Source organism: Taudactylus pleione, unplaced genomic scaffold (assembly GCF_031769625.1).
Source record: "Taudactylus pleione unplaced genomic scaffold, aTauple2 ptg000086l, whole genome shotgun sequence".
In the NCBI taxonomy this organism is placed as follows: domain Eukaryota; kingdom Metazoa; phylum Chordata; class Amphibia; order Anura; family Myobatrachidae; genus Taudactylus; species Taudactylus pleione.
Window position 1 is genome coordinate 20,840,992 of NW_028284488.1, and position 144,179 is coordinate 20,985,170.

The 144,179-nt window shown below is 44.5% G+C and overlaps 2 protein-coding genes and 1 long non-coding RNA gene across 5 annotated transcripts in view; 1 reads left to right on the forward strand and 2 right to left on the reverse strand.

Moving 5' to 3' along the window:
• Positions 1 to 9,964: 9,964 nt before the first annotated feature.
• Positions 9,965 to 46,503, reverse strand: LOC148529204 (uncharacterized). Of its 2 annotated transcripts, none has more exons than XR_015877833.1 (3): positions 46,407 to 46,503; positions 11,149 to 11,284; positions 9,965 to 10,060 (listed from the first exon to the last, which is right to left on the reverse strand). It is a non-coding gene; the product is annotated as an uncharacterized LOC148529204 (long non-coding RNA). The 2 variants fall into 2 exon arrangements; XR_015877832.1 differs by lacking the exon at positions 46,407 to 46,503 and adding an exon at positions 45,199 to 45,575.
• Positions 45,385 to 118,396, forward strand: OPTN (optineurin). The gene is made up of 14 exons (XM_088468769.1): positions 45,385 to 45,581; positions 65,794 to 65,940; positions 66,565 to 66,764; positions 78,523 to 78,693; positions 79,474 to 79,550; positions 80,505 to 80,639; positions 84,303 to 84,399; positions 88,094 to 88,209; positions 89,243 to 89,392; positions 94,417 to 94,489; positions 104,974 to 105,132; positions 106,807 to 106,931; positions 113,682 to 113,764; positions 115,554 to 118,396. Exons 2-14 carry the CDS (start codon positions 65,796 to 65,798, stop codon positions 115,664 to 115,666), a joined length of 1,644 nt encoding a protein of 547 aa, XP_088324895.1. The 5' UTR covers positions 45,385 to 45,581; positions 65,794 to 65,795; the 3' UTR covers positions 115,667 to 118,396.
• Positions 118,397 to 132,566: 14,170 nt separating this feature from the next.
• The window catches only part of THAP9 (THAP domain containing 9), a 68,011-nt gene continuing 56,398 nt past the window's right edge, over positions 132,567 to 144,179 (reverse strand). For both annotated transcript variants that reach the window (XM_088468770.1, XM_088468771.1), the window contains exons 9-10: positions 134,706 to 134,851; positions 132,567 to 133,569 (exon numbers count right to left, since the gene is read on the reverse strand). In XM_088468770.1, coding sequence (XP_088324896.1) covers positions 132,851 to 133,569; positions 134,706 to 134,851 — 865 coding nt within the window. In that variant the 3' untranslated portion in view covers positions 132,567 to 132,850. The remainder of the gene's footprint in view (positions 133,570 to 134,705; positions 134,852 to 144,179) is intronic.

Here is a 144,179-nt window from a genome sequence, read left to right on the forward strand (position 1 = left end):
ATCAACGATTAAACATCCTCAACGGGGTATAGTATCCATTTGCAACCAGGATAATGTAACAAATAACAGAATTAGCGAGTATTCTATTTATAACACTGCGAGTATAAAAAGGATATTCAAGACAGCATTAGAGACCATGATCAAGTGATTTCCTCGCCCTCAGCTGCAGAGTCCCTGCCGGGTCTACGTCTGGAATCTCGGACACGTTGCCAAGTCTCCTTGCGAGGCGGTTGAGGAACATGCGTATCAAAAGGGACTAACCAATTAGGCAGCGAAACAGCAGACAGATTGAGAGAGGAGCAAAACTGAGGTACGTCATCGTGTTTCCGTAGTATATGAAGCTTTCCCTCATGCATAACTTGAATGCTTATAGGAAATCCCCAGCGAAATTTAATGTCTCGCCTGTGAAGTTCCTCTGTGAGCGGACGGAGCAGGCGTCTCTGTTGGAGTGTATTCCAGGATAGGTTTTGAAAAATCTGCACAGGACATCCATTAAATTCAATTTCCTTTACTTGTCTAGCTTTTCTCAAAATCTCCTCTTTCACAGTATAATAATGTAATCGGCAGATAATGTCTCTGGGTCTTTCAGAGGGCATACCTTTAGGGCGCAAAGCTCTATGTGCCCGATCAAATTGGATCCTGACGTCTGGGTCAGCATGTAGAAGTTCATTAAATATTTTAGTGAGGGCATCTTCAAGTCCAGACTGGTTGATATCTTCAGTAATCCCACGTACCCACAGGTTATTTCGTCGGCCCCTGTTGTCGACATCATCCAGACGTCGTTGCATCTCTATCAACATATGGGAGTGACGTGAAAGTAACCCATTGATATCCCCAAGCTGAGTGTCAACAACCTCCACGTGTTCCTCCAGCGAGACCACCCTCTCCACCACCTGAGTAAAATCTGACCGAATAGAGGCGACATGAGTCTGGACTGTTTCCTGGATCCTTTTTTCCGGTGATTGTAAATCTTGCTGAATGTCCTGTGTAGTCAGTAAGGACTTTAAATGTTGCAATATCTCACCCATATCGGAGGAACTGGCAGGAATAGATGGTGTCAAATGTGGTGAGCGAGACTCCGGGGTAGAGCCGCCATCCGAACTCCCAGAAGCCATATGTGGAGAGGTAGGTCCCGAAGAGACACCAGCGGCAGACGTAGGAACACCAAATAGAATTTTAACTGCAGTATTAGATGAAGACTTAGCTGGGGTGGCTGCGGGACGTTTGGTTGTGCCCTGTTTACCCATGAAGAAACATATTAGAAGAGATATACACAGAAAGCAATAAATAGAATTCTAGGCATAGCATAGGACGGGTGTCATAATTCACATTCCCCTCACCATTATGTAGCTATTTCATGGCAGCAGCTGTTGGGACATGGACTACTCCTTCCAGCATCCAGAGGGTTTAAGACAGCCACCCATCCAACTTCAGCAACTGTGCCAGGGGGATGTAGCTGTAAAAGACCTCTGTTTGATTCCAGCTATCAGCACAGGACAGAGGCCAGCGCCAGCAGCAGACCTGGCAGGGTAGCTACAGAAGCAGTGATGAAGGAGCAGAGCAAGGTAAGTAGACAATGCCCTGTACAGGTATAGCCAGTCTCCACATAACCAGCAGCACAGTGACAGGGAGATGTATTAAGTCCCAAAATGGCGCCTCCCGCGATTCACAGCTCCGTTCACCGCTGCATACCAGGTCTTCCAGGGGATATTTAGGGTGCCCCCTATGCCCCCAGTCAGGCAGCAGGAGGCTAGGATGCGGAAGGGTCCCGCCATAACGTCCGGCGGCAGCCGCGATAATGCCGATCAGCGGCGCAGCTACAGCCCTGGAACTCGAGGCCGCGGCTTCTTGGTGCTGTGTAGGCCGCGATGTGGTAATGGCCCCTGACATGCTCCCGCAGCCCGGAAAAGAGGCCAGCGGGATCCCAAGGCAGCTGGCTACTCAGGGCAGAGCAGGAGGGGGGGTCAAAGGCTGTGATAGCCGGGCCCAGAAGAATTTAAGCTGGGAGCTGTTCTAGTGTGCGTCCACTTCCCTTGGCAAGCAAGCCACACCCCCTCTTTACTGTAATATCATTCAGGCCTCTATAATCTATACACTGTCTCAGGCCTCCATATTTTTTTAGAAACTAAGAAAAACCCCGCTCCAGAAGGTGATGTAGATGGTCAGATAAATCCCTTTTGTAAGTTCTCTTGGATGTATTCCGACATATCATCAGTTTCTAGTAGGGACAATGGATAGGTCCTACCACGGAGAGGCGTCTTCCCAGGTACCAAATCAATATTACAATCCCATTTTCTATGTGGAGGTAAGACGTTAGCTTGTCTTTCAGAGAAAACATTGGTAAATGATTGATATTCTTTAGGTATAGATGGAACCTCTAACGTCTGAATTTTTATCACAGGTCAGATCTTCGGAAGACAAGACCCCTGGCATTCCTCACTCCATGACTGAACCTGCATAGTGTTCCAATAAATTCTGGGGTTGTGCTAATGCAGCCAAGGGTATCCGAGTATAATCTCATGGGAAGCCTTGGGTATGATTAAGTAGCTGATATGGTCAACATGAAGGGCTACAATAAAAACTAGAATAGGTTGGGTTCTTTTAGACACAGTTCAATTAGACATAGGTCTACCATTGATAGAGGTCAAGAAGATAGCATGATCCAAGGTGACGCAAGGAATTTGTAATTTATCTGCTAAATGACAGGACATGAAATTTTCTGCTGCCCCAGAATCCAGGAGGGCAGACACAAATACAGGATACAGGACTTGACTTAATGTCCAGAGCTATGGACAAAACAGAGTCATTCTGCTTTTGGGACTGAAGTATTACTACTAACTGAGTGTCCCCGGGACTAGTTAGGAACGGGCGTTTCCCGGCTTACGGGTACAGGAAGTCACCAGGTGACCCATGTCTCCACAGTATAGACAAAGGTTCTTTTGAATGCGTCTCTGTCGTTCTTCTTTAGAAAGACGGGTTTGATTAACCTGCATGGGTTCTTCATCTGTAAGAGAGGGAGAACGGGTATGAGGAGGTTGAGAATGAAGCCTAAAACTATTAGCTCTGTGCTTCTCAGCTTGGCGCTCTGTAAAGCGTATATCAACCTTGTTGCAGAGGGAAATTAGTTCATTAAGACTTCAGGGTAAATCACCCTTTATATGATCCGATAGTCCATGCCAGAAGGCCGATGTTAGGGCTTCTTCGTTCCATCTGAGATATGATGCAAACGTCTGGAACTGAATGATGTACTGACTGACAGGACGGATACCTTGTTTCAGATTCATAATACTAGATGAAGCAGAAGTGGTTCTTCCAGGCCCATCATAAATCCTCCTGAATGATGTTAAAAATTCTGGGTAATTATCCAGTAGTGGATCTGATCGCTCCCAGAGCAGGGAAACCCAATTTAAGGTTGAGCCGGACAATAAAGACACAATATAGGCCACTTTGGTTTTAGGAGTAGGGAAATTGGAGGGTTGTAATGTAAAATGTACATCACACTGGTTGAGAACTCCATGACACAGTTTAGGATTGCCATCAAACTTGCCAGGTGTAGGTAAATACAAACGAGGAGGAACTTCAGAGGCAGATACCACAGAAGTGGAGACAGAAGTACCTGCAGGCATACTTGGAGTAGTTAGTGTAGCTTGTAAGGTGTCGTGACAGAGTGCCATTTCTTGTACATACTGTGCTAATTGCTGTTGCATGGTCTCCAATCCTTCCAGACGGGAAGCCATGCCATGAATTAAATCTATTCCGGTCCAGTAGTCGAATCCATTTGTCCAGTGCAAACTGTTAAAGAGTCTGTTTGTTGTGGACCCGTGGTGGTAACAGGAGAAAACACTGGAACAGGTTTAAACTGAAAGGTGGGTTGTGTAATGTGAATGTTGGTAAACATGAACAATAGGATAAATTAAAGTCCAGTAATAAACAAATTAATATATGTGGCAGGAGGGAACTGTAGTGAGTGGGAATAAATGAATGTCCAGATCAGTGACAGAGATGAATGAGGTGAATCCAGATAGACTGTCAGAGTGAAATGGATATCCTGGTATGCTGAATAGTGGCTGGTGGGGATATCCGGTAATGCTGTGATGATGGCAGAAAGGGAAATCCAGTAATGCTGTGATGATGGCTGAAAGGAGAATCCTGTAATGCTGTGATGATAGCTGAAAGGAGAATCCGGTAATGCTGGGCAGATGGCTGAGCAGGAATGGGTTAACCGAGGAGACAGGTTCAGGCAGGAGTAGGACAGGTGGAAGGTGCAGGAGTGATCAACAGCGGAGTACAAGGCAAAGCAGAGTGGCCTGCTATGTCACATGGCCAAAGACAACATGGTGGCACCCAGACAGCCGTGACGCCACTAGACTTACCCTTGCCAGGACGGCTCAACGCTGGCAGACCTCTGCGTACACGCAATGCCAGTCTCCACACACCAGCTCCTCAGCCAGAAGGACTGCACCACAGCACCCTCACCGGTAAGGACCACAAACCTCCACGCCGCAAAACCAGAGTCGTGACAGCTGCCACCCAAACCCTCTGGTTTTTAGAAATGTAATAAATCCACCTTCCCTAGATACGGCTTTACAAATAACAGGACCTACTGTATGATGTTATCTCTTATAGATTATTTGGATTTGACTCTGCAATCTCTATTATATAGGGATCTCAACGCTTCAACAAGCCACTTTTTTTTTTAAGGAAGCCATAAATACGGAAATATGGTGCAATCCAAATTCTTCCCACGATACAGGTGGACATCTAATAGGGATACTATGACAAAGCCGGTGAAAAAATCTCTACATGTTTTCATTTTATCAACGTTAGGTTGGTAGCAGAAATCACTAGGTTTGTTTACATTAAAAATGACAGTATTTATTGGTAAAATAAATGTAGCACAAAGATGAATCTGGAATGTCAATATTCAAAATGGATAAACAGAATTTAAGATGTAAGTAGTTATGAACAGAATATATATGCAAACTATAAAATGCAGAGCATCACTTGAAGAGCATAAGGTAGATAAAATGTCCCAAAAGAATGTAGGAATACAGTCTTTAATTAGACAGACGTGGTCAAGATAAAGCATCACAGTATAATATCAGCACAAACAGAGACAGCCCAGAGCCCCTCAGTGTATCCGGCAAGCAGGGGCGTATTTATAACGGGTGCAGGGTGTGCGGTGCACACGGGCCCCAGGGTCCACACACCTTGCACCCATATTATACATACCTCTCCGGAGTCCCAAATCGGCGCCGTTGTCAGCGCTGTAAAAGCACCTGGAAAATGGCCGCCGTTGCCATTTTCCTGTCGTTATGCGCAGTACAGGGAAAATAGCAACCATTACCATTTTCCCAGTGATCTGCACATGTGCTATAGACTCTGGGCACACTCTAGTGCCCAGAGTCTATCAGTGCGGCAACAACTGTATTGCTTAAATTTTTTTTTAGAAAACTTTATTATACATGTGCTGTTTTTATCTATTTCAATTTATAAATGAAGCTTGCAACTATACTCCAATTTTATAGAGCAGTTTGAGAAAATTATTAAAGGACCATAAAGGCGCAAAGGGTGCGCTTGACCAATTATTTAATATGATTATTTAGACGAAAATATCAAATAATGTTTATAAAAAACATACATATAATAAAGGCTAAAAATTCAATACATAGAGAATCAAGTGTTCCAAAAGTGGGATATTAATCCACTTAATGGGCTCCGCAGAAAAAGATACACAATGTAATAATTAAAGGAAGAAAATCCAATGATAAAAGTCACTTGGAAGCAATAATGTGTCTGAAGAGCTGGCATAAAACTCGACTTTTTGGATTTCATTAACACTAATGAATTTGGTTTGAAATTTACTGGCACTATCCATCACATATTACCTTCTTGGATATCGCCCTCTCGATCAAAGATAACATTATTGTTACCTCCACTTATCAGAAAGAGGTTGATTGTAAGAGCTTCTTAAACTACCGAAGTTGTCATTATCACCCGTGGTTAAGAAACATACCTAAAAGTCAATACCTTAGAGTAAGGCATAACTCTCAGAATGAGATACAAGCATCAGAACTAACTGAGTCATTCAGTATACAAGGCTATCCTGAGAACATTTTGAAATTGGCATTTGATGCAGCTAGTAATAGAGATAGAGATTCCTTACTATGTAGCTCTACTAAGAGTGTAAAAAGAGGTTCTTCAGCTGAATATGATTTGAAATTTATTACTAAGTTCAATTATTTTTCAAATTAATTAAAGGAGGCCATAAAGAAGGCCATCTGATCCTTAAAACAGATAATGTGTTGTCTACTGTTCTTGAAGATGTACCAAGGATCATCTTCAAAAAAGCTATGAGTTTGCAGAAATATCTAGCCCCTAGTCACTTTAGATCTGAAGAACTATTAGGCTCCAATACAGCACTTGGTTGGATAGGGTTTCAAATAAAAATGGCAATTATAAATGTGGTAAGAGTGGTTGTATTACTTGTGGATTCATGTTAGACAAAAGTACACAATTTAAGTCAGGCTCACTAGGCTTTCTATTTGATATCAATAGTAGGATCAATTGTCATACCACTTTTGTTGTTTATGTTATCACCTGCGAGTGTGGTGTTCAATACGTTGGGAGGACGACTCGTATGTTACACACACGGTTTCTTGAACATAGGAGAAATATTTTAAAGGCGGTAAATACACATAGTCTCTCCCAACATAAAAAATTAAAACATGGGGGTAATATTAATGGACTTAAGCTTCAAGGCATTGAACATATTAAGAAGACTTCCAGAGGGGGAGATCAATTTAATTTTCTTTGCAAACGTGAAGCTTTTTGGATTTTTTCTTTAGATACCCTTTTTCCAAAGGGCCTAAATGATTGTATTGAAATTAATAATATCTAGTTTTCTTAATACATATAGGGCAAAATTTACTAAGCGGCGGGTTCTAAACCCCGGCGGTTTGGTTGCGATTTGACGGCGAGTTCTATTCTGTTCTAAAACCCAGGGGTTTGGTGGCGGTTTTGCAGTGGTTTCTAAATGACAGCCCTGTTCTATTCTATTCTAAAATGTGTTTTGACTGCAGTTTTGTAGCGGTTTTGCAGCGGTTTTGGCCATAGTAAATCTGCAGATAGCAAAACCGCCGCCAAACCACCAGGGTTTAGAACCCGCCGCTTAGTAAATTTTGCCCCTATAATTAATCATTTACTTTGGTTTTTATTTCAGGTTTTCAGGTTTTTAAGTAATTAAGTTTATTATTTGTATTATTATTATTACTACTATTATCATTGTTACTATACTAATTTATATATTTTCTAGTAGTTTCCCCTTTATGGACTCTGTGTTTAGTATCATTCATCAATAATATACTAGCTATTTAAGCTCTATTAATGAAATCTTATATAAATTATCTAACATTTACTCATCATTGAGTTATGTATTTTCTATATTTATGTGTTATTATTAAATTAGTAACACTAAAATTAAAATCAATTTACTCTGTTGAGTTTTGTGCTGGAGTTGAACTTGTGTCTGGTGGGCTGGTATGCTGTTTCATTAGCCCGCAAGGTTATTTGAGCTGTATTGAATTCAAATGGAAAAACTTTTGTGATCTTATTTATTTACCATTTAAATTTAGGTTTATCCTACAAAGGTCCCCTTATAGGGTTGTTTGATTAATCATTTATATCTGGAATTATTGTATGCACTCTAGATTAATGTGATTTCTGGATTAGTAACATTTAAAATTAAAATAAAATTTAAATCAATTTATTTATTTTGTTGAATCTCGGGTTAGATGCTGTGCTATTAGTCCACTAGGCTATTTGAGCCATATAGATTTCTATTGAAAGTATTCCTGATCTCATTTGTTTAATACTTAAATGTAAGTTTACTTTCTCAATGATGCCTTTAGAATTATATGTATAACTATGCATTTTTAGGTTCATTTTATTATGTTTTATATTTTGAATAAATATTTAATATATTGTGATAAGAGATATGTACAAACAATTGTTTTTTTATGTTTATTATTATAGATTATTAGGTGTTTATCTTTAAGTACACCTGTGGTTTTAATGACACCAATTGGCAACTGTTAATGATTGGCTAGTAATCAGAAACGCGTTGAGACTCTAAGCAGGAATTTCAATACCACTTCGCTGCTCCGGACATTGCTTGAGACGCAGTTGATGAAAATATGGATGTCTAATTTGATACGTGAGTGGCTTTCTCCCTCCCCCGCACTCCGGGCTACTAAAGTGCCAGTCCAGTTAGACATTGCATTACTATCACCTCAGGTGATTACCTAATTCAACCAAACGGGGATTGTTGCACACTGAGGATTTTCCCCCACCGCTGTCACTTCAGCTGGACACCGTTTTATAATCACGCCAGGTGGCTGCCTCACTCCACTAAATGGGGAGTTTAATACACTGAAGATTTCTCCCACCGCTACTACTCTGTGATTGTGTCCAGAGATTGACATCTGCGCTGGTGGTGAGCTGATCCTATAGTGGGGAGGTTGAGTTTTATGCCAGCTCTTCAGACACATTATTGCTTCCAAGTGACTTTTATCATTGGATTTTCTTCCTTTAATTATTACATTGTGGATCTTTTTCTACGAAGCCCATTAAGTGGATTAATATCCCGCTTTTGGAATACTTGATTCTCTATGTATTGAATTTTTAGCCTTTATTATATATGTTTTTTGTAAACCTTATGTGATATTTTTGTCTAAATAATCATATTAAATAATTGGTCAAGCACTCCCTATGTGCCTTTATGGTCCTTTAATAATTTTCTCAAACTGCTCTCTAAAATTGGTGTATAGTTGCAAGCTGCATTTATAAATTGAAATAGATAAAAACAACGCATGGAGAGAATGTATAATAAAGGTTTTATTATATTGTTTTTTTTATTGTACATTATTTAGTATCTCCAGAATACTTATTGGGAGCTGCTATTAGGATAAACACCTGCGATATTTATTTGTTTTCATTTAGTATTGGACCTGATTTAGATTTTTAGGATCTGTTTGTTTAGTTTGAGAAAATATAAATACACACACATACTATATAACTAATATATATATACACACACACACACACACACACACACACATATACATACACACACACATACATACATACATACATAAACACACAGAAATCGAATATATCAGTGTGAATTTTTGGAATATTTTCGTAAAAGGTTTGAGTTATCAATCTTGAATGACCCCTGGAAATCACCAATAATTTTAGCTTATTTTTTTCCTCTGAAACCTGAAGATGAGAGCAAAGAAACAGGTTTTACCTTTTATTACCAGCAATACTTCTTGGCTGTTCTATTCCATTATTAAATGATAACTAAAAAGCAGCAATGGATACATGTTTTATACTTAAATGGCTAAAGTGAGGCTTGTTTTGTTTATTGTCTGCCGTTATACGGCTAGGGAAGTAACCCATGTGGTATCTGCACTTGTTCGATCTTCTTACAACACCACAAAACTGGCCTCTCGATAGAAAGGAGTCATTGGGTTTGCAATTTAGAAACTAAAAATACCTGTTCCTACTGGTCTGCAACTGCAAAATTAAATCTACATTTATCTGAATATTGCCTTTTTCTGCCTGTCTTAGAGCTGACTAGTTAGACAGTTTAAACAATGTGCTGTAATCCAGCCTGGCATCAGATGCTTTCACTGATACAGTTTTGTAAGAAATGCCAAGTTGGTATGGCAATATAGCTTCTAGCACAATCAGTTTAAATGTCCCTAAACTTCTCACAGACTTCAATAAACAAGTCCATTGTACTTTCCAATTGCCTGGACTTGTGCCTGTATTTCATTAATTTACTAATTACATTCATGTATTGATAAGGATATGTATGACAGACTACTGAAACCATAAAAAAGTTAATTCCTCTTTCAAGAAAGGAACATTTTATTTTATTTTATTATTGTTGATTTTATTTAAAGTGGCTCTTTCATATGAATATATGTTATTCACCAGCACATGGCGACTATAACTTCTCTTTTTTTCTTGGTTGTTGTCTGGTTTCTTCTTCCTATGATAAATAAATAGCAAGGACATTGGGTTAGATACCCTGGTGGTGACAGTTTTATATGCAGGACTTATACAGATGCATATCTGCTCACTGCTCCATAGGCCTTCACTCTGTTCTTCTGCTCTTAGTTTCTAGTTATGAGAGAGCTTTTAAAATGTTTACCTTACATTTTGGAGTAGTTAGTGTGTCTGTGTCTATGTCTATGAAACTGAAGTTGTCAATTTACTGTGATGCATTATTTTGAACTCATTTACTAGGTTTTCAGTTTAAGTTTTTTTGTTTAGCCTGTTGATTACACATTCCAGCATTCCTCGGTTTAGGATTCTTGTTATGTGTCCTACATACTGTAGTGGGCATTTCATTACATCACATTGGTGGATTTGCATGTACTAGTGTGTGTATTGTAATATTTTTGCCTGTTTTGGTGGGTGTGAAAAAAATAAATCACACTGTCACAAAACATAGTACTTGGCTTGATATTTGTCCCCTACTACAAGTCCACCAAAGGTAGCTTTGTAAGGTGGAATATTTGCAGTCTTTTCTAATAGTAAGTGGCCCATGTATTGTAAATTTTAAGGATTTTACAGTGTTTCTGAAGAATTCTGTTTGTTTTGTAGCTATCTTCATTGTATTGTGTTATGAAACTAATACGGTCTTATTTAGTTAAGTGGCAGGGATTATATGTTTTGCATAGTGATCAATGTTGATTCATCAGTTACTGTTTTTTGCCTTGGTTAATATGGGAAGGCTGTATCCTCTTAATTGAAATCCCTCCAGCTCCGCACTGGATCACCTGGTACTGCCACAAATTATATATATATATATATATATATATATATATATATATATATAAAACAAGAAATAGGCTGGCACGCCAACCAATAAATACAGCACTGCCCCAGGTGCCTCTCCAGAGGAACACTCATAGATAACTGAAAACATAGGACGGAACTCCAGGATACAAAGTAAATGCCACGAAACTGTTTAGTTGAAGGTCAACGTTTCAGAGCTCTATGCTCTTTTATCAAGACAAAATCACACTGCAAAATACATACAGAACATATATATATATATATATATATACATACCAAAATCAGCTACACCACAGTGCTCGTGTGACGCTGGTCCGATGGAGTCCCGGTGACGTCATGGGCGCGCCCAGTGCTGACGGTCGGTGACTCACAGGGGGGCGTCCAACTCTGATGTGTGCCATCACCATGGCAACTGGGGAACAACATAGCAAAAATGTAGAAAAGTCAACATCAAAGAAGAAAAGTATAAAAAATATATACAGGCAGAGGAATAAATATACATACAATGATATAGAGCTAGAAATAAAGGGTAAGGGAGCAAACTGATGCAAAGGTAGAAGCATGTGTAATGATGAGCAGGGAACACCCTACGAAGATAAATGATAACTGACACGAATAGATAGTCAGGATAAGCTCTAGTATACTGTAATACAGGACCAATACCGCTGAATAGCACAAAAATAAGAGCTCTCCAGGGAGCTCCCTAATTCAGTAAGCCATAAATAGCTGCATAAGACCGGGATACATGCTCTATTATTAACAGAGACCCTATTATAGAGGTACAGGTTACAAAAAACAATTTAAGGATAGCATTTCATTCAGACCCCACGGATGAACAGTTTGTAGGGTATGGATCCAATAAGCTTCTTTTTGGAGGAGGGTCCGATCCATATCACCTCCTCTCAGATTAGGTGGACCCAGTCAATCATTTTGTATTTAATAGTTGCAACACTATGGTGGAAATCCCTAAAATGTTTGGCCACTGGTTGATCCGATCCTCTACCTTCAATAGCCGCCCTGATGTTGGAGCGGTGTAAGGCCATTCTCTCTTTCAATTGTCTTGTGGTTTTACCCACGTAAAGCATGCCACAAGGACATCTGATCACATATACAACATAGCGGCTAGAGCATGTCAGAGGATATTTCACAAGAAACTTCTTGCCCGATCTAGGATGGTAAAATATGTTGCCAGTCTCCAGAAAACTACAAGTGATGCAGCCTATACATTTATAGTTACCTGTCGGGCGAGTTAAAAAGTGAGTGGCAGGAGCCTTGGTTAATAAACTCACATCATTATGTACGACCATATCTTTAATATTTTCACCTCTCTTGAAAGAGGACAGGATACTTGAACCTAGTAGGGCTGGTAATTTGGGATCGTTAGCAATAATAGGCCATATTACTTTGGCCGAACGTGTGAATTGTCTACTAGCTGTAGTAAACTCTTGGACCCAAACCACTTTATTGGAGATGGCTTTAGGTCCTGCAGGCATCAAAGCTTGTATTCTGGATATTCCCAGGACCTTCTCTTTGGCTTTTTTTAAAGTTTTATAGTGATATCCTCATTTCAAAAATTTGAAAGACATGTTGTCAATCTGCTTGATGGCATCATTTCGATCACTGCAAATTCTCAAAAATTGAGAATAGGGGAGTCCATATTTTAAGGGTGCAGGATGATGGCTAGCTGCTTGTAATATATTGTTGTGATCTGTTGGTTTGTAAAACAGCGTAGTTGCCAGTTCGTTAGAATCATTTTGATTAATGGTCACATCCAGGAAATGAACTGATCTAAAGCTGTATTCAAAAGTAAATTTAATGGGATGTTGTTTACTATTAACATCAGTCATCAACTGGAGGAATCCTTCTATAGGTCCAGACCATAGAAAGAAAATATCATCTATGTATCTGGAGTAGCCGCTGATATATTGGGCAATGTTAGGGTCAGACAGGAAAAATTCTTCCTCCACACCAAACATATATATGTTAGCGAAACTGGGTGCCACACATGAACCCATGGCGCACCCAGTTTGTTGGGTATATATCTTACTATCGAACAAAAAATAATTCCTGGTAAGGGTGTATTCTAGCAGCTTAATAAAAAAGGTAGGGTCAGGTCCAGAGTACAAAGGATGTTGGCTGATGACATTTTTCATGGCTTGGAGCCCTTCCTTGTGGGGAATACTAGTGTATAAGATGCAAACATCGATGGTGCACATTAATCGACGAGCTGGTAGAGATGATAGATTTTGCAATCTAAAGATAAATGCTGTAGTATCCTTGAGAAACGATGGTTTTGAGTCAAGCAGTGGTTGAAGATAAAAGTCCAGATATTGTGATATACCGTAGTATAAGGAATCCTTCGCAGCTATGATGGGTCTTCCCTGCGGTGAAGTGGCGTCTTTGTGTAATTTAGGGATTGTGTAAAATACTGGCATATTAGGGGCATCTTGTTTTAAAGCATCATGGATATTGACAGTGATGATTTTGTCCATTAGGGCTTGTTCTAAAACCCTGAATAATTCAATCTGGAATTTGCTGGTAGGGTCTTCTTGCATCCGTTCATATACTGTACTGTCTGATAATTGTCGTTGACATTCTGTAATGTATGCTGTAAGGTCCTGTATCACTATACCCCCACCTTTGTCCGCAGGGCGGATAATGATGTCTTTATACTGGCCTAGTTGATGTAAAGCTTGAATTTCACTAAAAGTGAGATTATATTTACTCAATACCGTAGGGGGGTTGTATCTCGATATCACATTATCCATGTGATTCGTGAAGCATTTAATGCTCAAACTCAAAGATGGAGGGATAAAAGTCGATTTTTTGCGGACTGGCATCAGAGGGGTGGTATTATTATTAGGACCAAAAAATTCTTTCAGCTTCAATCTACGGTCAAATTTGAACAAGTCGATTTTATTTTGAAAAGAATCTGGGACACATGTGGGGACGAAGGACAAACCTTTATTAAGAACTTTAATCTCATCTGTAGTTAAAGTCCGAGCAGAGAGATTAAAGACTGTGTGTTCTCCCCAAGAAGACATAGTCTTTGAGCATAGCCAAAATCATCAGTCCCTGGTACCACAGAGCTTTGGACTACTAACTGGCCGCTTGCCGGCGTCAGTGCCCAGAGCACTGGATGTAAGAGTTTTAAACCCCATCTCAGTGATGAGCTGCAGCTGGACCTGTGCAACTGTGAAAACCCGGAGTTCCACACCTCCAGTGCAGAATGCACAGGCTTCACTCTAGCCTCCCTTGGAGGAAGCTGATCCCACAGGAATGTTGGCAATTCAGGTGAGAGACAACCCCTCATACCACTAATTTTATATATATATATATATATATATAAAAAGATCCAACGGGCGGCACTCCTGGGACTTCCTCGTCTTTAGTAACAAATAAGGAGACGCTTACTCCATTCTTGTATTAACGTTTCAGTTGTTAATAGAAGAATGGAGTAAGCGACTCCTTATTTGTTACTAACGACGAGGAAGTCCTAGGAGTGCCGGCCGTTGGATTTTTTATGTACTTGGGCTGTGACATACAGTTAGAGCTTAGGAAGGGAAGGCACCCAGACAATTGTATTTTTGCTGCAGGAGTTGAGTGCCAGTTTATTTGGACTTTTATATATTATTTTTTTCTGTTAACAAAAAGCAGCTAAAAGGCACTCTATAGTGCATAAAAGTATTTATTTACAGTGCACAAATAAAGTTTCAGTTTGTAGGAGGATAATGCTTTTACCAAAAGACGAACAGTGTGGGCTGGGTACCCAATGGCATATGTATACTGCACCAGGCAATCTCCAACTGCCCTGAGGAAATCTCCAACCGCCCAGAAGCGGCAGTTGGAGATTGCCTGGTGCAGTATACATATGCTGTGTGGTGTCTAGCCAACACTGTTTGTCTTTTGGTACAAGCATTATCCACCTACAAACTGAAGCTTTAATTGTGTGCCTTTTCAATAAATGCTTTGTGCACCAATCATATGTATTCTCCATGTGTGCAGGAAGTTTAAGTTGTGCATTGTGTTGCGTCTTTGAGAAATTGTGTTATTTTGCTGACATATGGTTGTAGCCATTTGAATATGTAGTCCAAAAGTTTTGGGTCATTAAGGCGATACCTGATATGATAGGTCTATATGGTGGGTTGATGATTTATGCATTTTGGTAGGAGGAAGGATGTAGAAATTTGATGGTTTGGGGCTTGTAGATTTTGGAAGTCTTGTTGGTATGGCATTATTTGTGTGTCCTCAAAATGTTATGTTTTGAAAGTAATTTACTTGTGAAATTGAGTTTTTGTGTATGTGTAAGTGTCTGACAGAAGTTTATTAGGATCCTCTGTAGTTGGCTGCGTTCATGATAACCTTGTAATTTATTTTACTGGTTTTACGTTTATATCTAAAGATGCGTACACACTGGACTATTTTTTAAAGGATATTGCTGATAATAACACACCGACTAGTGCAGGCCTGGCCAACCTGTGGCTCTCTAGCTGTTGTGAAACTACAAGTCCCATCATTCCCTGCCACAGTTTTAGCATTCCCTAACACCAAAACTGGTAAGGCATGCTGGGACTTGTAGTTTTTCAACAGCTGGAGAGCCACAGGTTGGCCTGGCCTGGTCTAGTGTGTACGCACTAGATTGTTAACGATGCGCGCTCCTGCAGGTCATTAATAATATCCCCAGTCATCTTGCAGTACAATCTAGGGATATAGTTAGCAATGCCATGCTGCCGAATGCAGAATGGCCTCGCTCCTCTCCCCGCCGTCGTTCGTCATTGCCGGCATCGGTGTGTATGCACTTACCAATGCCGGCATCCCCGCCAGGTCCTGCCGTTGACGATATAACTGGGTATACACATAGTTTAGTGTGTATCCAGCTTAAATTGCATTTTGATGAGTTTAATTATTTAATCTCTTCTTTGAAGAGGTTACATTTATGTTCAGACATTCTGACCCGATTTAGAGTTGGATGTAAGTTTCTAACAAATTCATTTTGATGTATTAGAGTTGAGCATAACTTGCTCATGATTGGAAAGGTTGAGTATAGGGTGTGTAAGCACAAACAATGTACAGCTGGGCTGTGCAATGCCTTTGTGTGCAGGTCCTAACTGTATATGTATGTGTAGAACATGCCCTGGAGATGCTACCTATTTAGACTAGGTATCATCTTCAAATATGCCTCTTAGGGGCTTATGTGTTGTGGTTCCAAAACACCTGTATGTACACCATAAACACATATTAACTATTTAAAAAATACAATAAAAAAATTAATTGATTAAAGTATTTATATGAACATGTTCCTTATGCTGGGCATACACTGACAGATAAAATGTTTGTCAGACTGACAGACATTTTATCTGAAACCCATCAGATATTGTGGCATACACTGTGAGATATGTTACAGTGTATGGCCACATGATATCTGGGTTCTTCCCCTGGGGAGAAAACATTTCCCCGTTCCTCCCCTGTGACAATACAGGGGAAATGACGGGAGGTCGGCCTGGGGCAGTGCATACTTGCATACCTGCTTCTAATGAAGGACCATTTAGGTCAGAAACACGTTAAGCTCTGGCTTTTATCGAGGTGGACCCGAGGTGACCAGAGGGATGGGATTGCTGTATGCCTTAAATGACAGGAATATCCGGAACCCCTGTTTATTGAACAACTTGGCTACTGAAAATTACTGACCGTTGCTGTGTACCACTGATGGGTTTTACATTACGCTTTATACCTTCTATGTTGGTAAGTGCAACCTTATATTAAATAATTCAGTTTTTAAAGGATTTCTGCACTATTTTTTCTTCTGTTTGTGGTTTTTCCCTAACCAATAAATGCTGCAAGCACCAAGGAAGGGGGAGACTCTTTTCTTTCAGATCGGGGAGGGATATTATAAGAACTTCAACCAAAATCATGTCTGGATCAGCATAAATATAGATATTACAGATATTGGTGATTATCCCTTTTTTCATCAGTTTGAGGGCTTTGGCACTGGTGAAACATGCACTATTGTTGTTGCTTTTTATGTGAATGTGTCCACTAGGGAGTGCTGTTACACTGGTGTAATTACCCTTTTTTTCTGAGTATTAGTTGGGTGTATACTCTTTTTTACATCTTAGTAGCAGCATCTTAGTATCATTGCACACTTTATCCACCTACTATTTTTCTATTTTGTACTGCAGTGCATACACTGCCAGATGCGGCTGACCAATGATCAGGTCAGTCAGGCATTTTGCCGATAATTTGTGAATCAGGCATAATGTATGCCTGGCTTTGGTCATGAAATACTTAACCAGTACCAGTTCTATAGCCTAGTAATTGGTATCACTAAAGCACTGTATCATACAGCTGGTAAAGGCAGCACACATGAAAAGTGAACTATAATGCCACATTGGACTCAGGGTCAAATGCAGGATTTTTAAGGGGGGGTTTCTAGTATATTATATATATTTATATATATAGGGGTATATGATCGGCGGCAGATTTATATAAAATCACGCTGCAACAGCTAAGTTGATTATAAACGTTTAATGCATCTTTCGTCAGGATACAAATGTAAAAACAATCTTACCTTACTTTATACCACCTCGTGTATACCTGGACTCCGGTCTGTCCCGGTGTGCACCATGACGCGGACGAAAAGACGTCACGCATCAAACGGATGACGGGAGAGACCAAGTTGTTCACCATAGTGACAGTGTACACAACCACCCCCAGTAAAACAAGCTGGCTATGTCAGCTTACAAAACAACACTACCTGCAGCAATCCAAACACTAAATCGTATATGTTAGTCATATATAGCTGTTATATTAGGAGACTCTGTATGAGCTCAGGGGGGCTATACCCTGGCTAATTAAATACAACAAAAGTTAAGTATGATAGAGATATCAAAGACATTTGCAAAAAAATATCATACTTGTAACCATAATATATAAAGTACCCATAATATGTAAAGTAGCCAAAAGACATGATCCAAAACATCCAGCCTTCACAAGTAATAAATATCGTACTGTTCGCAAGAGACAACCTCATCACATATATCTAATCAAATTGATCCCTTTGACGGAAGTGACGTTGCGGTCCCACTGCCTTACTTCCGGTGCCGAGGATCGGAACCTCCTTTTGTATATTCGTTACCTAGTCATGAGACAACTGAATGATTCGGAAACCTATAACAGACTCAGAAAGGACCTAACAGAACCTTTTATGAGGGAATTCAAAGCATTAATAGAGATGTATGTTGAGAATGGCACATTAACCACAATCGAGTCCAAGTTTCTATTGATAGAAAAAACGATGGTGCCGGTCATCTACATCTTACCAAAGGTGCATAAGGATCTGATTAACCGATAGTGTCGGGAATTGACTCAGTTACAGCCAACCTTTCTGAATTCATTGACTTCCATCTCCAGCCCCTGGTTATGTTGAATAGATCTCATCTCAAAGGCACTTGGGATTTTTATATGAAGAGTGAAAAGTGATAAGGTGCCAGCCAAACAGCTCCTAACTGTCATCTCACAGACTGTGTTTGAAAAATGACAGTTAGGAGCTGATTGGCTGGCATCTTATCACTTTTCACTTCTCCTAACACTACTTAGTAAATAGACCCCTTTATTTTTAAAGTAATATCCAGCGCCATTTTGCATATCCAGTAATCTTTTTCTGTTGTACATCTGCAGAAATACCTTTTAGGAAGCTCATCTCCTGCGGGTACTCGAGGGCAACAATGCACAATGATGTTATGACTAACAGCAGTACTGGCTTGCTACTTTAAATTAGCTGACTGCAAATAGACCAAGCCAGCTGATTAAATCAATTTATTAGCGTTGCGGATATTTTATAATATTTGGAGTAATGCAGGAACAAAAATTCTCATTTGATTGTTAAAGGATAAGCCAACACATATGGAGGTGTTTGTATTTAATGACATTTTATAATGGTATTAACTTTCATATTTATTAATAACCAGTGGTGGATTTCCCACTAGGCACATGCCTAGACGCACCTTCTGCTGAGGGCAGCACAACAAGCCATACCTCCCCTGCATCAGAGCAGCTGCTTTTATTTGTATGTATCAGTACCAGCGGAGAGATAGGGGTCACGGGAGGAAATTTGTGTGTGCGGACTTGCCGGGTCCTGGGGGCTTTAGTTTTGGGACTCACTGGATCCCGCCATCATGAAGAGGGCGGAGCAGTCTGTGTTTATGCAGAGCCGCCCAGTAGCTGTGACAGTTGGCTCTGAATAACCACAGCCAGCTCAGGCTACGTCCCAGTCATGACGGCCAGGATCACCCTCGACCCTCCCCATTTTCTTGCTGGTACATAATACACCATAACCATAGAATGTATTACTCCAAATATATGAAAAAAATATAGAGATGGGAGTTCACATATGTAGTAGCTAGTGATAAAATAATATCACTAATATATACAATGTAAAACACCTTTGAAAACAAAGTACACAGGATGAATAGTTATTTGTCAATTGTGTACCAATTTTGAAATGAACGCCTGTTGAAGTCTTAGTGAGATGAAACGCGTATGGTAAAGAAGCTGTGAGATCCGCTATTATTAGGACACACAATTGAAAATCGGTATACCTGAAATAAGGGTAAAAGAACTTGGCTTAGAGAGTGGAAAACTTTATAAGCTAATAATTGTATTCTGTGAAATTGTATTTTTAACAAATTATAAGATTTCACTATTTATACTGATCTGTATATGATGGTCTTATGTCTTGATTACATTGGGTGTTCGTATTGAGTTTAGAACACAATTGTTATACTTAAGACTATAGAGAATAATATTGCAACCAACAACTTTACTCCTTTATGTGAGGTTTTGGTTTTTTTGTGGACCCGGGGTGGTAACAGGAGCAGACACTGGAGCAGGTTTAAAAGTAAATGTGGAGTTTTTAATGAGTGGCTTAACAGACATGAATGTGGTAAAACAGAAAGTCTGGGTATAGCACTAAAGTGCACTTGGGAGCTGTAGTGAGGCAAATAGGAAAAAAGTCCAGTTAGTGACAGGCAATGGAAAATGTCCAGGTAGTGACTGGTTAATAGAAAATGTCCAGGTAGTGGCAGACAAGGGGAACTGTCCAGGTGGTGACTGATTAATGAAGAATGCAAACTGAGGAAGAAATATCCAGCAGAGTGTCAGTGGAGGCAAGGTGCAGGATGAACAACAGGACTCAGGTACTCAGGTAAAGGGAAGGTAATGGAGGATGCAGGGTAGTCCAGCGGAGTTGGAGCAGACAAACAGGCAGGCAGGTAGCGTTTCACAGGTAACAGGTGATGAGCACAGGGAACTCTCTCTCAGCTATGCTGAGAAACATGTTGCACTGGCAATGAAGTGAGGCTCTGAACCTCCCTAAATACCAAGTGCTGTGCCGTGACTGGCCAGAGAAAGCATGTGACAAACTAGGATTGGGCGAGCAAATCACATGGTCGGAGGCAAGATGGCGGCGCCCATGCCAAACGGAACGGAAACACTGCCAGGCCTCACCAGCCCAAAGTGACAGCATGCCCGCGTAGAGCCACGCACAGCCAATGCCCCTTGCCACAAACCAGCACCACCGCCAGATGCCCCCCGCCACAGGACCTCACAGGTAATACCCGTTGACCACCATGCCGAAACCCTGGTCGTGACACTTTAAGGCACATTTACCCCCTTTTTACAAATTAAATTAATAATAATATTGTTGTGCGTCCTCCCATTGGTTCATAAGGTATGTTATTTTAGACCTTGTTAACAGCATAGACAAACGCAAGGGGATTTTCCGGTTGCTTGGAAACCCCCCTCCCCAGCCCACGCCATTACTACAATAGAAATAATGTAATTGAATATTACTAATGCTGCATGTTCTTCTCAGTATCACAAATTAAATAATTAGCACCACCTGTGGATCTTTTAACATGTGTCAGCCAGTAATAAACACACCTGTGCATCAACTAAAAGATCTGGAAAACATGCACTGTTAGGGGTGCACTGCTATAGACCATCAATAGGATTAATTATTAATACCATATAATAATACACTATCCAGTCATTAGGAGAGCAATATGTACATATATGTCCAGGGCAGTGCTAGGTTCTTCTGCTGCTCCCACCAGAATACTTGCTCCCATACACTGGAATGGTGCCCAAATCTGAAACAAAAACATTCACCTAGGCAGGATGGCCCTACTGCCGCATATAATGGCTTACTGTGATCGCTGGCTCTGTATATGCTGGAATTATGACACTCAAAACACTTTGTATGATGCATATTAAAGGTGGTTAAGTGCCAATTATGCCCTCTTCATGGCCACAAACATAAAATTAAGCATCTGGAAACCCCCTTCCCCTTTAGAAATCCTGCATCTGACACTGAATAGGGGTCTCACAGAGAGGAGCAGCCGAGTTTGTTCATTTTGTTGGTTTTAGTGCAGAATAAAAAGTTATTTTTGTTATATATATATATATATATATATATATATAAATATATATACACACACACACACACACACACACATTCACTCGTAGAACAGCTACCTATACTGCCATTCAGAACACCTCACACCTTGCAGCCAGACTTACACATGTAGCCATTTGCTCTTGCAAAGGAAGCCTGTGAATTCTAACTACAGTATATGAAGCTACATGTAATTGAAATTAACCCCTGAGCTGAGCAGTTCTATGTAGTGTGCAGCCACTCAACTGCAGTGGTTGTAATGACAATTACAAGGAGCTTCATATACAGTAGATAGAATTCATAGACATCCTTTGCAGGAGCAAATGGCGCCATATGTAAGGTGTCTGACTGCAAAGTGTGAGGGGAAGGGTTTGAGTGCTCGATTCAGACCCGCTCGCTAGATGCGTTCGCATGCAGCCAAAGTATGCAAATACCGCGATCGCACGGCAAGGCATTAGCACGCCCACTATATCTTGGCATGCGATCGTGGTGTGTATTTAGACGCCCACTAGCCTGTCTTAAGATGCCCACTTTCCCACGACATGTCCAGGAAGTGTATGCAACAATCGGTAACATCGAGTATCATCGGAAGCGAACGCAGCATTTGTGGTTGTAATTCAACCATGTGACGTGTACTATGAAGCTGCGTCTTAATTATGCACGCCTCTGAAATGGCATTAAGTCGCTCAGACACGCCTGCGTTTGCACCACCACACCTCCGTTTTCATTGACCATCCCGTCAGCTAGTGAGCTAGCTATGCATAGTGAGCGAGCGCTTCCCGATCGCATGGACTAGTTCACGCACGCACACTACGATGCATACGCATGCGCACTCTGCAAAACATTGGTAGCTACATGCGAATGCAGCCTAGCGAGCGGGTCTGAATCGTGCCCTGAGTCTCTAGTGTCATACTTATTTTGTTTGTGAACCCTGTGTGTTTGTAAAGTGTTCAGGTAGGTGACTGGAGGGCTATGGACCTCATTCATAGTTGGTCGCGAGCGGCGATGCGCTCATAACCGACTCGATGGCATGTGCAAGCCCCGGAGCGACAGAGAAACTCTGTCGCTCCGGAGCTCGTTACCAAAGGGGCGGCTGTCGATGTTGGTGGTTTCCAAAACCGAGGCATTCCTTAACGAACGCCTACCGTTTTGTGGGCGGCCGCACTGACATCATCAGTGATGTCAGTGGGGAGCTTCCTGCTCCATCAGAGCAGAAAGCTCCCTGGGGCTTACGAGGGCCCAGACCCAACCTTAGGGTCTGGTCGTAAGCCGCGATGGTGATCACCATCGCGACCATCAACCTGGTCGGCCGTTAAGCTGTGGGTGGTAACCCACAGCTTAACGATCGACAAAGAGGCGGCCATTCAGGATGCAAGCGGCCGCCCTGATTCAGTGCGACCGCTTGCAACTAACGACCGCCTCTGAATGAGGTCCTATATGTCAGGCTGCTCCGTCGTGCGCATGCGCGAGACCCAGCGAGCGACTGGAAGCCGTCGCACGGGGTCTCGCACCAAAGGGGGCATGCTGTCGATGCATACCGTCTGGGTCTGGCCCCACTGACATCACTAGTGATGTCAGTGGGAGTGTTTTTGGCTCTGATAGAGCCAAAAGCACTCCGGGCTTGCGGCAGATGACACCCTACCACAAGGGTCTCGTCGCAAGCCCGACAGCTGCCCCTTTTGGATACAAGCGCCGGAGTGAGTGCTTCTTGCGCTCGCTCCGGGGCTCGCGCACGGCCACCATCGACCTGCTTGCGAGCGGGTCTGAATCAGGCCCTATGTACATGGAGTGTACCATCATGGCTGCTTCCTGACACCCCTTCCTGGCACCTGAGAAGCCACCATACACTAGTGGAGAGCTCCATGTCAGACCATCAGATGCTGCCTTCATCTATCTATAGCCTGCCTGCATGCAAATTGCTACATTACAGTGTCAGCGGCTGTGACGGGGGGGGGGGGGCATCAAATTATAACTTGCCTCCGGGCGTCTGGGATGAATTTACACCACTGGCTTGTGGTAAGATTTTCTTCCCGCTATCACTGCGAGCAGTTCAGGCTAAAAGTGACGTGGTCGATGACGCTCCTTTACTAATTATGCACTCCCATTAAATGCCCTTTTAACCGTTAGGCACGCTTGCGTTCGGATCTCCACTTCCCCGTTTTCAAGCACCTTCCCCTGTAACCACCCACATACAGTACATTCTGTCAATCAAATTAGCAGCCCCTCGTTATTTTACGAGCGCACGATTTCCGACCGCAATGTTTTGCGCATGCACATTACAACCCATACGCATGCACAGTTGTGCGAACATCGCTCAGAGCGAACGAGCGGCTCTGAATCAGGCCCTGAGATAGACAACACGCAGGTGATTAGTGAAGAGTCACAGATAAAGTAGAAGTGAGGCAATGCTGAATCAGAGCTGGGAGACCAAAGGTTAATTACACTGCCATGGTTCCAGGATTCCTTGTAACAGAGTGGAAGTACAGATGAACCACATGGATGGTAATTAGACTCACAACAGGCAAATTCACAGTCTCAAATGCCACGTATCCACTTGCTGATTAAAATGAGCGATTGAATGGTAACTAAATCATTATCGTTCAATCGCTCATGAATCGGGCATGAAATAGTTGAAAACGACCAGCGATGTGCGCTCAAGCTGGTCGCTTCGACATCAACCATCGCCTGAACATGCTTGTCAATCTGCCGATAACGACAGCAATGCTGTAATCGTACTGTCGTTCCACTATCTGCTAGTGCAGGCCTGGCCAACCTGTGGCTCTCCAGCTGTTGTGAAATTACAAGTCCCAGCATGCCCTGCCTCAGTTTTGCTATTAGGGAATGCCAAAAATGTTGCAGGGCATGCTGGGACTTGTAGTTTCACAACAGCTGGAGAGCCACAGGTTGGCTCTCCTGAAGGTCATCTTAAGAACGTAGCCTGCAGTTCATCTTGTATTCTGAGGGACGTTAGAGGGAGATTTTAATTACATCTTTTATTATATGAAGAACTTGGGAGAAACTACCAAAGAGAAACCTTGATGAGCTTCAGTATCCCTCTCCTACCTGTAAGTAGGGTACATACCCAAAGATCTTTTTACCATCATTTTAGAAGCCGTGACGTTTTTGATTGGATGAGATTGGAATTCCCCCACTTACATATACGTAAGTAGGGGTACGTGACTCTGTTGTGATTAAATCAGGGACTGCTGCTATATACATTCTCGTTGTGTGGAAAAACTATTTCCTAGGATTATATCTAAAAGGGTTTTTTTGTGTGTTTTGTTTTCTCTTTTGGCTCCTGCAAATACTTAACACTGAGAAATCCAGAAGAATTTGATCGTGCATGGAGAATATGGACTGAGTAATGAACCAAAGGAATCTATGAAAAGTTTGGTTGTGCTATACTCTCCCTCTTCTTCTGTATATATAAGTTGACATTTAATTGATTTTGTATCCAGCGCCCTCTTAAGTTCAGATTGTTTCCATTTTTACTAGCATCCAACTGTAACACTGCATGTGACTGCTACTCCGGATACTGGTTCCCACAGAGCAGAGAAACATTACCAACAACTGGATTCCAGCTTGCAAAATGTACATTATGCCACAATTATTACTGTCTATCACAGCCTGCTTTGCACCTGGATAAACAAACCTAGGCAAATTTCCTTTTCTCTGTGGGAAAAAATAAATATAGAACAATAACATACTGGGAGAATTGCTGACTTGTTGGTAAACAATTCTCCTGCAAGGAAAGGGTTATTTATCTTTAACATAAAAAAGTACAAACATTTCCAAATGATCTGTCAGATATCTTGTTCACTTGCAGTGACTTGCAGAAAGGATAACATGACAACACATTATTTAGCACATCTTACCAAGTTATAGGAAAATATGAATTTCTTTCAAAAACTATATGTGAATATGTATCATTCATTCCACCACACCAACATGGACCAAAGACTAAGGGGCCTGTGTATCAAGCTGTTTTTTACATAAAAGTATGCAGAAACCTCAATTTCTGTATAATTTTATGTATTGTTGCTATGTACTAATAGCACAATGCAGGAGAATTCACAGAAATCTACGGCAAAGTGCTAATGAGCACTGCAGATCACAGTCCCCATTATTATCAATGGGGACTACGATCTTACCCCTATGTATTAAACTCCAAAAAGTTACCGCAATCGCTGTCCCTGCAAGGTCCCCATAGTTAATAGCCAGAATATACTAATATTTTTATTAAATATGAAAATATCCCCGGCGAGTTAGGTAGATAATAATCACGGCTGTACCGCGAATATTAGTACAGAGACTCTTAATTTCCTACAGTAGGTTTCACGTGAAAGGATTTCCATTCAGGTATAACACAAATAGAGAACGTCTAATCTACATTATCTTCACTCTTCACAGGTCTCCTAATCTACAAGATAAGTCCTATTAGTCCACTTTCCCACAATGTCCAGGAGACGTCCACATTTCAGGGAGCTCTTCTGGATTCCAGAGAGAGTAGACCAGCAGAGAAGTAGGAAGTAGTAGGAGAACATCATGATGTTTATCCCATGGTGTAAGTGTGAGGAGCAGTAGGACGGTGGCAGTCGCTGGAATTCAGATGAGTATAGTGTTGTCTGTGTCTTTATGTGTAAGGGGCTCTACTACTGGCGGCACTGCATAAGGAGCACCATGGGCACTGTATAAAGAGCACTACAACGGGGGGCACTGCATAAGGGTCACTTATACTGGGGCACTACTACAGGGGGCACTGCATATGGGGCACTACTACTGGGGCACTGCATAAGGGGCAATACTACTGGGGACATTGCATAAAAGGCACTACTACTGGGGACATTGCATAAGGGGTACTACTACAGGGGGCATTGCATAAGAGGCACTACTACAGGGGTCACTGCATAAGGGGCACTACTACAGTGGACATTGTATAAGGGGAACTACTACTATGGGCATTATGTGTATAAGGGGTACTACTGTGTGTCAGAAAGTGAATAAGGGGCACCACTATGTGGTGTAATGTGAATTAGGGACACTATGTGCAGTGTAAGATTGTGCTACTGATTGGCATAATTTGAATAGGGGATAGTATGTGTGATTTTGGCAGGACCACCCCCACACCCCTTGCTGCAAGGTCACACCCCCTTTTTTCACGCCATGCCCCCTTTTTGCATGCTTCACCCCCTTTTTCGGGCTCAGTAGCTCACAAAAGGTTTTTAACTTTATAAGTAGATCACCAAGTCCAAAAGTCTGGCTACCCCTACCCCTGCTCCATACACACACAACCTGCTACCTGGTTCTATCCTTCATGCATCTCCATGCAATCCAAGGACAATCTGCAAATTTGGCTTATATGGGTTTTCTCAATGTCTTAACAAAAAGGACAAACTTGGCCTAACTGCTGCCCAACTGTGTGCACACGCTCTCACTTCTGTGTAGCTTCTCATAACTGTCTGTTTTTCCTGTACCTTGGTAGCAGTGCACTTCACCTTTGCTTTTTCCTTCTCTCTGGAAGATCAAAATAAACAGCTATTTAGATGCTCTTTTCCAAGTCTTACTTCATTACAGGATGCTTAGCCTGAGGGAGATTGATATCCAGCATAAATTGCAAGAACCAACTACCCCTTTTCTCTTTCACATAGCATTATACTGTAAAACAAAGCCCAGAATAAGATAGGGAATGTTTGGAAGTATTAATGTCTATGTTTAGGGATTAGAAACAAATGCACTGATTGTAGTAATTTAACAGCTCCAATGCAATGCTCTCACACACAAAGCAAATCTCTATTGTCTCTGCCCCTGTAGTAAGAAACACAACAGTTTGATTGTTTCTGCGGATTTCATAGTGTAGGAGTATAACTCTTTCAGCCTTTTCATACGTTCATCAGAAACCTAGCCCCTTAAACCAGTTTTATAAATATGTGTGGTCTTGGGTGAAAGAATTAATGCACATATTTAAACAGATACACACTTTTTTTTAACATTCCCAAAGGCTATTCTTAGAGATGGTAGACCAGATACCCCATTTTAGATTGTATTGGCATATATGAATGTTTACATGTTAGAATTAGTATCCGCGGGAGCTCCCACTGCATGTCGGGACAGACCATCCACATTTATTACAGTATAATTATAAATAATATAGATTATAATGCACATTTATAAGATACATTTGTTTTGCGTGGGTATAGAGCAGTTTTTCTTTAAGTACCGTATTAAGAAAATATTACTCAAATTCTAAATATTCCTCAAAGTAGTGCCTCAAGCATGCCACACATCTGGGCTCCCAATTCATAATATGCCACACAGTAGTGCCCCCATTGATAATATGCCACACCACTGTGCCCCAAATTAAAAAAATGTCAGACTGCTCCCGATTCATATGCTATCAGTGCCCTTAATTGATTATATGGCTCAGAGCAATGCACCCCAATTCAAAATATGCTTCACAACACAGTCCCCATGCCATAACACATGTAAATACATGTGCGCACCTCAGGCCATGTTGTTTAAGAGTGTAGACAGGCTGTGCAGCCCTGCTGACAAGGAGTTGAGATTAAGAGATGGTTGCGGATTGCGTGAAACGGAGACCAAAACTAACCCGCCAGTCTCTCCCCACAGTATAGAGGCTCATAGACTCCATAGTTGTCCAGTCAAGAGAAGCAAGACATCACAATACACCTATAAGATAATTTTAGAAAATATTCAACAATATGCTACAGTCGAATGACCTGCAATAGGTTAGTAACAGTAGTGCTACCCGTGGTGACACCTGGTGTGGGGAGGGATGCCATGCATGTGCGCCGCCACCAAAAAGGGGGTTGTTTTTGGGAAAGGGTTGTGGTTTCAAGGAAGGGGACGTGGCCCGTCCTGTTGTTATCACTGGGGTGGTGGGGGATGCGGGCAGTGACGGCTCCCTCACTGTGACAGGAGCCGTGTGCTGCACTTAATGCTACAGTGCAGTACCCGGTTCCTGTCACTGAGAGGGAGCCTGCACCTTGATACCCCCTGCATCCTTTTTGTGATGCCACTGGTTAGTAATATTGCTATATTTTTTTGTCTACAAGGAAAAATATCTAGTAGTGTCAGGCCATACCTACTGTCATTTGATTTACATCTAAGCATGCAAGCTCCAATGCAAGTTCAAAATTGTATTGCAGAAATGGAGTAGATGCCCAATAATGGCAGTAATACCAATAAATTGCTTATTACCAGTTACTGTGCTGTGCCCATGTGCCTCTTTACGGCTCATGGGCTTCTCAGAGCTGTTTGCAGCAGATACAGCCAGTGGCGTCACAAGGGCAGTGCAGGCCGCACCCGTGTGTCGCCTGCCGAGGGGTGACACAAAAGTGCTGACTCCTCAGTGATAGGAGCCGTGTGCTGCACTGTAGCATTACATGCAGCACTTGGCTCCTGACACAGTGAGGGAGCCAGCACTGTACACTGGAGGGCAGTCCGCATCTCCAGATTCACGGAGTGACTAAAACGGGGGTTCGGCCCGTGAGGTCACGCTTCCTATACATGAGGTCACGTCCCCTTTTCTACTGCCCGCTCCAGGGCCCGCACCAGGTGTCTGCATGCAGCATATGCTGAGAGTGGACCCAGTAGGATGAAACATCCCTATCTTTACATACATAAGGCAGCAGTAGAAGTCAGTCTAAAGCTACCTGCACACTATACAATTATTGGGCTGATTTGCGAATAATTGGGTGATCAGCCTGATTTATTGTAAAACGATAAACATCCACAAACACATTCCTTCGATTATCTGATCTGTCAGTCAAGAACGAAAATCTTCCTTCTAAAATTCCCGATATTGAGCAGTGTGTGTGCATTTTCAATAATCTGCCCATGTTTCCTATGTCCTCCTGTCACTATGTCATCATCCTTGTGGGTGTACATACCTGTATGCAAAATCAGTGTGGTGAAAAATCGCTAGCTTCTATGGAAAAATTGCATAATGTGTAGCACAGATATTGGGGCCGGCAATTTGCTGAAAAATCGCTCCGTTTCTCGTCCCGATCAAAAAAATCTGGCAAGGACAGGAGAAGTTCTGACAAACTCCCCTGATAAGCCCTACCCCTTTTCCACTCTGCAGCTCCTTGGGTTCCTGGGAAAGGAAACCTAGCTTCCCATTGGTCGACAGTGGGCATTTTTTTTTAAGCCTGCTTTGGGGGCAGCCATTTTCTGTTACCCTCGCTCGGTTACACATGTTATAGCATACAGCAGCCTCCCGCAGCCATGCAGATCATCACTAAAATTGTACCAGCACAGGGGGAATGGTTGCTGCTAGATCCTAGTTGGAGAAAGGACCTCTCTGACATTGCAACCACGTGACCGCTGCAGAAGGGCCGGACCGCTTCAGTGTTACCATCCACGTGGGCATAGAGGGGGAATATATATTTGTGGCGAGCGTAGCGAGCCACCGTGCCCGAAGCGTGGCGAGCAAAGCAAGTTCGCAAGGGGCAACTTTTGGCCCCCCGTTCTGATCCTTGCCTCTCCCCCTTTGATCGGTCACGTGGGTGTGACATCAGATGTCCTATGCAGCACCCAATTCTAGACCTAACCCAGGGGGCATATGGCACCCTGCCACTGGCAGCACTTTGTCGAAACTGGATTATTGGCTGAGACAAGATCAGTTTAAAATTGAATCGCAGCGACACCATCTTGCGACTGGCCGCAAGACGCCATTTTGTGAATGGCCGCCTAAGCGCCATTTTAGATAAACTCACACTTTAGTACATGTGGCGATAATACTATTAGCATAATGCGATTGTATCCGTGACCATCGCTATAAGTTATGGCGATTCACCAAAAGCCCATTTCATGACTTTACGTAGTTTGGGTGTTCTGGATAAAGTGCATATTATTATATATTGCATTTAGCTAGAACAGAGCAAATGGCCACGTGATAACTAGCCTGTGTAGATAAGCTTCCTGGATAACGTCTGCTCTCACTCCAGGTGGCCTGGCTAGAATACACACCTTACATTAGCAGGCTTCCTGCAATTAAATTACTTCAAAGCCAAGAGCATTATTGTAAATGCGGCTGGTCGCACAATAGCGTATACGTACTTCCGGTTCTGCTGCCACGTGTTTAAACAAAGCCGTTGAGGTTTACATTTTTCAATTGTTATCAATATCTGGGTTAACGTTTGTTTTTCTGCACAGGAAAAAGTGTGTAACAGTGAGTATTTGTTGGACAAGGTTAAGGGTATGGTATGATCCTTAAGGGCTAGGTGCAAGGGTTAGTCTAGCTGCTCGGTAAGTAGCTTTACCGTTTTATACACAGTAGCAGGTGTACAGGTTGTCTTTGTTGTAGAGAGGTGCGTGGAAGTGGCCGACATATAAACTTCCATAGGTGTGGAAGTTGCCTTACTAAATCTTATCCGGGTGTGGAAATTGCCTTTTTCAAATCTTATCCAGGTGTGTGGGCGCCGCCGACTTAAATCATCCACAGGTAAGTGAAAGTATCTTGATTGTCTTTCACCAGTTTAAATCTTTATAGAAAAGCGTACGATTTTGTCTCAGAATGGGAGCCGGGCAAACAGTAGAGATGTTAAACAATTTTGTGCTGCTAATGGAGGCGCCGATCGGATCGGCCCGTCGTATTATGCATACTAAGTACGGTACTTATGCAATAAGGTATTGTGATGTATGGTTTAAGATGACGATGAAGAGTGTTAGACCGTTTCCCAGAATTGGTAGTTTTGATAAGGAAGTATTAGATAATGTCCTGGATCACATCAGTCTGATGCGCTCCCGAAAGAAAAAGGTCAAATATTGTGAATGTTTAAAATTGTGGCAGCATGAAGGGGATGCGTGGCTTAAAAATGTGCAAGCGACGCAAACAAGCGTTGCAAGCGCATTGCCAGAGAATGCATCCGCAAAGCTGAATTGCAATACGGGCGAGCCGCAAATTGGCGCGCACGTGTGGCAAGGTAGCATTGTGGAGAGTATTGCCAGCAGTTCACGCTCACCTCCCCCACCTTATGTGGATGGAGGTGCAAGTACAGTTACCAAAAATACCCATAAAAATGTAACAAGCAATTTGTACCCCCTCTTAAGTAACCATAAAGAAAATGTTTATGATGTGGATGATGAGCCTATTGTAATGTCTGCCATTTCCCATGCTGTACAAATGATAGATGCTGCATCACCACAATCACGAGTGGTGCCGCCATCTCCATCGGTAACAGCAAGGGAAGTGTTAACACCCTCTGCACCCGTAGAGGAAGTTGTTCATACCATATGTAGCAGCAGCAGATTAAACCCCCAGCCAGGTAACCAGGTCAGAGGTAGCAACGCTACCGGTCTGCATCCCATTCGGACGATAACTGTTCTGAATGGAAATGCAGATGCGAACGGTGTAGTGCCCACGAGGGAAGTCGTAATGCATTGTCCTTGGACAAGAGCAGAACTAAATTCCATCATAAATGATTTCCCCGATCCCAAAAAGGAACTAGCCAAATGTCAAAGATTTTTGAGAAATTTGGGTAGTTCTCATGAACCAACTAATAAAGATTGGCGTGTGGTGTTAAGGGCCTGTCTGCCACACAATACCGACGTGACAAAATTTATCACGGATTGTGTATTGGATGGTGACGTTCCCTTAACAGACCAAGTAAACCAAGGTAACATTTCCGCATTGTGACTCAATTGGGTATATATTTTCCAGTAGTAGTTAACTGGAACAAAATTTTCACAATCAAACAAAAGGTGAGTGAAACTGCAGAAAACTATTGCGACCGGGCTCTGCAGGCTATCATAGTACACTGGGATAGAAGATATTAAAGATAGCACTCACCACAGGGGAATGATAGTCACGGTACTCATGGACGGTCTGAAGAAACTTAAAGACTCGGGTTCAGACCTCACAGCCTGGCTGGAGGGGACTCACAATAGATAACCTCATAGAGTCTGCCATAGAACATGATAAAAACATCTCAAAAGAGAGGGAGATCCAGAGCGAAAAACTAATGACTGTCAGTATACAAGCTCTGGAGGGAATGACTGTAACATCACAGCCAACAGACACACTCGCACCTGCACACACACTTACACCTAACCTCACTAACCCCACACAACAACAAATACAGCTCCATTCTGCTAACCCAATACAACCACAAGTCCCATACTCATATCCCCCACAATACCCTTACCCTCCCTATCCTTACCCATATCCACCACCTTTACCCTCTGCTCAAACCTCACAACACGATTTCACCTGATCCACGGACATGTTTTAATTGTAAACAAACAGGACACTTAAGTAGAAATTGTACAGTAAAACGAGTAGGAACCCCAAATCAGGGAAGACCTGGATATCCCCATAAGGGATATGCACAGAGACCAGCAAATGTCCAGCAGGCACCAGCTCCAATTGTGGCCATAAATGCTTTATTGGAGAATGGTAGCCAACGCTAGGGGTCAGGTCATACCTGTAGTCTACAGATAGTCAGGTTAACGGGAAGTACTAGGGAAGAACCGGTCATGATGGTTGATGTAGCTGGTACTGAATATCCTTTTCTTGTCGACACAGGGGCGACCAGGTCAGTGATGAAATCTCCCGTTAATTCACAGGTGACCAACGAGACAGTACCAACAATGGGTGTAACAGGTAAAGTGGAACATTATCCTTTAACAAAGTCCACAGAGGTTACTATTGGGCCGTTGCATACCAGACATTCTTTTCTTCTGGCTGCTGCGACCCCTACTAACCTGCTGGGAAGAGACTTGTTATGTAAAATGGGATGTGTTATATATTGCACCCCTGATGGTGTATTTTTAGATATCCCAGAGAGAATTGCACACGAGGTGCGGGATATGTTGGACACTCCTCAAAGGATAATGTATCACTCTACAAGTTTAAATGAAAATCCATCACAGGTAGATGAAATGTTGTCCCAAATTCCCTTTGGACTAAGGATGGACAGGACACTGGATTAATGGCAAACGTAATCCCTGTAATGGTAAAATTAAAAGGCGGTAGGCAAGCTCCAAAAATTCCCCAGTACCCACTAAAACAGGAGGTAGAATTAGGGGTGTTTCCAATAATTGAGCGATTATTGCAACAGGGAATCTTAGTTCGTACAGCTAGTGTAGCCAACAGTCCCATCTTTCCAGTGAAGAAGAGTGGTGGGAGGGGTTATAGGCTGGTACAAGACCTCAGAGGTGTTAATAAGGTAGTAGAGAGCCAATTTCCTGTAGTGCCAAATCCAGCTGTCATCCTGATGCAGATCCCCCCAAATGCAACCCATTTCACTGTCATTGACCTCTGTTCTGCTTTCTTCTCTGTGCCTCTCCACCCTAACTGTCAGTATCTATTCGCATTTACATACAGAGGTGTGCAATATACATGGATACGGTTACCCCAAGGTTTCATAGACAGCCCCAGTATCTTCTCCTAGGCATTGCATTACTGTTTACAATCTTTTCAACCTGCCAATGGATCTGTTCTAATTCAATATGTGGACGATTTATTGCTATGTTCTGACTCGTTTATGTCATGTTTGAATGATACTAAACTTTTGTTACTTCATCTCTCGCATACAGGACACAAGGTGGCTAAGGACCAACTACAGCCGTGCCAATCCAGAGTAATATATTTGGGACACTGCCTAACCCAGGGGTTATGACATCTTACAAATGATAGAATCCAGGCCATACAAAACATGACACTGCCGCAGAATCAACAGCAAATTCGTACCTTCTTGGGAATGTGTGGATATTGTAGAATGTGGATCCCAGGTTTTTCTACTTTGGCCTTGCCTTTACAGGAATTAGTCTCTTCCTCAAAGCCCGATCGTGTCATACACCCAGAGGAATCAGAGCAGGCTTTCCTTAATCTTAAGGGGAAGGTGTGGAGGATTATCGTCTGAAGATTCCTGTATTTGTGAGCTTTGTGGGTCCCTAGTTGATGAGAAGTGTATCCAACGGTGCCAACCTAAATATAACCCGTACTGGGGTGGGTATCCTTTAAAGGATTGTCATAGCATGGTAGGCAAAGTGTTAAATCAAACTGAATGCTGGGTGTGTTCACACGTGCCACAGGGACAGCATAACATAGGGTTGGTGCCATTTCCGCTGAATACCACGGAAATTTTAGAATTACAAAAAGGGAAAACCTTGGATGGAAAATTTCTCTCATCCAAACCACCTCATTTCAAACTATCAATTCCAAGTAGATAGATCACTTTTGTGTTTAAAAACATAACCAACCCCAATAAACCCGGGAGTTGGGAAGTGACGGGAAATAATCAGACGATGACCTTCTCACAAAGAGCTGATAAAGAGTCCATAAACCATGATCTGTTACGCTCAATTAAATCTAGTGGGAAACATTTTAGGTATCGGTATACACTGAGTTCCACCAAGGAGATTATTGGTAAGGTGCCAGATGGTTATTGTGCTAAAATAATACAGCCAGAGACCTGCATGAACCAGATGGAAAACCCAGAAATAGGATTGTTTGCAAGATAAATGTGCTTAATGATAATGATGCATACCATCCCTTATGTTCTCCCTGATAATGTATATTTTGTATGTGGAAGAAAAGCGTATAAATGGCTCTCCCCGAGTTCCGAAGGTTTGTGTTACCTGGGAAGAGTATTCCCAGAAGTTATGACCCTCACACATGTTGAAATGCTTGGTATACATAAAAACACACCATCACCATATCTTCACACGCAATATGAACACAGAGGCAAAAGAAACATGATACCTGGTGATGTGCATAAAGCCACTCAGTTAATTAGTGAGACAGCTGGCTTTCAAGTTTTAGTCGCACTGGATCCCACCAGAATTCCTCGGGGTACATTAAATTTTAGATATATTCAGGATCTTGCTAAATTGACAGATAATATCACCGAGATGTACGATGACACATTCAGGTATACAGGGAGAGAATTGCAAGCATACAAGAAAGAAATGGTGCAACACAGGCTAGTGTTAAATTATTTAACTGCTGTTACTGGAGGGTATTGCGTAACGTTAGCCACCCAATTTGGAATAAAATGTTGCACCTATGTCACCAATGATACCAGCGACCCCAAGGAGGTGATAGACCGGAGGATGGCTGAAATTCTGCAGCTAAAGTGGGAGTTTCGTAAGAACCATAATGCTTCAGTGGCTGAAGTAGGGGAAAAGATAGAAGGATGGGTTTCATGGCTGAACCCAGTGAAATGGTTCTCAGGTCTAGGGGAATGGGTCCAGGAAATGATCGCCAGCATAGGCAAATTCTTGATCCTTATACTGATTGTGATCATAATAATTGGCATATGCGTCCGGTGTGTTCCTATTCTGTTGAAATGTGAAAAATGTAAAAATAGAGTAAAACGAAAGAACGAAACTATGATGGTGGTCAGTAATGACAATATGAATACCGAGGTAAATATAGAACTGCATTACAACCCTGAACTAGGAAATACCATAATTTAATGTATTATATTTAGACATGCATAGAATGTATTATTGAAATGTTATTTTTAAAACACCTCAGATAATGTAAAGTCTAAATTCCCCTTCAAGACTGCTTTTATAAGACTGGTGCATCCCCACACCTTTCACATGATCTTCCAAGATCCACGGTGTGCGTATAATAGTAGTTTTATGTCCCCACTCAGAAACACATTATTGATGGATTAAGAACCACCTTGTGCCATCCCATAATAACACTAAATAATATGTAACTGTAAGCCTAAATTAAATTCTAATAGCAGATTGTGATAGCATGTTGTTCGTTATCAAAGGGTGGACTGTCGAAACTGTATTGGCTGAGACAAGATCAGTTTAAAATTGAATCACAGCGACACCATCTTACGACTTGCCGCAAGACGCCATTTTGCGAATGGCCGCCTAAGCACCATTTTAGATAAACTCACACTTTAGTACATGTGGCGATAATACTATTAGCATCATGCGATTGCATCCATGACCATCGCCATAAGTTACGGCGATTCACCAAAAGCCCATTTCATGACTTTACGTAGTTTGGGTGTTCTGGATAAAGTGCATATTATTATATATTGCATTTAACTAGAACAGAGCAAATGGCCACGTGATAACTAGCCTGTGTAGATAAGCTCCCTGGATAACGTCTGCTCTCACTCCAGGTGGCCCGGCTAGAATACACACCTTACATTAGCAGGCTTCCTGCAATGAAATAACTTCAAAGCCAAGAGTGTTATCTTAGGTTTGGGTCTTGTAGGTGGGCTAATTTACATCCACACAAGAGTCTGGGAGAATAAAGGGCTTTTTCTTTTGAGCCTGGGAAAGGTGGGGGCTGCTGAGAGAGGGGGCATGTGGAACTATAAGGCTCAGCATTTCACACTGCTAGGTGTTCATTTAGTAAGTGAGATTTAAGTGCACCATTCCTCATACACACATTAGTACGCACAATTGCGCTGGTAACTAATCGCATACTAGCGAATGCATAAGATCCTGTATGAAAACGCTGGTTGTTAGCTTCATGCGCACGCATCTGCCCCAAGTTAACTAGCGTCTTTACATCACACCCCGCATACTCACACATTACATATTCACACATAAGGTTTAATAAGCTTTAAAGTTAAGATTTAAGTTGGTTAAGTTAGTATAAATGCTGTGAAATAAAGATATTTGATAACTAAGGTTTTATACATGCTAAGAAAGCCGTGTTTGGGTTCGTACTGATGCGTACTCTTTCAACAGAATTCCGGTATCATCGGTGTGGAGATCGCATCATGCATTCTCAACTTATGGACCGCAGAGACTTCAAGCAACAAAATGTATATTTTGCATGGGGGCGGGAGGGCAGAGACCCCCAGTTGTTAGAGGCTGGGATGAGTCTTCTTTAACCAGCCTGTTAAACGCTCTGTAACAGGTGCTCCCCCCCTGGGAACCAATAGCATCAGCAACAAACTTCTCTATTGTCCTGTCTATTCTGGGGGGGTATAAATATGTGTGCTCAAACACTGGGTCTTTAGTCTTCTTGCTGAATGACGACGGGGTTTCTTGCTGATGCCTATAATCTGGTCTTGAAAGCGCTGCGTATGTATACTGTACTTGGGGTCTGTATAATTCCTTTGCGTCTAATTGTGTCTGGATCAATAGCTTGTAACTGACTGTACTTTTACTTGAATAATACTTTGTGCTTCGGAACCACACGTTCCAAGTCTGGAGTCTTTTATTTACTGTATGACTGCGTACGCAGATTAGCGTCATCCTTAGAGGTTTATAGGTAGGATTTTAGAAGGTACAGGCAGGTGTATATAGAGGTTCTGATCCAGTATCGTCAGTTGGGGCTCATCGAGTGAAGTCACTTACCTACTCACATGGCACATACGGCTATCGATATCTCAGCAAAGGGTGGAGTGGCCACATGCAGGGTTTTCCTGCAACTGCTTTGTGCTGAAAAATCGCTATCCGTTTTCGTGTGAGCTAAGGAAGCTGACTAGAATCCAGGGACAAGAAAGGAAAGTTTGTTTTCCTTTGTTGATAGAACCTAACGTTTAAAGGGGTTCCGCAGTATTGAGTATGTGGCTGAGTCGCAGTTTTGCGCACAGTAAAAGACGCACTTTTGAGTACGCAGCTAAAAAGTCATTATACGGTTGTGTGGTAGTCGCATTATTGTGTATGCGGCTGGTCGCACAATAGCGTATACGTACTTCCGGTTCTGCTGCCACGTGTTTAAACAAAGCCGTTGAGGTTTACATTTTTCAATTGTTATCAATATCTGGGTTAACGTTTGTTTTTCTGTGCAGGAAAAAGTGTGTAACAGTGAGTACTTGTTGGACAAGGTTAAGGGTATGGTATGATCCTACTTACCATCTGTCCCTGCTTTCCCATCATGGTGACTGATTAGTGTAATAGTCTGCAGCATTTTCCGGCCTGCACCATGGACTTACCTGTGGGACTCCTGTGTCTGCTGGAGCTGCTGCCTGCACTGTCATCTGAGGTTGTTATGGCTCTCCTGCTCCTCCTCCCTCAAGCCCTCTGGTGTGTGGCTTGTTGATCTGTAGCCCCGCTATCCTGGTGTGTGTCTTGTTGATTTGCAGCCCCGCTCTCCAAGTGCAACCTACTAGCTATGTGGAGCCTCTGGAGCCTTCAGCTGCTGCTGGTGGGCCAGCCATCCTGTATATCGGTCCCGTGGTGTTGCTGCTTTGGGCTCTCCGGCTTCCGCCTCACTTAACTGTGTGGCATCCTCATATACTGCTGCCCCACAGGGATAGTATTTCCCCTCCTGTTGACATGCTATTGGTTGCCTGTCACTATTAGCCTGCTGATCCCGAGAACTATATTGGGCTGCCAAGAGGTATTGCGTGTTGCACTTATCCCCTTGAGTCTGGCTGTTTTTACCACACCTCTGCTCCTGCTGCAATTTACACCTCAGACTTGGTGGGAAGACAATGGGGCCCATTTATCATTAATCACATTTACAATGCGATCTGGGTGCGATATTAGCGCCCATGATTGCACTGCAGAATGTGATTACATCGTCAGGATGCATTATAGTGCACCCGCAGGAACAGGGGCTCCAAAAATAGCCCCTACCTGCAATGTGCTCCGAGTGGTGCTACGTATGTGCAATCCCGCTGACCACACAGGCATAGCGCCCATTTCTGGGGAGGGTTCCGGAGGAACCCTCTGCCAGCTGAATCTGCGATGTTTAGCCCATAGGATGCAATGTGGGTACTGTGGGGGCCAATCTCTGCAATGCTTTGCATTCCGGAAATTGGTAAATATGGCAGCATCGCATAGAAGCCTTAGGGGGATGCGCCTGCTGGCGGGAATGGAGTGATTGCAGCAGGTATCAGAGATATCTGCTATGCTCCCTCTGTGATACATCTGGAGGAAACTTAATATTTGCGCTTTACCCCTGAAAACAGGTGTTTTCAGTTATTAAGTTGCAAATATCCAATGATAAACGGGCCCCAATATCACCAGGGTACTTCAACCCCGGTGTTATATACCACTATACCACCAATGCATATGCCCCGTGGTCTGCAATTGTTATATACCACTATGCCACCATGTATGTCCCCACATGGCCCTGCATTGTTTATATACCACTATGCCACCAATGCTTATGCCCCCTGGCCCTGCCATTATTACAGTATATACCACTATGCCACCAATGTGTGTCCCCACCACATGGCCCTGCATTGTTTATACCACTGTCATCATTTTTGTGCTGATTTATGTACACAGATAAATGTTTTCTAAATTCATAATTTTATTCAAATCAACTTAACACAACTATTAACTAAAAACTCAACCAACTATAAACTAAAAACTCAACCATAAATATAACACAAACAATGATCAACAATAAAATGTTCAAACATTTAAACATTAAACATATATTTACAGATGTTTCTGATTTTTATTTCCACAGAAATGAATAGCCCTCGAGAACGTCAGTTCATAAGTGGAATCTAGTCTTCATTCTAGCACCCTACACCTTTCACAATCTGTGCAGTTCCTCTTTCCTGCCTGGGGTGTCGCTCTCTGCTCTGTTGCTTCTAGCACACACTGGTCTGTATATCAGAAGTTTGTTGCATCAGTTGAGTGTGCTGGAAGCACCAAAGCAGAGAGCGACACCCCAGGCAGGAAAGAGGAACTGCACACGTTGTGACAGGTGCAGGGTGCTAGAGTGAACACTAGGAATCCTCAAGCGTTATTGCGCTCACGAGTGCCTGTGGAAGGTGAAGTCCAAGGACTATAAAAATAAACATCGCAGGGCAGTGGCGATAGATGACATGGTCACCTTTTCCCTCCCCTTCCATGATGAGGGTTGTCCAGATTGGGTGAAAAGACGCATCCAAAACCTCCGCACAGTGTATGGTAAAGAGAGGAGGAAGTAGACCGAGTTGCAGGCGTCAGGAGCAGGGACGGATGAGGTCTATAACAGTACACTCTGGTACTAGCTCCTTCTTGAATTTCTCCACGAGGTAGAGCCCCAGAGATCTTTACAAAGTCTACTTGTAGATACAGGCCCGGAAGAAGAGGCTGTACCAGTGGAGAACCCAGGGAATGAACCGGCATCTACTATGGATGTGGTAAGTGCATACAACTTCATTATCTGATACTACCCTCCTGCCAGGGTACAGCGCCCACTCCATTAAAGTAGGCCAGGTATTGCTCCCTGACCTCTTTTGCCCGCACACTCGCTACTGTCTCTCTCACTGTTGGTGTGGCGACAGAGGGCATCTCTAAACCCTCGTGTGTTTGCTCCTGCTCGTCGATGGCCATCCCCATAGTCCGCAGTTGTAAGGTATGTTTAAAAAATTGTGCAGAATTCAACAGGCCATGACGACAGAATCAATTTTGTCCACACAAAGGTTTATAGCCGTATGGAATATCCAGAACCTGCTGCACGTTATCCCAAACGTATTTTCAACTATTCGCCGGGCCCTAATTAGGCGATAATTGAAAATGCGTTCTCTCTGGTCAGTCCCATTTGTCCATACGGCTTCAATAAATGTTCATGTAGAGCAAATGCCTCGTCAGCCACGAACACATAGTTCAGGCCGTGCTTCATAACCACTGAAGATGGCAAATTGAGATGGTTGGTGGATAGTCTGTTATAAAATTCCGTATTTTTGAAAGATCCACAATCTGAAGCACGGCCACATAAATAAATTCATAGTTGGCATTGACCACCGCCATCAGCACGATACTGTGAAAACTCTTTTGAACACGTCGTATGTAAAATTTCAAGGGAAATCTTATAAGACATGTTGTACATCTTTTTATCGCACCGTGTATGGGCCGCATTGCCCTTCAACTCTGCTGGGTTTTTTTCTTGTGGAGACTATTCTGTGGAACGTTACCCTGCCTCTTGAGTGAGACGTACCCTGGCTGAGACCTGGACACATCTCTCCTTCCGTACACAGCATTTTCCCTGCTGAGAGGATCAAACAGGCTGTACTGCATTAGTGGTACCCATAGAGAACATATTACTGTGTTTATTGCCTTCTGTGATTATTGTATTGTAATGTTGCAAAACCCTTTATACTTTACTGTTTATAGCATTGATTTTGCTCATTGAACTTCTTATTCTGTACTCTAGCTATTCATTTACATGCCAAAGCACTATTGTTGCTGTAGCTTCAATGCCACCTAGTGGTTTCATTTTATTGTCTGACTAAATTGCATCATTTTAGCTTTATAGCATCATTTATAACTGTTACCAGACAGCTTTTCTGATTTCCTTCTGGGAGAGACTGCTATCCAGGTTTTGTTCCTTTTCCAATCAACAGAGGGGAAACATAGAAACGATGATTAAAAACAGTGAACACTTTAATTCTGCCTTCGAATAGTAATGGTGGTTATGCTGATCATTTATATAGTGGCGGCAGAGCTGCTAGAACTATTGCTACCTGAATTTAATAAATGATTTGACCGTCTATTGTCCTCCCTTGACCTTGCCCTGACCCCTTTCTCTGACCATGCCACCAGCTATGATACCCAGAATTTATTCTGTCTGGCCCAGACCTAGTATTTACTAGCTATGTCCCTGATTGTACTGACTTGTACCCACTGCTATATTGTCACCATCTCCCCCTTGCCGTGCTAATTTAGGACTTGTGGAGGTTTCTGGGGAAGGCACTCTCCAACTTGTTTATTCCCACTTTACCCAAGGTATCAGCCCTACATTGTGGGTTGGATACATTGGATACTCACGGAAGGGCAGTTATAGAGGTGGTTGTCTTGTCCATGCACCATTTTTAGATTGCCCTGCCAACGGCAAGGCTCTGCACCTGTACAAACGGATGTGGTACTTCCTTATTATAGAGCACAAACTTCTTATCTCCCGAGTCCTTTTAGTTACACACCCTTAACTGCCTACTTGGTCTCTCCATAACTCAAGACTTTAGTTTGCACTTTGTTTTAGTCTCACGTTTTGCTTCCCTTTAAGTGTTTTCCCTATACACATAGCGGCTGCTCATCACAGACTTATGCTGCGTACACACAGTACGACAGCAACGATCAGATAATGATCAGACGATCGTTGTCTGATCATTCTGCATGTGCTGGATCGAGCATGCAGCAGACCCGCCACTACTATAACGACCCAGTCCCTATAGTAAACAGGCTAATGTGGTTGATATGGTCTGCCTGCTTGCACAGACGACGGTAGTTCGTCGTCAACTACCATACATGGACATGCATCGTCTATCGTATGGTCGTTAGCAGGGCCCAGAAACTGTCAGATTTTAACGACAGGATCGTTATCGTTGAAATCTGACATGTTATCGTACTGTGTGTACGGGCCATTACACTCCTTTTCCTCTGAACCATGTCAATCACACTCACCCAATTTGCCTCTTTGTAACTTTTTCCTACTGTCTAGTATTTGATATCCTATATTTGTTCTACTATTACATTTTAGCCTATCATGCCTCTATAGCTAACTGGAATATACAATTTACCTTTCTGCTTATTCTGGGCATACACTATACAATTATCAGTCAGATATCTGTCCAATCTGGCATGTTGGAATGAAAACCTGGTAATGTATGGGAGCAAATGACAATCGTCCATTTGCTCACAAACACTGGAAAACAGACAAAAATGGTTGTTCAGACAAATTGGTAAAAACACACAAATTTAACCAATTTGAACAATTGTTTTTTGTCAGTTTTTCAGTGTTTAAAACCATATGATCGACTGTCATTTGCTCCCATACATTATCAGGTTTTCATTCCAACCAGCCAGATTGGACAGATATCTGACAAATAATTTTATAGTATATGCCCAGCATTAGGCTTCTCTGTTATATTCACCTAAACATCTCAATTTTTACGTAATTCTACTATTCACTGCGAACTCTACTCCTTTTCTTCTGCGCCCTCTCAGTCACATTCACCTGAATTCTCCCTTTGTCATTTTTCTCATACTGGCCAAAAGTTGATGTCCTTCCTTTGTTCTACTGCTACATTATGGCCTATCATGCCACTATGGCACATCGGAATATACAACCAACCTTTCTGTTGAGACCTTTCCACAATATTCACCTAATTATATTAATTTCTACGTACTTTTACTATTGAGTTAGTCTTCCTTTTCTTACCCAGTTATGTTTCCCTTTTGTTTGATTGATTCTATTTTTTTTTTTGTTCCCCATAATATACCAATATTATTGAGACCCCCTTACTGTAATGTTTTGCATTTTCTCTCCTCAAGTTGGTAAATTTATATTTGATTTACATTTTTTTTGTTTGCTCAAGATTTTCCTGACACTCTCTGAACTCCACTCTCCAGAAATGGTTATGTTTGTTTGGATGAGAAAATTTAGAAACATGGTGGAAGCATTGACATTAAGTTGAATTTTGGTTAATGCTATGACTGTGGATATTGATTATTTTGTGCTTATCTCAATTACCACCTGATTCATTTATCGCCATTATTTGTGCAGCATTTTTTTTATGTTATTCTGCTTATCTTTGCTCCCAGAAGTACCTTTGTATTCATGTTCCCAATTTTTGTATCTCAGTCTCATTCCTCATGATTATTTTTTACTATTGTATCATTATGTACAATAAAAAGGATTTTATTATTTTTTTTTAAATAGTGTCATTCATTTTTGTGGAAAGGATCGATATGAGCAACTATATATTATGTGTTCCACAGAAAGTTGGTTATACACTTGCCTTTAATAAAAAAAATAATTCAGGAAACTGGGGACTTGCACATAACAATTATAATTTCCAAATATTAATATAAAATTTATCAAAGCTTGAAGAGAGATAAAGTGGAGAGAGATAAAGTACCAACCAATCAGCTCCTGTCATTTTTCAAACAGCCTGTAACATGACAGTTAGAAGCTAGTTGGTTGGTACTTTATCTCTCTCCAAGGCTTAGGGGTCTATTTACTGAGCCTTAGGGCCTGATTCAGACCCGGTCGCTAAGTTGCGCTCGCTCGCTTTCAGCGATGGTTGCCTGTCTGCGCATGTGTATGCATCGCAGTGCTCGAACCAGTCACTGTGACGGGGAAGCGATCGCTCGTAGCCCACAGACGGGCCGCTACTTTGAGTGACAGAATGTGCCGTTTGTGTTTGGTAACGCTGGAAGGTGCTTGTGAACGGAGGAGTGGTGCTGCAAACGCAGACGTGTCTGACCGTCAAAACGGAGTTTAATGGGAGTGCTTAATTAGCAAAGTAGCGTCATTGTACACGTGACTTGGGTGTATTTCAGGCTGAACTGATCACACTGTTGTGGTGGGGTAAGGTCTACCACAAGAGCTGCGTGCAGCAATAAAGCCATTCGATGTACTCGATTAATCACTCACTTCCTGGAGATGACGTGTGCTACGAGTGAGAGATGGGTGGCTTTATACTACAGCGTGCGTTCGCTCTGCCATCGCACTGTAAGACAGAGGGCGTCTTTCAGCCAGACAGTGCGATCGATTATTTGCATACCAGGCCTCATTTTTGCTGCAAAAGAGACCAGCATAACGACCGGGTCTGAATTAGGCCCTTAGATGGAGGTAAAGTGAACGGAGATAAAGTACCAGCCAAACGGCTACTAACTGCCATGTCACAGGTTGTGTTTGAAAAATGACAGGAGCAGGTTGGTTGGTACTTCATCTCTGTCCACTTTATCTCCAAGTTTTGTTAAATCTCCCCCATGTTTCAGCATTCTGCAGGTCACTGCCCTGTTACTAGTAGATAGATACTGAAATATAATTATTTCTCATACACACATGGACAATGATAACATTCTAAAAAAAAGTTACTTTAGAACAGTTTGGATGACAGGTGACTAGGTGAACTCCCTTTCACCATGAGTTATGGAGGATGTGGTTCCTATTTGTTATGGATCTGGGTCTACCTTCCATTCTAACTCCTCACTTGATAACGGTTTTGGAAATTTATACTTACTGATATTTTACTTGTACTTTTTCTATGTATATTCATGCTTCAATAAATACAATTGTTTGAAAAACGCAGCAGCTCCGTAGATAGGCCAAAGAGTGATCTTACATGGAACAGCAAGCCGTGCATCCTATTACATAACGTGACTGACACTGACTCAGCACCCGCCGCCGACCCCGGGGGAATGATGATGATGACGTCACAGACTCGCTGCCCGTCACGCGGCTGAGCAGCCGCCCGTCATACTGTCACGTGCCCGGCTGGGAATCTCCCGGCTCAGAGGGCGGGCACCGGGGAGGTCATGTGACGCCGGGGCTCGGCGGTGACGGTGAGCGGAATAGTACGGGAAGGAAGCAGCGCTGCGAGGACAGTTCGCCTGGGGAGAACAGGTGAGGAGCCTCCGCCTGTCCTGTCACCGTGTATCCCTATATGTGTATATGCCTGCTCAGCCCTCTCTCTTCCTGCGTCACCTGTCACCCCAGCACTACCTGCTGCCTCTCTGCCTGTATATGCCACCTATCACCCCAGTGTCCTGTACTTCACCTGATCTACACTTGAGCTGTGTAATCTTGTTTGTATTATCCGCCGTCCCAATAAATGAAGTACTATTTACCTATATTTGTCCCCTGGTAACCCCAAAGTTTCTGCACCCATGCTATCAGCATGTTACACCCAACATGTATGTTTAACGCCCCAAAGCTGTTTGTCACTCTCAGTACCTGCACCTGTCATGTATTATATACTGCATCCTGCAACCCCGGTAATACTTATTTTCTTTCTCCCCTCAGTCTAATAAATAACCTCTGTGACTTTGTCACCCTTATAATACTTAGGTTACCTGCACCTTCTCTACCTGTGTACGTTTTTGCTCACCACTATATAAAATACAAATGTGTAAACAAAACATTGTTTTTAGGCTTCTGATTTTATAACGTGTGAAAGACCAAGGCACGTAGATTGTAATTTGCATTACGAATAGTATTCCAATTAATATATCAGATAAAACCTAGAATTTTACTTCTCTCAGTTGATGGCATCAGGATACATATAAGACTGAAGCCAATTGAACATCAAAGATATATTGTAATAATTCACTGTGACTCTTGGTACAGGAAGTAAAAACAGAGACCAGTGACGGTGTAATATTGTTAAAAAGATCACCATACCCAAAGGGAATAAATACAAGTACATAACATAATGCTAAAATAACTTACAGTACATTCTATGGTGGAGATATTCGGTGTGGCTCTCCTCTGCCCCTGAAGATCCAGAACTGCATCGAGTTAGGACTGTTACACAATTTGCAGAGTACAGTAGATGATACAAACAAAATGTTTCTGTATTGTAGTACATCCCAGAGTTGTTCTGCTGTATCTTCTACATTACAACCTGTTTCATGGTCCTAATGCTGCCTCCTTTCTGCAGATACATACATATGGTTCTCAATCTTCAGGGTCCGAAAAGAGACACTGTCTGGTCATTAAGGAAAAGCCCAATATTTCCAACAAATGTTCATAAAGAAATCTACTCTTTTTTTTATTTGTAATACAGTGTATTAAATTGATTTTGGGGAATGAAAAACCTTTTTAATAATATTTTTTTACTCCTGTTCCCTATTTTAACTTCCTATGTGCCTCATCTATGAGACTTCATCTGAGAGGATATACTGCTGCAGTACATCTCTCTTATGATTTGTCATATACAAAACACATCAGTGTTCTGCCATATCTTCTGCTTTACAAACTGTCTAATGGTCCTACTACGAAATCCAGTCACATTGCCGACATTCATAATCCAAATGTTGACACTAGAATGTTGACATGGTGTAACATGTAGACTTCTTCAAAAGTTGCCATGTTCACAATGTCGCCATCTGAAATATCAACATTCTCAGAATGCTGATGGTTAGGTTTAGGCACTAGGGGGAGAGTTTAGGGATAGGCAGAAAATGCTCACCCAAAACGCCACCCTGTCAGGCATCAGAGCCGGCAGTGACTGTCACATGACTGCCGGAAGCCCCACTGGAGCCGCTGCAGCCACCTGGACCATGTAATTGACTGCTGGGCCACCAGGAACATTATGTCGATATGCTGTCATGTCAACGTCATCCGAGTAGACATGATGAATATCGACATGGTCAAACAACTGTTGACTAACCTACAACACCTCCTGCTTCATCCTTTCTGCAGCTTCATATGGTTTGGGATCTTCAGAGCTGAGAAGAATCTCACCCAGGTCATTAAGGATGGGAACAATATCCTCTTCCTATGTTCATAATTTTACTTTTTTGTACCATGATGATGAATCGCAGTGAACTATACACCATATACTTTTGATGTTTTGTTTCATGAGACTTGAGAGTGCCACAGAGGCTATCATCTCGGATAATCTAAAGAAGTAGTTTTGTGAGCCCCATTTTGTGTATCAAGAGCTATATTGGGTGTTATAAACTGCCTCTTCTAGTCAGTGTCCATGTGCTTTATGTTATGATTCCATCGCCCAAAGAAACCTGGCAATAGTACCACCTGAATAGTGTCTATGGGAAACCCTGAGAGGTTGGGGACCGGTACAAGTGTCCCCTTTGTTCCCTCCCTGTTGCCGGGCATGGGTCTACATACCTAATTTTTCGCACAGATAGGGCTATGCTGCGTAGCTGTTCCTCTCTTTACAGCTCAAAGTGGTATCAAGGTTCCACCTCAACCAGGACCAGGCCCACCAAGAACCGCGGCGGGCCCAGGTAACAGGGGGTGTGGCCTAATTGCGGGAGGCATGGCCACGCCCCCTTCAGGGAAAAAAACAAGATTTTCAGCGCCGCTGCTCGCTGGCGAGGGGGGTGCTCTGAGCCCCCTCAGCCCGGTGCAAAGCCAGTGTGATCACTCCCCCCCCACAGGCATAGGAGACTGCTGTGGCTGCTGTTCAGTAGCCACGAGCAGTCTCCCACTGCAGCTCAGCACACGCTGTGTGCTGGGCTGCTGTGAGGGAGGGGGGTGCGGTGCCGGGCCCTCAGGAAGCCCGGGCCTGGGTAATTGGTACCCGCTCCCGCCCCCTCTCAGCGACCCTGACCAGGACATTATCATTCATGATTTGGGGCTGAATCAGTCATTTGGTACTGACCAATTTCTGCGCCTCTTAAGCTGGGTGCACACTTACCCAACAGAGTAGCTGACCAAGCTGCCAATCTGGTATACACTATAACTATACACTTACCAGTCGGCCGCTCGATATGTCTGGCAGACATCACAACTGGGAGGGTGTTTAAATTTACCTCTCTAGTTGTGATGTCAGTGTCGGTAGTCCTTACAGCCAGTGCGGCTGCGTAATTTGCATATTTGTGTGGTACCACTATGTATGGATACGTTCACCTCTGAATCATGCCTATTATGCTACACTCTAGGGCCGCCAGTAAGTCACGTTATGCAACACTCTAGTACCTCCATTAGTTTACATTATGCCACACTGTAGTGCTACCAGTAGGCCACGTTATGCCACACTGTAGTGCCACCAGTAGGTCACATTATGTCACACTGTAGTGCCACCAGTAGGTCACATTATGCCACACTGTAGTGCTGCCAGTAGGTCATTATGCTGCACTGTAGTGCCTGCAGTTGGTCATGTTATGCCACACTGTAGTTCCCCTCCCAGTAGATCACATTATGCCACACTGTAGTGCCCTACCAGTAGTTTACATTTTACTACACTGTATTGCCCTCCCAGTAGTTCCCTCCCTCCCATAGGTCACATTATGCCACACTGTATAGCCTCCAGTAGGTTACATTATGTAACACTGTAATGCCCCCAGTCAGATTACAGTGCACTATACTTTACCATTTCTATGTCACTGCCAGAGCCACCCCATAGAAGGGCATCTGGCCATCCCATCCCACCCCCACACCCATAGAGGTTTTTGTTTTTTTTAACTGACAAATTTGTTTTAATTACCTGCCCAATGATCAGTCCCATTAGGGCAACTACCCATCTAGAAAGTTTGCTCCTGATCATTCGTAACAGCTCCTCCTAGTGATCTATTAGTTACTATTTTCAGATAATATACTGATGCTTATTTGTTCTTCTTTGATGAGCATAGAGCAGGAATTCTTATTCTTAAGTGTATGTAAAACAGTCCATGAGTACAAGTCATATTTTTGGGGGAAATTACAAATTTGGAACAAAGCACAGGGAAACAAAGAGGGGGGATGTAGGTTAGGATATCCAAGGCTAGTTTTGTGATATTACATCTTTGGGGGGGGGGGATACTCAGTTAAGCAATGGAACCTTGTGGTTGACTACATGTCCACCTTTCGAGTTTAAAAGAGCATATGGGCAGCCATACTTTACACAATACATTTTGAGAAGGAACATCCAAGTTCCATAATATGCTAGATGTTGCATCCAGGTTATTACATACTGCATCATTAATTAGGTAGATAAGATGTTAACATTAATCATCATGCCTAGACTACTGCAATGCTCTCTATCTTGGGCTCCCAGCAAAAGAATTGCACCGCTTGCAGATGGTACAAAATGCAGCTGCCAGGCTATTAACCAACCAGCCACATATCACCCATTCTGTACTCCCTTCACTGGATGCCTGTAAGATGGCAAATTGTTTTCAAGATTGGCTTACTGACTTTCAAAGCTCTACATGCCCAGGGCCCAAGGTACTTGAAGCAGCTTCTGATCCCTTACTGTCCCACTGTATTACTGCGATTTGTTGACGAAGGACTATTAACAGTACCTAGAACCTCCCGGAATACATTTGGGGTCGAGCTTTCAGCTTTGTGGCTCCGTCTTTATGGAACTTACTTCCTCACACAGTTCGAGAAACCTTCACTATAGAGTCTTTCAAAAATTGATTGAAGACTTCCTGTTTGCCCAAGCATTTCACTAATGTTCCTTGTTAAGCTTGTTTTGTATTTTGTCATCAATCATATTAGGAGAAACTTGCTATATAAATAACTTATTAATAATAATAATTAGCATAGACTCATAAGAATTGCAGCATAGTTGTGTGTAAAAGTGTGTGCCTATGTATATATAATGTATATGGTATGATAGGGAAAGGATAGTTGTGTGGAAATGGCAGCTGCATCACCCCATCCAGTCACTGCCTAGACAAGACTGTCCCTCAAAACTCAGCATTAGAGCAAGGAGACTTGTGAGGAAAGCCACAGAGAGGCCAATTATCACCTTGAATGAGCTACAGAGTTCAGTGGCTGAGACTAGAGTGAAGGTGTTTCATTGGGGGTTGGGTATGAAATCCCGGCTGTCGGGATTCTGCTGTTCAGAATACCGACAGCTGCATTTCGACAGACAGAATCCCGACACCCATAGGAACGCACGGTGAGTAGTTTCCTAACCCTCCCTCCCCGGTACCTAACCCTAACCTCCTCCCCCTCCCCGCACCCTAAACCTAACACCCCCTCCCGGGTGCCTAACCCTAACCCTTCCCCTAGTGCCTAACCCCGCACCCTAACCTACCTCTAACACCCCGATACTTACCTTCAGGATGCCGACGGTCAGGATACTGGTGCCGGGATCCCGACCTGTCGGGATTTCGGTGCCGGTATTTAGATCATCGGCATGCCGGGATGCCGAGTACATCCCTGTTCATTCAACCATATTAAGAGCTCTGCATACAACTTGCCGGTATGGAAGGAGGACTAGAAGGAAGCTAGTACTGATGAAATACCACATGAAAGCATACAGAAGTTTGAAAGAAAACATCAGAGTGACCCAGCAAAAATGTGGGATAAGGTTTTGTGGTCAGACAGATGTTGAGCACTTTGGCTGCAATTCAGTGTTGCACAGTCCTAACACTGTCCATGTTAGGATTATTCTGGTGTCCGCATCATGTTGTGAGGATGCTTTTACATAGCAGGGACGGGGAGAAAGTTCACTTTTTTTTTCTTTGGGTTCCATTGGGTCCACCGGATCTACCTTGGGGTATGTAGTTGGATCGCATCCAATGCACCAAACCGCAAAAGCTTTGGAGCTCCCAGCATGCACTGGTCCTCCTCCCTATATTCCCCGCCACCAGCTACAGGCATTCAGTTTTTTTGTTTGGTGCGCAGCAAGACGCACCTGTTATAGCAGCGGGACATCTAGGCAGTCCTAGGCTTTTTTCTTTTATGTTTTACCTTAAGTTTTTTCGAACTTCAGAGTTTAGCAGTACCAGGCGCCGTTCAAGACACTGGCGGCCGGAGCCATATCGTCTGTCTCCGGGGACAGGTCATAGGACGCACTAGAGCACACTACTATTCGTCTTGCTACTGTGAGGTCAGCGTACCCGGCCGTCAAAATCACAGTCTAGGGAAAATAAGCGCTCCCCATGACCCCAGACGCAAACTTCCGAATACGGATCCCGACGTCTGGCTTGCTATATTTGGCCACCTCGTGTGTGAGATGCTCGCAGTTGGCGTTTGTGTGTGTGTGTGTGTGTGTGTGTGTGTGTGTGTGTGTGTACTGCTGAAGGTAGTCTCAGAGGTTTTGGTCTGTCTCTCTATATACATCTCCCTTGGGTTTGGCATATAGTGTACTCTATATCCTACCATTACCCCTCCGGGGCTGGTCTGTTGATTCAGAGTCCATATTATTTTAGCAGATGTGCGTATTTATGCATTGTGTGTGATTATATTGCTAGCTGCTATGTTTATTCTGCCTGTTCATCCCTCTGAAGGTGTGTGAGGTGTTTTTCATTGATAAAAGTCACATTGCATTTATGCTGTATACCTTATACCATTTATACATTTGTCTGAACTGCCAGTGCTAAGATCATTTAAGTCCTGTGCTGCAGGCTTGTCTGCAGGTTGTTATCTAGGATAGATTGTGTAGTACTGTTGTAACAGCTACCTTGTATCTCCGGTACATTTGCACCAGCACTAGAGCCACCCGAGTGGCTGCTTGGTCTCAGATTTTGTCGCACTTAGTGGACAAAGCCGCAGAAGCACGGGCTCCGGCTGCAGTGCCTCATGCTATGGGGTGTTCAGAGCATTTGTATCCTTCTATGTCTATGTCCCCCATGAATTCCTGTTGCGTTTATTCTACTGCTCACTCTAGTCAGAGTATGCCGCTGTCTACAGCCTCTCCGCTGGCAGATAGACCAGTAGCAGTGAAGCAGGGGCATAGGAGAGGTGCTCATCACCCATGGCCTTTTAGAGTCTGACTCTTACTCCTCATCAGACTCGGATATCAGAGTTCTGGGTCTGTCTCAGTGAAAGAAGACCATCAGTCCCTTTAAAGGGATGTCCCCGCTCTGTTAAGAGTGGTTAGACTGTCCTCACTAGAGGAAAGAGGAGGTTTTTGCTGACATCTAGGGATCCAGTCTTTAGACGTCTGAAGCATGGGTACTCCTGGTAAGCATTTCCATGCTACAAGGAATATAACCTCTCGGTACCCATTTGCACCAGCAGAGTGTAACAAGTGGGAGTTCCCCCAACGATAGAGGCACATATGACGGTGGTTCAGGAGCACTAAGTTACCCATTCCTGTAGCATCTTCTTTAAAAGAGGTTACAGATAGAAAAATTTACAATTATTTGAAATCAATGTTTTCATTATCTGGAGCCATTACCAGACCAGCCACGGCTGTAGCCTGGGTGGCCAAAGCTATGGAGGATTGGACAAAGTCGCTTGAGGATATTATATCTCATGCAACCAGAGAGCAGCAGTCTCTTCTCAGCCAGATGCGAGAAGTAGCTGTGTATATGGGGAAGCGGTTAATAACGCAGGTATTCTGGCTTCTAGTGTCTCGGCATACTCAATGGCAGCCCGAAGATCCCTACGGCTAAAGACCTGGAAGGCAGATGCAGGGTCCAGAAAGGCTCTAGAATCTTTGCCTTTTGCGGGGAAGATACTGTTTGGACCAGAGTTGGATGACATAATGACTTCTTCGGCAACACCGAGGTTGGCTGAATTGCCATCTATGTCCACCTCTAAGAGGCAGTCATCATCTCGGTCCTTTCGTCCACATGGTAGGACAAAGAAACAGTCCTCTGCTAGACAGTCATTCCCACAGGAAACCGCAGCCCAAGAAATCTTGGTCAGCCAAGCGCCCGGCGTCTAAGCCTACTGTCTGCTGGGGCGGGCCTTCCCCTGCAGAATGTCAGGGTTGGATGCCGACTTTTACAGTTCACCCAGACTCAGAACCACAGATGTCTGGGTGCGAGAGCTGGCTCTCAGGGTTATGCCATCATGTCTCTGAGGCATCCCTCTCAAAGGTTTGTGGGCACAGCCCTTCCTGCAGACCCGGTCAGAGCATGGGCCTACCAGGAGTCTGTTGGCGCCCTCCTGAAATCAGGAGTCATAATCCCCTTTCCTGTGATGCAACAGGGAAAGGGTTATTATTCAAATTTATTTTTGATTCAAAAGCCCAATGGGTCACACCGCCCTATCTTGAATCTGAGATCTTTCAACAGATTCATCAAGGTGCCCAAATTCCGTATGGAAACCCTACGGTCATTTATGTTGATGTTGGAGCCTGGAGACTTTGTGGTCTCACTGGACATACAAGATGCATGTCCCGATTACTAGATCCCACCAACACTTTCTGACGTTAGCAGTGGATCAGCAACATTATCAATTTCAGGCTCTACCCTTCGGTCTGGCCACAGCCCCTCGGGTATTTACCAAGATAATGGCAGTCATGACGGCTCGTCTCAGGCAGGGAGCCAGGATACTGCCATATCTAGACGACCTCCTGATATTGGTACAATCTCAGGAGATGTTACAATGCTATCTACAATGTCATCTACGGATGACCATTGTCTGCTTACAGGAGTACGGCTGGGTAATCAATTGGAAAAAGTTGTTTCTTTCTCCAACTCAGCAGATGGTGCACTTGGGGGCACTGCTGGATTCGCTGGGAAAGAGGAATCTTCTACCAGAGGACAAGATTGTAGCACTACAGGGGCGTGTGCACATTCTACTTTGCAAGCAAACCGTGTAAGTTCACTTGGCTATGCAGATGCTGGGCTCCATGGTAGCCACATTTAACATGGTGGCTTAGGCCCAATGTCATTCCAGGTCCCTACAGCTGTGGATCCTGGCCCAGTGGGATGGTCAGTATCATCAGATAAAGTCTCAGATGATTCGCATATCATCAGAGGTTCGCCTTTCCCTCGCTTGGTGGCTGGAGATGATTAATTTAAACAAGGGTCGTCCGCTTTGGATCCTGGAATGGGTACTCCTCACCATGGACGCAGTCTGCGAGGATAGGGAATAGTGACGGGTCATCGCACCTTCCAGGAAAGGTGGACGGACCAGAAAAGTCACCTACTGATAAAATATATTGGAGCTTCGAGCAGTGAACAAAGCACTCATACTGGTACAGGACCTCCTTCAGGGCAGGCCTGTCCAGGTTCAGTGCGACAATGCGACAGCAGTGGCCTACATCAATCATCAAGAAGGCACACGAAGTCTGGCAGCCATAAAGGAAGTGGCAAAGATTCTGCTGTGGGCAGAAGGCCATCTTCCAGCATTATCGGCAATATTCATCCCAGGTGCTCTCAACTGAGAGGCGGACTTCCTAAGTCGCCAGAACATACATGCCGGAGAATGGGCTCTTCATCTGGAAGTGTTTCAATTCCTGGTGGACAAGTGGGGATTACCAGACGTAGACCTCATGGCATCACGTCACAACCACAAGGTCCCCAGGTACGGGTCCAGAACAAGTGACCCCTCAGCCGCCTCCGTGAATGCTCTGGCGGTGACATGGAACTTCAGGTTGGCATACTTGTTTCTTCTAATCTCCCTCCTCTCAAGAGAGGTCGGGAAATTCAAGCAGGCGGCAGGATGATACTAATAGCCCCTGCCTGGCCCAGGAGGCATTGGTTCGCCGATCTGCAACGTCTATCCGTAGACAGTCCACTTCCACTGCCTCTAAGACAGTATTTGCTAATGCAGGGTCCCTATCTTTACCAGGATTTACCCCGACAGCTTTGACGGCATGGCTCTTAAGTCTTCCATCTTTAAAGCTAGGTCTTTTTTCCTCTTCTGTGATTCAGACGATGCTGAGAACAAGGAAGCTTCTTCTCTTTGCATCTATCACAGAATTTGGCATCTATTTTTTTCTTTTGGTGTTCCCACAGAAAATATGACCCTAAGATGTTCAAGGTATCAATAGTACTTGCTTTTTTGCAGGCTGGATTAGACTTAGGTCTTCACCTGGCTACCTTGAGAGTCCAAGTTTCGGCTTTGACAGTTTGGTTCCAGCGCAAGATTGCCCCTCTGCCGGATGTTAGAACATTCTTACAGGGGGTTCTTCGGCTGTGACCTCCATTTCTCCCCCCGGTGGCACTGTGGGATTTACCTTTTGGTTCTCAGGGCACTGCAGAACCCTTGGATAAGGTGGACTTGAGATGGTTGACAGCAAAGACACTTTTTCTCCTCGCCATCTCTTCAGCTCGCAGAGTTTCTGACTTGGCAGCATTGTCATGTAGCTCTCCATATTTTTTTAATCAAAATAGAGCTATCCTCCGTAAGAGGGCGGGCTACCTCCCAAAGGTTGTTTCCTGTTTTCATATAAATGAGGAAATTGTAGTCCCAGCCTTTAAGTCATCAGACCTGTCTACAGGTGAAGCTTTCCTGGATGCAGCTTGAGCCCTTTGTATTTAAGTGGATTGGACCAGCTCCATCAGGAAATCAGATTCTCTCTTTGTGTTATATGGATTTCACAAATGATGTTGGCCAGCAGACAAACAAACTTTGGCTCGCTGGCTTCGTATAACTATTTCTCAGGTCTGTACAGTGTGATCTCCCTGTTTCTAACAAGGTGACAGCATATTCAACTCGGTCTGTTGGACCATTGTGGGCGGTAAGACATGGCGCCTCGGCTGTACAGCTGTGCAAGGCAGCCACTTGGTCTTTCGTTAATACGTAATCAAGTTTTATGCTTTTGATACATATGCCTCCCAGGATGCTTCCTTGGGGCGGCGGATTCTCCTCTGTGCGCAGGTGTGGCCCCATCCTTAAGGGAACTGCTTTAGGACGTCCGCCAAGGTAGATCCTGTGGACCCTATGGAACCTGAAGAAGAAATACAGAATTATGGTATAACATACCTTTTGATAATTATTTTTCTTCGAGGTCCATAGGGGTCCACAGGGCACCCACCCTGATGCACCTGGCCTCAGCTGGGATCTGTTCATTAGCCTTTTTTCACAGATTCCCTCTTCGTATGTTGAGTGTTTCTTATGGTAGTTTTACTTCCTTCTTCACTCTCCGTCTGTTGCAGTTAGGCTTGGTTACAAACTGAATGCCTGTGGCTGGGGGCGGGGTATATAGGGAGGAGGACCAGTGCATGCTGGGAGCTCCAAAGCTTTTGCTGTTTGGTGCATTGGATGCAATCCAACTACATACCCCAAGGTAGATCCTGTGGACCCTATGGACCTCAAAGAGAAATAATTATCAAGGGCATGTTATACCATAATTCTGTATTTTACAAAGTTCGCATCTCAATCCAATCTGTGGCAGTGTATGAAAATTGCAGCCCCCAAGCGTCATCCTACCAATCTAAACAACCCGGAGCAAATCTGCAAAGAAGAATGGATCACTCCCAAACAGTTTGTAAGCCTGGTAAAAATGTAAACTGAAAGATATAAACAGGGGCGGATTGGGAAGCAGAACCAGCCCGGGAAATTTCTGAAGCAGCCCTTAATGAGGAAACACCCATGGAAACCAATCAGCTTCTACCTATAACTTTTATAGAATGAATTTGAATTTGATAAATGCAACCTCAAAGCTGATTGGTTGCCATGGGCAACTTTTCCACTGGCTCACTTCTCCACTCTTTTCGCAGCTTTATACATCTACTCTATTATGCCAAATCCACCACTTCCCTCTGGAAGAGAGAAGGTTCCATGCTGGTACAACACCCACCTACAGCTGTCTGGGTGTTAATGCTACACAGCTGTAAGCGCAGTACACACAAAGGACCTGATTCAGACTTGCTCACTAGCAAGCGATCGCTCGTTGCTGGGGATGTTTTCAAATGTGCGCATGCGTATAGTTCGCAGTGCGCAAACTAGTACAAGCGATCGGGATGCACTCGCCCGCCCTGCAAAGTCAGCCCAGTGGAATGAGTGACAAGAGAAGCCTTTTGTGGGTGGTAACAGGGCAGGGCAGTAGTAACGGGGGAGTGGAGTTGCGGACGCAGGCGTGCCAAAGTGTTTCAACGCCGTTTATGAGGCGTGCATAATTAACCAGCAGCGTCATAATACACATCACCTGGTTGACTTATACACTGAAGTGCTTGCAGTAGGGTACAGTCAACCGCAAGCGCTGCGGTCATATCCGATGGAACCCGATATTCCGATGGTTGTATATACTTCCTGGAGATGACATACGTTAGTGGGCGGCTAAAGACAGGCTAATGGGTGTCTGAAAATACAAAGTGATCGCTCGCCATTACATAGTGGGCGTGCTTATACCTTGCCATGCGAGCGGCTGCCTTGACGTCACTTAGCTGAATTTCCATAAGCTGGGAGCGAGCGGGTCTGAATCAGGCCCAAAGTTCCTCCCATTAATTTACCACAATAGTCTTGATTTTCAACCACCTACACACAGTGTTGCTGTCACAATAGTATAGGAGTCTCCGGAATTTGCTCATTGCCCAATCAGAGACATAAAAGAACCCTAAACACAAGATACTAAAGCAGAGTCTCTGAGCCCAGGTTCTAATTCCCCATCGTTTGACTGGTGGCAGCCTCAGCTGAGGAGAGCTGTAACCGAAGTTACCTCAGTGCGTTCACGTAGAGTTCCACCCCAGGAGTGGGCCACACTCCTTTTTTGATTGTGTGACGGACACAGGGGGGGCAGGTCTAAGATACATGGTCTAAGCAGAGAGCGAGCCTCCTTGCAACTGTTGGAGGATCAGGGTGTTGTCGCCATTATTGCTATGATCGGGGGAGACCGAGACAATAGGTAGAGAGAGATGTGGAGAGAGAGACAGGGAGCAGAAAGATGTGTAGGGAGAGAGAGGGATATGGAGCTGAAAGACGTGTGGGGAGAGAGAGAGACATGGAGGTGAAAGACGTGTGGGAAGAGAGGGAGGTTGAGAATAAAAACGTGTGGGGAGAGAGATATGGGGGAGAAAAAGATGTAGGAGGGACTGAGGGGGGGAAGGTACATTTCCCCTTCAGTTTTTGTACCTGGAAGTGATGTGAATTGAGGGTGGAAGTGCGGTTTCCTAGCCATACAGTCCACCAAAAAAGAAAGATGTCCGCTCGGAATGCTTCAAGCTCGGTGGCTCGCTACAACATTATATTCCCTCTCTATGCCCACGTGGATAATAGGGAATGACGTTGGACAGTGATTGATGACGTCAGGGTACAAAAACTGAAGGGGATCTATCCACTTCTGGGGGGGGGCAGAGAGGAAAAAAACTGCTAAAGCTAGAGACCCAGCAGGTCCAGAATACTAGTACAATATAATAAATCATAACCCAAAATATCAGTGTGTGCTGTGAGCTGTTATTTCTCATCATTTATCAAAGTACAGTCCCCTATCCTCTATTTAATAATACCTCATATCAGTGCTGAGAGCTGTGTTATTCCTCCTCATATACTGTATCACTGTACAGTCACCTCTACTCCATATAATACCACATAACAGCAGAGGTGTAACTAGACTTAACGGCGCACAATGGCAACTGAAAAAATGGCACCCCTTGATACCTGTGCTTTCAAATTCTTAAATGTTTTACTCCAATAAACATACAATGGAAAGGGAATAGGACAGGGATGAATACCACATGCCGCTCAGACCTCCCACTAATTTTTCTCATGTCTCTCCATATACGCACTCACAGGCCTTCCCACAAGCATGTAACATATCTCCCCACATGTAACAGAGGCATTTAACACATGTCCTACACACATGTAACACAAACGCCACATGAATTTCCCCCCCCTCCCCATAACAATATCACCAGCCCCCTTAGCCCCCACTACCCATGTCTGTGCTCCGCCCCTAGCAGTGTCATCAGCCCCCTCTCTTCAGATTAATCTGTGCCCACCCCCCCCCCCACCCCCCCCTCAAGTTCTTACCTGTATCCTGTGTGGCTGGGGCAGGTCCTCCTATTCTGGCTGTCTGCTTCCTCTGCAGCTGCTCTGCCTCAGACAGGAAGTGAAAGTAAACAACATACTCTCTGTCTGTCTGAGGCTGAGCACGGGGTCTCTGTTGTGCTGCGGCCTCACGATGTCTCCTCCTTTGCTCAGAGGAGCGCTAAGCATGAGGAGGAGCCAGCCACCAGTAAGGAAGGTAGGGGATGTGCTTCTGTGCCATACAGGCCGTGCCGTGCCGCTGCACAGCCCAATTAAGAAGGATCTCTATCCTTAGCCTCCGCAGCAGATCACACACGTGACCACACAGCTCAGCATCCGCGATCAGTGCCCACTGCCCTAAGCATGGCCGCAGCACTGTAGCTGTGTGATTGTGGGTCTCGGCTTCTAATGACATAGGCCGTCCAGCCCAGCGGGGATCTGGCCCAGCGGGAAGTATCCCGCTTTCCCGGTGGCCCAATCCGCCCCTGGATATAAAGCTGTAATTGAGACAAAAAGTGGTACTACCAGTCTGCAGGGATTAAATACCTAAGGAAAAGAATAAATTACTGTATATACACTGTTCTCCCTAGGGCCTTTCTCACGGGTGCACCACAGGGGCAAACGCAGGATTTCTAGAGGGGTGTTTCCAAAATCTTGATTTTAGTACAAGTGTGGCCTGTCCATGAAGAGGGCATAATTAGCATCTAACCAGCTATAATATACGTCATACGAAGTATAGTGTATGTACTATGTAGTAATTCTAACATATAAAGGATCAGTGATCACAGTAAGCCATTACATGTGGTCAGTAGAGTCATCCTGCCTGAGCTGAATGTTTTTTTTTCAGATGTGGGCTCCATTCCTGATCATTTAGTAAGTTCGGGAGTCTGGTGGAGCAGCAAAAGAACCTTTCAATGCCCTGGACATATATGTACACATTGATCTCTTTATGCACTGGATAGTGTATTATTATACAGTATTAATAATTGACCCTATATCAGTGCACCCCAAACAGTGCATGTTTTCTAGATCTCTTAGTTGGTGCACAAGTGTATTTATTACTGGCTCACATATTTTATAAGATCAACAGGTGGTGCTAATTATTTAATTTGTGACACTGAGGGGATCTTAAAAACATGCAGCTTTAGTATTATATGCTATTTCTATTGTGGTCATCATGATGTTGGCTGAGGAGTGAGGTTTACAGGCAATCGGAACCCCCCTGCGGTTGCCTATGCACCGCCTTGCAGTTTTCCCACACCGTGCTGCACGGCCAATGCGATATATCTTTGAAAGACGACATTCACAGATGTATTGTGTGTACACAAAAGCAGATGCACTAAACGATCTATCGTTTGTTGGCTAGTATGTACCCACTTTTAGCCTTGAGAGGTCCTGACAGAGTTTAAATCAATGTCCTTCATTCTTATTATGCCAATATTTTTGTCTTTCCTCACTTTGGTACTATAGAGACTATAGCTCTTCCTGCTTCGCCTTGGTAAGAAGCAATAACACCAATAGAAAACAAGATCCATAAGCATTTTGTTTTTGAAACAACGGGTGAGAAATACTCCTCCTCCGTCAATTCCATCCATATGAAATGGTTTAAATGGGGAGAATATAGGGAAAAACAAGGCCATTCCACCATTTATAATGTTCCGGTTGATCTCGGTGTTCTCTGTTCACCTCACGCAGATCCGGGGTAGTTCCATTAACTGATTATTTTGTATTTTGTCTATATGTGTTGTGAAGTGTTTTATAAAACATTTTTCTTGTCCTAAAATGTTTAAGTATCAATTATATGTGCAAGGACCAAGATCGATTGATTTATATTGTGATATGCAATATGTCTGGCTTACCCTTTTTCCCTTCTTTTTCCTTCTGAATCCCCATTTCTTTGTATTAAACTTTCAATAAAAACTATTATTAAAAAAAAAAGAAGCAATAACACCAAGCTGTATTAACGTCTTGGTTACCCACAGTGCGTCACGCTAGTGTTGATGTACTGCATATTGCCTGACAGTGCAGGCTTTTTTTTTTTACTCTGTCGCCCACTGCTGATCTCTTGACAGATGAATATAATTTAATTTCTAATGTCTGATAACATTTGTTTGAACGCATATTAGACAGTGTTTAGAGGGAAGTTTTTATAAGAATTGTCGGTACTTCCGTATCTTTGCGACCCCCTGGTTACGCTACTTACGTATCTTCACTATTCAGTGAAGATACGTAAGTAGCGTAAACTTGAGGAAATACCATTCAGGCCCTTGCGGGCTCGCTTTGCTCGCCACACTGCGGGCACGGTGGCTCGCTTCGCTTGCCGCATGGATTTATTCCCCCTCCATTCCCACTTTGATTGTAATTAATGACGTTGGATGGTAGGGAATGACGTTGGACATTAGCGTAAAGATAAGCCAGTGTCCAACGTCATTCCCTACCATCCAAGTGGGCATGGAGGGGGAATAAATCCGTGTGGCGAGCAAAACGAGCCACCTTGCCCGCAGCGTGGCGAGGGCATGGGAGCCCGCAAGGGGCTGAACAGTATTTCCTGGTAACGCTACTTGCGTAGCGTCACCAGGGGGCCGCAAAGATATGGAAGTACCAAATTGTCTTATAGATCCCTCTGACTGTTCTAAATCCGGATACACACTCGTTGGCAGCATTGCTGGTTTGCTTCAGACTTCCACTGTGCTCAGGGGCAGATTGGGATGGAAAATCAGCCCGGGAAATTTCTGAAAGCAGCCCTAAAGGGGACGGGCGTGTTGAGAAGGTGGGTCTGTTGAAAGGGCAGAGGGCAGGATACTCCCATGACTTAGGGCCTGGAGCTGCTTTTGCAAGCCACTGAGGGGAGCAGGGCGGGCAACAGAAATCTGGGTGAATGATACCCTTTTATTTGGGGCCCCCCATCCCTCTGCACTCGGTACAGGCCAGTCAGTTTGAAAGTCTTTTCTTACCTATATGGTGGTTTCTCTGCAACAGGGAACCTCTGAAGAACTTGAGCCTCACTGGGCAGCGTCTTCAGCCGGTATTCAATATTCATGTAGAAGATCACATTGTCTGGAAGATGCCTGTTTATGTAGAAATATAACTGTCATCATCATAACCTACAGTAGCAGAAGTTTTTGTGCAGGGCAAAATTAATTTCCCTGACCAAACAATTTCTGTGTCTCTAGATGCCCGTATGTCTCTCCATCCCCAGGCTCCCCTGTGGTTCTCCAGGCTCCCTCTGTCTCTCCATCTCCAGGACCCATTGTCTCTCTACAGAACCCCCTATGTCTCTCCAGGACCCCATGTGTTTCTCCATCCCCAGGACCCGCCGTGTCTCTCCATACCCAGGCCCACCTGTGGCTCTCAGCCTCATTCCCTCAGCCCCAGTGTGTCTCAGCCTCATTCCCAAAGCCCCAAGTTTGTCTCAGCCTCATTCCCAAAGCCCCAAGTTTGTCTCAGCCTCATTCCCAAAGCCCCAAGTTTGTCTCAGCCTCATTCCCAAAGCCCCAAGTTTGTCTCAGCCTCATTCCCAAAGCCCCAAGTTTGTCTCAGCCTCATTCCCAAAGCCCCAAGTTTATCTCAGCCTCAATCCCAAAGCCCCAAGTTTGTCTCAGCCTCATTCCCAAAGCCCCAAGTTTGTCTCAGCCTCATTCCCAAAGCCCCAAGTTTGTCTCAGCCTCATTCCCAAAGCCCCAAGTTTGTCTCAGCCTCATTCCCCCAGCACCAGTGTGTCTCAGCCTCATTCCCCCAGCACCAGTGTGTCCCAGCCTCATTCCCCCAGCGTGTTTCAGCCTCATTCCCCCAGCCCCAGTGTGTTTCAGCCTCATTCCCCCAGCCCCAGTGTGTCTCAGCCTCATTCCCCCAGCCCCAGTGTGTCTCAGCCTCATTCCTCCAGCACCAGTGTGTCTCAGCCTCATTCCCCCAGCGTGTTTCAGCCTCATTCCCCCAGCCCCAGTGTGTTTCAGCCTCATTCCCCCAGCCCCAGTGTGTCTCAGCCTCATTCCCCGAGCCCCAGTGTGTCAGCCTCATTCCCCGAGCCCCAGTGTGTCTCAGCCTCATTCCCCCAGCCCCAGTGTGTCTCAGCCTCATTCCCCCAGCCCCAGTGTGTCTCAGCCTCATTCCCCCAGCCCCAGTGTGTCTCAGCCTCATTCCCCCAGCCCCAGTGTGTCTCAGCCTCATTCCCCCAGCCCCAGTGTGTCTCAGCCTCATTCCCCCAGCCCCAGTGTGTCTCGGCCTCATTCCCCCAGCCCCAGTGTGTCTCGGCCTCATTCCCCCAGCCCCAGTGTGTCTCGGCCTCATTCCCCCAGCCCCAGTGTGTCTCGGCCTCATTCCCCCAGCACCAGTGTGTCTCGGCCTCATTCCCCCAGCACCAGTGTGTCTCGGCCTCATTCCCCCAGCACCAGTGTGTCTCGGCCTCATTCCCCCAGCACCAGTGTGTCTCGGCCTCATTCCCCCAGCACCAGTGTGTCTCGGCCTCATTCCCCCAGCACCAGTGTGTCTCGGCCTCATTCCCCCAGCACCAGTGTGTCTCGGCCTCATTCCCCCAGCACCAGTGTGTCTCGGCCTCATTCCCCCAGCACCAGTGTGTCTCGGCCTCATTCCCCCAGCACCAGTCTGTCCCGGCCTCATTCCCCCAGCACCAGTCTGTCCCGGCCTCATTCCCCAAGCACCAGTCTGTCCCGGCCTCATTCCCCAAGCACCAGTCTGTCCCGTCCTCATTCCCCAAGCACCAGTGTGTCTCGGCCTCATTCCCCAAGCACCAGTGTGTCTCGGCCTCATTCCCCAAGCACCAGTGTGTCTCGGCCTCATTCCCCAAGCACCAGTGTGTCTCGGCCTCATTCCCCAAGCACCAGTGTGTCTCGGCCTCATTCCCCAAGCACCAGTGTGTCTCGGCCTCATTCCCCAAGCACCAGTGTGTCTCGGCCTCATTCCCCAAGCACCAGTGTGTCTCGGCCTCATTCCCCAAGCACCAGTGTGTCTCGGCCTCATTCCCCAAGCACCAGTGTGTCTCGGCCTCATTCCCCAAGCACCAGTGTGTCTCGGCCTCATTCCCCAAGCACCAGTGTGTCTCGGCCTCATTCCCCAAGCACCAGTGTGTCTCGGCCTCATTCCCCAAGCACCAGTGTGTCTCGGCCTCATTCCCCAAGCACCAGTGTGTCTCGGCCTCATTCCCCAAGCACCAGTGTGTCTCGGCCTCATTCCCCAAGCACCAGTGTGTCTCGGCCTCATTCCCCAAGCACCAGTGTGTCTCGGCCTCATTCCCCAAGCACCAGTGTGTCTCGGCCTCATTCCCCAAGCACCAGTGTGTCTCGGCCTCATTCCCCAAGCACCAGTGTGTCTCGGCCTCATTCCCAAAGCACCAGTGTGTCTCTCAGTCCCATTCCCCCAGTCCCAGTGTGTATCTCTTTGCCCTATTCACCCAGCCCAAGTGTGTGTCTCAGCCTCATTCCCCAAGCCTCATTCTCCAGCCCCAGTGTGCCTCTCTCAGCCTTATTCTCCAGCCCCAGTTTGACTCTAATTCCCCCCCAGTCCTTGTGTATCTTAGCCTCGTTCCCAGAGCCCCTGTGTGCCTCAGCAGTATTTCCCAGCCCGTGTCAGCTCCCACCCCCCTTCCCGCATGATTAGCTCAGCCCCCCTTCCCCCTGCGCATTGTCAGCTCCCCCTCCCCCCACAGCCAACACTTACCTGATGATGCTCTGTTTGTCTGCTGCTTGTCCTTGTGGCCAGCCTCCGGCATCGCCTGCTGCTCCTCTGGCTGCCCGCTGCTTGTGTCTGTGGCCGGCCGACGGTGTCACCTTGCAGGCTGTCTGTGCTTGTTGCAGCATACACGGAGTGGGGCCGGACTGCGCGGAGGGGCTGGAGGCGGAGCTGTCAGCAGTGACTGACAGGCTCCTCAAAGGCTTATGGGAGGAGCTGCTGCCGGGCATACGCAGCAGCTCCCCTGTCGGCAATTTGTTTTTTTTTCATTAGTAAGTGCGCAGAAACTGTACTACTGTGCTGCCCAATCGGAGCTGAGCTCCGATCGTGGCAGCGGGTGGGTAAGTGGAGGGTGACCGGTCATAGTAGGGAACGGCAAAGCGGGAACCAGCCCGGCATCCGGCAGCCCAATCCGCCCCTGACTGTGCTGTAGGTATTCACTGGTGCTAGATGAAAGCATCTTTGCCATATTGTAGGCCTCACATGTTTGATTTGGCGGCTGCTCCATCAACTGGAGCAGGTAAGTTACCGATGTGTTTTGTGCTCCATGTGGTCTAGAGGGCTTGTAGCATTTTTTTTTTTTTTTTTTATAGTATCCCATATTTGTAGCTGTGTTTAAGATTCTTTTTTTTGCATGTTACTGGAACCAGAGCAGAGGTCTATTATTGAGCAAAAATGTCACTTCATTCAAAAACCATACCTCCATGCTAGCCATTTTTTTTTTTTACAGATTATACTATTTTTCTATATTAATTATGTCCAAATTGCATTTATTTCCTAATTACTGTACCTACTGCATGAATTCTGCTGACTTAGAGTTTTTGTGTATTAAGACAATTAATAAATTTCTTTATATTTGGTATATTTTCTGTTTGTGCAGTGATGGCAAATCAAGGGTTTAATGAGACTCCTGGAAATAAGATGAATGGACACTTAGACGTCTCCCAAGCTAGTCTTTCTAATAAAAATGATACAGACATGTTGGATCAGATTAAACAACTGCTTGTAGAGAACAACAAACTGAAAGGTGACCATAAATTGTATATTTTATTTTTAAATACTAACTTGTCTATGCTTGTATATTACTGACCTTGGTCTGGTAAGGTTTTGTACACAATCTTTACGAAGACGTCTGTTTGTATGTACAGGCCCTCATGCAAAGTTGGATGTATACATAAGTTGCAGGTTTTTTTTTTTTATGCAACTTCTTAAAAAATAATTCATGGTACGTATATTTACCACCAAACAGAGATGTAAATGCACCTGCATGGAGTCGGATCACTTGGGCATAGTTAACCCCTGGTGCAAGTTGTAAGCTAATGATGATAAATGCTGTGTCCGATTTGCCACTTGTGTCTAAGACACACACAGTTATGTAAATACCCTTGTTTAAAAAAAAAAAAAAAAAAAAAACATGTTTCCTACTCCACTTGTGAAGTGGAAGGCTTAATGTTTAATAGTGTGAACCCCAAAAGTTTAAACTCTCTATATTTGCATTTTTGATTTTACTTTTATCAGTCTCCGTGCGACTTGGGTCCCTACATGTTCTACTTTTCTATGATTTGTTTTTTGCCATTTCAAGTGTCAATGTTGTATTTGTTAGTTAAAAATTAATTACAATGAACCTTTTTTTAATATCCTATACATTTAGAAACCATGAAGGAGAAGAATCAGGAGATGAAGGAGCGCCTGGAAGAACTCTTAAGCAGAGAAAAACAGAGAGAAGAACAAGCACCATCTGATCCTGGCCTTTTTGAAGGAAAACAACGTTTGTTGGAGTTGTGCAATGAGAATGAACTTTTGAAGAAAGAAATCCAAGATTTAAAAAGGATAGTCAATCCGTCCACACAGGTGCCTGTCAATTAGATCTTACTATGTCACAAGGGTGGTGTGTGAGAAATGGTTTAGGTAAGATATGTCAACATTCATAATGTCTACATTTATCATGTAGACACGGGTGAAATGTCGACACATTAGAATATCGACATATTGTCCCTGGTGGCCCAGTTGTCGCTTACCTGGTCCTGGCGACGGGTTCCGGGTCTGAGTGGTCATGTGACTGTCAGTTCTGAGTCATCTGATGCACCAGTGTTCCAGTAAGTACAGTCCCCCTAATCCTAACCTCCCCCTAGTGCCTAACCCTGCTTTACCGGAGTCTAACCCTGACAAGGTCTGCATGTAACGTCAACATTCTGAGAATGTCGACATGTTGCCTGTCAACATTTTATCATGGTGGTATCGACATTGTTATGGTCGAACTAATCACTACATCCCTGAGAAATGGGGCTGCAAGTCCCTTACACTCATTGGGGGTGATTCAATCCAGTACAATGTTGAATAGTGCCGGGAATGAGTTCCCAGAGTTATTCAATTGACCGCGCTGTTAATCCTGACTGGAGGATTTCTGTATGCACCCTCCTGAGGTGCAAGCAGAAATGTGACTAATCTAGTGCCGCAATGCTGTTATTGGGCTTAGCGCGTGCGCTAACATCATCACGTCCGGCACTTAAGTCGGAGAATGCAGGTTACTGTGACTAAACACCCTGCTTAAGGCGCATTAATTTGCATCTCCCGACTTAAGTGCAGGGAGCAATGTGGACAATTGAATAGCTCTGGGAACTCATTCCCAGCGCTATTCAAATCTCGCTGAATTGAATCGCCCCCAAATATTTCATAGTCACAGGCCACTCTCCATTTCATGCTATTTTCGGGACTACAGTGTTAGCCTGCAAAGACTATTTAATTGTGGTTGGATTTTATGCCTTTTAAACACATTGCCTAGATCACTTTCATTTTAATAATTTTTTGTCCTTTTTTTTTTTTTTTGAAATATTTATTTATTGGTTTCTAAAATAACAAGACAAACAGAAAAAAAAAATACCCAACAGTTGATATAACAATAGTGAGCAAACTAAAACATCCGCTGGAGTAGACATGTACAAACATGCATAACAATCAGAATACAAAATCGATACTCAGTCAGATGAAATATGGCCCAAAATCAAATACCACAGCACATAAAACAAACATAAAAACAACTAATTGAAAAGGAAAAAAAAACTAGACAAGGGGAAGACTGAAGAGGGATATGGGGAGAGGGGAGGTTAAGCAGTCGGGAAGCCAATGGTCGTAATCCCGACTGCCGACTTCCCGACTGTCTAATCCCGGCAAGTGTCTAGTGACAGGCATCGAAATCCCGACGCCTGTCATTAGACCTACGCCGGGAGCCCGACACACGGCTTACCGATCGAAGGTAAGCCGGGAGCGGACAGCCGCCGGGGGGGAGGGTTAGGTTAGGGGCTCCTGGGAGGGACAGGGTTAGACACCCCCCCCCCCCCCGGGAGGTTAGGGTTAGCCTAGGGAAAGGGGGGGTTAGGGTTGGACACCCCCGGAGGGAGGTTAGTGTTAGGCACCCCCAGGTGGACTTAGGGTTAGGCTGCGGGGAAGGGGGGGTTAGGTTTAGGCACTTAAAGGTGTGATTAGGGTTAGGCACTTGGGGCGGGGGGGGGGGAGGTTAGGGTTAGGCACCGCTATGGGAGGGTTAGGGGGTAGAATAGGGTTAGTCAATACTTACCTGTGGACTATCTGGATTTTCACCCCTGCCGGGCTGCCCTGTCGGGATTTGAACATCATACTGATTCCGAGGGAGTCACCTATAGCACCAGTTAATCAAATTAAAGCAGTGGCATAATCCGTAGAAGATTTAAACTCAAGCCAAGGGAGCCAGATAGCACTAAAATCACGCTGTTTCTCAACTCCCAACCATAGATGTTCCATGTCAATATAAAGATCCACACGAGCAAACCATTCCTTTAGTGAAGGAGTGGCCACAGATTTCCAGTGAATAGGAATTACTGCTTTTGCCGCACTGTTAAAAAAAGGACTTAGGGCCTGATTCAGAGCTGAACACTCTGACCAGAGCGCTCGCTCTGAATCAGTGCCCTCCTACCTGAAAATGGAGCGGCTTCCTGACCACCCACAGCATATGCGAGCGGGCAAAAAGATGGTCGCGATGGTCTTTGACCATCGGGCTTGCGACGAGACCCTGCGGTAGGGTCTCGCTGCCGCAAGCCCAGGAGTGATTTTGGCTCTATCAGAGCCAAAATCACTCCCACTGACATCACTAGTGATGTCAGTGGGGCCGGCTTCAGACGGTAGGCGTTCCCATGGGAACGCCTCCGTCTGGCAGTCATGCCCCCGGCACGCCCACCAAAGGGGGCGTGCTGTCAATCAACATCGACAGCACGCCCCCTTTGGTGCGAGACCCGGAGCGACGGAGAGCCCGTCGCTATCCGGGTCTCGTGCATGCGCACGACGGAGCTCCCTCCGTCGTGCGCATGCGCAGTGGGGCAACATCGACCCTCTTGCGAGCGTCCTTTGCTCGCGAGCGGGTCTGAATGATCCCCTTAGTGCTCGACAGTCCCACCAAATATGTGAGGGTGAGCCTTCTGCAGAATTACAGCGCTAGCAGCAAGTAGACACAGTAGGGAACATTTTAGCTAATAGTTGTGGATACCTATACCAGCGTGTGATTACTTTATACTGGGTCTCAATCACTGAATAACTAACGGAGCTGGCAAAAGAGTTATCAAAAGTCTTAAGTCTATCCTGAGGGGTGAAAGAAACCCCCAAATCACATTCCCAATCATTTAAAAACTTGGGGGCTACAGGATATGCGTTTGCTATCAATAATTTATAACACAAAGATAGAGAATGGGACGGGTGAGCAGCCCCCAGGCACATATCTTCAAAGGAGGTCAATGGTCTACTGCAGGCCAACCGCACTTCTCCACTTTGAACAAAAGATGGAGGTATCGCCAAATCTCAGCCGCTGGCAGGATCTTTGATGATTCCCCGGAGCACCATCAAATCCATCATCATTAAATGGAAAGAACATGGTACCATAACAAACCTGCCAAGAGAGTGTGCCGCCCACCAAAACTCACAGACCGGGCAAGGAGGGCATTAATCAGAGAGGCAGCACAGAGACCACAGGTAACCCTGAAGGAGCTGCAGAGTTCCACAGCAGAGACTGGTGTATCTGTGCATGTGACCACAATAAGCCGTACACTCCATAGAGCTGGGCTTTATGGAAGAGTGGCCAGAAAAAAGCCATTACTTAGTGATAAAAATAAGAAGACACGATTTGAGTTTGCCAAAAGGCATGTGGGCGACTCCCCAAATGTATGGAGGAAGGTGCTCTGGTCAGATGAGACTAAAATTTAACTTTTCGGCCACCAAGGAAAACGCTATGTCTGGTGCAAACCCAACACATCCCATCACCCCAAGAACACCATCCCCACAGTGAAACATGGTGGTGGCAGCATCATGCTGTGGGGATGTTTTTCAGCTGCAGGGACTGGGAAACTGATTTGACTCGAGGGAAAGATGGATGGCGCTAAATTCAGGGATATTCTTGAACAAAACCTGTTTCAGTCTGCCTGTGATTTGAGACTGGGACGGAGGTTCACCCTCCAGCAGGGCAATGACCCGAAGCATACTGCTAAAGCAACACTCAAGTGGTTTAAGGGGAAACATTTAAATGTGTTGGAATGGCCTAGTCAAAGCCCAGATCTCAATCCAATTGAGAATTTGTGGTCAGACTTAGATTGCTGTTCACAAGTGGAAACTGTCCCAACATGAAGGAGCTGGAGCAGTTTTGCCTTGAGAAATGGGCAAAAATCCCAGGGGCAGTGGCGGGCTGGGCCGGGGGGCAGGGTGCCATATGCCCCCCGGGCCGGTAGACTTTTGCCTCAGTGAGGGCCGGTATCATATGACTGACGGCCGGGTGACAGGCAGAAAGTGCTCTCAGTCGCACCGACTATAGCAGCATCAGAGCGGCTGGGCAGCACTCTATGCCTGTTACCGAGCTGTCTGTCACCCTATGTCCTATGTAGCAGCGCTCCTTCCGAGGCCGCTCCGCTGCAGGGGCTGTGCACCTACCTCTGTGTCCTCTGTCCCTTCCCTCGGGCTCCTTCCTCTCCCCGGCTAAGGCCCCGCCCCCTCACCAGAAGGCCCCGCCCCCTCTCCTACCCTGACTGACTATATTAATCCATCACCTCCTGTCCCTGCTGAAGACCCCGCCCCCTCACCACGAGTCTCCGCCCCTTCACTGGTCTATCCTGTCTGTGTGATCTCTTCCTGTACCCTGGAGCTCCGCAGGGACCAGAGACAGAGCAGCCTTCCAGGCAGGTAAGTGCCAGTGGAGGTGTACATGTTTAAATGACATTTGAGAGGGAAGGGGGGGGGTGTTGGAATACTCATGCAATGGGGGGCTGTAGTTATTTTTATCTTTGGGGGGATGGGGTGTTTTAATACTGTCGGTGCTGGGGGTGATGTAATGTGTGTGAATGTGGGGGGGGGGTATTATTATTTTGTGTGAGGGCTACTGTATATTCATAATACCTGTGTTATATGTGGATCACTGATGATTTCTGCATAATCTGGTGATTACTGCGTTATCTGGCAGCCATTACAACGCTCCCTGATCAGGTGGTCACTGAGAACCTCTCTGCATTATATGGCAGTCACTGCGACGCTCCCTGATCTGATGGTCCTTGCGAACCTCTCTGCATTATATGGCAGTCACTGCGACACTCCCTGATCTGATGGTCCCTGTGAACCTCTCTGCATTATATGGCAGTCACTGCGACACTCCCTGATCTGATGGTCCCTGTGAACCTCTCTGCATTATATGGCACATCACTGCGATGCTCCCTAATCTTGCTGTCACTGCAACCTCTCTGCATAATAATGTCACTGCGACACTCCCTGATCTGATGGTCCCTGCGAACCTCTCTGCATTATAGGGCAGTCACTGCGACACTCCCTGATCTGATGGTCACTGTGAATCTCTCTGCATTATATGGCAGTCACTGCGATATTCCCTGATCTGATGGTCCCTGCGAACCTCTCTGCATTATATGGCAGTCACTGCGATATTCCCTGATCTGATGGTCACTGCGAACCTCTCTGCATTATATGGCAGTCACTGCGACACTCCCTGATCTGATGGTCCTTGCGAACATCTCTGCATTATATGGCAGTCACTGCGACACTCCCTGATCTGATGGTCCCTGTGAACCTCTCTGCATTATATGGCAGTCACTGTGATATTCCCTGATCTGATGGTCCCTACGAACCTCTCTGTATTATATGGCAGTCACTGCGATGCTCCCTAATCTGGCTGTCACTGCAACCTCTCTACATTATTTAAAGCACACCCACATTAGGCACACCTTACTTACAGAGGCTATTATCATGTGTCTTTTCTCCATTGCAATGCGCTGGTGGAGAAATCGGGCCACTTACTTGTGTCTGCCCCCCAGGCCAAAAGTTGCCAGCCAGCCCCTGCCCAGGGGCAAGATGTGGCAAGCTCATAGAGACTTCTCCAAAGCGACTTGCAGCTGTAATTGCCGCAAAAGGTGGCTCGACAAAGTACTGACTTTAGGGGGAGTGAATAGTTATGCACGCTGAAGTTTTCTGTTATGTTGTCCTAAATGTTGTTTGATTCACAATATAAAAAAAACACAACTTCACAGTTGTAGGCATGTTCTGTGAATGAAATGATGCACACCTTCAAACAATCCGTTTTAATTCCAGGTTGTGAGGCAACAAAACATGAAAAATGCAAAGGGGGTGAATACTTTTGCAAGACACTGTATAGGGTAATAACTGGAACATTGGGCTGGGTCCTTTCCCTCCTTTGGGATAACGGTGATATATGCCTCAAGGGTTTGGGGTGAGAAAAAACGACAATCTGTACTTAAATTAAAGACCTGGAGCATTTTAGGGAGCAATAGTTCCTGGAACGACTTGTAATAAGCAACAGAGAAACCATTCGGGCCCGGGCTTTTCCCAGATGGAGTTGACTTAAGAGCTACCTCTAACTCGGACAGGGAGAAGGGGGAATCTAACCAAGCCCTGTCTTCACCTGTGACCGTAGGAAAATGTACGTCACGAAGATATTGGGTTTACCATCTCCTTGAAGGTGTTGATCATTTATGGGGATTTAGGATCACGCAGATTGTACAGTTTAGTGTAATAAGAATGAAAAGCAGCTGCGATATCCCGAGAAAGCGTACAAGTCCCACCCGAGGGCTCGTGGATAGATTGAATGAAGAGGTAAGCTCTTTGAGCTCTGAGGACCCTAGCTAAATACTTCCCTGGCTTGTTATCCCACTGGAAAAAGTGGCTTCTACATAAGGGAAAATCTCATCTAACTGAGTCAAAGAGGAGTTATTCAGAGCTACTCTAGTAGCAGTCAAGTCAGAGAGAAGCTGGAAAGAGCGGTGACTCTTATGAGATGTCTCTAGGGATTTAAGCTTCTGTAAGAGGGCTACTTTTTTATCTAATTTTTCATTCTTCAGAATTGATGCCAACTGGATCAATTTGCCCCGGAGGACACATTTGTGGGCCTCCCAAACCGTGACACCAGAGACCTCCGGAGTTTAGTAGAAAAATATTCATGTAATGCCAACTCCATCTGAGGCCCTGATTCAGAGCCGGACGCTCTGTCAGAGCACTCGCTCTGAATCAGGGCCGTCCCTGCTCCTTTTTGGAGTGGCCTCCTGGCCGCTCGCATAGCTGTGGGTGACCACCCACAGCTATAGCGAGTGGCCAAAATGATGGTCGCGATGGTCAAGAACATCGCGACCATCGGGCTTGCGACGAAACCCTGCGATAGGGTCTCGCTGCCGCAAGCCCAGGAGTGCTTTTGGCTCTATCAGAGCCAAAAGCACTCCCACTGACATCACTAGTGATGTCAGTGGGGCCGGACCCAGACGGTAGGCGTTCCCATGGGAACGCCTCCGTCTGGGCAGCCACGCCCCCGGCACGCCCACCAAAGGGGGCGTGCTGTCAATCACCATCGACACAACACCCCCTTTGGTGCGAGATCCCCGTCGTTATTCGGGTCTCGCGCATGCGTACGACGGAGGCGCCTCCGTCGTGCGCATGCGCACTTGGGCACCATCGACCCGCTTGCGAGCGCTCAGCGCTCGCGAGCGGGTCTGAATCAGGCCCTGAGTCCTGCAACAAGTATCAGCCAGAATCTGCTCATTTAAGCGCCAAAGGCACTGCTTAACAGTGGGGTGAGAAGTCAACAGTGTCACGGAGATAGGGGAGTGGTCAGACCACTTGGTGAGCCCAATGTCAGAATGCTGAAGAAGGTGTAAAAACCTGTGGGGTTAAATCAGGTAATCAATTCTTGAATAAACATTATGTGGCCGCGAGTAAAACGTGTAATCCCTATCGCCCGGATGCTGGAGCCTCCAGGAGCCATCAGCTGGTGGTCATGCAAGATACGTCGTACCTGCCTGTGTCGCTTTGTGGGGTGTCTAGTGGAGGGTCCCGAGATGTCAAGTTCAGGTTGTATGGACCAATTCAGGTCTCTGCCAACGATCGGGATACCAGACATCAAAGGTTCCACCAGGTCGAGGATCTTAGCAAAGAACGTCGGCTGGTTCTGGTTGGGAGCATGAACATTAATGAAAGAGTACAATTGGCCATACAATGAGCATCTCACCATAAGCACTCTACCCTCCATCAACACAGTGTGTGAAAAATCTTGAAAAGGGAGCTACTCCTAGAGATTTAGAACTGCTATTGTTACTTAAAAAGACAATGGGGGTAGTTTTATGATCTGAAAATCTCAGAACTGCTCCTAATTTAAAATGTGTTTCCTGAACAAACACCACCCCTGCTTTAGCTGCATAAAAGTCTTGGAGGACCCTAGCATGCTTCTCTGGGATATTGAGTCCCTTGGCATTGAGAGAGACTATTTTATTAGTCTGCACTCACGCATTAACCTCCGTCATAAAAAACAAAAGACAGTAGATGAGCTAAGTGGAGGAAAACACAGAAAGGAAGTACAAAGGGAAGGGAACATAGACAACAAACAAAATACACAGCATATGTAAATAGACAGTAATGCAGTAAAATAAGCTAAGATCATAATGGAGAAAAGAAATTACACTTCCAGAGAACCCAAACACCTACAACATGTCCAGGATCCCGGGGAGGACAGCAAAAAAATAAATTCAAAAAGGTAAAGAAACGAGTTGTATATACTGCCACTTGGGAGCTCAGGTGTGGGAAGCACAACCGAGACCAAGGTAAAATAGGCGGTGAGGGGGTCAGTGACCACAGCAACCCTGAGTATTAAGCTAGATAGGTAAACAAGAAATAACGAATAGAATACACTCTAAACACACAACCTAATAACATGTAGAATAGCTTAACTGGAGCCGCCTAGGAAATAGACGTTGAATGAAATGGGCAAACAACATCACAAAATCGAGGCATTTTAGTATCTCGCCATCAGCAGCTTCTATAACCCGGTAATGAGGTGCAGTAATCAAAAAAAGATAAAACCACAGGACATTATTGATGGAAAGCTAAACAAAAACTAACAGGTTATCATCTCCAAAACTCAAATAAAATGTTCAAGAAACTCTAGTGAGTGGAGAGACCTGTAAGCCTGCCCGTTGGAGATCTATTATGTCTGAGCAGGGGACCCAATTAAATGTGGGGCCCTGGGAGGCATTAGCACAATCTGCCAATCATTATTGGGATGAGAAAGTTCCTGCGGTATGGAACGCAGCAGTGGCTCTTGCCAGTGGCAGGGAGATCAATGGTAGACCTAGCTGTGTACAAAAGGAAGTGAGATCAGCGGAGTCATTAAAGGTGTGGGCTATGCCGTTGTGTGAGACTTGGAGGCTAAAGGGAAAGCCCCACCTTTATTTGATCCCCAACTTGCAAAGTTCTGAAGTTAAAGGCTTTATGCTTCTGCAGGGTTGACCAGGACAAATCCTGGAAGATCTGAATACGCTGATCATCCACAACAATAACATCTTTCTGGCGGACTGTGCGAAGAATGTCCTCTTTCTGGGAAAAATAATGCAGGTGGCATATGATGTCTCTGGGGCGGTCCAAGGGAGTGCCTCTAGCCGCAAGGCACAGTGGGCCCTATCAAATTGAATATGAAAGTTGAGGTCTTGACCTAGAAGCACATTAAAGACCCTAGTGAGGAAATCTATAATTCCTTGAGGCTGGATGTCCTCCGAAACTCCCCTAATACGGAAGTTATTCCGTCTTCCACGGTTGTCCAAATCGTCTTAGCGGTAATGTAGTTGTTGAAATTCAGCAGCCTGATGGAGGACAACCACACGGAGAGCATTATGAGCAGCAACAGAGTCCGAAGTAAATTCCTCCAGGGAGATCAACCTAGTGCCAAGCTGAAACACCTCAGATTGAATAGAAGCAATCTCCGAAAGGACAGTGCCACAAAGTCGGCCTTTCAATTGTTAGAAATCCTGGTTCTATATCGAAGCATATGCAGAATCTAAGAAATCCCAGCCGAATCCGTAGCAGGGTCTGGGTCCGGAAACTGTTCCTCCCTCCGAAGAGGGGAGTCGGAAGCCTGGGAGAAACTAGGTGTGGAGGAGGCTGAGATATCTGCTGCCTGTGCCGACCCTTACGGCAGGAGAAACTGTTGCATGATAAGAGGATGACGGGGTATCCATGTGATGAGCAGAGTCTTGCTTTGGGATTTTCTCCCGTTCCTTTGGGAGCATGCTTGCCTTTCACCATGGGGCAGGCGGAAACAAGGAGCCAAAGAACAGAACAACAGGAAGGAGTAAATATAGCCACCAGGGATGCCGTCGCCACCTTCCCCCCCCCAAAAAGCAGCTAGGCCAGCATCAGTGAGTGTATAGGTGAATGGTCAAGTATTGAGTACGGGGGTCACAGACAGAAAAATACGCTTTTCAACAGTGAACCAGGGCAGACAGATGATATAGGATCAGTCCTTAACAAGGCTTACTGGGAGAGAAAATTTACATCCCCAATACATGTAGATTAGTGAGTAAAATAGAAGGCAAATCCAAATAGCGTAGGACCAAAAATTGAGTTATGCGCAGCAATTACAGCAATCAACCACCAGGTGGAGCTCCAGTCACTCAAATGTTAAAGGACAGTCACATATAATAAGTCTGAGGTTGAATATCAATGGGGCGCAGACATAACAGGGAATGTTTACTCACTTCTCTGTAGATAGTCAGGTTGTATAATGATAATATTGCAGAGAGAAAGTCTCCTCTCTGTAGACCAGGTCACTGCAGCTTCTCAAGTATCTAGAGCGCTGTTAAAAACATTGTTGGACCACCTATAACTCAATGTAGGACTCCTGGAAGGTAAGGAGGGAGCATGGTGGAATGCAGGGGACAAACTGAGCAGAGAGACACTCTGCCTGTTTTTCGAACAGCAGCAGAGATGGTGGGCGGGTGCACCCGCGGGTCCAGGGATCCGGTATTTTTCGCCAAAGCAGTCTACCCCGCTAACCACGGGCATCCAAGGCAGCAGGGACGGGGATGTCTGGTCCCCAGCGCTCTTCTAAAATGGGCAGCAGCAGGAGGGAGAAGCCCACGGCGTGGACTGAACCGCAAATTGAGACAGCGGCTTCTCCACAGAGGTAGGCCCCGACCGGGAGATGCGGCAGCGGAGGTCAGCCAAGAGAAGCTCTGAGGGTAGGCAGTGATCTGGGGGCAGGAGACGAGTGCGGGGGTGTAAGTTACCCCCAAATCCACCTTATGAGGCCAGGGGGAGCAGGAGCCAAAGTGTAGCGCGTCCGCCCTGGTTGCCGGCAAAGCCACGCCCCTGTACTTTGTAAAAAAAATAATTTTAATAACTAATACCTGTGCTTACAGATCTGCTTTTGATGTGCACAATCTAGATTTAATGTTGGTCTCATTCAGTATTTTATTATAAATATTTACATATAGGATAGTCTAATGCACTGATTCCCCAGTCTGCTGATCTGATCCGCCAATCGTCTGATCACATCGGCAACCCTGCTTGCTGATTCTGACCATTTTCGGGTCAGGGCTGGGGAATTTAAATTGTTCATTATTTTGAATATTCCCGATTCCTCGACCCCGGCGTCAGCAGAACAGGGAATTGGAGCAATCCATCTCGAATGTATGAGCCCATTACAGTATATTTGGGTCACAATTGTTTTTTTGTTTTTTGTTTTTTTTTAGAATAGGAGCAATTCCCATAAGTTTGACTAGTGATGGAGTGGAAGTCTGACTGAAGAAGGTCTAATAGGTAGTGTGAGGCAAGTGTTGGCAATCCTCTCAATAAGCTGGGATGGGTCGGGATTTACAGATAGGACAGTAACCTGAGAAATAATTTAGGTCAGAATTGTGTTTCATAATGGGAGTAATTACCACATGCTTGAATAATGATGGAAAAATACTAGTGAAGAGGGAGATACTACATATGTTAGTTAAGGCGACCCTGAACAACTAATTTATTAGAGCTGTGGTTCTCAACTCCAGTCTTCAAGTACCCCCAACAGGTCATGTTTTCTGAATTTCTTTAATCAGGTACAGGTGAGTTGCTCCATTTTGCAGGTAGCAAGATGTAGGAGAAAAAGAATAGGGTACAGACTTCTTTATTTGTGGGATCAAGAAAAAGATGCCAGATGGTAGTTACATTCAAATTCTCTTGTGTGCTGGTACCAGTATATATAGCACTAGATTGTATGTGTCTTTTATTATTCTGCACATGATCTACTTGTGATATTGGTATATGTTATGGTTTTTAGACTTCTGACTGCTATACTTCTGAGAGTGAAGCTGAAAACATAAGGCAATTGAAGGCGCAGCTGTTCCGTCTTCAGGCTGAGAAGGCTGATCTGCTTGGGATCATATCAGAGCTACAAATCAAACTCAGCAGCTGTGCTTCTGAAGACTCATTTGTTGAAATCAGAATTGCAGTAAGTTCAGCGTTCTTGTACAGATAACATTGCAAATCTAGTTTATAGTAGTGATTGTATAAACTGCATTTGTTAAGGGTCATTATATTTTATATTCATTCTTGTAATTGGTGAAAATACAAATAAAGTGGACAGGGATGGAGCAACTTGGGCATACCCGAGCATATATAGAGTATTTTCGCTCTGCCAACAGTGTGTCTGCGGGAAATGGAAGGGGCTATGCCAACATGTAGCCAATTTGAGCATCTAAACATTAACCGGACCATGTAATGATCACATCATAATAAAGTGGAAATATTGTGCTGTTCATCTTGTTTCCTTAATGGGGGGGCAAACGTGCAGTCTTCATGTCCTGTAATTACATCTGTAATTACATCTATTATCATTCCGGAAGGGACTATACAGAACAACAACTTCCTGCACTTACAAAGCTAACCTATGTGATTCAAAGCATCTCTCCAGCTTTAAAGGGCATTTCCACTTTGCAGATTCTATTAGATAGTCCACTCAGTGGTATGACTCTATACATAACAGGTCTGACATTATGCTCCAAGCTGAACACAATACTATTATTTTGTAGTTGACTAATTTGTTTGGTACTGTCCTCTCTGTAGGAGAGGAGGGTGCCAAAGGAGATGCACCACTTCATGTGGTTGGAAAATCATTTTTAATACAAAGTGGAAAAGTCCTATAATATGCCCACTATCTTTTTAGTCATACTTGGAGAGTTATAAAACAGTTTGTGAAATAATATAAATGATTAATCTTACCCTGTCTTAGGAACATGAGGTTGGTGCAGAGCTGAATGAAAACAACGTAGATGACAGAGCGTCAACTCATGATATTATTTCATACAGGTAGATATTATTGTATGGTTTAGCAATATGAGCCTTGTAACCCTACAATCATTTTTTATTTTAATAGATTTTTTTTATTTTTCTTTGCTGTGCCTCTAAAGTTATTCTGTCTAGAAGTATTGTGAAAGCTGATTGAGCTAATTCCCTTGAACACAGACAGCATAAGCCACGTAATGACTGTCTCTCCAGGCTTTCTTAAATCTGTGCAAAATAGTTTCATGACCAGCTGCTTGTATGGAAAAGTCTTTGGATGGAGTTAATTTTCATGTCTCACCATCCCATTGGAGAATAGACTTTTTGCATGATAACGTTATGGAACAATTACTAGTCCTTCAGAGAGATCCCCATCTTTTTACGAAGTTATGTATTTCCATCAATAGCTCTACTGTGATACATTGGTCAGCCTTGGACCTATGGGGGAGACGTCATGACTTCTCTCCCATAGTGCTCAGTGCACTGCGGGAGGCGGAAGCTGGAGCTCAGCAGTAAACTCCAGCCTCCGGCTGCTGCTGTGGGGAAGGAGCCGGGTGCCCGCTGGTAACAAAATTTCAGTGGGCACCCAGCAAATATAGCCTCCATGCGGAAGCTGGAGGGGTTGGTGCGGGTAGATGGAGTAACGGGAAGGGGGGGTTTCTAGGTACTCGGAAACCCCCCCTGCGTGCTCGTATGCACGTATCCAAGGCTGCCCTACTTCCTGTCAGAGGCAGGAAGGGGAAGGAATGTTGTAATTGTGCAGGTACAGTCCTTCCATGTAGTAGTCTGACATAAATATACTTATGTTCCGTACAAAAACCAGACAGCGTTTTATATTGCAAGCACTTGGTGACTTTTTACGACTTCACATTCCAATACAAAACACTGCAGGCGGTTATATAAATGGTTGGAGATGTAGATATTCTATGTATTAAGTCATATTGTTGGTAAAATAGTTGAATGGTGATTTTTACATGTCAGGACAAATATACCTAAAGAAAACCATGCCATTGAATCAGAAGAAGAACTGGCAGTCAGCAAACTTCTTCATAGTTTGCGTGAAGAAACCGAAAAGGTAGAACGGCTTCAGAGGGAGTTGGCGAGTGCAAATGAGAGGTACATTTAGTGCACAATAAGATACCATGTGTCTTTTGTCTTTAAGTTTTATGTAAAATAAAGTGTATTCTATTTTGACTCTTGTGCTGTGTGTGAATTATATTATAAGTCCCATCAAGATCAAGGACTAAGGTGTTTGAATAATGTTTTACAATTGTGCAGAACTGATACATTATTATTATTATTATTATTATTATTATTATTATTGTTACTGATATCATCTTAGCGCCAATATTTTAATTTTAAGTGCCATTATTGTACCATTATTACACAGTAGTAACTATAACACCACCACAATCCTACACAGTGGGAATCCATATACATCATATTTGCCTACTCTCCTGTAATTTCCAAGAGACGCTCGAATTTAGAGTAGACAGCCCTCCCTATTCAGTGAAGTGGGAGGGGCATGATGTGATGTTATGGAACGCGTCATGGCCCCCACCGCATAATACTGCGAACCGTGTCATTACATAGTAGAGAGAAGGCCACAATGATGCACTTTGTGGCATCTTGTCGATCCCTGACCACCTTCTCTCTGGATCTACCAGAGCACAGCCTGGAAAAGTAGGTAAGTATTACATACAGGGCCTGATTCAGACCCGGTCGCAAGCGCTGAGCGCTTGCAACCGGGTCGATGGTGGCCCACACCGCATGTGCACGACCCGGCTAGCGATGGACAGTTCGTCGCTCCGAGTCTCTCACCAAAGGGGGCCAGCTGTCGATGTTGAGTGACAGCTCGCCCCCTTTGGTGGGTGGGCCGGGGGGGTGGCTGCCCAAATGGAGGCATTCCCATGAGAACGCCTGCTGTTTGGGGGCGGCCCCACTGACATCACGAGTGATGTCAGTGGAGAGATTCCGGCTCTGTTAGAGCCGAAATCTCTCTAGGGCTTTCTACCACAAGGGTCTCGTCGCAAGCCCGATGGTCGTGATAGTCTTGACCACCGCGACCATCATCATGGCCGCACGCAATAGCTGTGGGTGGTCACCCACAGCTATGTGAGCGGCCAAGAGGCCGATCCAAAAAAAAAAAAAAGCCCAACCCTGATTCAGAGCGAGCACTCTGTCAGAGCGAGCGGCTCTGAATCAGGCCCACAGTAGATTCATGTACATTATTTAGTTGTGGATTCCATGTAAGATTGTTCTGCACTTTCTTTAGTTTGCAGTAATTCTGAAGTATTGTATATTGAAGTTTATATATGTTGATACTTGTTTAGTAGGCATATGTAATAATAGTATGTTTGCTTAATTTTGTTGTAATATTAGGGTGGTTTAAGTAATGAAACTAGTTTTGCGAAAATATGTTTTTAACTGTTTAAGGTCCGGATTCAATCAAGTGTGAAAAGTCGCGTTTGACGAAAAGTGTTCGCAGGGCGAAGCTTTCGACCCCATTCTCCAGTTTTTATGCGATTTTTTTTTCCGCGTATTTTCACAATGTTCGTTCCCGCTTTTCACCCTATCCACTTACAAAATACATGAAAACACATGTGCGTGATAATTGCGCATGACGAAACTAGCAAAAAAGTTCAGCACATTTTTGGGAAATCAGTCTGTACCCCATAAAAAGCCTAACAGACACTGGAAATTCATATAGAAGTGTATTAATAGCCCTAATAAAAGTATTTTGGGTTCTTAACTTGAGTCAAATGGCTGTTATATGTATATTTGCATAAGTGTGGAAAAATTATAAAAAGCTATTTAAAAAAATAATAATTGCTGTAGTAAATTGGGGGAACATTAAAATGGGTGCTAGTATATTTGTGTCTATAAAGTCCAGTTTTAAAAAATGTTAAAAATACACCTACTGCAGCCACCTGAAATTCTAAAAACACCTGTCCCATCCATACAGCCCCCAAATACCTGACCCAGTTTTTCAAACCCATTTTTCAACACTTTTTACATTTTCACCCCAGAAGTGACATATCATTATTACGGGGAATTAAGCTAATGTAAAAGTTATTTTTGCCTAATTAGTCATTAGGGAAAGGGGGGTGTCCAAAGGGTTCTGAACCAAGGCCCTGATTCAGAGCTGGACGCTCTGAATCAGGGCCCATCTCCATTAATATGGAGCGTCCTCCTGGACGCTCGTATAGCTGTGGGTCACCACCCACAGCATATACGAGCGTGCAGGATGATGGTCGCGATGGTCTTGACCATCGCGACCATCGAAACTGCGAGCAAAAGCCTGCGGTTGAGTTATTCAACCGCAAGGCCAGGAGTGATTTTGGCTCTATCAGAGCCAAAATCACTCCCACTGACATCACTAGTGATGTCAGTGTGGCCGGCTTCAGACGGTAGGTGTTCCCTTGGGAACGCCTCCGTCTGGCAGGCACGCCCCTGACACGCCCACCAAAGGGGGCGTGCTGTCAGTCACCATCGACAGCACGCCCCCTTTGATGAGACACTCCGAGCGAAGGAAAGTCCTTCGCTCGTCGGGTCTCGCTCATGCGCACGACGGAGCTCCCTCCGTCATGCGCATGCGCAGTGCGGACCATCAACCCACTTGCGAGCGGACAGCCGCTCGCGAGTGGGTCTGAATGAGGGCCCAAGTCCCCACATTTTTAGCCAAAAATAGATATTTTACAAATTTTATCTCTTGCTCTGAGATGGTGAAAACTTTTTGTCGGTTTCTGCTTGTGGAGTTTTCGCACAAGCGAACAGTCCGGCAATTGGATAGCGTGATACGCACTTATGAGTGAAAAGTTTGCATCTGCGAACTCTTGATGCTAAACACCACTTTTCGCACCTAAATAAAATAAGTCCCTAAGTTGGATATTCATACTGATAGCAGAAGCTGCGCAGACGGGAGCATGTAATCGCTGGCTGAAGAGGGAACATTCCTTGTTTGGATGGCCTGACCACAGCATCAGCTGTGCTAAAGGGTGACATGTATGCTAGTGGGATTGGGTCGCTGTAACTCTTCCTGCTTCGCCTCCTTACTGAGACAAAGCAGGAAGCAGTACCGATGATATTTAAGAACATCTCGTCTGACGGAGTGGGAGAGTGAAAACTCCCCCCTCCAGCAATCCCTGTTAAACCCCACAGTGCATCAACCTAATGCTGATATGCTGTGTCTTGCCTCCCAGCTGGCTTTACTGGGCCTGCTCGAGATCTCACCTGCAGCCCGGAGCCCGACAGCCATGGACAGTGCTGTCCCTGCTGTGGTGATAGGGCAACAACAGCTGCAGCTGTCAAATTCTATAGCTGCAGCTGTCAGAACTGACCGTTTATACATTGCCTAGCATATCGGCGCACTGTCTTGTAGATAGCAGCACCGATAATGACAGTGTCGCTTCCCTGCATTACCACATACAGGGAAGCGGTAACTGCAGCACCTAACGTGCGCAGTTACCAGTTTCCCTCCTACCGCCCCTGTAGGGGGGAAACCAGTATGAACTGCAACTGAAGTCTTAATTACACGAAGAGCTATAGAACTGCATACAGCAGACAAGACCTATGCCCTCACCCTATGGGGTTTCTTTCTGATGAACGTTTGCAGAACGTCAGGAGCATGATGTTCATCCAGTGTGTAATACTGATAGTTTGTTTAAGGCACAATAACTTAAATATTCAAACAATGATAATTGGTATGAATGTAATGTGCTACTAATGTAGTTGTTTATAATGGTGTTCCGACTGAAAATATAAATCATACCATCACAGATTGTCAGAACTGGAAAATAAATTGTCTGATTACGCAGACAAAGAAACTGAGACTGAACCAACTGTGGAGCAGATTGACAAAGAGTCAGAAGAACCTGTGAGTAGGTGTGTGTGTGTGCGTGTATATATATATATATATATATATATATATATAAATTTATATATTTATATATATTTATTTATATATTTATATATATATATATATATATATATATATATATATATATATATATATATATATATATATATATATATATATATAGGTTGAGTCTCCCATATCCAAATATTCCGAAATACGGAATATTTTTAGCATGACTGTGAAAGTGAAACCATTGCTTTCTGATGGTTTAATGTACACAAACTTTGTTTAAAGCACAAATTATTAAAAATAGTGTATAAAATAACCTTCAGGCTGTGTATATAAGGTGTATATGAAACATAAATGAATTTCATGTATTTACACAAGCTTTTTTTGATGCACAAAATTATAAAAAATATAGTATAAAATGACCTTCAGGCTATGTGTATAAGATGTATATAACACATAAATGCATTCTGTGTGTATATTGGGGTCCCATTCTCAAGATATTTCATTATTTTATGCAAATATTCCAAAATACGGAATATTCCGTTATCCAAAATACCCCTGGTCCCAAGCATTTTGGATATGGGAGACTCAACCTGTATATATAAAAAATTTATTTATATAGTGACAGGAATCACATAGACCGGACTAATATATAATAATATTTATTTATATAGTGGCAGGAATCACATAGACCGGAGTAAATATCAGGATTAGTTTATTTTTACCCACAGGCAGTTTTACAGGCAAGTGCAGGATTCACAGGACAGGTTAGTTCTTTACAGCCAAACAAGGTTCACAGAGTCTTTACATTACAGCAACACAAGTTCTTTATTAGACCCTCAGTTCCAGGACCTCTAACAGTAGCTACCCCCTGGCCTACCAGGGCAGCTTGTCCACCATCAGAAGCCCGGTCTGTTGTGTCTGAAGACCTTTTACCACAAACTGACAGGTGCCTGCAATCAGCTGCTTTTCAACACTGGCCAAAAGAAACACCTGGCTTGGATTCTCTCCAGCCACAATCCTGTAGTTCTACAACCAAGTCAGATTTGTGCTGTGTCTGTCACACTCATTCCCACTTAGCTTCAACCACCTTGGTGAAGCTACCGGTTTCTTAGGCGAACATACTTATAGTCTCCCAAATTCTTGAGAGCCTGTTTTTCTGCCTGTGATAGATTCGACTTACCACTGTATACTGTAGGGTTATGTCCCTCAATCATCATGTCCATGTGGTCAGCGAAACATTTGATGTTGACATTCGACATAACTGGTATAAAGGTAGATTTCTTATGTATAGTATGTGCTTCTATCTGGTCAGAATTTGGGCCATAATGTTCAGCTAGTTTAATTCTGTTCAAATTTAAAGAGGTCAATCTTATTTTGAAATACATCTGGCAAGTGTGTAGGGATGAATGACAGGCCCTTATTAAGCACTTGCCTCTCCTCAGTCGTCAATGGATGTGTTGATAGATTGAAGACTATATCCTCTTGTTGAAGGTCTTTTTTGGCCTCCTGCGCCCACTGACCTCCACGCTGGGTGCGGGTTCTTGTGTGAAATCCAGTGTGGCCCTTATAGCCACTCCTAAAGGGGCCCTCTGACTGTTGGTGGATTGGGTCCTGTTTACACATTCCATGTCACAGGAGGATACTGCGCCACTTGAATTATCGGTTTCAAATGCAGGTTGTTTCTGCCTCCTAAATCTACGTCTTTTGTCTTTAATAGGGCCTCTGTTGTAAGGCCAACTATACACCCTTTGCTCAGCGTAATCTCTCGTCACAGCCTGTATCTTGGATTTTTTGTATAATATTAAATCTGCACAATATTTTTCAGATTGACTGGTTAATTTGCTGGACCAATCTTGTGAGGTGTCAGATGAAATTTTATAGGAATGTATGGATTCAAATGTCGCAATTTTTTCTTTATAAGGTTCCTCAATAACAAGTTGTATAAGATCAAATGAGCACTTATTAAGGACCGCAGCCCATCTGCAGCAAAATTCTGTGTTGTATCTCCCGATCGTCGGGACTTTTTTTATGTGGAAACCTTGGGGTATCTTTTGTCCCTGTAATAGTTAGACAGGGATACCCCGTGGGAAAAAAAATCCACATCACGCTTTTTCAGTTTAATTCATTGCGACACCAATTGCTCAACTGTCTCCTCTCTCTGATTTAACTGGGGTGGCAATACTACTGTAAAACAGAACAATAAAAAAATGGTAAAAAAAAAACACAATGCAAAAGTACACAAATATACACGAAAGTAAGGTACAAAACAACAACACAGAATAACATTACGTTGACAAAGGGACAATCTGTATTTACTGAGAATCCATAGATATCAAACCATAAAAAATAACAAAAAAGAGAAGATAACTTATAAATGGAACTGCAGCACTAAATACAACCAATACTGTAGAAAGGTGTCAAACCTGAATCAGTAAATCCACATGTCTAGTAACAAGACCTAGACTGCAGAGTGTATGAAAAGAAAATGAAAGCAATTACTGAACAACTAGAACAATAAATCTGTAACACACATTTTACAAAGCAGTCACAGCAGTAATCTATACTATTGACCCCCATAATCACACTAAGGGCCAAAATATAGAGCCAGCAGGTAGAAAACCTCATAGTGGTGAGTACTGAACCCCGAAAACATTCTGAATCCACATCCATAGTTGAAATGGAAACATGGAGTAGATTAAACTGTTTCAATGAGTACTATAAAATATAAGTAAATAAGTAAAACATGCAATAGTAATGGTGATCAATTACCAAAAACTTTTTATATTACTCCTCAAAACAGTTTAATGTACTCCTGGTATCCTCTGGCTGCAGCCACAATGAGTTTCCCAAATTCTGCCATTACAGTCCATGTTTTAACGATATCCATGCTTAATTTAATCGTCTGGTTTGGGCAACTCTGCACTAGAGAATAGTGCAGTATCTTGTTGTTTGCTGATCAAACAGGCTGATATCTGTTCAGGAGGACCAGATGGGGGTTGGGCGACTGGCGGCAGCTGCTGATAAAGATATACCTAGATGTTTTGAACCCCTCCAACCCCCGTGTACATAGGACCCCACTGTAATTTCACTTCCCATCCTCCCATAAACAATAGAGTCCCCAGTGTCAAAAGATCCCCAGCAATATCAACCCCCACCCCAGTAGTGGTAATAAGTCCCTGTGGCATAACGGGCAGCATTACCCCGCCCCCCCCCCCCATGTCCAGGCCCCTCCTTGCACTTTTACGTCCCAGAGTGCTGTTCGCAAGGCATTCTGGGGCGCGATTCCTGCAGTGATGTTGGCGATAACAGATAGCTGCATCACTGCAGGGGGTCCGGGTAGTCAGAGGAGATGTGCAGAACGGATCTGTTCTGCAGAAGCTGGGGGACAGAGAGGCTGGCGTGGTTGCATGTGATTCGACCTTGCCAGATGAAACACTCTGCGACCATGCCAGTTAAGTGGTTAATATATATTTTTAACAGCTACCCACAGGCACCAAAATAGTCATTGCAGTATTGCCACGTGGCCACTGAAACCTTGAGATCACTAAAACCAGAGTCATGAGCCTTTTATTAACATGTCATGAATGGGGGAATAACCTTTATTAGCAATCCTAGCCCCCATCTTTTACCAGAATATAGTCATCTGGAATTCAATATGTGCTGGCATTCAAAGATGATTGACAATAATTCTATTTTATAGCTGTCTGGGGAAGTGGAAACACTAAAACAGAAGGTTGTGGCACTCAATAAAGAACTTAATGACACAAACGAGAAGCTGAGTGTGGCTCAGTTGGTAAAAAACAATCTGCAAGAAAGGTAAAAATGCTGATTGTCATTTTCTCATCTGCTCTATAAATGATTTGGTTTGTGTGATGTGCAAGTGGACATGCACTATTTCAATGTTAAGCAGAGCCGCACTTTTTGAGACATAAGAACAACTATAATCGTTGCCATTACATGACACTGATGACATTTACCAGGGAACTTTCTTGAATCATGATTCTCTAGAGTATCAGCATTTTTTTCACGGCACCCCTAGGCCAAAAGTTTCTTATTGAGAAATTCCACAACAATTATTAGGTAAATTGTGCTTACCTGTCATCCTTAGGCTCAGTTATGTGGTGGTGGACAGGGTAGCATTTGTTTGTCCACATATTTTATGATTGGCCGTCGTCAGCACTGCATTTGCCTAAAACATTGACCATAAATAATTTGATTTGGTCCTGGACCACTAACCTGTTGGCACCCCTGCAAGTGCCCCGCAGCACCCAGTTTGGGAACCACTGACATACACTAAGGCAGGAGTTTCTTTTGTTTTGTTTCTTTTAACGTTTATACCCATATGATTGATGCCCCCCTAATTGTGTTTCACTTATACATAAGCAGTCTCGTCTTTGGCGGCAAATTAAAAACCGTGAGCAGATTTAGAGTTGGAAAGGGGCACATCACAGCTTAACTCTACATTGCGGTGTTAAAATAAAACTAGTATTTTCTCTATAAGCCAATACAGTTGTATTTGCACTTCTCGCATCAGAGTATGGCCTGTCCAGGTACATGTGTTTCACCTTTTATTTCCATTTTGTAAATGAGACTCTTTATCTTATAAGAACTACTATATCATTCACCGTAGAGGTTACTTTTATACCATTATCTTACTTTTCACTTAGCTTAACCTGTAGTTTGTTGATCTGCAAAAATGACTTGCTATAATTGCTGCCATGAAAGGTAATTTTAATACTGTAAATTTATTTGTGTTTTTTGCATATAATAAAATGATAAATACTGTCTGTTGTTTTTATACGTATCTAGCCATAAATCCAAAGAAACATTTTTGTTCTCATCTTTTCAGATGCATGTCTCTAGATAAAAAACTACTGGACAACCAGGTCGCTCTGGATGAGAGACAAACGCTTTTATATTCCATACAGACATTAGAGCTTCATGTTGAGAGCTTGAAGTCAGAAATCAAAATAGAGCAGAGCAAATCAGAAGAACAGAAGTGAGTGAACTTTTTAATTGTATCAGCAGTGTACGTGTGTGTGTGTGTGTGTAATTATATATGCGACAGTGAAATTAAAAGCGCCAATTAGTGCTAGAATGAAAACAATATATCCATAATAATTTATGTACATATGTTACTCTAGAGTGCTAAATTGTGCAATCATGTGAACAATCAGTGTAAAATATAAATTAGCGCTTAAAATATGTAAACATCTCATCTGCAATTGAACAAGGATATACCCATATACCATTAAAATCACAACCACTGAGGTATATGGCAAAAAAAAGTAATTTAATAAATACAGTGTAAACATAGAGCAGCATTAACGTGGAGCTGACAAAACCAACAGAGAACACACAATGTAAATTAGATTCATTTAAAAAAATAAATAACTAGAATTAACTTATCTGGTTCTTAGTAAGGTAGGATCATGAAAGGGAAGATAGTGGAGCACCAACACGTTTAATCTGATTTGCAGATTTCATCAAGGGGATATGGATCCTGTGCAGTATCCCAGTATATATACTCCACTAATGGGGATAAATTCGCATCAGTCTGATTTCATTATTACGGGATGTAGTCAGCATCCCAGCGTGCGGGATGCTGATGGTCTAAATACCAGTGCCGGAATCCCGACAGCGTCTGGATCCTGGCTCCAGTATTCCAACAGCGTTGGGATCCCGGCTCCAGTATCCCGACTGTCGGCATCCCGAAGGTGTGTATCAGGGGTTTCGGGAGGGTTAGGCACTAGGGGGATGGTTAAGGTTAGGCACTAAGAGGGGGAGGGTTAGGGTGTTGGGGAGGAGGTTCGGTTTAGGCACTAGGGGAGGCGATTAGGTTTAGGCATCAGGGAGGGAGGGAGGGTTAGGGTACGGGTTAGTGTTAGTATAGTTACCTACGGGTGTCAGGATGCCGCTGTCAGTATTCTGACCAGAGGCATCCCGACCACCGAGAACCCATACTTAACCCTATTATTACATCACTTCCAGTTAGCATCATTTCCTGTTTGTGAAAAATTATTAAATACACTTTCTTTTTTGAGCATGTGGCCTGACTGTACAACATGTAAACCGCCATGTTTACAAATAAAAACACTGCAACAAATACATTCTTATTATTAAATGTAGTCTTTAGCATTTCCGGTTTACGGCATTTCCGGTGGTGTCACTTCCGCCCAACTTTTGTGTTCCAAAGTTCCAGTGCGCATGTGCACCAGTATGTATAAAACATGGACAGTGGGGCGGCATTCCCTTTACCAATTCCTCGATCCCTGGTGCCCTCCATAGGTACTCCTAGCATTGATTCAAACACAAAATGCAAATTACGCAGCATTCAGGTAATATAGCAGACACAGCAGGTGTATTACAATGTTTTTATGTACTTTATTCCATCGTCATCAGGTAAGAAAAACAGTACAAAAGTGAACATACCTTATAGCCACCACCCCACATGTCCATCCAGCATCCGAGGAGACGCCTACAGATTAAGTCATTATCAGGCACCGGTTGCCATGGCTGCAAATCAAATACAAAGTGCATAATGCAGACAGCCTGCTTGTCTGCAGTACCTGGCAGCACAAAAATTACAACACACATCTATTATTAAACCCTTCATTATATAAATATAGCAAAATACCAAAATATAATAGTATTGTATGAAATTGTAAATAAATTACTACATGAAACAGCCACTATCCGATCATGGGTCATATAAAGACCCTAGGCTCTCACACATGGCTCTATAGCACTATCACATTATAGACATAAAGGATTAAATGCAGATCTATGAACCAGGGGAGTAAAGAATGCAAAAGATATATCTATAGCTGCAGGGGTAGTATCCATCAATAATATAGTGGACAATCCTCCCAAGCTAAACCAAAATTTCACATCACCCACATGGCAGATTAAAACAGCATCAATTGGATTATTTTTATCACGGTGAAACTTTGAGTGATCATTATAAGGAGAAACGCATTCCGAGGGGATTTAGAGTTAGAAATTCGCCTACTGTTGGTAGGTTTTAAGCTACATTTTGTAAAAGAGGGTTCCCTGACTTAAATAAGTGCAGCTTCGATTTAATGTTATTAGTAATAGAAGAGGCCAGCAGAAAATTGTCTGTTCAACTTGAAAAAATTGCCTCTTTTGAAACTATACACGAGCACTTTAAAGAGTGATGAGACCAATAATTGGGTGGAGAAACTGAATGGACAAATTTCTACATATAAAGTTGAGTAAGGTGATTGCTGTTTACGAACAAAATCATGTTTACCAATGGATTAGTGGTGGCTAGAGAGAACGTGGGCGCAATTTGAGGTATGGTTGTGTAAACAACGACCGATGTCTGACTCCTCACCAGTGACGATGATAAAAACAGTGGATCAACTTCTGCTATGAAGGCTGCTCCTTTAGGGATGGAAACATACAAAACATTAAGAACCAGGAAAAGATTCACCTGATGGGGTGGTCAGGGGGCAAGGTCGCAGAAAGTTAGGGGGACCTACCCCCCCCACACTAGAGATTATAATATTCATTTTATCTTCCCACCCATTGACTGACGCTGAGACCAAGGTATTGAGTGAAGGGCTTTCCTTTGTACCTACTGTACGTTTTGATGGTATACAGTGGGAGACTGAAAAGTATAAGTTGAACCGCCAATTGAAACTTCATGAGCATTTCCTTGGCTCTGAGGCCCAGGTTTCCTCCGCATCATGCGATACCACTATCCACCGCAAGTACGTAGGCTACAGAGAAAATCTACGTTGATCCTATTTCTAATAACTCTGCTATTAAAACCTTCAACCGTATGTTGAAGCAGGGTGTTGCGGATGTTATTATTCCTGCTGTTCCAAGAAGGAGAATGCAGCGTAATCTCACTTAGGGGGAGATGTACTATGCTCTGGAAAGTGATAAATTGGAGAGTGATAAACTACAAGTGACTCAGCTCCTAATTCTCATGTTACAGGCTGTGTTTGAAAAATGATAGGTGCTGACTGGTTGGTAGTTTATCACTCTCCAATTTATCACTTTTCAGAGCTTAGTACATCTGCCCCTAAAAGTTACATTGTCCCCATTAGCAGCTGAGAGCTGACCATACTATCATGGCGCAGTACGCTACAAACGGGGACATATGTCCCCCTCAGTTGCTCTGCAACATGCCCATGATCGGGTAATTAGTATCTGCCCCCCTCTCGGGCCCCTGCCCATATTTGTCTGTCATATTGCTTAAAAATAGATAATCAAAGTATAAGCTCCAGTCTTCTAGTTAAGAAGTGTTCCCTGAAAAATAAAAGTCCAATGATCACATGTTACAAATTAGGAGAGATTGGGCCTGATTCAGACCCACTCGCGAGCGGCTGTCCGCTCGCAAGTGGGTCGATGGTCTGCACTGAGCATGCGCACGACGGAGGGAGCTCCGTCGTGCGCATGCGCCAGACACGACGAGCGAAGGACTTTCCTTCGCTCGTTGTGTCCGATCAAAGGGGGCGTGCTGTCAATGTTGATTGACTGCACGCCCCCTTTGGTGGGCGTGCCGGGGGCGTTCCCACGGGAACGCCTCCCGTCAGAAGCCGGCCCACTGACATCACTAGTGATGTCAGTGGGAGTGATTTTGGCTCTGATAGAGCCAAAATCACTCCGGAGCTTGCGGTTGAAAACCTCAACCGCAGGCTCCGGCTCGCATTTTCGATGGTCGCGATGGTCACGACCATCGCGGCCATCAAAATGCACGCTCGTATAGCCTGTGGGTGGTGACCCACAGCTATACGAGCGTCCAGGAGGACGCTCCATGAAAATGGAGCCCGGCCCTCATGCAGAGCGTGCGCTCTGCTCAGAGCGTACGGCTCTGAATGAGGGCCTTTGTGTTCAGTGAGGCTACTTATCTTGTTTTGTTCTATGATTGTGGGAAATTTAATTTATGGCATAAATATATGGAATAGTACAATGGCTTCTATTATTATTAGGGATGTGCAGGCTCGGATAGGTTCGAATCTGCACGCCGAGTTCGGATTTTTCCCTCCAAAAATCGGGTCTCAGAAAGAGGCAAAACGTCATCTTACATAGACAAACATCATCTTCCATGGTCTTTTGTCCAGGAATAATGATGTTTGTCCGTGAAAGATGACGTTTTGCCTCTTTCTGAGACACGATTTTTGGAGGGAAAAATCTGAACTCGGCGCGCAGATTCGAACCTATCCGAGCCTGCACATCCCTAATTATTATGCTTAACCCAAAGTGGGAAGTAGTGGAGAAAAGTTAGAAATACGTTCACTCCCTTCATCTCAGCACATGTAAGCACATCTTTTCTTATTGCCAATTGTTAGTATCACACAGGTAAATGTGAATGTAGTGGTTCTCACTATGTGCTAGGTATCACTAAGAAAGCTTAAGTGGACATTAGTTTTCTGTCAAGAAGGAACATGCCAATGTGTCACATCTCCATGTCACTTTGGGGGTGATCCTGAGTCGGACACATCTCACAATTTCTAGCCGGCAGCGCAATGGGCTGGTGTGCACATGTGCCACGATGTGGCGAAGTTGCAAGTAGGTGCGTGCATGGCATATAATCTGCGAATGGAGACTAACGTGACGTGGCATTTCTGGGCGGCGAGTATCAAGAGGCACATGGCAGCTGTATCTGATGGGAGTGCCGTACTTGTATCTAAACCTCCGTGCAGTTCTGAGTGGTGAGTGCAGGAAAAAGCAGCCTGTTTCTGACTCTTCTCTTGGGGCTGGTGCAAGTGGCAATAGTAATGATAAGGGTTGCGGCTGCAGACACTAGAACAGTGGGCAGGATAGACTTGCACTTTCAGACTCACCGATTTGCGACTTACTTTGGCGGATTGTAGCATTAGCATATGACAGGAAGTATAATGCCATGGCCATAGGGAAATGCAAAAGAGACTGACTCTGAACTGGCCCCTTTGTGTGCTTCTCACTTAACGCCTCCTGACATTTTTTCTAATATCCTTTTGTTTTTTGTTTTACAATAAACCCAATAACATGTAACCCTTTCTTCCAAAGGCAACTGGTGACTGCACTTCAGGAAACATCGAACAAGCAGAAATATGACTATGATCTCTTAAGAAAGGCAGAAGTAAGTGTTTGCAGTATAGTTAGTGTGGGGTTTCATGTGCATGAGATGTATTGCCTTTGTTGCCCTGAGCTTTAAACATATAGCTGCTGTTACTGACGGTTAGAATTATTGGTCCTTTTTTCGCCATGTCTGCTTGGCAATCCTTGTTTGGGACACCTGACTTCAGTATGATGGCCAGATCTAGATATCACATGCGACTGTTGTCGTGTTTCTTTCTACTGATGTTCATAGTGTTTTCTATTAAATTCTAGCATATTCAAAATTGTGAGAATATTAAATGTTGCTCTGTTGACAGGGCCGAATCTAGGATATCTGTCACCCGGTGCAAGGCAGCAATTTTGCACGCCCTTTCTTCCTGTACCTTAAGTTTGTCCTTGCTCCTCCATAAGGCAGTGCACTACTCAGAAGTCCCTGGTATAGTGACTTACATTATTCCACACACCATAATGCCCATTACACATTATGCCACACACTGTAATGCCTATTACCAAAGTGCCACTTACATATTTGCCCGACACCATTTTATACCCCACAGTAAGGCTTCTAATTACTTTAAAATTACCTGCTCATTGTCAGGGGTTTAATGCTTGTTGCCAGGGGGTTTATGCTTGTTGCCAGGGGGTTTATGCTTGTTGCCAGGGGGTTTATGCTTGTTGCCAGGGGGTTTATGCTTGTTGCCAGGGGGTTTATGCTTGTTGCCAGGGCGTTTATGCTTGTTGCCAGGGGGTTTATGCTTGTTACCAGGGGGTTTATGCTTGTTACCAGGGGGTTTATGCTTGTTACCAGGGGGTTTATGCTTGTTACCAGGGGGTTTATGCTTGTTACCAGGGGGTTTATGCTTGTTACCAGGGGGTTTATGCTCGTTGCCAGGGGTTAAATGCTCGTTGCCATGAGGTTTATGCTTCTTGCCATGGGTTTCAGGCTCGTTGCCAGGGGGGCTTATGCTCATTGTAAGGGGGGTTTATGCTCGTTGCCAGGGGATTTCACGGGAGAAGATGCAGCTTTCAGCATCTTCTACGGGAGAAGATGCAGCTTTCAGCATCTTCTCCCAGTGCCGGGAAGTTGTAAGTTAACTGTTGCAACAATTAAGCACTAGTAAACCAATTAAAAATTGCTAGTAATAATCTTGTTTATTAACAATTGGTTATATGTCAAGCTGCACTGTTTGTATGTATTTTCATTGTTTGCTGCAGAAACTTTGTGGTGCCTTAAAAATAAAAGAAGTTAATAATAATACTTTAAAAAAAATTCTAATTGTGTGTAGCACCCCATCTAATAAAAAGTAACTTTGTATGCAATTTATACTGCATTTAATCTAATCAAAATTAAGATACAGAGCAAGATTTTGCTAAGAATATTCTATTCTTATTCATCATCATTATTAGTATTATAATTACTGCAGTAACAGATTTTACCTTGGGGGTACCTGGTCTGTAATTTAGGTAAAAGGGGCTTTTCATGTACTGTATAGTGTCACAGTTAAACTGCACTGCCTGACGACACTCTTCAGTAATGATGTCTGAACAAGCCCTACAAGTCAGGGCAAAATGTGCTTTTCACCTTTTGTAAGACATGTCAAACGTCAAAAGAGAACGACACATAAACTTAAAACAGAACAAAAATATATTTTCCTTCAGCCATGTGGGGGTTAAGTACAACCCACAAAAGGCAGGGCACTTACAGTGACAAAAAAGGCTTTTTACAGCTCTTCATACTGCTGACATCAAAGAGCAGTAGAGTGCTCCATTATGTAGACACGCAGACCACTCTACCTCCCTTTTAATGTACGTCTCACAAATGTAAAACTCTCTTTGAAGGCAGTGGGAAATTATGTTGTGGTATTGGAGTGTCCACACGAAGGACACGGTTGTCTAGAACATCTCCAGAAGCAGAATACCATCTCAGTACAGCTGCTGTACATAGTCAGCTAAGCTCTCCATGCCGTTGCCATCTCTGTTGCCCCACTGCCTCCTTGGTGGGAGTAACTGCCTGCTAAACATGGGGAACAAGTGAAATATTTCTAAAACTGGCTAATTTCATGTTTCCACTTGAAATTGTTTCTTCTTGTTCCAACCTGTAGTCACTACAGATATTGAATGAAATTCCTGTCTGCAATCAGTTTGTTTGAGTTATTATTGGAAGATGAGAGTGCAGCTGATTTACAATAGCTATACGCCCTTTTCCCAACTGCTGCTACAATTGATATCCAGTATCCTCATGTATCAAGTATTCCCTACAAGATTGTCAGCTCATTTAGACAGTCATATTTACCTTCCATTACATGTATGTAATTTGTATCTTGATATGCTATAATGTTCTTTCTACTTCAGGGTCCATAGGGTATCCACAGGATACCTTGGGGTATAGGTGTGACGTCAGTCGCAGGGCACCAAAGAGTTAAGCTTTCAGCCTCCCAGGATGCACTAGGTCCCCCTCCTATACCCCGCCCCCGGGCCAAGGCATCTCAGTTTAGTTTGGTGCCTGGCCGGCGTCGGGTGCACCTGTCGGAGTGGGGGCTAGAAGAGCCCCTGAAGCTTTCTTCAGTGCAGCTGTGGCTGCACATCTGGATGTACAGCATGGACAGTCAGTCCTGACGTCCATGCTGTCTTCCCTACACCCCCGCCGGTACCAGAACGCCGGTACCGATCCGGGGATGCTGGTGAGCATCTGGGATCACAGCTAGCGGTGACCCCAGATGTTCCGGACCATGGCCGGATCCAAGGGGGACAAAGGTAAGCAGCGGGGTCCCGCGGTGGGTCCCCGCTGGTCACATGGTCCTGAGTCCCCAGGCAGGGGGCTCCCTGGGGACTGGCTGCAGCGTGGAGCCAGGTACTGAACCTGCGCTTTCCACTACCCCCTGGGACAGCGGACCGCAGCAGAGCGGTAGCGCTGCGGCGTCCCAGGGGTTAAATGCATGCCAGGGGAGCGCGCCTTCCCTGTCTCACAGCCGGCGCCTCCCCCGCTGCACACAGCCCTCTCTGCACTGTGCTGACTGGTCCTGTGTCAGCGCTCCTCCCCCAGGCCAGCTTCTCTCTGCTCCTCGGCGGCCATCTTCTCTGCAACGCATGGTGAACGCTGCTGGAAGTCTGGAAGGAAGCATCGTGGTCTGGGTCCCCCCGCATACCTCTCCTCCGCTGTGGCTCAGGTCTGTGTATGCAGCGCTGTGTCCTACCAGGCCCTGTGTCTGTGTAGTTGAGTGATCAGCGCTGTTAGTGCAGGAATTGTTATTTCTCTGCATTGTATGTGACTGTGCTAGTGCTGCCTGTAACTTTTCTTCTCTAAACTGTCAGCTTTATTACTGTCCCTGTTCTTTCTGCTAAAGCCCTTGCGGTGCGGTGCTGCAGGGTGGTCTCTCGCCTATTTAATACTTAATTGGTGAGAGAGGTCACATACGTGGTGCCATCATGTCTGAAAGTGATTTTCCCCTCTGGCTACAGTGTACCACGTGCAAAGTACCGTTAGCGGAGGGGGAGGGTAGCGCGGAGGGCCTTTGCCGGCAGTGTTTGTCCATGGCGTGGCCTATTACGGTTACAGCACCGGTACAGGAGCCGCCCTGGGCTTGTTTCGCTCAGGCGTTAACAGCTTTAGTGGGCCAGTTAGCTCCGCAGCCCGCGTTTACTCCGATGGGTTTGTCCCAGCAGTCTGTGGTGTCGTCACCCATGCAGGGGTTCCCACGACAATTGGTGGTACCCCACAGTCTCCCTATTTCCCCGCTCCCGGGTTCTCAGGAGCCAGCGTGGGTTAACTCCCTGACGAGTTCTGTACAGCACTTGTCGGATGTGTTGCAAGGGGAGTCTGTGATGCGGCCTCATAAAAGGCCGGTGGCGTCTCTGTCCGCTCCTTATGAGGATGACGAAGGGACGTCTGATGATGGGGAGATTCTGGATCCTTACGATCAGGAACCTCTCCATACTAAGGACGCTGATGCTAAGTCCAAAGTATATATTCCTGGACTTATTCGGGCGGTCCGCACAGCCTTGGTGATTGAGGACGAAGTTCCCCCAGCGGCTAAATCTAAGTATGCCTTTTTCAAAGATGTGAAGGGCGATGCCACAGTCTTTCCTCTTTCGGGTCAGTTGGTGGACCATTTAGAGGAGGCGTGGAAACAACCTGGCAAAAGATACCAGCCGCAGAGACGCCTGGCGGTGGCTTATCCGTTCGCGGATAATTATTTTGCTAAGTGGGAATCCCCTCCACAGGTGGATTCTCACGTGACCCGTCTTGTCCGTAGTGCCACATTGCCGATGCCATCCATGTCCTCCCTTAAGGATGCTACGGACCGCAAGGTAGAAATCTGCCTGAAGTCCGCTTATTCCCTTGCAGGGGGGCAGCACGGCCGGCTATGGCCATTTGCTGGGTTGCCAGAGCGATGGAGCGCTGGGCGGATTCATTAGAGGCTTCTTTTGAATCCGACTGTCCGGCCGAACAGGCGGAGTTGATTGGCAATCTCTGTGATTCGGCCACCTACATCAGCGAGGCGGCTCTAGACATTAGTACTCTGGTGTCTAGAATTTCTTCAGCAGCGGCAGCTGCTCGTCGCACCTTGTGGCTGCGATCCTGGAAGGCGGACGCAGATTCCAAGAAAGGTCTGGAAGCGTTGCCGTTTACCGGAGAAGTTCTCTTCGGTCCGGATCTGGATAAGATTGTGGCCACGCTGGCGGCAGCCAAATCTGCTTGTCTTCCGTCGGCCGCTGCTCCTTCTGGTTCTGGACCATCGTCCTTTCGGTCATCTAGGGCCCAGGGCAGGCCCAAACCACAGTCGTTTCCTCGACAGGCTGGCCCTAAGAAATCGGTCAAGCCCCGGAAACAGGCATGGAGTACCAGACGTCCGGCCCCCAAGCCAGATGACAAGCCTGCGGCCTGACGGTCCGGGTCTCCCCTTGGGGGATCCCAGGGTGGGAGGCCGCCTGCTGCAGTTCTCCCGGTGTTGGTCGTTCACTACGACAGACACTTGGGTTCTGGAGGTGGTCTCTCACGGGTACGCCCTCTCCTTCCGGCACAGACCCCCGGCTCGATTCTTCACCACGGGTCTACCATCAGACCGGAACAAGGCTACGGAGCTGCGGAAGGTATTGCACACTATGCTCCAGGCTGGAGTTATAGTGTCTGTTCCATTCTCCCAGAGGGGCCAGGGTTTCTATTTAAATCTATTTTTGGCACAGAAACCCAATGGGTCATATCGTCCGATTCTCAACCTCAAAGCACTCAACAAGTCTTTGCGGGTCCCGAAGTTTCGGATGGAGACCCTACGGTCCATCATTCTGGCGCTGGAACCTGGGGACTACATGGTGTCATTGGACATACAGGACGCTTACCTGCATGTCCCTATTCTTTTGCGCCATCAAGAGTTCCTTCGGTTTGCAATCCGCAGCGACCACTTCCAGTTTCGGGTGTTACCTTTTGGCCTGGCGACAGCACCACGTGTTTTCACCAAGGTGATGGCGGTCATGGCGGCTTCTCTGCGGCTGCAAGGAGTCCGCATATTGCCGTACTTGGACGACCTGTTATTGGTGGCAGGATCTCCAGAGCTCCTGTTACACCACTTGGACCTGACCATTGCACGGCTGCAACGGCACGGCTGGCTAATCAACTGGCAGAAGTCCACTCTAATCCCGTCTTGGAGGATTCTGCATCTTGGAGCCTTATTGGACTCGGGACAGCAAAGGATCTTCGTGACGGAGGACAAGATCTCTGCTTTACAGTCAAGGGTGCGCAGTTGTCTGCACAGCCGCCGGGTGTCCTTACACTCGGCGATGAGGTTACTGGGCTCCATGGTGTCGGTGTTCGACATGGTGGAATACGCCCACTCCAGACCTCTGCAGCACCTGATCCTGTCCAAGTGGAACGGGCTGCCTCAGTCTCTGAAGTTCCAGACGATTGTGCTCACCCCGGAGGTTCGCCTGTCCCTTGCGTGGTGGTTAAACACGACCCACCTCAACAAGGGATGTCCGTTCTGGGTTCCAAATTGGGTCCTGTTGACAACGGACGCCAGTCTTCGGGGCTGGGGAGCAGTTTCGGGTCCACACTTGTTCCAGGGCAGGTGGACGCCGACAGAAGCGGAGTTTCCAATAAATATCTTGGAACTCCGTGCGGTCTTCAATGCTCTCCTGCAGGCACAGTGGTTTCTCCAGGGTCACCCGGTGCAGATCCAGTCGGACAATGCTACCACAGTGGCCTACATAAACAGGCAAGGAGGAACTCGCAGTCGGGCGGCTCTCGTAGAGGTCTCTCGGATCCTGGTTTGGGCGGAGCGCAATCTTCCGGCCATATCAGCGGTCTTCATCCCGGGAGTGCTAAATTGGGAGGCGGACTTTCTAAGTCGCAAGGACGTTCATCCAGGGGAATGGTCCCTGCACCCGGACGTTTTTCAACTACTGGTGGACAGGTGGGGTCTTCCAGAAATCGACCTCATGGCGTCCCGGCACAACAACAAGTTGCCGGTGTACGGGTCTCGCACAGGAGACGAAGGGGCGTCTCTGGTGGATGCTCTGTCCGTCCGGTGGACGTTCAGGTTCACATACCTGTTCCCTCCGGTCTCCCTTCTTCCATGGGTAATCCGGAAATTCAAACAGGAAGGAGGGACGCTCCTGTTGATAGCTCCTGCGTGGCCCAGACGGCACTGGTTCTCAGACCTTCAGGGTCTGTCCGTGGACAGTCCTCTGCGGTTGCCGCTACGACCGGACCTTCTGTCTCAGGGTCCTTGTCTTCACCCGGACCTGACTCGGCTGTCTTTGACGGCGTGGCTGTTGAGACGGCCATGCTGAGGTCCCGGGGGTTTTCCAGCTCTGTGGTGCGTACCATGTTACGAGCTCGGAAACCGTCTTCCGCGAGGATATACCATCGCGTGTGGCATACGTTCTTCCAGTGGTGTCGACCGAGAGGTTATGCACCGCGGGAGTTTCATCTGTCTCGGATTCTCGCCTTCCTGCAAGCGGGACTAGATCATGGGCTTCGCCTTGCTTCTTTGAAGGTACAGGTTTCGGCCCTATCTGTCTGGTTTCACCGTAGGATTGCTACAATCCTGGATGTGCGCACCTTTATGCAAGGTGTTCTCCGTATTCAGCCGCCGTTTGTTCCACCTGTGGCGCCTTGGGATTTGGCTGTGGTCCTGAGGGCTCTCCAAGGACCGCCGTTTGAACCACTGGGCTCAGTGGATATTAAATGGCTAACAGCTAAGACTGTTTTCCTTCTGGCCATTGCTTCGGCCAGACGTGTTTCTGAGTTAGGGGCTCTTTTTTGTAGACCCCCTTTCTTGGTTTTTCATGGGAACAGGGCAGTGCTCCGCACTCGGCCCGAGTTTCTTCCCAAAGTTGTTTCCCAGTTTCATGTTAACGAGGAAATAGTTGTTCCGGCCTTTAACTCACCGGGTCTTTCCGTGGGTGAGGCCTCTTTGGATGTTGTGCGGGCCTTCAGGACTTATGTTGACCGCACTTCTTCGTTTAGGAAGTCGGACGCTTTGTTTGTCCTCTATGGCTTCCGTAAAAAGGGTTGGCCTGCTTCAAAGCAAACTTTGGCAGCCTGGATCCGTATGGCTATTTCTGAAGCTTATCTTCATGAAGGCCTACCGGTCCCTCCTTCTCTGAAGGCTCATTCCACTAGGTCTGTGGGTCCTTCGTGGGCAGCTCGACGTGGTGCCTCGGCAGTTCAGATCTGCAAGGCTGCTACGTGGTCTTCTGTCCATACCTTCGTGAGGTATTACAGGTTTGACACCTTCGCCTCTCAGGATGCTTCCTTCGGACGGCGGATTCTCCTTTCTGCACAGGAGCGTCCCCACCCTTAAAGGATACTGCTTTGGGACATCCCCAAGGTATCCTGTGGATACCCTATGGACCCTGAAGTAGAAAATATGAGATATGGTAAGAACTTACCCTTGTTATCTCTATTTCTACGAAGTCCATAGGGTTCCACAGGACTCCCGCCCTGTCGCACCTGTGCTGCAGATGGGCTTTGCTCTGGTCACCGGTTTTCCGTCTCCCTCTGGTGAGAATGTGATTCTTGTATGTGTCCAGATCTTTGTTCTCTCTCTTCCTTCTCCTCCTCCGGCCTATGGCTTGGTAACTAACTGAGGTGCCTTGGCCCGGGGGCGGGGTATAGGAGGGGGACCTAGTGCATCCTTGGAGGCTGAAAGCTTAACTCTTTGGTGCCCTGCGACTGACGTCACACCTATACCCCAAGGTATCCTGTGGAACCCTATGGACTTCGTAGAAATAGAGATAACAAGGGTAAGTTCTTACCATATCTCATATTATACAGCAAAATGTCATTATAAATCAAGAATAATAATAATATTACAAGGGAGCTTAGTTTTTTTGTGCCCTCAGCTTATGGGGCTAGCAGGTGTTCACTGTTTTACATCAGCAATCATCTCTCCCTACTTATCAATATTTTTAGGACCTTTTAACCTAACCTACCCTGTACTATTACTTCAGTGAGGATTGGATCCCCCTGGTTGTCACCTTTGTAGGACTCTTCACTGCAGGAGTAGAGTGACTGCTTCTTTTCCCCTGTTGAATTGAATTGGCTTCATTGGAACTCCAAGGCGCTAGCATTAGGGCTTTTCAGCATCCTTCTGATGACCAAACCACTTTCTCTGCCAGTATAGTACCTTGTTTATTTTTGCCTGGATTAATTTTGTCTACATAGCATCTAGGTTCTGTATTACATTAATCTCCAAATAGCTTGGGGGGTTTTGCCTGCACTTGCAGCTTGCCTGACCCCTAGAATTCCACTAAGCCTAAACAAAAGCTAGCCAGCCAGTCAGTCTAAGCTCCCAGACTATTAAAGCCCCATATATGCCTAATATGTGAAAATCTGCCCATCCGTGATGGATTTTACCTAGGAATTGCAGCCCCCCCAGTAAAATCTGTCACCCCCACTGTAGTTAACCGGTGAGTTTGTGCACTGGGTGTCTTCAATGGCAAGCATTACCTACTGATCAAACGCCAGACAGGCATTCCCAGGGGGAGGTGTTTTATTCTGACTGGGACTGTCATTCCGGACTGCGATTAGCAGAGAGAGCGCTTCTAATGGAAAGTCACTCTCCTGCCTTCCTGTCAGTCCTACCTGGCTTCTAGAGGCTACAGCCAATGCAAGCCGGTGTTTGTGCGTATGCGCCGGTCGCAGTGCCTGTCTGCTCATTATCAGCTTCTGTCCACAAGATGGATAAAGAAGAAAATTGTATTCCTGTACTCACTGGTAAACCCATTTCTCTGAATCCAATAGGGGATACACACATCTTTCCCAGAGTTTGACTGTTTAGCCCTTTGTCTTTTTAGCAGAGAAGTGTCTGCCTTGGAGTCAGACCTGTTGCTTTTTCTTGTTTCTCCTTTGGTAGTTGGTTTGTACCCTTGTTGTTTGCTACAGTATGTGTAAACATAACTGTATTACAGAAAAGGGAATTAAGTTAACTGTGAGGAGTCTGGCCTTTCTTTGTTTCTCTAAACATACTGCATACTGTGGAGAAATCCACCACTAGATTCAGAGTAATGGGTATGTAATAATAGCAGTCCGGATGCCTCCTGTCAAAATACCGACAGCAGCATCCCGATGGACGGTATCCTGAGAGGGTTTGGGTAAGTATACTTACCCTCCCCCTAACCCTCCCTTCTTGTAGCCTAACCCTCCCCACTCCGTACCCTATTCTTAACCCTCCTCGTTAGTGCTTAAACCTAAGTTTCCCCCCTTCGTGCCTAACCCTAACCACCCCCCTCAAAACCCAACGCTAACCCCGCTTTGCTGCCTAAACCTAACACTCCTCCCCCTCCCCTCCTCCCCCCGCAGCTAACGGCTAAGACGCCCCCAGTTTACCTCGTTTGGACTGTCGTCTGTCTGTATTTCGGTGTCGGGATTAAGATGGGCGTCGGTATTTCAACGCCTATCTTAAGTTCCGTGTCGGGCTTCCACCGTTGGGATTTAGACCAGCGGCATGCCGTCCGCCAGTCTGCTACCTGCATCTTGATTCAGATAAATGGATTCAACAGAAAGTAAAAGTATAACAATCATATCATCCATCAAGCTACTAGGCACAAAAGTATTTATCCTTCACTGTACAGGGTGGTCAAAACGTCCACATAAATAAGGAAAATTACCTCCTTTTTTTTTCTTTCAACATTCATCAGTTAATGTACGTGGATGACCATTTCTCAATTGGCCTGTAACACCTACAGTCCCCTTGAACCTCTTAATTAATTTTGCAACCATGTAGTGTGTGATTCCTTGCCATGTATCCTGTTAAAGTCCTTTGCTTCTTGCAACTGCTTCCTGATCTGGCCATCAGAACGATTTGTTTTGACAATGGCATTTTTAAAGGGTATCTGCGGTTTGTGAATAAAGTTAAATTTTTTATTAACGTGTTAATCTTTCCTATGTATGGAGACTGTGTACCGCCCTGTATTATCTGTAGAACTTTCGCAGTACAGTTTTTGTTTTCTTCTGTTTTTCATTATAAAACCTGACTATACATAGCTGTTTTATTTCATGTTTAGGCTGAAAAGGTTCCCAAAGTGCAGTTCTGTGAGCTGCAACAAAAGTTGGATGCATGTGAGCAAGCACTGGCTAAAAAGCAGCTAGAGATTGATGAAATGAAGGAAATAAAAATCCTACACCAGGAGGATATGGAGACCATTACTCTTCTTCGCGCTCAGGTGAGGCTGACGCATGACAGTCCACAAATTTTTTTTAACATTGCTTATTAGGCTATAGCACCCTCTTTTAGCATACATAACAGTACATGTAATCAAAGCTCATCACATCGTATACTGCACAATAAATAAAGGTGCAAAATGCTAGAGTAATACAAGCCAGGCATGTTTAGGGCCTTCTTAGACATAAACGCTCCATAGTCTGATAGCATTGCTATATACTTGGTATCTGGATAGCTGATTTAACAATTGTAAACTCACTTGCTGGTAATAAAATCTCCTGTCTATTTATAAACAAATTTTTTATTGAAGCGTCAAGTGTCACATTTATAGACATCACAATGAACAATGATACAAATGCAATGAACACAATAGTTGTACAATAGTGCAAATGGTGTATAATATTATCCGAACAGCAAAGAGAAGAGCTACTGTCTATTTAACCCCACACTTTACTTACGGTTAGCTTTGTCTTCTAATTCCTTAGAGGAATTGGTTCTCGTTCAAAGTAACTTCAAGCCTAATGAGTCTGCTAGTATTGTGGTGAAGATTTTATTAAAACACCCCAAAACATTTTATTTTACATAGACCTCCACTTGTCAATCCTCATTCTGCCTTTTCTTTTTTTTGTAGCCTTTCAAGGTGTACTTGATTGGTTTTAATGTGTAACCAATGAGCTGTGTGGGAATAAATAGTGTGGAATTAAATGCCATATTTTTGTTTGGCTGACAGCTACATACTGAGCAATTGAATCAGCGCTAGTACAATCAACCAGTCTCCAAATGCTGCTGTTAGACATATTTTCAGAACTACAATATCCGATGGTAGTCATTTTTTTTTGGGGGGGGGGGGGGGGGGGGGGTCGGCATTTGCTGTGTCCATACACAAGGTGCAGCACTCCCCTATTCCACACTTTGGAGTACATGTTTTTTTGTCTTCTTATTTTGTGTATCAATATACCCCTAACACCTTTTCCTGTGCGTCTTTTTTGCCCCAAAAGTGAGATTAATTTGATATGCAACACTGTTATAGCTGTGTGCGACTAAGTTTGAATCTGTGTACGAAGTGCTATAATGCAGCGATGGCTGCTTTTTTCCATGCCAAAGTCCGTTGTGCTTCGTATACAGACTCTGTCACACACAGACATACAAGTGTTGCATATCAAATTGAACAGTGCAGTCTTCTTGTGCTTCTTAGTCACATCATATCGCAAGTAAAGACGCAGTTTTGGGCAAAAAAGACGCTAACTGTTTCCTACAAAAAAAAGGAAATGAAAATATATAGATATATATTTGAATGAAGCGGCACTCCAGTGTAGAATTAATATGTTGCCTGGGTGCCCTCCCCAAAAAAATATAATAAAGTCTGGCAATAATGGGCGGCACTCCGGGTCTTTTTAGATGCAAATAAGTACAACTGCTACCACTCGCAGTTAGTTCAACGTTTCGGTTTATTACATTTGTCAAGGACTTTGTTGGCCCATACACAACTAAAGATATATCTGTCCAATCTGTCTGGTGGGAAGGAAAATCTGGTTAATTTTCCAGTGTTTGGGAGCAAATTTCTATTGTTATTTGCTCCCATACATTACCATATGATTGTATTGCGAATATATGGCATAATACCAACATCTCTAATTCCTTAATGCACTGTGCATTTTCTGTTTGTCATACTCAGATGGAGGTTTATTGTTCTGATTTTCATGCGGAAAGGCTTGCTAGAGAAACTATTCATCAAGAGAAGGAGCAGTTGGCAGCACGCCTGGCGTACATGCTACAAGAGAATGAAGGCACGGGCGATAGGTAATAGTTTATCGTGAATATAACTGTATATCGTCTAGTCTGTACCAGGCTTAAGCCAGTATAATAGAATCATGACTGCTTGTGAATATAACTGCATGTTTCCAACACTGAATTTCATTATTCTACTAGAATGTAACAGAATAATATTATACAGTAAATCCATTATTGCCAAGTACTTAGGCAAGATTGTTCAGTGCAGTAATAGGCCACTCTAGACGATGTCTAGTGTGTACCGACCTCGTTAACGTTGGGATCCGGCGGGGGTGCCGGCATCGGTAAGGGCGTACACACTTGCCGATGACGGGAGCGTCAATATTGCACGTCGGACCTGCATGCAGGTCTGACTGGCGATGTTGCTGACGATGCGCGGGAGTGCACATCGTCAGCGACATAGTGGGTACACACTGGCCGATGTGGACGATATGTCGACATATAATATACTGTGTACCCGGCTTAAGCTAGTATAATAGAATCATGACTGCTTGTAGAAAGAATGCTGAGTATACCATACTTTCTCCTTCATCCACTAGGGGACACTGGAGCTTCATGACAGTGGGGTATAGACGGTGGGTTGAGTTGAGCCTGGCACTTTAAAAATCTACAAGTGTGACTGGCTCCTCCCCCTCTATGCCCCATCAACCCCAGTTTTTAGAATGTGCCCGAGTAGAGCCGGTGCACAGGGGCTGTCTCCAGCCCTTATATTAATTTTTATATGATTTGTAAAAGAATCAAGCAAGAGGACAGGCAGACTGTTAGCTGTGACAGTCTGCCTGCATCGTGGGAGCCGCCAGAGAGGGGACCACACGGCTACTGCAGCCTGTGTCCGGTCACCCTATGGAGGGGAGGCTGCTTTAGGCAGTTAGGAGTCATCAGACTCAGCGGGGCCCGCCACAGCTACCACTGGCTTGTGTCCGGGTCCCCGCTCTCCCCTCACTGCCCAGCGCTCTGGCCGCAGCAGCTCGGTGAGTAGCACACCTCTCCTGACTAGCAGGAGAGGTGAAAATAACTGCTGGGTCTGAAAACAGCGCGCGGCTGTCAGCCCCGCTGTCAGTTGCCACGCTGGTGTTGTGATAGAACACCGGCGCTGGCTGTTAGGTAGGCGCGCTCACAGCGGTCCTGCCTCTGCGTGCCGGTGCTTGTGTAAAAGGCACCGGCACGGTTATCACTGGGGCGGTCGTGCCGCTTGCCCCCGCTGTTAGTGCGGGGACAGAACGTCCCACTGTATAAGTGTATGCCGCGCGCATACAAAGCGGCGGCTATTAGGGGAGGAGCTTATGGGTCCCTCCTCCTCTTCCTCCTTCACTGCCTGGGCTAGTTTGGCGCGCTCTGAACGGGAGTGGCGCCTCAGACTGCAGGCACTGAGCGGAGGGGGAGAGGAGCAGATGAGAGCATCTACAGGGGGTCTGTAAATACAGAGGGTGGTTTTAACTACTTTCTGGTCCTATTGATTGCTCCTCCCTTATATGCCTGTCTGCCCCTGTTACTGAGTTGCATTTTCTTGAAATTCTGCTCCTCTTATACTGCTCTGCATGCAATTTGAGTAGCATTATTATTGAAATTCTGCTCCTCCCTTATTGCTCTGTCTGCTCCCATACTTGAGTAGCATTATTATTGTAATTCTGCTTCTCCCTATACTTCTTCTGCATTCCTGAATTGTATGTGGTGCTTGTCTGTGAGTACATGATGACATCCAGGACAGAAAAAACTGCATCACAAAAGCTGTTTGCCTGCACTAAGTGCAGGAAGAAGTTTACCCATGCTCGCTCCGAAGGGTCTTCCCTGTGCGAGACATGTGAAGCAGACAGTGCTAACACGCAGTCTGTCACTCCCTCCTTCATAAATAGTTTGGCTGGGGTCATGGCGGACCTTTCTTCTGAATTAGCCGCTTCCCGTAGGGAACGGGAGTCTGCCAGAGATCTACCTGGCACATCTCACCCTTCTTTTCTAGCAGAACCAGCGTGGGCTCAGAATTTAGTCCGCTCGGTGAATAGCCTTGCTCAAGTGATGGGTTCTGCGTCTAAAGCTCCTGAAGCTACGGTAAGTCGCTCTTCTAAAAAGAGGGCTCTTCCGGCGGTTCTCCAGTCGGATGAGGATTCGGCAGCGGATCACTCGTCTCAGGAGGAAGGGGAGATGCTGGACGAATCAGACGTAGAGACTTACTCACAAGAACCTGAGGCATTGCAAGGTATTGACGCACTCATTCTAGCGGTAAGGGAAGTTCTTAAGATTTCTGGCCAGGAAGCTCCAGAATCGTTAGAAGACTCCTTATTTGCCAGGTCACAGAAGATGGCCGTCACATTCCCTGTTTCTCTCCAGTTGGATGAACAGATGACGGCAGCCTGGCAGAATCCGGACCGTAAATTCCAGATTCCTAAGCGTTTCTTCTCTCTTTACCCATTTCCTGCGGAAAATAGGAAGAGGTGGGAGACCCCGCCACCTGTGGATTCTTCGGTTTCTCGGTTGTCAAAGAAGACCACGTTACCTGTTCCAGGAGCTACTACATTGAAGGAAACCTCAGAGCGGAGATTAGAAACCACTTTGAAATCCATTTATACGGCCGCAGGTGCACTTCTCCGCCCAGGCCTTGGTAGGATCTTGGGTCAACAAGGCTGTGGAAAAGTGGGCGGAACAATTGACTGAGGGTCTTAGATCCAGCACTCCGCGAGCAGATCTGATTACCTTGGCAGAACATATTCAGGAGTCTGCTGTATACTTAGGAGACGCCTCCAGAGATATCGGCCAGGTAGGCGCTAGGATTTCTGCTTCTGCGGTCTCTGCTCGCCGGGCACTTTGGCTTCGTGCCTGGCAAGCGGATGCGGAGTCAAAAAGAGCAGTGGAAGCTCTTCCTTTCACAGGCGATATTTTATTTGGTCCAGAGCTGGACAAATGGATTTCGCTGGCCACTGGAGGTAAGAGTACTTTTCTACCTTCATCAGCACCTCCTCCGCGTCGCTCGTTTAGGGGACCTTCCTTTCGTTCCTTTCGAGCATCGGCAAGATTTCAGGGACGATCGCGAGGTTCGTCTTCAGCGGGGCGAGGAGGCCGTACTAGAGGACGTCAAGCAAATATTGGCCGCCGTCCAGATCCCAAGCCAGCAGACAAGCCTGTGGCATGACGGGCTCCCATCCCATCTCGGAAATCCGAAGGTGGGGGCACGCCTCCAGCGTTTCTCGGAGGTTTGGAGACTGACTTCTCCAGACACTTGGGTTCGAAATCTGGTATCTCAGGGGTACAAGATCGAGTTCGCTTTCACTCCTCCTCGGCGTTATTTTACAACAGGTTTGCCCGTCGATCCCTTGAAGCAACTAATTTTGCGTCAAGCGATCGAGAAACTTTTGCTGGCCGAGGTCCTTGTGGCGGTTCCCACTGCACAAAGGCAACAAGGGTTTTACTCAAACCTTTTTGTGGTTCCGAAACCAGATGGGTCAGTCAGACCCATTTTGAATCTGAAATCATTGAACCAGTATCTTTCATTTCACAGGTTCAAGATGGAATCTCTCCATTCTGTCATTGCAGGACTAGAGGCAGAAGAGTTTCTGGTGTCGATAGATATCAAGGACGCCTATCTGCATGTCCCAATTTGGGTTCCTCACCAGGCTTTCCTCAGATTTGCCATCAGGGAAGCTCATTTCCAGTTTCAGGCCCTGCCATTCGGTCTCTCGTCAGCTCCCAGGGTATTCACCAAAGTGATGGCCGTCATGGTGTCTCACTTGCGCTCTCGGGGGGTGACGATAGTTCCGTACCTAGACGATTTACTCATCAAGGCTCCGACGGCAGAAGTCCTTTTACACCAAGTGTCCCTTACACATCAGATTCTCATTCAACATGGATGGATTGTGAACTTCCAGAAGTCTCAGTTGATGCCGTCCCAGAGACTTCAGTTCCTAGGAATGATTCTAGACACTGTTCTGCTTCGTATATTCTTGCCAAGGGACAAGGCCATAGCCATACAGGAGCTGGTTCGTCTAGTGCTCAGACCCAGGAAAGTATCTGTGCATCTTTGCATACGTCTCCTGGGGAAAATGGTGGCTTCCTTCGAGGCCATCCAATTCGGCAGATTTCACTCCAGAATATTTCAACTGGATCTTCTGTCTCAGTGGTCCGGGTCCCACCTACAGATGCATCGGCTGGTGCGTCTGTCTCCCCGGACCCGCATATCCTTGCTCTGGTGGCTTCGGACGGAGCATCTGTTAGCGGGTCGCCGCTTCGGAATTTGGAATTGGACCTTGGTCACCACGGACGCCAGCCTCCGCGGATGGGGAGCGGTGGTTCTGGACAATCACTTCCAGGGGCTTTGGTCGCAGCAGGAGTCCCTCTTACCAATCAATGTTCTCGAACTGCGGGCAGTCTACAGAGCTTTGATACAGGCTGTTCCTCTGTTACGAGGACTTCCGGTTCGGATACAATCAGACAACGCCACGGCAGTGGCATACATAAATCGCCAAGGGGGAACCCGCAGTCGGATGGCAATGAGAGAAGCCAGTCGCATCCTTCTGTGGGCAGAAAGACACGTAGAGGTCATTTCAGCAGTGTTTATTCCGGGGGTCGACAACTGGGAAGCGGACTACCTCAGTCGTCAGGATCTTCATCCCGGGGAGTGGTCCCTTCATCCCGAGGTCTTTCATCAACTGGTTTGCAGATGGGGGAAGCCACAGATAGACCTGATGGCATCTCGGATAAATCATCAACTACCCCTTTACTGCTCCAGGACCATGGATCCGGCAGCGGTGGGAGCGGATGCTTTACTGATCCCTTGGCCGTACAGCCTTGTGTACCTGTTCCCACCGTTTCCGCTCCTCCCTCGGATTCTCAAGCGGATCAAACGAGAGTCGTCCACCGTCATCCTAGTGGCTCCGGATTGGCCTCGTCGGGTTTGGTACTCCGATCTTTTATTCCTTCTGGCAGACGAACCTTGGCATCTTCCGCTACGATCGGACCTTCTACAACAGGGTCCATGTGTGTACCCGGATTTACGGCGGCTTCGTTTAACGGCGTGGCTATTGAGACCGCCATCCTAAGAAGCCATGGAGTTCCTAGGTCGGTCATTCCTACCATGCTTAGGGCTAGAAAACCGGTAACATCAGCGCATTATCATCGCATTTGGAGGGCTTATATCTCCTGGTGTGAAGGTCGTGGATCCTCCACTTCCTCTTTTCATTTACCACGTCTTCTTCTTTTTCTTCAAAAAGGCCTCGATGCGGGGTTACGCTTGGGATCGCTTAAAGTGCAGATTTCTGCTCTTTCTATTTTTTTCCAGCGTCGCCTAGCTCTGATTCCGGAGGTTCAGACCTTTTTTCAAGGGGTTCTTAGAATTCAGCCCCCCTTTGTGCCACCCACGGCTCCTTGGGACCTGAATCTTGTTTTATCTTTTCTTCAGTCATCCACCTTTGAGCCTTTGCAGGAGGTGGAATTGAAGTATTTGACTTGGAAGATGATCCTTTTATTGGCCCTGGCTTCGGCCAGACGTGTGTCGGAACTTGGAGCCTTGTCCTGCCGTTCCCCTTACTTGATTTTTCACGAAGATCGGGCGGAACTTCGTACCCGGCCTTCCTTTTTGCCCAAGGTGGTCTCGGGTTTTCATCTGAATCAGCCGATTGTAGTGCCAGCGTTGTCGGACTCTTCTGGGGATTCTCACTCCTTGGATGTGGTTCGGGCACTTCGCATTTATGTGTCCCGTACTGAGGGGCTACGTAAATCAGAGGCTCTATTCGTCCTTTATGATGCTAATCGGCGTGGCTGGCCGGCGTCTAAACAAACTTTGGCCAGGTGGATTCGTCTGACTATTCGTCAGGCATATGTTGCTTCTGCTCGACCACCGCCGGTATCCATTTCTGCGCATTCTACGCGCTCTGTGGGTACTTCTTGGGCGGCACGTAGAGGTGTCTCGGCTTCACAGCTTTGTAGGGCAGCGACGTGGTCTTCGGTTCATACTTTTGTACGTTTCTACAGATTTGACACTTTTGCGGCTTCTGCTTCAAATTTTGGTCGTAGTGTATTGCAGGGCGTTCAGCACTCTCCCCCCCAGGAGGGTAGCTTTGGGACGTCCCCACTGTCATGAAGCTCCAGTGTCCCCTAGTGGATGAAGGAGAAAACAGGATTTTGGTACTTACCGTTAAATCCATTTCTCCGATTCCACAGGGGACACTGGACGCCCACCCAGTGCTTCTTGCCTGTTCTCAGTTGTTTGTTCTGCTTCAGTTCTGTTGCAGTTTTGTCTGTTTTATTGTGTGACTGTTTATCACTGCAGCCTGCTGTGTTCTTGCAGTGTGTCAGTATGTTGGATGTTTCTTTTCCTGTTCTCCTTCTCTGTTCTTCAGTCTGTTCTCCGTCTCCTCTCGGGCTCAGTTCTTTAAAACTGGGGTTGATGGGGCATAGAGGGGGAGGAGCCAGTCACACTTGTAGATTTTTAAAGTGCCAGGCTCAACTCAACCCACCGTCTATACCCCACTGTCATGAAGCTCCAGTGTCCCCTGTGGAATCGGAGAAATGGATTTAACGGTAAGTACCAAAATCCTGTTTTAATAAATGACAGTAACTTCCTAGTATACTTGCTACTAAGCTGGGGCCTGTAAGCTGGCAATAAATTATTTTTGCCAGTCTTTGGCACACTATGAACTTGATATGCACACTGATTATGGTTCCAATCCCAGAGAATAAGAGCAGCAGCAAATGGTGTATTGAATGTTGTTTTTTTATTTTATTTAACTGGTCACAGAGTAGAAACCCACTGCTGTATGACTTTCCTTTTAGGCAATCCATAGAACAACTTCAGTGGCGACATAGATCAACCAGGCCATCGGATAGTGGTGACAGTGCAACCCTTGTGTCAAGAGGTAAATTATTACACTGACACAGTGGTGTCAAAATTATAATCTACATACAATTATTCTTTAAGGCCTATTTATTATCACTGCATTTTATGTACAAAATTTGCACTCAAATTTAACAGTCACCAAGCATTTCATTTTCTTCTGTCAAAATGCAGTTGGACACATTATTTTATTATGTAACTTGCACTAAGTTACAAATTTTGTGCATAATTTGATGTTGGTAAATTAGGTAACAGGGGCTTTCAGCGAGATAATTATTTAATACCAGTTATTTATATAGCGCACACACACATACATTCCGCAGCACTCAAGAGAATATTTAGCCATTCACATGAGTTCCAGCCCCAGTGGAGCTTACAATCTATATTCCCTACCACATATACATACACTAGGGTTCATTTTTGCCAGAAGCCAGTTAACTAATCAATATGTTTTTGGATAGTGGGAGGAAACCCCACAATGCTGTGAGGCAGTAAGCTAACCATTGCACCACCGTGTCCATTTGTATTATGTCCATGTTATCATCACTCCCAGCAATAGGGATTAATCTGTTTTAATGGTGGAAAAAAACTGATATTTAAGAGAATGAGAACAATGCTTTTTGAAATATTAACATTAATCACAGTTATGAACTTGTAGATTTTCACTTTGTTTTTCATTTTTCAAACACAGCCTGTGAGATGAATGACAGTTGGGAGCTGATTGGCTGGCACCTTATCACTTTCTAATCACTTTTCACTCTGTCTCCTAACACTGCTTAGTAAATAGACCCCCTAGTCATTATTCCTCTGGGGCAGCAACTTGAATAGCCCACTGTTCACCACTAATACAATAGATTTATGTACATGACTTGTATGTACATATAGAATTATTTCAATTTTTAAGCATCACTAGATCCACAAACTACATAAATACAACCAGTTTGGACACTTGCATACAGAACATTGCCAACTATTTTTTATATATTTGCATAATTTTGATGAAATAAAAACTTCTGTAGACACACACCTAATGTTGCCTGATAACCTGCACTCACTCCCCTGTGTGCTGACATATTGGACAACAGCACTCCAGATGCAGAAATCATTATGGTTGGTTAGGGGTTTTAAAATAGTATGAATTGGGGAACGTGTACTAAGAGCCTGATTCATTACGGATCGCTATTGCGATTACAGCTGCGATTACACACACCCCTCCGCTGCGAAAATATTGTATTGAATGCTATCGCAATGCTATCTCACATTCGTAATACCTTGCAGTCCTGCGTATACATCGGTAACATCGAGTAACATTGGCCCCTCACGCAGAATTACAGCAGGACTGACCTTACTCAGAAATTGCTAACCTCGTTGTACGCAGTGAGCACTCAAGCTACATATGCCATAGCAGAGGCTAATTTATGCACACCCATGCAACGGCGTTCAAACGGCCAGGCACGCCTGCTTTTCACCAACCATCGCCCACCCTCCTCCACGTCACCACCTCCAAACACTCACTGCCTGTCAGTCACTCTGCTATGGCTCTCCATGGTCTGCGTGATCGCAGTGATGCCTTCTTGCACGCGCACTACAATGTATAAGCAGTATGTAACAATCGGCCGTCTGCGTACGCTTTAGCAGTTGTGATCCATGCTGAATCAGGCCCTAACTTTATATTTTAAGTATCTGGAAAAAAAAATATCATTGGAGGAGAATGAGGGTGTCCATTTCCTTGATTGCTGTATATACAGTAGATGAAAAATTGTTGTTCTTATGTACACAGAATCTTTAAGAAACTCTTTTCTTATCTACAGGAGCAGAGAACATGGAGCAGCCGCGGTTCTCAGTACACACGTGCCCTAAGTGTCAGCTCATGGTGCCAGACATTGATACACTGCAGATCCATGTCATGGACTGTATCACATAAATATATCAGAATGAATCATTTAAGTTTAATGAAACTGATCAAACTTCTTACTATCTATTTTAATTAATTACTTCCCAAACCTCATTTTAGAGCTATACCCCATCTTCATCCAGGTGTATTCATTAATGATTGATTAATTGTAAAAGATATGCATTAAATACTTGCAAAGCATGACATTTTTGGGGTTACACAAAGACAGGTTTGAGAACCATTTGTCTAATTGTGGAAAATAGAGGGATCCAATTACTTCTTTCCGTGTTTAATCAGATTCATGTACAGACATTTCCTCAGTTTGTATGCGATCATCTGTAAAGCACAAGCCATTGATTGTACCGTCATAAAGAAAACCCTGAAAAAATTTGTTTCAGGAAATCTTTTATTTCTTCAGACCGTTTTGCACAGTGAGTGGAACAGAATATGAAAATTGTTTAGCATTTATTTGTATAAGTATATACTTGATGAGCAGTAGCTTCCTACAGGAATTGGGTATAGGATGCCGGAGATCAGAATCCGGACTTCGGCATACCGACAGGGTTAGGATACTGACACCTGTCGGTAAGTATCCTACCCGTACCCCTAAACCTAACCTCCCCCTAGTGCCTAAATCTAACCCTCCACCCCCCTAGTGTCTAAAACCTAACCCCTCCTCTAACCCCAATACTTACCGTTGGGATGCTAGCTGTCGGGATTCTGGTGCTGGCATTCTGAGCATCGGTGTCCCGACAGCCGATATTCCAACTACCTCCCCCCTAGAGCAATTGGTTTATATCCAAATTACAGTGAGCAATTGTATTCAGCTGCAACAATTGTCAGTCTACCTCTGTGAATAATATTTTGCTTAGTGCAGAGAACATACTTTCATATACAGTACGTATATTGCATCCGCTCCCTGGGTATGGAATTTGTTTATTATACCACCACCTATTTTTCTATTATTTTTATGAATTTATCACCAATATATTTTCCTTTTAAAAGCAAAAAGGATATTAAATGTGCTGTATATATGTTATTTTAGAAAAATTGTTAATGCACTGACAGGGAAAATACTAACTGGCAACATATTAAGCAGGCTGCATTGGAATATAGCTATTACTGCTGGTTTCATTATGACTTAATATTCTACAGAAATACTGTAACTGTGCTGAAAAAAAAGTAGCCTACACAATTGTTCTATAGTCTCTACTGGTGGCTTCTTATGTGCCTTTTAGGCTGCTCTTTTTACACTGTAAATTTCATTTATAAAATTGTTTTAAGGGCTGAAGTTGCACATTTTCATATACTATGCTCAAGACTTTTTGCACTGTTACATAACAATACTTACATACAAATTGAATTACCAGAGCAAAGAAATGCGTACATCCCACTGCATGCCCAGCAAGCACAGACTTCATTCTGCTCTGCATGTTTTGTAAGAGGACAGGACTTCAGGATGATAGTTAGGTCCATCAAAGGTGGTAAAAGTTAAAAAGCATTTCACCAATAAATCATCACATTTGGCAAAATTGGAGGTTCTTCTCTCAGACATATTAGGGCCTGTCATGCTGGGCATACATTATGCAAGTATTGTCCAGATCCGCTAATCTACATAGTGTATGACCATGACCGATCAGCAATGATCGAACGGCCGGGCATGAAAAATCTTCCAGCATGCCTGACTGATCAGATCATTTGTTGCCCACATCTGGCAGTGAATGCACTCCCGCTGCTGACATTTCCCCTATTCCTTCACAGGGGAAGAATGGGGAAATGTTTCCTCACCAGGAGAGGAATGCAGATATCGTGTGGCCATATACTGTGACATACCTCAGAGTGTAAAGGGGCCTATCCATTAGACGACTTTTGAAATGATCCGACCAAAACCAGGAGGTTTTGAGCGAATCGTTCAGAAAGTCGTCTAATGGATAACCGGCAAGGACCAGTGATGCATATGCACGCTGGGTCCTTGCCGACCCCGACTATCTGCCGAACATGCTGGTCAACCTGACGACGCTCGTCAGGTTCCTCATGTTAGCAGATAGGGAGGTCGGTCTCCTGCACTGAATGACGTTCAGTGCAGGCACCGCACTCGGCGACCTGAAGGACCGAACGCTAGACATTCAGTTTTTCAGGTCGCGTAATGGGTAGGCCCCTTAAGGCCACGATATCTGCTGGATTTCATGCTATCAGATAAAATATCTGTCTGTCTTGGCAGACATTATACCCAGTATTAGTGCCAGTTGTAAATACACACAGACTAATGGCGGTAACTTTTGTACTGCATATTTTAACATGCCCAATGATGAGCCTATTGGTTTTGATAACATTATTAGATGATATAGCACTATTTTGAGGCAACACCCGGCAATACAGTGTGTGAACAGCATTACTCAATCTATCAAGAGTCTCACATTTTCATAATTTTCTCTTTATTATATTTCATACTTACGTGTTAATCACTTCAATCAATCACATTTTATGACACGCCATCCACTTTCCTCAATCACAGAATGTGTATCAAACAACCGGTCTAAATGTCTGTACCATAGCCTTCTACCATTACCTTATCAGTAGCCTCTTATCCATATGGCCAGGCTAACAATAGTGTCTCTTCACAGCTACTAGTTAAGTATGTGCATGGTCTTGGAGCAGCAGTACAACACCTTATAAATGTCAGATAATGCTTTTGCAAAAGCCAGCCTGAATTATTAAATCTGAATAAAAATGGATTGCTATGAATTATTTTATAAAGTAGATTGCTTTGCTTTTTTTATTATCCTTTGTCACATGTGGACTATTGGACTTGTGCAACAATTTTATTTACATATCAGAACACATCTCCAAAGTATACATTTCACTAGAAAAAAAAAATAGAAATGACTTCTTTAGGATCCATAGGGTCCACAGGAACTACTTTGGGGTATATGTGGTTTGCAGGAAACCAGGCTTCAAACAGTCAATGTCTTCCGGTCCCAGGATGCATTGGGTCCTCCTCTATCTATAATATATATATATATATATATATATATATATATATATATATATATATATATATATATATCACAGGGGCTCTGCACTCACCATAATAACTGATAGTAATAATAAACAGTGGGGTTTTGGTTCATGAATTGATCAATGCATTTAAGCTTGCAGCCCCCGTCGCGGGACCCCACTTTACTGCAAGTCCCTACTCTGTTGCTCAGAATTATAACATGGACATAGCCATCACATTAGTGTTAAACTCAGGGTATGCTATCAAGGTTTAAAGCTCACAGCAACTTTGCTTTTAAATGTGAGACAGTTACCAAGCACACCTGTTGCAAAGCACCTAGGAAAACAGCTGACACAAGTTAGATAACTAGTTAAAAGGGGTGCATGAGGAAATGTAATCACAAAAATGACTAATTATAAAAATTAATCATAATAAACAAAAAGCTCTAATCCACGGCACTCACCATTCCTAGATTTGGGGTGCAACAAGGTATGTGACCACATTGTTTAAATAGAAATCACAGGGGCTCTGCACTCACCATAATAACTAACAATAATAATAATAAACGATAATAAACAGTGGGGTTTTGGTTCATGAATTGATCAATGCATTTAAGCTTTAAACCTTGATAGCATACCCTGATGTGATGGCTATGTCCATGTTATAATTCTGAACAATAGAGTAGGGACTTGCAGTAAAGTGGGGTCCCGTGACGGGGGCTGCAAGCTTAAAAGCATTGATCAATCCATGAACCAAAACCCCACTGTTTATTATGTTTATTATTATTATTGTTAGTTATTATGGTGAGTGCAGAGCCCCTGTGATTTCTATTTAAACAATGTGGTCACATACCATGTTGCACCCCAAATCTAGGAACGGTGAGTGCCCCGTGGATTAGTGCTATATATATATATATATATATATATATATATATATATATACATACCATACCCCGCCTCCATCCAGTTTTGTTGTTTTGTGCAGCAGGAGGTGCACCATTATAACAGATGGGACTGTTTAGGCAGTCCCAAGTTTTAGTTTTAGGTTTTCTTTATTTACGATTTTTATGAGTTTGGCAGCAGGGCGTCTGATTGAGACGCCTGTGCTGCAGCTCTACCCCCGCCAGCGCCACACAGTAACCTGTGTGATCTGGTGATTTCGGCAGGGTCACGACAGAGATTGCTAGCCACGATGCCGCGGCCTGGACTGCGTCCGGAGGCACGTGGAAGTCTGGTAAGAGCGAGCCAGTCCTTCCTTCCAGCGTGGGAGATGCTGGAAGCTGCTGCAGTGAAGGCCCGGTTCCCCCGCACCCAAACTAGACCACCGGGCCACATCGCCTGGTGCCGGGAATGGGCCTTAGCCGCATTCTGTTGCCGGGAAGCCAGCGTACCCGGTGGTTTTGCAGCATAGGGGAGGTAAGCTCTCACCCCGGCAGCCCCTCCCCAGACTCAGACGCCAGGCCATGGAGGTTTCGTGTGTCTAGGTTGATCCACTCACCTCTGTATATGAGACGCTCACTGACCACTTTTTAGTGCTCTGTATAAGTTGGTCTCAGGAGGTGTTGAGATCTCCCTTTATACCTCTCCCCCAAGGGCCCAGGTATATAACGCTCTAAATCTGGTAAGGTATGAAAGCAAAAGACAATCAGCAATTTGCTCCCAAATGCCGGAAAATTGAACTGTTGTTTGAACAAATTGTTTAGATCAGTTGTTCTCAAACGGTCCTCAGGACCCCACACACGTCACGTTTTCCAGGTCACCCAGCAGGTGAACAAGTGTATTCATTACTCACTGACACATTTTGAAAGATCCACAGGTGAAGCTAATTATTTAACTTGCGATTGTGAGGAGACCTAGAAAACATGCACTGAGCGGGGTCCTCAGGACCGAGTTTGAGAACCTGTGGTTTAGATCAAACATTTAACAACCTTTTCCGGATGACCATCTTCATCTGTGTTCTGGCATTTAGGAGCAAATTGCTGATCATCAGTTGCTTCCATACGTTACCAGATTTTCATTCCAACCAATCAACTAGTTGGTTGGACAGATAATCTTTAGATGTTTGGCCGGCTTAAGGTATATAGCACTGGAATCCTACCAACTTTTTTTTTTTTACTTTTAAAAAGAAACTTGTATAAGTTGATTCAGTGTTAATTTGTGAGTATATTTGTATGCATTGCACTAAGGGCCTGATTCAGAGCCGATCGTAAGCGGCCGCTCGTTCGTTCCTACCGATGTTCGCACAACTGCGCATGCGTACGGATTGTAATACGCATGCGCGAACCAGTCAGTGTGGCCGAAAATCGTGTGCTCGCTAAATAGCGAATGCCTGCTATTTTGAGTGACAGAATGAGGCGTTTGTGGGTGGTAACAGGGGAAGGTGTTTGAAAACGGGGAGTGGAGATCCGAACGCAGGCGTGCTTAAAGGTCAAAACGGGCGTTTTAAGGGTGTGCATAATTAACAAAGCAGCGTCATTGACCACGTCACTTGGTTGTTTTATAGTCAAACTGCTCGCATGATTGTGGTAGGAAAAACCAACCACAAGAATAGCGAGCAGTTCAGACGCCTTTCGATGCACTCGATTAATCTAATAAATAGCGGACATGACGTATGATGCGAACGGCCAGGGGGCGTTTTTTTCAAAATTACGTTCGCATGTTTTGTTCGCTCGTTCAGACATAGAAGCGTGAACAGACCGCAAACAGCGAACGGTTCATTTAAATAGCCAGCCCCTTTTCCTGAACGAGCGAGCGCAAATAGCGTCCGGCTCTGAATCAGGCCCTTATATCCTACCAGTGTGATTATGATTTAGTGCCCATTTTGCAAATATGGATCCTTCCAAACTTGTGGGTTTAGGTAGTTGATTTTAAAGCCCTTTTGCAATATATTATATGCATTTTTATGTGACTTTGCTAACTCTGCTAAATAAAAAAATTACAAGGTTAGTGGACCGCTTATTAGCCCACAGTACATCCCACTTTGTATTTCCTACAGTAATTACAGCCTGCTATGTTTCCTCTTCGCATACATCCTTCCAGGATGGAGGGTTATGCCCCACTCAGTTCAGAATCTGGCTTTTGGCATCTACCTATCGACAGATGTTACAGGCGAGTAAGGCATCGGCTGTGTAAAGCATATTAATGGACTGCACATCCTCTCGTTCACCCTGCTTTCAGGTTCTGAGGAGGCAGAGGATACAAAGGTTTCTTCCTCTGGGCCTATCTCGGAGAGGAGGAGCGTCATTCATCAGTGGATGTTCCTCTCTAGCAGGGGCGGTTAATTCAATCCTCATTATAGAAGATGAAGTCCCGGCTCCTAAAGCCTAATAAACCTGGTGTTTAGACACCAGAAGGTGTTTTAGGCTGGATTACCTCAATCTTAACAGCTCACTTAGGGCCTGATTCAGAGCCGGACGCAATTAACGCTCGCTCGTCCAGAAAATAGGGGTGGCTATTCAAATGAACCGTTCGCTTTTTGCGGTCTGTTCACGCCTCTAGGTCTAAACGAGCGAACAAAACTTGCTGTCGTTTTTGGGATAAATACGCCCCCTGGCCGCTCGCATCCTACGTCATGTCCGCTATTTATTAGATTAATCGAGTACATCGACCAGCGTATGAACTGCTCGCTATTGTTGTGGTTGGTTTTTGCTACCACAATCTTGCGAGCAGTTCTGGCTATAATATAACCCAGTGACGTGGTCAATGACGCTGCTGTTTTAATTATGCACACCCATAAAACGCCCGATTTGACCTTTAAGCACGCCTGCGTTCGGATCTCCACTCCCCGTTTTCAAGCACCTTCCCCTGTTACCACCCACATACGCCTCATTCTGTCACTCAAATTATCAGGCATTCACTATTTTGCGAGCACATGAATTTCGACCGCATTGACTGGTTCGCGCATGCGTATAACGATCCGTACGCATGCGCAGTTGGGCAAACATCGCTCAGAGCGAACGAGCGGCCGCTTACGAGCGGCTCTGAATCAGGCCCTTAGTTTATGAGGGAAGCATAGAACACTCCAAATAAACTGTTCCAGTTTTAAAAAAGACTAGTGTCTTTTTACCCTCTCCCATAGGGTGAGTGAGTGCATTAGGTGGGAAATCCCCCTCCCTTCTGGGGGTTCTTATGGGACACCTTCCTAAGGGGTTACTCCCCAGAAGGTTGTTTTTGCACAACTCCTCCTTCAGATTCTATCTAGGCCTTTGCCCTGCTATCCCGGTTCCTTTAGCTTACAAGGAAGAAGTTATTACTCAGATTGGGTTTTGATTCAGAAGCTAAATGGGTCTCATCGCTCTATTCTGAATCAGAAATCTCTCAACGGGTCATCCATGTGCCCAAGTTCCGTATGGAGACACTACGGTTAATTATGCTGGCAATGGAACCTGGGGATTTCATGGTTCCCTGGATATACAGAATGCATATCTGCATGTACCTATTGCTGTATTCCACCAAGGTTTCTGAGTTTAGCTGTTCGTCAGCAACATTACCATTGCCTTTTGGTCTGTCCACAGCCCCTCGGGTGTTTACCAAGATAATGACAGTCATGACTGCTCATCACTAAGTCGGAGTTACGCTGGAGTTAAACTGGAGGAAAACGAAACTCAAAACCAGAACACTTTCTGAACAACAAGAAGCAACATACTTATGTGAATGAACAAAATCAACATCTACTGCTGTATCCAGGCAACTACTTACTGCACTCACTGCTTGGACACTGCAAGTGCTCCCCTGTCTGTGTGCTGCTCTTGTTGATTGATCTTTGTTGATCAGAACACTTTGGACTGGATCAGCTCGGGTACATTGTAATTTTGTCCTCATTCATTTTGTATTGCCTTTTCCAATTGTGTCACATCTATCCACATTAATCATTTGTTTATAAACTAATTCCTGCACCCACTACTCACATACCTCTCCTTTATATATCACTTTTGGAGCTGCGCTCATACATTAGCAGCACTGTTCTTTACATGTATTTTTGAACATTTAACAACTTTAATCCACACTGACTCTATATCTCACTGTCTCTACATCACACAGCCTCCACATTACACTGTCTCTATATCACACTGACTCTATATCTCACAGCCTCCACTCCAGTTTACATCTCAATTATTACCTTGTCCACAGCATGAACACCCTTACTTCACACAACCCCCATATTCTATGTCCACATAATCCTCTACTTTATCCGTCCCTCTCTTCCCCCTCCTGTTTCCTCCACTTGCTGTTCTTCCTTTTTTTCTCTCATCAGTCTGCTTCCAACCCTCTGCTTCTTTCCCCCACTTCTCCTATACCTCCACTCTCAACCACCTCCCTCCATGGTCTTGTTACCCCACTACTAAGCCCCATTCCCTCCTCGTTCTGTCTGTCACCTCCAGGGCTGCCAAGAGAAATTCTGGGCCCGGGTACTGCAACATCCTGTGGGACCACATCATGTATGGCTGCACCCATTTGTGAGTGGGTCTAGCATGTGAGATGCACCCACTCACAGGAGCATGGCATAGCACCCAGCAGCTGGAACTAAAGTAGTCACTACTGTATTAGGATGGCGGGACAGTCCCATAATAGCTGCATTTCTTGTCAGGCTGTATATAGATGCTAAAATGTAACACACAAATTAAAGTGCTTCTACTTTACTTTGTACATCTCTCATGTAAATAACACAAACAATCTATTTTCTATCATAGAGATAGATGTATGAAGGACTTAATTTTTACATAACATCAGGTCGTCTTATACACACACATTCCGCAGCACATATCCTAACCCACTGCTCCATGCTCCTTCTTCACTATCTACCCCTCTGTGTCGCCCCTGTCTGTCTGCCCTTCCCCTTTAGAATGTAAGCTCTCACGAGCAGGGCCCTCATCCTCACGTGCTTCTCCTCCCCCTACTTATAGTATAATTTACTCCTAACTCCCTACAATGGCACCTACCACCTGGTTGCTCATGTCCTGCTGCTTGTGTTTTGCAGCTGAGTTTATAACCTTGTCCTTGTCCTGCATTGTTTTGTATTACTATTAACTGTTTTTCTTGTGTGCTCATTTATGTACTGTGTAAGGCGCTGCGGAACCTTTGTGGCGCCATATAAATAAAGGATAATAATAATAATCTCAAACGACAAGGGGTTATAATACTGCCATACTTGGACGACCTCCTAATATTGGCATAATCTCAGGAGGTTTTACATCATCAATTACAGCTGACAGTGGCCGGCCTAAAAGTCATCACTTTTTTCCAACTCAGCGGATGATACATCTAGGAGTGCTCCTGGATTCTCAGATGCAGAGGATCTTTTTTTGCCAGTAGAAAAGATTTCAGCTCTACATTTGCAGGTGCGCAAATTGCTCCACAATCGAAGAGTCCATCCAGCAATGCAGATCATAAGGTCTATGGTTTCCTCCTTCAATATGGTGGGATAAGCCCAATTCCACCCCAGGCCCTTCCAACTATTGATTCTCTCATTGGAATGGTCAGTATCAGTGGATAAAATCTTGGACGATCCTTCTCTCCCCAGAGGTTTGGCTCTCCCTGGCCTGGTGGCTTCAGATGGCTCATCTGAACAAGGGTTGCCCACTGTGGATTCCAAGGTGGGGTACTCCTCACCACGGACGCCAGTCTTCGAGGAGAGCACTTTCCGGGGAAGGTGGACGTTACCGGAAAGTCACCTGTCCATAAATATCTTAGAAACCCCGGGCAGTATACAGGATGCTGGGTCTAGCACGAGACCTTCTTCATGGCAGGCCTGTCCAGATCCAGTCTGACAATATGACCGCGGTAGCCTACCTGAAACATCAGTGAGGCACGCAAAGTCACACTTCCTCTAAGCGGTCAGCCATGCGGGAAGTGGTGAACATACTGACTTGGGCAGAATATCATCTTCTGGCAATTTTGCCAATATTCATTACAGGGGTCCCCAACTGGGAAGTAGACTTCCTGAGTTGTTAGGACATACATGCTGGAGAATGGGCTCTTCACCTGGATGTCTTCCAGCTACTAGTGGAAAAGGGGGGGGGCTACCAAAGGTGGATCTCATGGCCTCACAGCACAATTACAAAGTTTCCCAAATATGGGTCCAGGACATGAAACCCCGCAGCTGCCTTCGTGGATGCGCTGGCAGTGGGGTGGGATTTCAGGTTCGCCTACCCCTTCAAAATTCAAGCAGGAGGACGGCTGGGTGATTCTAATAGCGTCGGCTTGGCCCAGGCGCCATTGGTTCACCGACCTGACCTGTCTATCCATAGACAATCCGCTCACATTTCCTCTACAGCTGGATCTGCTAGTGCAGGGACCCTGCCTACATTCGGACCTACCACGTCTGTCTTGGACTGCTTGGCTGTTGAGTCTTCCATATTAAGAGCCAAAGGGTTTACCAACTCTGTGATTAAGACGATGCTCAGGGCAAGAAAGCCTTCCTCTCCCCGCATCTATTACAGGGTATGGCATTCTTTTTTTTCTATGGTGTTCCCACAGAAAAGTTGATTCTAAAGTTTTTAGGGTCTCTCGAGTGCTGGCTTTTCTACAGGCTGGATTGGACCTTGGTCTCTGCCTGGCCACATTGAGAGTACAGGTTTCTGTGCTGTCACTTTGGTTTCAGTGTAGAATCGTTCCCTTGCCGGATGTTAGAACGTTTTTTGGTGTTCTCCATCTGCAACCACCTTTTGTTCCTCCGGTGGCACCGTGGGATTTGTCTTTGGTTCTCAGTGTGCTACAGGCTCTCCCCTTTGCTGTCAACAACTTGAGGTCCACTGTATTCAAAGACACTTTTTCTCCTTGTTATCTCCTCAGCTCACAGAGTCTCTGATTTGGCAGCATTCTCGTGTCAGCCCCCATATATCATCTTCCACCAGGACAGAGCTGTCTGACTCTCATCGGCTGCTATAACAATCACAGCCGCTGCCACCGGCTGTGTGTTTGTCACTGTGTAGTATGGACCGCTCTCACTGTGGTCTACACTACACTAGCGGCGGGTGCAGAGAGCGGACTTCGGTCCAAGCCACCAGCTGCACCGCCGCAAGTGGGGGCCCAGGGACGACCGCCCCTGTCGCTCCCCCTTAATCCGGCCCTGCAGCTACTGTAAGCAATGTCAGCAGCATGGTGTTCTGATGGTTGTTTGTATTAAATTCTTGATAGCTATGCCTCCCCTGGTTCCTTACTGGCTACTGTGACTGCATCAGGGCATCTTCATGGGTTTGTGGAGACTTTCTCTCACTCTCTGGACCTGATTCAGATTTGGGAATAGAGACAGATAGATCAAGTAACTATGTACCTGGACAAACCATGTACCAATGCAAGGAGTGCAAATACATAACATTTTTTTAAATGTGGGATAAATACTGCCTGCTTTTGCATGGAGCCTAGAAATGCTGGCCAGCTTTATTTTTAAACTGGAATTTAGATTTCAGTTTGAACACACCCCTCCGAAATCTAAAGTTCTTTGCACATTTTAAATCTGCCCCACCTGCAGTGCAGCATGGTTTTTCCAAGATACACAGTTACTTGCTCTTTCTTACTCTGTAGCGCATTTAGACCCACTCGCTAGATGTGTTCGTTCGCAGCCTGTGTATGCAAATCCAGCACACGCCCAGCAAGGCAGGCGAATGCATGGCAAGGCATTAGTGCGCCCACTATGTCTTGGTGTGCGATCACTTTGTGTATGCAGAAGCCCACCAGCCATTCCTAAGATGCCCACTTGCGCACATCATCTCCTGGAAGTGCATGAAAACATTGGTAGGTCGTGCACCATCGGATGCGATCACAGCAATTGAGGTTGACTATACCCTGCCGCAAGCACTGCGATCACTTCAGTGTGAAATACAACCAAGGGCCGTGTACTATGACGCTGCCTTTTAATTATGCATGCCTCTGAAACGGCGTTGAATCAGACACGCCTGCTTTCGCACCTCCACTCGGTTTCTAGTGGACTGCCCCTGTCACCACACACAGCTTGTCTTCTCACTCACTCTGCTGAGCTGTCTATGCCCAGCGAGCGATTGCTTCCCAAGCGTTCGCACTGGTTCGCGCACGCGCATTGCGATGCATGCGCAGATCACAACCATCGGCCAGCTTTGAGATATCACATCCTAGCGAGCGGGTCTGAATCAGCTCCTCTATTCCCAAATCTGAATCAGGCCCTCTGTCAACCTCAGACGTGATCCTGCTCTAGTCCCTGACTCCCTCCCCTCACTGCTAAGCAACAGGGTACATTGCTAGCTCGATTGGCTCTCGCTTTGCTGATTCAGCATTATGGGCAGCTACTGTACTTCAAATTGTCACTGCTCGGCTCCCTTTGTGACAGATGAATGGTTCATACACCAAAACCTTCCTCGGCCAATGCTGTAAAGAATAGCGACAACCCCATCGAAATCCGTCCAAAAGTGTTTCACAAGATTAGCCCGAACCAACAGACAGACCCCAGAACTGGGAACTTTATTTAAGTTATATATAGAGAGAAAAAGAGAGATAACTAGCGACCCAACTCACCACAGCCCCCACCATCTCACACCAGCCTCCTGCTTAACTCCTGCACCCTGCATCTCACTACTGCCCCCTGCATTTTATCACAGCATCCCATATTTCTCCACAGCCACTGCATCTCACTAGTTTCACCACAACCCCTGCTGAGAGAGAGACTCTGATATTGCAGGACAAATTCAAGACATGTTGAGAGTTAAATATAGATTATATATTTATATAAAAAAAGGAAAATTTTTTACACAATAATTAAGCACGTAGAAATAAATCGCAATCAATTGTGAATATACCAACTTTTTCTGATGTACCAACTCAGGCACGCATATCTACTGGATATATCTCCTTTCAATATAAAAAGTAAATAAACAGCAATGCAAGTGTAATTTTTTTTGGTATGGACTACAGGTCCCAGGATAGAATTAAATTCGGTATAGAGGTCTTTCTGCAGTTAAAGATATAAAACAAATAGAAAGTAGTAAATGAAAAATGAGAAACTAAAAGTCCTGGTAAGCTATAGAACAGCGTTTCTCAAACTCTGTTCTCGGGACCCCACACAGGTCATGTTTTCCAGGTCACCCAGCAGGTACATAGGTGTATTCATTGCTCACTGACATTTTACAAGATCCACAGGTGGAGCTAATAATTTCACTTGTGATTCTGTGAGGAGACCTGGAAAACATGCACTGTTTGGGGTCCAGAGGACCGAGTTTGAGAACCTGTGCTGTGCGGGATTAACACATAGGAAAAGGTGTAGCAATGCTTAGAAAAGCTAGAGCTACCGTACAGCAGAAGTGGGGTTAACAAATAACAAGGCACAGCTGAAAATAACAGGGTGGCCAGTGGCTGCTCTTACTGTACCTGACCCAGTGCCTCCTCAGTATGTGTCCCAGCATGACAGAGCTGCCAGACCAGCACAGCTGGTTCAGTGACTCCCCCAGAGGCAGTAGGCAGAGCAAGACTCACATTAGCCTTCTAAAACTAACTCCCGCTCTGTTAGCGCACTAAGTTGCCTGTGAACCAGAACTGAAGAATTCACAATATAAAATAAAGAAATAAAACCTAGGTAAAAGGTAAGAGAGAAAAAAGTATGCCTTAAGGTTGGTACACACTGGACGATGTGTACCAGGATGATATGACGGCCAGTCGGGCTGACATATCATTCCGCAGGTACACATCAGAACAATGTATTGCACAACCGAACAATCGCTTGTTCCGTCCTTCATTAACATGAATGTGCAGCACATCAAACCTGACGCTGCATGTAACCAAGCGCATATCATGCATACACACTACAAAATGTGCACGATATGTCGTTACAATTTGGCCAAATCGGAAGAGCACCATCCCAGTGTGTACCCAGCTTTACTCCTAAGGCACTAAACTAAAAACTGATGATCCAGTTGAGTTGGGAGGGGTTAGAGGGGGCCAGAATTATTTGGAACTAGTGCCAAATTCCTACTGCTAGACTCTAACCCACATGAGTAATGCAGTATCCCCCTGATGGATGCAAGAGGAAAGACCATAATGTAAGGAATACAATATTTAGTATGTGCTAAGGCAGGCCTGGCCAACCTGTGGTTCTTCAGCTGTTCTGAAACTACAAGTCCCAGCATGCTTTACCAGCTGTTTGGTGGAAGGGTATGCTGGGACTGGGTTGGTCAGGCCTGTGCTAAGGAGTAGCTATCAAAATGGACAATATCGGTCAATGTTGGGCTTTAAATATACTGATATCTGTATTTTATCATCCTTAGTTAGAAAAGTCTGCATTATTTCATCTCATCACTGAATGCTGACGTGAAATTTATCATCCTCAAAAGTAACTAAAGTCTAAATATTTGATCTCAACAAGACAGAAACTTACGCTGAGTAGCCAAATGATTATGACCACCAGGCGATTTTGTGTAAAGTAACTATTACACAGATAATGCTGATGTAGGATGTCTGAATCTGAAAGACAAAGGTATGCAGAGACTAAGAGGGGTATTCAATATGGGAGCGAAAAGTCCGTGCTGGACTTTTCGCTTCACATCGGAGATTTTCCTGGGATAAAGTATCGGGCGCGTGCCCACTTTATCCCCGCATTCAATATGCAACATACGAAAACGGGAAGGTGCAAAGTGGGATCTGCGTAAAAAAACAAAATTATTCCTGGAATAAATTGTAGGACCCCCCTAAAGTTGTAAAAACATGGGGGATTACTATGGGTACCCCCATTTTAGCCTGCAAATGAAAGTCGGGGATTTAAATAGCCGCAGCAGGTGTTTTTTCCCGACATTGAAGAAGTGATGCAGAAGAGCACTTAGGTTATTTTTTCCGTTTTTTTAAGTGGTCCCATCAAATTTGGGGTACATGAAAATGGGTACTAGCTTATTTTTATGTCCCTAAAGTAAGTTTTAAAAAATTCTGCAACTATGCACCTGCCGCTAATAACCTATTCTAGAGGAATGGGTATGAAATACCGCCGACCGACAGCGCTGGGAATCCCGATCGTGGATAGGTGAGTATCTACTAACCTAACCCCCCTAACCCTCCTTAGGGGTTCCTAACCCTAATCCCCCCTCTAAGTGCCTAACCACCCCCTTCCCCGCTGCCTAAACCTAAGTCCCCCGGGGGTGCCTATCCCTAACCCTCCCGGGGGGCTGCCTAACCCTAAGTCCCCCCCGGGAGCCCTAAACCTAACCCTCCCCCCCCGCGGCTGTCCGCTGGCGGCACCCGGGATCGCTACGATCGGGATACCGGGGGCGCCGGTCTCCCGGCGTCGGGGAAATGCAGGCGTCTACATCTAGACGCCCGGCATTTCACCTTGCCGGGATATGACAGTCGGGAAGCCGGCTGCCGGTATTTAGGCAGTCGGCTTCCCGATTGCTTCCCATTCTAGAAAACATCTGCCGCATACTTGCAGAATAGCCCTGAACCTATTACCCTATTTTGAAACACTTTTTTCCCTTTTTTTTTTTTTTTTTTCACCCCAATTTTTAAATTAATTTTTTGGGGTGTCCCTATTTTTTTTTTTTTTACTTTTTTTTGACACAGTTATTTTTAAAATGTCATTCCAAGGGATGCAGGCTATTTTTTTTAAGCCTGCACCCCTAAACCCCAATTCTGCACTTTTTTTCGCCACCTATTCAGTGGTGAAAAGTTATCCCCGTTTTTTTTCAAAGACTTTTCGAACCTGCGAAAAGTCTTTGAAATTGAATACGGTGTAAAACCAAAACCTCCGAAAATGACGTCATCTGTGCGAAAACATTGCAAAAACTGAGTTTTCGCTCCATATTGAATACCCCTATTAGTGCACGCCTCATGAAATAATGGATAAACCTCGCAATATGGTGGACTTTGTAAGTGGAATGATTGTTGGCATTTGCAGCAGCTGCGAGAGCATTAGCAAAACTGATGCACTGGTGAATTGCATGAGGGCGGCAGTAGCTGAAGTGTACACTGAGTGGACCAGCAGACAAAAAATTGGGTCAGAGAGCAAGGCCTGTGTTCATAAACGGCTACTGTATGCTTGAGCGGAACGGAGAGTGGGCAGACTTGTTTAGCCCCACAGACGGGTAACAATTCAGTACGTTACATTACATTGTATAGGCTACAGAAGCAGAAAGCCTGTCCATACGCCATTGCTATCTGCTGTAAACGGTGAAATGCTTCCAATATGCTCACGAACACACAAATTAGACAGTGATTGGAAATGGGTCATATGGTCTGACAAATAATGAGTTCAATCACATCAGCAGATGGTAGAGTAAGGATATGGAGACAACAGCACAAAAGCAAGGATAACCACATCTCTTTAGGCTGGCGGAGGCAACTTTATGGTAAGGGGGCATGTTTTCATGGGAGTGTAAAAGAAACTTTTCCAGGATCATTTGAACATGCACTACACCACACTCTTTACTCAGAAATATTTCTGCCAATAAATGCAAGGCTGCATTTCAAGTCCCCCCTTTCAGATCAAAATGTCAGGTCGCACCAGGAATTTTGAACATGGGTCCAACCAGGATGCGACCCGGCTCAGACCCCTTTCAGACAAGCGGCTTATTCCCGGGCCAGCCACATCACTGAACACGGGTACAGTGTCGGCACTTGGAGATGAAATAATTTCCAAGCTCCGGTTCTTCCTATGCTGTAAATGGGTCCCGGGTTGTATGACCCGGGTTACAATACCTGTTTACACTGCACCACGGTCCAGGTAGATCCTGGCTTCAACCCTTGTAACTACCCGAGTTGAGATGCCAGGTTGCTCAACCTGGATTTTTTTTTTTTTTTAAAGGACCCTTTCAAACTAAGCAACATCCCGGGTTGCTGCGCTTTCATGTTTAATAACCTGGGATTTTGTTGTTAGTCTTAAAGGGGTATTCAAAAAACCTGGGATTTTGTTGCTAGTCTGAAAGGGGTATTCAAAAATGGATACCTTATTCATACTTGGTTTTCTTGAATATTATTTATACAAATACACTGATAAATAGTAGTTTATTTAGCAATTTACAATAAAACTGGAACTAAAGCTATAACAGTACAAGTGCAATTTTTAAGCAGCATTGAAACTCAAATTCTCTGTCTACCCTTATCTATTTTTAATACATACAATTTCATCTGCCTGAACAGTTGGACATGCTGCTGTTACCATGATTGTTTCCACAATGTATATTTTTAAATAGATGGGAGCATGTCAGCAGTGTCCGAAAATGGCTTAACTCGTTGAATAATAGCAAACTGGCTTGTCCTTTGTGGAAATTTTCATATTAAAACTCGATATCCGGTTAGAGTTTGTTTCACAAGAGCTTGCTGCTTATTTGCTCGGCTTATTTTGGCAATATAGGGTTTTCTTAGTGCATAGTACAGAGAGGTGATCAAACGCACTAATTGAAAGTGATGATTACCGATGTTCACCTGTGTGTGTGCTATGTGTTCTTTCAGGTTAAATATATCTGTGGAACCCAATGTCAACAGTACCTGGTACTCCAACATTAGTGCAGAAGTGCTGTGCTTAGAATGGTCATATTTCAACATGCGATACAATGCCTTCTCTGCTGTTTGCACAGTTTTCACTGTTCCATCTGATGGCATAAAATAAGTGGTGCTTTCCTTAACTTGCAATAAGTGATATGCACATGTAAAGTCTTGTGGGTGATCATCAGTAACAAGTGCCCACCTGCACTTATTGCAGCAGAGTTGGCTGAAAGCTCTTCTTACAACCCAGCCTGCAATAAACATTTCAGAATTGTGGACAGTCACATCTAGCAAGCGGGACGAATAGAAATGACCAGAAAGCCTAATACTGGACTCTTCAAATGGATAGTAAAGGTGCTGTAGATGACCAGGGAGGCTTTGTCCAATCCTTGTGTCTAATGAACAGTCCTTTGTCTCCACATACATATCCATTATTCTACCCTGTGACAGCAGCTTTTCTACTGCAAGCTTTACTTCAAGTGCTGTAGGACCCACAGGTGAGCCACCTAAAATAAGAGAAAACATGAAACTGACAATACACAGTGCATATGAGAATATATTTAGCAGAAAGCATTTTGTGATCACATGGTTTGGAATTCTGCTGCATGTGTTGTCACGTGTATATTATATGGATAGTGCAGTGTAAGTAAATAGGTGTTTATATAAACATATACACCCATACATACTGTAGAGAAACAGCACTGGCACTCTGCAGCCTTGGTGTGTGCACTGTAATGAGGGTCAGATGAGAGCACAAACCTGCTGTGCTGAAAGGGCTACATGCATTCACTGACCTGTCGCCCCAACATCTTTTTTTAGCCACTAATGGCACGCGCCAGGCCAGGACATGGAAAGCATCCTAATAATGCTTAGTGTCCCACAAAAGGATTGGATGGTGAAGGGAATAGTCAGTCATTCACACTCCAAGGGGAATATTTACTAAAAGTTTGTTTTCAAAAAACGATCATCATCGATGTTGTGCTTCTGGGGCTAAATCCCACATTAACTAACAGACAATTGTTGATTTGATTTTTTAAGTATTAGTAATGTGTGATTTAGCCCTAAAAAACCCCCCCAAAAAACATCGATGTTGATCAATTTTTATTGATTTTAAATTGATCAAAATCGATTAAAAATCAACCTTTAGTAAATCCCCAGGTTTCAGAAATGAAACTAATATATAATATGAAACATGCAGTGAAAGGGGTCCAGCTAGCACTGAAGGTGTTCTGTCCTTAAAGTGTCCCGTCTACTGGTGGTAGACCCCAGAGTAATGTCTGTCTTCTCCATAAATAAATATATCAGTACAGTGTGATCAATTGTATATAATTTACAGCACACTTATACAAACAGTGGCTGACATGTAAATCCTAGAATGCCATCCTAGCTATTAAATGAGACCAGCCAAAGCCTGACTGGTTTACAGATAAATTATACTGGGGAAAAAATGGGAAAACTGGTGCAAAGTAAAATGAAGGTACTACCCTTAGCAGATGTTTCCTTTCATTTTCTAAACTGTGCTGGAAAAATGACAATGACAATAAGAACAGAATTGGCTACTATGGGCAATACAATTTTCCCTATAGTGTTTAAATGTAATCATAAACTCATAAAGCAAAAAAAAACAAAAAACAGTACTCACCTGTATTACTGACACTACTAAAAAACTCTTTGAGGTGCTTTGTCCGGAACCTGTAAGTGGCGACATATTCTTGGTCCAGCAACAGATATGGCAACAGTTCTGTGAGAGAAGTAATAGTCACAAGGAGACCAACAGTGCACCATGAACTGAAAGGAGAAAGGACACGAAGATATGGTCATCACTACTGACATATCTCAGCACTTTCATGTTGGATAATAAAAACTGTGGATGTTATATTAATACTATACTAGCAAAATGGGAATCAAATGAAAGCATTTATTGAAGGAAAATAAGCTTCATGGCTTTCCGGCTGAAGATAATTGTATTAGCTTGTACATGTGCTTCTGATTTTTTCTTTCAAGCCCTTTAGTGATGTATTTATATCAAAATATATCTTATTTGTGTCTAATTATCATTTTATTATATATTAGTCAGGAGACAAAATAAACATTAGTAAAGTGTCTACTTTACTAATCCTATCTAGTGCTGCACTTATAGGGTGAATGTATGCCGCAGCATAGATGGACTAGTAGTACTTGGTAGACAAATACCAGTTGTTTTGGATAATAGCATTACTACTCCATGTGTCCACAAACCACCCGTTTAAATTACATGCAGTGCTTTCTTGACTAAGGGCCTAATTCAGAGCCGGATGTTCTTTGAGAGCGCTCGCTCTGAATCAGGGCGTCCCTGTTTTTTTTTAAAGACTGCCTCCTGGCCGCTTGCTAAGCTGTGGGTGACCACCCACAGCTTTAGCGAGCGGCCAGGTGATGGTCGTGATGGTCACGACCATTGGGGCTTGCGACGAGACCCTTGTGGTAGGGTCTCGTTCCCGCAAGCCCCAGAGCTTTTGGCTCTAATAGAGCCGGAAGCTCACCCACTGACATCACTCGTGATGTCAGTGGGGCCGCCCCCAAACGGCAGGCGTTCCTTCGGGAATGTCTCCATTTGGCCAGCCACCCCCCCTGCCCGCCTCCAAAACGGGGCAAGCTGTCAATCACAATCGACAGCTGCCCCGCTTTGCTGCGAGACCTGTAGCGACGGAGCGCCCGTTGCATGCACAGTGAGGGACCATCAACCCGCTTGCGAGTGCTGTGCGCTCGTGAACGGGTCTGAATCAGGCCCTAAGTCCAGAAGTAGTAAACTGACAGCGTGCCTCAGGGAACAAGTAACCTAGATGAGCAATGCCTGCATGCTATCCGTTTTCATAAACACCGTTATTCAGAGTGTCTGACTTGGACCTTGTGCAGAGCTTACCCAATATAACTTGCATATTTGTCTATTGGCTGTGAATTGACATGGTGTTTTGGGAAGAAATTAGTCCAGATATGAGGAATGTCTGCATGTGAACTGCCTTAATAAATATATGCTGGGGCAGAATGACATTCATAATAAGAAGCTGCAACACAGTCTAATTAAACATAATAACTGTGTACTATATATGATTTATAACACTACATATGCTCCTAGTAGAGATAATAGAGCACTGCATGAGAAGATAAATAGCATGAAGTGAACTTGCCTCAGCTACAGACGTTATTTATCTAATTACCTTTATAATCCCGGCAAGGGTTAAATGACAGGCGTCGAAATCCTGACGCCTGTCATTTTCCCTACGCCGGGAGCCCGACACCTGGCTTACCGGTCGAAGGTAAGTCGGGCGACGGGCACGGACAGCCGCAGGGTGGGGAGGGTTAGGTTTAGGGTTCTCGGGGGGGACTTAGGGTTAGGCACCCCCCCGGGAGGTTAGATTTAGGCTAGGGGAAGGGGGGATTAAGGGTTAGGCACCCCCCTGGGGGACTTAGGTTTAGGCGGCGGGGAAGGGGGATTAGGGTTAGGCACCAGTAAGGGAGGGTTAGGGGGTAGAATAGGTTAGAGAATACTTAACCTGGGAACGATCGGGATTTTCAGTGCTGCCGGGATGCCGCGGTCGGGATTTGAATCCCTAATTAACAACTGTATCAATCATACTATTTCATATACTAGACGGAGGGAACTTTATGATACACTTAGGCTGTCATTATGTTAGTTACACTTATAACCTTGAATAAGCCGGTGTATATTATGTTATGTTAAAACAACCACTGACATTTACCTGGATTGGATACACACATTCAGGTTTATCTATGATTACTGATTTATGGGCCTGATTCAGACCCACTCGCGAGCGGCTGTCCGCTCGCAAGTGGGTCGATGTTATGCACTGAGCATGCGCACGACGGAGGGAGCTCTGTCGTGCGCATGCGCCAGACGCGACGAGCGAAGGAAAGTCCTTCGCTCGTTGTGTCCGATCAAAGGGGGCGTGCTGTCAATGTTGATTGACAGCACGCCCCCTTTGGTGGGCGTGCCGGGGGCGTGCCTCCCTGACGGGGGCGTTCCCACGGGAACGCCTCCCGTCAGAAGCCGGCCCACTGACATCACTAGTGATGTCAGTGGGAGTGATTTTGGCTCTGATAGAGCCAAAATCACTCCGGAGCTTGCGGTTGAAAACCTCACCCGCTGGCTCCGGCTCGCAATTTCGATGGTCGCGATGGTCTCGACCATCGCGGCCATCAAAAAGCACGCTCGTATAGCCTGTGGGTGGTGACCCACAGCTATACGAGCGTCCAGGAGGACGCTCCATGAAAATGGAGCCCGGCCCTCATTCAGAGCGTGCGCTCTGCTCAGAGCGTACGGCTCTGAATGAGGGCCAATGTCAGAATCACTATTGTATGACCAAACACTATGGTTGCAAAACAGCTTTTATAATAAGAACTATATTGTTATACTTTAATCCTAAATGCTGCTCTAAGTCAGGAACTGCTCATTCAAGAATTAGTGAGAGACAGACGGTTACTGATATTATTGTGTGTATGTCATGTAGTAAAATAATTGGATATATAATCAGAATCATCCAGGAAAATATATGTTTATTTTGTCTCCTGACTAAGATATAATAATATGACAATTAGACACAAATAAGATATATTTTGAAGTATATATATTTGTTCTTTTAGTATAGGAAATAAAGTGCGTATAATTTCAGCAGGTTAAGAGGTTGGATAGTTCAATAAAATAAAATAAATAAATAATAAATGTTAGCACAGGATATTGCAACATTGTTTACTTGTTGAACAGTGGTCTGAAATAGTTGCCAAATATAATATGAAAGATCCAGACAGAATTAAATAGGAAAATTGTGAATCTACATAGATATTGGCACACTAAACCACTAAATCCCTTATTTAAAGAACACAATCTTCAACACAGATTTTATTAAAAAAAAAAAAAAAAATATTTCACCATTCTTTTTAGAATAATTCATTTTATATGTAATTAATAAGTTATATTTTAATTATATACATTTATATGATTTGGGCACCTTTACATTATACTTTTTTGCTCATTTTTGGAAGCCTACCAAGCACCTCTGCAACCTTGTTGGACCAATATGCAATATGTAGCACTTATCCTTGTGTATAAAATGTCTATTTCCCTATAGATTGTAAGCATGCAAACAGGGCCCAATTACCTCTTTGTCTCTTATTACCCTGTCTGTTATTATTTGTATTATTACTATTTTGTTCCCAATTGTAAGCTGCAACAGAATATGGAGGCGCTATATAAGTAAATGTTAATAATAATCACAATCATCATAGATATAAGGCATAAAAAATAAAAGGCAGTAATGCAAGATTATGAGATCTTTATGTAGGGACCTCAATCCTACAGCATCTTCTTACACTCATTATTCGAATAGTATTTTATTTCTTATAACTTTGTAATGAGCTGTATATACTCTGTGGTGCCACAACACATAGTATTTTTGGTACTCACTGTTAAACTCGCTTCTATCAATCCATCTGGGAGACACTACTCACAACGGGGTGTAGAGGGCACTGTGAAGAGTTGGCACATCAAAGTACACTTGTTTGTAGCTACACCCTCCCCATTACAGTAAATCTCATAAGCCACACCGGAGCTAACAGGACTTCAAATAAACTTTATAAAGTCACAAAAGAGAGCCCAGCAATTAAAACAGTACTCAAGCCTACTAGCACACATGTGTAGAGTGAAGACACATGTAGTAAACAACAAAACAGGGGAGGGAACAGATTGTCTCCCAGATGAATTAAGAGAAATGGATTTAACGGTGAGTACAAAAAATCCTATTTTCTCTGTTATCCACTCTGGGGGACATTGCTCACCATGGGAACATTTCAAAGCTGGTAAGCTCAGCCACCGCAACGTGAATAACTTTGCACCTGAAGCTGGCATCCTTATCCACAAACACATTGAATTTGTAAAATTTTGTAAATGTATGAGCTGATGATCAAATGGCCACCTTGCATAATTGCTCCACTAATGCACCACACCACAGTGACCAAGAGGCGTTCAGTGATCTTGTACAGTGAGCTACAAATACACTCTGGAACAGGAATGTGCTCTGAAACGTAACCCCAACGTATGGTCGCTGTTATCCATTGCTCTACTGACATCTTGGACGCAGGCCAACCTCTCTCATACAAAACAAAAACACTATCCGACTTTTGCAAGAGAGCTGAGTGAGCTACATAGACCTGTAAGGCTCACACATCCTCCAGCAAGGACAAGTAATCACTGATAACTGATGACAAATCCTGAAACAATGCAAGAATATCCATTTTTCTGATTTAAATGAAAACGAGATTACTCCTTTCCCTTCAAAGACAGTGAAACATCAAATATGCAGACCAGCATGAAAGAGCTACTAGCTCAGACATGTCTTACAAACGAAATGGCAAAAAGGAAAACTACCTTCCATGAGAGATACTTAAACGCCACATAGTCCAGAGGCTCAAAATGGAGAGTTATGGTAAAATTTACCTTGGTTCATTCTCTTTCTTCGAAGTCCATGTGTATCATGTTCTGGGCAGATAGTGTATCATGTTCTGGGCAGATAGACCTGTCAGCACAAATCCTGGTTTGTTCAGCAAGCAAATACGTAGTCAGGCGGTCTGAGGTCAGAGTCACAGGCAGAACAGCAGCACGGTAAACAAGCCGATGTCAGGGAGCACAAGCAGAAAACTGGATGTAATGAGAACAAGCAGAAGTCTTGCTGGAGCAAGGTGATGTGACCTAATACTCTTGCACTAGAATAGTGATCAGAGCCTTCCTTAAATAGGTAGAGAATTTGAATTTAGCGCCATGATGTTGCGTTAGCGCGTGCCTGTGCATTTAAGGCTGGAGAGGAAGGCGTCTGCTTTCTTTAAAAGAGCCCACCTGCACAGCAGCCGGGAAGATAAGACGCTGGGCAGCCCTTAGAGCAGGAGAGCAGGCTGCCCGGAGACATGGCAAGTTGGCACTGTTATAGCAAATTCTGCTAGCATAGCATCACGGAACGTCCTTGTAACTACAGTACACTAGAATGGTGCCGGTGCATAGGAGAATATTTTGTTATTGAAATCTGAAACCTTTTGTAAGGCTGTTTTATCTTTCTTAATTAATTTACAAAATTTTTATTGGTCCTACATTGCTTTGCAAGCCCCTTAAATCTTCAAGTAAACTTTAACTTTGCTGAATTACTCCACTCTTCCGTACACTATGGTTATGGTGTAAATGACTCAAAATATAACTCCTAAACCATGGTACAATCTTAATCCCGGTAGACAGCATATTATCGGACATGTTATTATATTACATTACAGAGTTTTGTATTTGTGTTACCAGTTATTATTCAGTATAAACATCAGTGATTTATTTACATGTAAGAAAACAATAAAAGGATGTCAGATAAAGCAATGCACTTTGTAAAATTTGCAGGAAGACCCACTTGCAATTATCTGAGTGTGGGCAACACCTTTAAGCATGTACTTCTTCAGGGTAAATAGGGCTCCGCAGGAAGACATTGGGGTTTAGGTGGGACCTGGAGGACTGGACACCAACAGCAAAGCTTTTCAATCCCAGGATGCTCCGCTCCTTCCCCCTATACCCCGGCCACAGCCTGATGGCACTTTAGTTTTGTTAACAAGCCCAAGGCAGGAGCAGGACAGGAGAGAAAGAAGACTGGTATCACGCTCTCACACAGAGAAGGAAACAAGTGACCAGGAGAAGAAAACCCATAGAAGCTAGGAGCGTCAGGGCGGGTGCCCTGTGAACCCTATGGACTTGGAAGAAAGAGAGTTAATTTTACCATAACTCTCCTTTTCTTCTTCTGGGTCTATATGGCTCCACAGGGAGACATTGGGGATGTCCCAAAGCAGTTGTTCAAGGACGAAAACGCTCTTGAGCAGATAGGAGAACCCTAAGCCCTAAGGAAGCATCCTGTGAGGCAAATGTATCAAAGGCATTAAACCTAAGAAAGGTGTGGACAGAAGACCGGATGGCCGCCTTGCACAGCTGTTCAACTGAGGCACCACGCTGCCCACGAGGGACCCACAGAGCGAGTAGAATGAGCAGAGACTGTAGTCAGCACAGGAAGGCCAGTCTGCGTGTAAGCCTGTGAGATAGTCATGCGAATCCATCTGGCCAGAATATGTTTGTTAGCTGGCCATCCCTTCTTGTGGAAACCATATAGGAGCCTGATTTCCGGATGGAAGCAGTATGGTCCATGCTGATCTTTGGTGCACGGACCACATCCAAAGAAGCCTCACCTGCTGGTGAATTGAAGACCGGAACCACAATTTCCTCATTCAGGTGGAAGCGAGAAACCACCTTGGGAAGGAAGCCTGAGCCCGTTCAAAGAACAGCCCTGTCCTGATGAAATATCAAAAAGGGGGGGGGCGACATGAAAGCACCCCTAAATCCGATACTCTACGGGCAGATGCATTTGACATCCACTCATTCCAGGGGTTTCGAATGGAGGTTCCTGAAGTGCTTGGAGCACCACTGACAAATCCCATGGAGCCATAGGATGGACAAAGGGAGGTTGTATTCGTAGAACACCCTGCATGATGGTGTGCACTGAAACCAGATAGACAAAGCAGAGACCTGCACTTTCAGAGATACTAAGCGGAGGCCTAGATCCAATCCAGCTTGAAGAAAGGCAAGAATTCTAGAAACCTTAAAAGACCCGAGGGTCATAGTTTCTTGGAGCACACCATTGGAAATATGTATGCCATATTCTGTGGTAAATCCTGGCTGAGGCTGGTTTACGTAGTTTTAGCATGGTCTGGACCACAGAGCTGGAAAAACACTTAGCCATTAGTAGGGATGTCTCAAGAGCCAAGCCGTTAAATACAGACGGGCTAGGTCCGGATGTAGACATGGTTCCTGAAACAACAGGTCTACTCATAGAGGAAGCTGAAAAGGAAAGTCTATGCAGAGCCTTTGAAGATCGGAGTACCAGTGATGTCTGGGCCAGGCCGGAGCTATTAACATGACTGTGCCTCCCTCCTGTCTGAACTTTCAAAGCACTTGAGGAAACAAGGATATTGGAGGGAAGAGATATGCAAAATGGAAGTTCCATTTGACCGACAATGTGTCTATGAAAATAACACATATGAGTGGTCCACAAGCACTGTTAGAAATTAGATCAGACGTTGTCCCTTTCGTTTTTCCTTTTTTAGAAGATCATATACGGATGTCCTGCAGCATCCAAGGAAAATTCAAAAAGAGACAATATCAGTTATATACAGGAGCCAGACTTCTAAAACTTCAAGGAAACCTTTGGACTCACCCAGATGAAGTAAAATGTGTTCATCAAAAGGTTTCTTTGTCAGTCATATGCTTCCTTATTTCTTATCTCTGTAAAACCACATTGGAATAACACTCACCTAATATCGCATAGGTCTATTCCCATAAAGGTATCTTTTTGATGTCAAATATTCCAAAAGAACCAAAAGAAGGATTACTCCAATGGGTCCAAGCAAATCAATAACATTTATTTCCAAAAATTAAAAAACAAGTTCTTAAAAGTAATCTTCATTTAGAAAAAACAAGCATAAAAAAAAAAAAAAAACTTTTGAGGAAACACTCCAGACCAGATGGTTTATTCCAATTCAGACAACACCGAAAAAAGTCCAGAACAGACCTTCCTCCCACATCAAATCCCGGGAAAAAAATGTTAAGGGAATATGGGTCAATTTGGACGGATGGTCAAATCGGTATATTACCATACAGATGGAACTGGATCCTGGGGTGTCCCTTTCATTCACCGACGCGTTTCGGATGTATATCCTTCCTCAGGGTGTGAAGTGCAACAAACCATCATGGTCTTTTATACCCATTTCCTGGGTCACATGATCATTCAATTAACATATTTTATAAAAACATCTTAAAAACCAAATGCATACAATGTACCATATAAGTAAACATAAGGTAAGTATCCCTCTCACAGAGATCCAATATTTAATTGTAATCATACCTCTAAACATGTAAACATATAAAATATAAAAGTCCTCCTTGCTGGTAAGAAAAACCCGGACTGGATTATTAATACATAATTCACCCTATGTATTTAACAGGGAACTTCTCCTCCTAAAAGTCCATTTATACTCTTTGAGAATGTCCATATATGCTTATAATCGTGGGGGTCATTGCCCATAATTCCTATCTTTGTAGTTGCTCTATTATTGGTTAATGTCCAGAAGTCAATCCGGTCACTTGATGAGAACGGACCACTCTTATTCCTTGCCGTATGTTAAGTCGGGTTGAGCGTCATCACCGGAAGTCTATGATGTATCACATCCGGTACTTGTCCCGTGACCTCGTGTATGCAAGTTTCGCGTCACTGCCGGAAGTAGCGAAATGTCCTATTTGTGGGTCAAGGACCGGAAGTGACATTTCGCTACTTCCGGCAGTGGCGCAGGTTTTTCTTGCCAGCAAGGAGGACTTTTATATTTTATATGTTTACATGTTTAGAGGTATGATTACAATTAAATATTGGATCTCTGTGAGAAGGATACTTACCTTATGTTTTACTTATATGGTACATTGTATGCATTTGGTTTTTAAGATGTTTTTAGAAATTATGTTAATTGAATGATCATGTGACCCAGGAAATGGGTATAAAAGACCATGATGGTTTGTTACACTTCACACCCTGAGGAAGGATATACATATGAAACGCGTCGGTAAATGAAAGGGACTCCCCAGGATCCAGTTCCATCTGTATGGTAATATACCAATTTGACCATCCGTCCAAATTGACCCATATTCCCTTAACATTCTTTTCCCGGGATTTGATGTGGGAGGAAGGTCTGTTCTGGACTTTTTTTGGTGTGGTCTGAAATGGAACAGACCATCTGGTCTGGAGTGTTTCCTCAAAATTTTTTATTTTTTATGCTTGTTTTTTTCTAAATGAAGATTACTTTTAAGAACTTGTTTTTTAATTTTTGGAAATAAATGTTATTGATTTGCTTGGACCCATTGGAGTGATCCTTCTTTTGGTTCTTTTGGAATATTTGACATCAAAAAGATACCTTTATTGGAATAGACCTATGCGATATTACGTGAGTGTTATTCCAATGTGGTTTTACAGAGATAAGAAATAAGGAAGCATATGACTGACAAAGA

Excerpts from the sequence above, each read along its gene's own strand:
- OPTN (XM_088468769.1), top strand. The coding sequence starts at position 65,796 with ATGGCAAATCAAGGGTTTAATGAGACTCCTGGAAATAAGATGAATGGA. Across the intron at positions 94,490-104,973 it reads ATCTCTTAAGAAAGGCAGAA|GCTGAAAAGGTTCCCAAAGT; the intron begins GTAAGTGTTTGC and ends TTTCATGTTTAG. Across the intron at positions 113,765-115,553 it reads TGCAACCCTTGTGTCAAGAG|GAGCAGAGAACATGGAGCAG; the intron begins GTAAATTATTAC and ends TCTTATCTACAG.